The 144179-nt window shown below is 35.7% G+C and overlaps 4 protein-coding genes across 5 annotated transcripts; 2 read left to right on the top strand and 2 right to left on the bottom strand.

Moving 5' to 3' along the window:
• The first annotated feature begins 2101 nt into the window (after positions 1–2101).
• Positions 2102–4925, top strand: LOC131161913 (plant cysteine oxidase 1-like). Its single transcript, XM_058117934.1, has 5 exons — positions 2102–2302; positions 2463–2611; positions 2955–3099; positions 3768–3971; positions 4637–4925. The coding sequence occupies exons 1-5, from the start codon at positions 2185–2187 to the stop codon at positions 4777–4779; spliced, it is 759 nt and encodes a 252-aa protein (XP_057973917.1). The 5' UTR covers positions 2102–2184; the 3' UTR covers positions 4780–4925.
• A 27379-nt stretch (positions 4926–32304) lies between these two features.
• On the top strand, positions 32305–39999 carry LOC131161363 (small ribosomal subunit protein eS6). Its single transcript, XM_058117082.1, has 7 exons — positions 32305–32525; positions 35037–35102; positions 35201–35265; positions 38161–38218; positions 38320–38428; positions 38589–38861; positions 39564–39999. The coding sequence occupies exons 2-7, from the start codon at positions 35097–35099 to the stop codon at positions 39800–39802; spliced, it is 750 nt and encodes a 249-aa protein (XP_057973065.1). The 5' UTR covers positions 32305–32525; positions 35037–35096; the 3' UTR covers positions 39803–39999.
• Positions 40000–61856: 21857 nt separating this feature from the next.
• On the bottom strand, positions 61857–121240 carry LOC131162452 (lysine-specific demethylase JMJ21). Of its 2 annotated transcripts, XM_058118935.1 has the most exons (17): positions 120880–121229; positions 110811–110921; positions 110546–110601; positions 110207–110349; positions 109482–109679; positions 109203–109402; positions 92432–92531; positions 92256–92322; positions 91747–92114; positions 91332–91454; positions 77303–77383; positions 76878–77206; positions 76544–76795; positions 74723–74807; positions 74350–74575; positions 69782–69950; positions 61857–62341 (listed from the first exon to the last, which is right to left on the bottom strand). In XM_058118935.1, exons 1-17 carry the CDS (start codon positions 121035–121037, stop codon positions 62203–62205), a joined length of 2805 nt encoding a protein of 934 aa, XP_057974918.1. In that variant the 5' UTR covers positions 121038–121229; the 3' UTR covers positions 61857–62202. The 2 variants fall into 2 exon arrangements, with proteins under 2 accessions (XP_057974918.1, XP_057974917.1); XM_058118934.1 differs by having other exon boundaries at positions 91747–92322; positions 120880–121240.
• Positions 121241–133606: 12366 nt separating this feature from the next.
• On the bottom strand, positions 133607–137762 carry LOC131163073 (phospho-2-dehydro-3-deoxyheptonate aldolase 1, chloroplastic-like). The gene is made up of 5 exons (XM_058119777.1): positions 136987–137762; positions 136568–136845; positions 135868–136144; positions 135221–135466; positions 133607–134068 (listed from the first exon to the last, which is right to left on the bottom strand). Exons 1-5 carry the CDS (start codon positions 137563–137565, stop codon positions 133802–133804), a joined length of 1647 nt encoding a protein of 548 aa, XP_057975760.1. The 5' UTR covers positions 137566–137762; the 3' UTR covers positions 133607–133801.
• Positions 137763–144179: the final 6417 nt, after the last annotated feature.

Below are 144179 nucleotides of genomic sequence, written 5' to 3'. Positions count from 1 at the left end.
GGTTAAGTCTTCTATATGGACCTTATGATGAAAGTCTTTTTGTGTAGGAAACATTTTTGTAAAATATAAGAGAAGGAGTTTTGTCTACTATAGTTAGTCGACCGGTCCCTGCTATCTCCTATTTTTTCATGAATTTTTTACATTTATTTATAGAAAATATATATATATATATATATATATATTTTAGGGAAGACACACACACATACAAAAGGTAAGATGGTAACCATTTGCAGGGAAGATGCTTTAGGGCTTGTTTGGTATCGTTGTTGTTTTTTGTTTTATATTTTCATTTCTGTATAGTGAAAAAATTGATTATAAAAACATGTTTGTTTATGTTGCTAGTTTTTCTATTTCTGTCGTCAATTTTTAGTTGTTTGCGAAAAAACTGAAAACCATATTTCATGATTTTTAGTTGTGTTCCCAAAAAATTTATTATCCAAAAATAGTTCTTTTTGGTCAAATTATTCATTTTAAGTACTTTTAAATAAAAATAAAAATAAAATGATTATATGAATTTACATATAATTAAAATAAAAACATATATACATTTTAAAAAATAATAATGAAGTTACATATAAAATATTTTTACTATTTTTCAATTGTCATTTCCAATAAAAATTTTATTATAAAGTAAATTTTGGAAGTAAAATAATTGGGTAAAATAATTATGATAAATTTTATTTTTATTATTATATTTTTAATGTATATTTTTTACAATTTTATTATTTTAATCATATTTTTTATTTAAAGATGAAAATGAGCATTTTTTAAATTAACTTTTTAATTTGTTTTAAATGTTGGTGAATAATTGCTGATTTCTGATTTTTACTCTATGTTTCTAGCTTTTGGTTTTGTTTTTGATTTCTGTTTCTATAATTTTTAGCAGTGTTGCCAAATGATCCCTTATAATTCCATTCAAAAGGATCTAAGAAATTACTTTCCCATATCACAATTGTATTTTTAAATCTAAAAGTCTTTAAAAAAAAAATTCTATTTATTTTGTCTTTTGAAAACTAAAATAAGATGACGAGTTCATTTTTAAAAATAAAAGAGTAAGTTGGATGAACTCATGAAAAAGAAAAACATACTTATTCTTTGAAATGGTCACAAAATTTGTTGACGACCAAATGGACCACTTGAGACATAACTTAGTTTGATTATTTTTACTTTATTGTCCATCTTGATTGCAGCTCTAATGAGACTTTAATATAAAAAAATACAGGACTGGAACTTCTTTATGTTCTTGATTCAAATGTTTCCTTTATATAAACTTAATTAAAAATACATTCAATATTTATTGAAAGCGATTTAATTTAATATTTTTGCATCTCATTAAACGATTTTTCTGAACATATTGCACTTTATTGTTCGTTGTTCGTTTTTTTTTTTGAAAAAAAAAGAGAAAGAAAAAGGAAAATTACATTCTATCATCATTTGAAGTAGCAAAATATTTTGTTTGACCAAATAACATTATTCCAGTGGGTACCAAATAAAGAGCATGAGGTTTGGAGTTGCAGCCACTTTTGGCTTATTTGAAGCTTGTCATTTCAGATCTTCTTTTCAGGTTGTCCTTTTCACACGTCTGCAAAGAAAAAATGAAGTCTAGCACTCTAATGACATCACATTTTATATACGTCCATCATACAAAAATTAATTAGGGGATTTTAGTTGAATGGTTTTAATTATTTAAACCATCCACAATTTTTAAAAAACCAACAAAACAATCTTATGATTTTATCAGATTTTTAAAATATAAAGTAATTAGATCAGTCAACTTAAAACGCCAATTCTCATATTAAAATAATTAATGGCTACCTTATTAGACGTCACAAAAAAATCGACTTAGTGGGAAATTGGAAATCTCATTCACATCCCAAATTAATGTCCCCATACGTAGCCCCGGTTTGCCCATAAAAACACGGCAGGTGCAGTGGCCAGTGAGCGTTTTACGTCCCAAGTATCAAGAAAAGCAAAATTCCTCTTGAGAAACCAAGAAGATAAATGAAGAGCTAGCCCATGGAAACCAAAAGTCAAAACTAAAACAGGCACCAGGTTTGTGTCCATATATATATATATATATATATAGGGTGCCGGTCTTCGCCGCTTATCTCGATCCCTCTTCATTATCCCTTCACTTGGAAAATTCATGTGCACAAAATTATAAGAATATAACCAGGCGAAGCCATGGAATGTCCAGCCGAGAAAAGCAAGGTACAAGTGCTTTACGATGCCTGCGATGCTGTGTTTTCCCAGAAGGAACTTCCAACTTTCCGACAAATTCAATGGTTAAAAGCTCTCCTAGGTATGAATGAATGGCTATATTTAATTACATTAATTCTTCCTTCGTTAATTGATTGATCTTCCTTTTCTACATTGATTGTGTACGTAGTACTACTTGGGTTTTTCTTTGTTTTTTTTTTTTTTTTTAAATCCAGTTTTTAATTATCATCAATATGATGCAGACACAATAGAAGCTATTGACGTTGGAATCGATGAATTTGGCTTTCATGGCTCCCCTCCTTCATGGCCAAACGGCATTAAGGGACTAATTTGCGGGCAAGGAGTCCCTGAAATCACATATATTCATTTACATGAATGTGATAATTTCTCAGTAAGTACTAAAAACATACTTCTGTCTTTGCTAGAGACACACGCAAAGCATAGGGAAATAATTAATATCCCAGAAAATTCATATTCTGACGAGAACATTAGAGTGAACCTCACACTGACTAATGCCTCTCGTATCTAGTTGGGTATGACCTGAGATGAGTTTCTCAAATATGGCTATGTATATGCATGTATGTATATATGAACGTTCCTGCATGTTTGATCCAAATTGTTAATTAAATTAATAAAGTCATCATAAGACGGTGCATACATGGTTTCAATATAAATATATATATATATATATATATAAATATATATATATTTATACATATGCTACATAAATGCAGATAGGTGTGTTTTGCTTCCCGGCGGGAGGAAGCTTTCCGCTGCATGATCACCCAGGAATGACAGTTTTAAGCAAGCTGCTCTATGGTTCCATGTACATCAAAGCTTACGATTGGGTGAAAGTGAACAATTCCAGCTACCGGAAAAGTAAGAAATTCTCTTTATCTGAAACAGAAGTGTATAAATAACATGAGGAAAAATCATAGCTGTCTCCTTTTGCCGATATAAATTAGATGCATTACTTGCGACTAATTTCTTTTGGAAAAATATTATTAAAAACCTTCTAATTAAGTTTAAAAATATAAGCGAAAGGTGCACGCATAGTAACTTTAAACTTCATACCTTGATGTTTAAAGCCTTTCAAGGTTTAATGTATTGACTTTGGGATTACGGTGAGGTTCTTTTTCATTATATTTATTTTTTTAACAGTTTTTAGGCTTTAAATTTCATTTTTTTTACTTGGGTATTTGTTGATTCAAATATATGTTAGGGGTATATTAAAAGTACTTCAACAAAATAAATAACTAGTTAACAATTTGATCATTAATCTTAATCAAAAGTGGTCCGATGGATATATATTATTTGATGATAAAATAAGAAGCCATGCTCACTTGTAAAAGAAATAGCTTTATTTTTATTCTCACCTTTATACAATTACAAAAGTGCTTTCAAAAAATTCTTTAGAACACTGTTTTAACAAGCCCAAATTAAGTTTCTAAGTTTCTTACGTATGTCTGTGTACAGCTCATTTAATTTCCCCTCCATTAGTTACTGTGTGCTATTGCATTAAAAGTGTGAAAATGATGGATGCGCAGTTGGATTAGGGAGCAGAGTGGTAGACGGGATTTTCAACTCTCCATGTGAGCCTTCCATCTTATTTCCAAAAAGTGGTGGGAACATTCACTCTTTCACTGCAGTAACACCCTGTGCCATCTTGGACGTGCTTTCTCCACCCTACTCCGAAGAGCTCGGCAGGCCGTCCACCTACTTCTCTGACTTACGCATTCCTTCCCTTCCTGGTAATTGTAATTTCTCTCTTTTGTATTACCTCATTTCTATATTATTTGCTCATTAATATTATCCTGCCCGAGTACATGCATAGATTATTCTGTCATTTATTTGTTTAAAATGCAATAGCAATCATTAATGTTAGAATTAGTCTTTTTTAAATTTCAAGTAGCTTACATTTTAACTTGACTTCCACATCCATGCTCTCTTTATACTGTGCTTATCTTACTTCTCATCATTTTAAAGTAAATTCTGAGGTACCAGCATGGTAAAGATATTAAAGTGTCTTTAAAATAAGAATGGGATGATAACTATCATTATATATTTATAAAAAAATAATAATTTAATATAAAATTTTTATGATGGTTCTCGAAAAGACAGAAAAAGAAGAAAAATAATATTTAATATAAGAAATCATATCAGAAAAATAACCTCCTTCCCTTTTTCCAAAAAATAAATAAATAAATAAAATATTCATCTATATTTTCTTTGTAAAAAAAAAAAAAAAAAGAAGATGTTTTTACCTCCGATCATTTTAAAATTTTATTGCATCATATTATTAAAAGGAATAGTATATGCACCATAATATTAAATAATTCTTTTTAAATCCTCCTCTTGGGGAAAAGAAAATAGATTTTGTTTTTCAATAGGTTTATCATAAGTGTTCTTGTTCCAGGTTATGCCATACTTGAGGAAAAAGATCTGCCAGAAGACCTAATTGTTTATGGAGCGCCATACCTTGGCCCCCCAATCGTCACCCGGGACGAGCTGTTAGGATCTGCAGCATGCGTGCCTACTAAGTATTCAAGCAAAGTTTGATTTGCAAATCCGGTAGACATAAAACTGGAAACAAGAAACATGTAAATATTTCGTTTTATTTTATTTCTATGTTCCCAACGTATGTACTGGGATAAAAGTGGTAATGAGCTTTTCAATGTGAAGTAGCCATATGAAATGTTGCCAAATAGATGATGTGGAGGTATTACAAGGTTGCAGTAGTGTCTGGGTTCAAAAGCCAACACCCGACAGAAGGAAATGACATTTTTATTTTACAAAATGATTAGACTTATTACCAATATTTTACTTTTCCTAAATATGATTTAGTCACATAATTTAATTGCCAATTTTAGCTGAGGATCAAAACCAAACCTAGTTGTTGCTAAAAAGAGTTGAACGATCTTTGGAGACGTTGCTTGATCACGACCAACTGAAAGAGAGAAAGTATGAATAGCTTGGAGGACTCAGGGTGTACTCCAAGAAATTACTCTGATACTTAAGTGAGGGATTTAGTCAAAGGATTTTACGCAACAGTAAAGAATAGGTTGGAATAAGATGTCCTTACCTCTTCTTGGAGTCACTTTTTATAGTGGTGGAGTTTGACCCTGTGGTGATATGACATTTATGAGCGCATTATTGTGCAGGTGTAAATCGCTCTAACTTTTAAGAGTGTTGACCCGGGTGACTTGGTACCTGCCCCCATCAATGAGTGGTTTGGCCTTCTCGCATGTTTACGGAAATAGTTATAATGAGTGGGTTAACTTAAGATCTCCCTATTAATAAGGATATTTTTGAGGTATATCAATTCTCCCCTCTCTCCCCCCCCCCCCCAACAAAAAAGTTTTGGACCTTTGAAATTGGTTTTCAAGGTTCAAAGTCTTCAAGTGGTGTTTAAAAAATATCCGCACTTTGCTTTGGCATTGTCTAAGCCGTTTTGGAATCATCCGTGGCTTCACACGCATATCTGAGCTGCCTACCATGCTGACGAGTCGTTGTCCATTCGTCCAAGTCGTTTTGGACTTGTTTGCAGCTCTACAGGCTTATCTAAGCCACCTATGATGTTGACAAGCTGTTTTTTATTCATCCGAGTTGATTTGGACATCTCTGTGGCTTCACAAGTTTATCTGAGCCACCTACAATGTTGACGAGCCATTGTCCATTCGTCTTAACCATGTTGTCCGCAACTCTACAAGCTTATCTGAGCCGCCTACGATGCTAACGAGCCATTTTCTATTCATCTACGCCGATTTGGACGTGCCCGTGGCTCCATAGGTTTATTCGAACCGCCTACAATACTAACGAGTCGTTGTCCATTCGTCCGAGTCGTTTTGGACTTGTCTGCAACTCTACAGGATTATTCGAGCTACCTACGATGCTGACGATCCATTTTCCATTCGTCCTAGCTTATTTGGATGTGTCCATAGCTGTTAGAATTGGTGTATTCCCAAGAGGGGGGGTGAATTGGAATTTTAAACTTTTCTCCTAAGTTGAACTAGATGTTAGCTGAGTATAACAACTTAGGGTCTTTCTATCCAGTTTCAAATACGCTGATAAATATAATATGCGGAAATTTAAATCAAGCGCATCATTCACATAATAACATACACATGCGGTAAATATAAAGTGCGACAATATACACAAACACACGATATGTTATCGGGGTTCGGCCAACTATGCCTACGTCCCCGCCTTTAGCTCACAAGTCAGAGGATTCCACTAATAACTCAATTAAGGGTGGAGCGACACCAATTACATCCAGGTCAAATTAACACAGGGCTGACCTCAACCTTAACTAGGTCAATTAGCCGAGCTGACCTCAACCTACACGCCTTAACAGGACGACGCACCTAGTTTTCCTAATCGGGTCTAAGCCAATCCGGGACTATTCTAGGGCTAGTCTCCCTCTTTAGGCCCGTGCCTGGAAATACAACAAATGTGTATTACAATCAAATGGTACAGTGATTGTGCTTTCGTGTAAAGCAGATATGTACCCAAATGTGCACAATAACATACACCACAATATGATTCAATATGTAAGCTCAATGTGGTCTAGATGGTTCAACTCTCAAAAGTATTTTCTATCAGTGTAATGCATACGTGAGAATGTCAAACAAGCAATCTTTGTATCACAAGATATTTAGCCAATAAGTTCACACAAAGATATCGAGTCTCAAGTATTTCAATCAGCAGGGTATCTCAAGCATGTAAGTATCAATTAAAGTATATGCTTGGATTGCAAAAAGAGTTCAACCTTTGTATTCAACTAGAGATATGAATCAATGAATATCGCAACAAAGATTTTTCTCACACAAACAAATATCTCTTTAAAATATTTATCAAGATAAAGCACACTAGATATTTGAAGATATTTTGAAAATATTTTGCAACCAAAAACAAATACAATCTTCTCACGATCTTGCAATGAAGGTGCAAGCTTAGAAGATCTATCAAAGTCTTCTTAGGATAGACTTATCAACCAAAGTCCCCTAAGAATCTTTAGGTTTTGCTCTCAAATAAAATCGTGTCAATCAAATAGAACAATGAAGAGCAAACCTTTCTAAACAAACACTCAATCCACGTACTAATGATGTAGACACAGATAGAAGGTAAGCATGAGTGAATGAGGCTAAAAAATGAGTAGTAGAGGCTTTTGGTTTTTTAGAGAATTCTCCTCTAATCAAGGTAGTTAATGCCTCTAATTTTCACAAAATGATCTCATATATATAGGCATGGGAGAAAATATGACCGTTGGGGACCTATTGGACATTATTAAGAAAGTTTAATAACATTTCAAATATTTTAACCCTGTTTAAAAAATGTTTAATTGCGGTAAAAATCAGGGCAACCCGAGAGGTCCGGTCGACCAGAACAATTTTGGTCGACCAGGACTCAAATGGTTTGGTCGACCAGGAGTATTTTGAACTAAATGGTCGGTCAACCGAAAATCCTCTTCCAAAGGTGATTTTCCTATTTTACCGAGGTTCGGTCGACCGGGCCATTTTGAACTAGCTGGTTAGCTCGACCAGACCGTTGGGATTTCTCCCGAAGACCCTTGATCGACCAGGTAATTGGAGTACAAAACTGGCTCGGTCGACTAGATGGTCAAAATGTTGACCTAGGGAGGTTTTGGTCGACCGGGGCTTTTTGAACTACCTAGTTCAGTCGACTAGGACCTTGGTCAACTTTTGACCCAGGCTTGGTTCGGTCGACCAAGGCAGAATGAACTGCCTAGTTCGGTCGACCGAAAGTGCACCAAGTGTGCATCTCGGTCCCGTTTTGAAACATACAAACCCTATTCAAGTGTCTAACAAACATATGTGCAAATGTGTGTGTCCTAGGGTCATTTATGTCCAAAATTAAGACACCAAAAAGGCCCGGTGTCGGTCGACCGAAGGACGACCGAAGGGTAAACCCTAAGGTCTTTCTACAGTCACTTTTTAGTTCGTATTTGGTTTGAGCTTACAAAATAAATCATACATGTGATGTGTGTGAACTTATTACAAACCAGAGCCCTACTTACTATTATAGACCAATTTTCACAAATGAGTTATATTACAATTAATATCGATAATCGATCTTCAAGCTTTGAGCGTTCTTTGTGCACATCTTTATCTTAACAATCTTAGTTCCTGCACAAAACCTCAAACACCCATTAGATATATAATGAATATTTGTCATAATCAAAACCGGGCATGACCAATAAGTTCAACAGTAGCTCCACAGGTTTATTCGAGTAGCTCAATCCGAGCAACTCTTTGAGACATTTTTCGATCCAAGTAGCTCTTGGGGGCATTCTTGGTGCTGAGTAGTTCCAATTGAGTAGCTCCCGTTCAAGTAGCTCTTGGAGGCATTCTTGGTTCCGAGTAGCTCCAATCCGAGCAGCTTTTTGAGGGGTTCCTCATGCCGAGCAGCTGTAATCCGAGCAGCTCTTTGAGGTACTCTTTGTGTCAAGCAGCTCCAATTCAAGTAGCTCTTTGTTTATGTGAGGGAACAAATGTCAAGTTGAGGATCTTGGATTAGACTTTCTCTCTTGACAAATGGTAATCTATTTCTATATGTTTTGCTCTTTCATGAAAAATTGCGTTAGAGGTAGTATGCATGGCTGACTTGTTATCACTAACAATTTAATTAGCCTTGGGACTTGTGTAAACAAATCCTTAAAAGGATGAACTAGCTAGAATATCTCCTTTGTTATCTTAGTCATAGCCCTATATTCTACTTTTGCAAATGATAAGGCCATTGTGGCTTGTTTCTTGGATTGCCAAGTTAAAGGGACGGTTCCAAGAAATGTCACAAATCCTATCACAGAATTCCTTATGATGCAGCAAGAAACCCCAATCAACATCACAATAAGCCTTTAAAACAAGGTCATTGTCTTTAGGATAAAAGATGTTGATATTTATGTTGAATGTTTCAATTTTTTTTTTTAAAAAATATATTTTTTTAATAAATATTATATAACAATTGTCGGTTTTATTCTAATTGAGTATATGTTAAATTTAATATATTAGCTTTAATGTTTTAAAATATTGACTACTACTTTAACCTGCTAAAAATTATTCTTAATTTTACATATATAAAATATGATTTAGTTTCATTTCAAGATATAGTTTTTCTTCTTTGAAATAACTGTCTTCTACTCTTTGTTTGAGATTTATATTTTGTTGGGTAACTAAATGATACTACATCTCTGATCGCTTTGGTGTCTGTGAGTGTGCACGAAACCGAACCAACTGAGTAATCTTAGAGATTGTGCACACAGTAACTATATGCACTGAAATATGTTCTCCATAGGCGCGAAATTAATCAGCTTTAAGAATAGTGGTCCTTCCACAACTCAACTTTTGATCAGTATTTATGTTTTATTTGATTTTAATTTTATTATTAAATATTTTTCCCTTCTATTATATTTCCAACAATCTTAAAGCTAAGCGCTATTATCTATTTTAGAAGGAAAAAAATTGCATATACTTGATTTTTTTTTTTTTTAAAAAAAAAAAACCTGCTATTCCTTTTACTATGGCTACTTGGTAGAATGTTATAGAGAGCTCTTATTTTTTTATGGGGAAATTGGGATGAAATCTTCAAGTTAATCAGAGAATGGTATGTGTTAAGGTTGATAGCTTGAAAGTCCAAGAAACCATGTTCATGGTGTTTCTTGTAGATAAAACTTAATATATATAGAACTTAAAATTATGTTAAGTTCTCAATACTTTTATAAGTGTGAATGTAAGTTTGACCAACACAAGGTAGGGCTATTGCATTGTGTTGTATAGAGTGTGAGATGAGGCACTACAAAAAAGAAGACTTTTAGTGATGGTTTTAAACTGTCACTGATAATAGAAATCCATCACTAATACTTATTTGTGATAGTTTAGTGACACCTACAAAGTGGTGACTATAATGGCGGTCTCAACTAACTATTAGTGACGGTTTCTAAAATCGTCACTAATAATGGAATATTAATGACAGTTTTGTTCCGTCACTAAAAGACTAAGACCGTCACTATAATGGACACAATTTCTCGGTTGAAAATTGTCACCAAAGACATACTATTAGCGACAAATTTCAAAACTGTCACTAAAGACATGGGAGCGGATGCCCTTCATTGCTCTCATTAGACTTTCCTAACCATGTCTTCGTGTTGATGTTAGCGCTGGACCGTACCTACTTGTTGTTAGGTTTTACAGTTAAATATATGACAATTTAATTTTGATTGTAATTTTAAATTACAATTATGCAAGGTTTTTCCTTATTATGTTTATTGTTGGAATCATACAACGTTGGACCATACAAACACTTCTCGGTTTCTTCACCGATCCCATTTGATATTTTTGGTCAGATGTTGGAGGCTGATGCCTTCTTGCAGCAGCACATCCCATATATATTCTTACAGTTGTATGTACTTTAATTCCACTTTAATAAAAAGTAAACAACTCTTTTATTTCTTTTTTCTTTTTAACTTCATTACGTATACTTGTAAGCATTCAACAAACCTACATTTATACTTAAGAATACAGACATACAATAACAAAACATTGTAGACTAATGGACTACCAAAATGTTTGTCATCATGTACTCTTGGAATTATGATCTTTTGAAGAGCCGATTGAACATTAGTAAGAAATTATTAATGTTTCCAATGCACTCTAAGACTTGCCAGATCAATACCCCAACACTTCATACCCTCCACATGTATATGTTTATGCAAAGTAATATTATAAGACTTAGTAGACAATTGTTGTGTTATTTTTTAAGTTGGATTAAATTAGTCTGACTTTTATGAATGGTCGTTTCATTAAACTTAAAAATTGTAGAGAAGTAATATTTATTTTAGTGAGTATTTTTTTTTTTATCAAAAACTAAAAATTATCACCCCCTTTGTTGGATTAAAAATTGTCGATTTGGCGCACTTTTCCTAACTTATAGATACAATATTCATCCTTTTTTGTAGTTAAACTAGTGAGAAAGAAAATGAAGAATGATGTAAAAATCTTCAAATGTTTAATAAAAACCGTATTTTGGATAGTTGGTTTCAATTTATGTGAATTGATGTATTGCATGCATCGGAATAAAATCGAATTTTGAAAAGTCGGTTAAAGGGTTTTGCATGTACTAGCAGCAGTTGCCCTAGAAGGTTACAATCTTATAACACTTCTACTGAGTAATGGGCTGCCGAAATGTTTGTCATTAGAACTTTGGAAAATTGAAATAAGGGGATTTATTGGGAGCCAATATGAATTCTAGCTAGTAGAGTGTTCTTTAAATATTTCAGATGTACTAGAAAGACTAAAAATCGTGTACTCTACTCTTTGACTTAAGATCTTTTGAAAAGCCCATAAAAAATTAGCAAGAAATTATTAATACTCCCAATGCACTCCAAAACTTGCCAGATCTACATCAACATTTCATACCCTTCACACACACACACACACACACACAGAGATATATATATATATATATATATATATATTACTTTGTATAAATATATATATATATATATATTTATACAAAGTAATATTACAAAACTCAATAGACAATTGTTGCGTTATTTTTTGGTTGGATTAAATTGGTTTGTCTTTTAAGAAAACACATTTCATTAAACTTGAAAGTTGTAGAGAAGCAATATTTATTTTTAGCAACAACTAAAAATTATCACTCCTTTGTTAGATTAAAAATTGTCAATTTGACACATTTTTCTTAACTTAGAAATATAATATCCATCTTTTTTGTCTAACGTACAAATTGTTGATTTGGTGCACAATAGAGCTTTTAAAAATTTAAGAGTGAAAATTCCCACCTCCCTCCCTCCCTCTCTCTCTCTCTCTCTCTCTCTCTCTCTCTCTCTCTCTCTCTCTCTCTCTCTCTCTCTCTCTCTCTCTCTCTCTCTCTCTCTCTCTATTATAAACTTTCCTTTCCAAAATAGATGTCTTCTCAAATACTCATTGTTAAGTTAATCATACAAAGTATTTTTTTCTCATAAAATCTTATTCATCTCAATGAAATGTAGGAACTCATAAAATCTTATTCATCTCAATGAAATGTAGGAAAATAGAGTATTCAAGATAGGCGGAGAGTAATGAAGAAAATATGGATCAATTTAAAACTTTAAATCATTTGATAAAATAATTTGAGTATATAATTACTTGTAGGTTTTACATAAAAGCCTTCTACGTATACCAATTTTAATTATAATTAACATATTTAATGTGCCTATTGGCCCAGATACATTAATTCATTTAGATACATCATTCAGTCCAAAAAACACTTTCCAACTATTTGTATCGAATGCAATAAATAAACAAGTTTAATTTAATTTCCAAGACCCTCGTTGAACTTGGTTTTTTTCCTCATCCCAAGAAGACTCATGATGGAATTTGAATTTAGATTTGTGTGGATTTCGAAAAAAAAAACTATATAAGTCATGCAAATTAAAGTCCAAAATCTAAATTCCACACTCCCATACGTAAAGTAGGAATTAAAAATCTACAAAATTAACGAAAGCGTATTTTTCAACTTTTATATATAAATTTAAAAAATTAAAAGTAAGGTGTCATTTTTTGTAATTTTTTAAAAAAATTAAAATTATTTGCACAAATAAATAGTATCAGAATTGTGTTTTAATTTTTTTTTTCTATTTTCTATACTTATTGTAAAAATAAAAAATTAGCTAATCTTTTGTAATTTTCTTTCAACCCTTTTTATAATATTTTTTTATTTTCCCATTTCTTAATAAATAAATAAAATGAAGGTATAGGAAAAAATCAAAACAAAAATTTCAAGGAAAAAGAACAACACAAAAATTTAAGGGAAAATATTTTTCACAACTAAATTAGAGTATGTAACATGAACTTCACATCAATTACTTTATGCGAAAAATGAATAAATCATAAACTGTAAACTTGACATATCGGAATCGGCCATATCGAACCAATCGAGAAGAACACCCGGAGAATCCAAAGAAATCGTTTCTCTTACTTCTCCTCTTTCTCTTTCCTTCCTTTACCAGATCTATGGGATCTCCTAATGATTAGAGAAGTAGAGGCAGAGAGAGGACAATTTCTTTCTTCCTATCTTTTCTTTACAGCTAACACCACCATGTAGCTAACCCCTTAGAGCTTAACTTGATGTATAGCATGCCTTTATAGCTACACCCATAATAGTAGCTAATATATATTTTATATATATATATATATATATATATATATATATATTATATACATATATATCTATAATATTTATGAATAAGAATCTCCTCAAACTTCCACCATTAATTTCTCATATTAAATAAGTTAACCTTTTAGTTAACCCATACAACCATTAATTCATATCCTTATCATATGGGACACATTCCCTGTATGTGGGATCCACATCATTCATGTGGGACATATCCTTTGGGATATAAATCCTACATTCTCCCACTTGGCCCATATGAATGATATTAATATGGATTAACAAATATCCATAATGTGCACAAAACATTAGCTTATTTATACTTTTCAATGAGATTAGCATAATATCATAATCAAGCAACCCATTAGTACGAGTCATGGCGGTAAATATCATTAGAGCGACATCGTCCCTTCCATATACCACAAAACTAAAAAACCACTTAACTATGATCTATAATAGGAAGTTACCATACTGTCCCTATAATGTCTTTGTCAAAGACCATTGTTTAACAGTGAACCATCTCCATAATCACGTAATTTATGGTAAACAGAAATAATGTTCAGAAACACTTTTATTGATATCATTATACATATTATAGAACAAAACATAAAGATCCATTATTATACATCAAGGATTACAACAAAAACCCATGTGATCAACATGTTCTTTAAATGCTTTTGGTGTCAATCCTTTCATTAAAGGATCTTCTATCATGAGCTCAGTCCTTATATGTTCTATAAATACTGTCTGTTTCCGAACTTCTTACTTAATGGCCAAATACTTGAGCTCCATATGCTTAGCGCCATTAGAGTATTTGTCGTTTTTGGAGAAAAAGACTGTTGCGAAATTATCACAATAAATTCTCAATGGCCTGGCTATACTGTCGACAATCCCAAGTCCTGAGATAAAGTTCCGCAACCACAAAGCCTAAATCGTAGCCTCAAAGAACGCCACAAATTCAGCTTCCATAGTAGATGCTGCTATGATAGTCTGTTTGGCGCTCTTCCATGATATTTCTCCTCCAGCTAATAGGAACAAATAGTCATACGTTGACTTACGACTATCAACGCATCCAGCAAAATCTGAGTCAGAGTAGCCAACCACCTCCAACTGATTTGTTCTCCTATATATGAGCATACATTGTCTGGTTCCTTTTAAGTACCTCAAGACTTTCTTTGCAGCTTTCCAATGCTCCATTCTGGGATTACTTTGGTACCTCCCGAGCATCCCAACTGCAAAACTAATATCTGGTCTCATACAAGTCTACACATACATCAAACTCCCAACAACAGATGCAGAAGGAATATTTTCCATACTTTTCTTTTCAAATTCATTTTGTGGACAATCTTTTAGACTAAACTTGTCCCCTTTACAAATAGGAGAAGGAGTTGGTTTACAATCAGTCATATGAAATCTTTCTAGAACTTTATTAATATATCCTTTCTGAGACAACCCTAACAGTCCAAGTGATCTGTCCCGGAATATTTCAATTCCAATCACATAAGTTGCCTCACCCATATCTTTCATTTCAAAGTTCATAGAAAGAAATCTCTCGGTATCATTCAATAAGCCATGATCATTATTGGCAAGTAAAATATCATCAACATGTAGAATCAGAAAGATAAACTTGCTTCCACTGACCTTTAGATATATACACCGATCAACAGTGTTTTCTTTAAAACCAAAGATCGTGATGGTATCATGAAATTTAAAATACCATTGCCTGGAAGCTTGTTTAAGTCCATAAATTGATTTCTTTAATTTGCAAACCATGTGCTATTTTCCTTTAATCATTAAACCTTCAAGAAGATCCATATATACCTTTTCATCTAAATTCCCATTTAAAAAAGCAGTTTTCACATCCATTTGGTGTAACTCTAAATCAAAATGAGCCACCAAAGCCATAATGATTCTAAGAGAGTCCCTTTTAGACACAAGAGAAAACGTCTCTTTATAATCAACACCTTCCCTTTGAGTGAAACCCTTTGCTACAAGTCTAACTTTATATCGTTCAATGTTGTCATTATAGTCGTGTTTAGTCTTAAAAACCCATTTACACCCAACTATTTTAAATCCTTCAGGCGAATCAACGATGTCCTAGACTTTATTTTGTTCCATAGATTTCAACTCATCATTTATGGCATTGATCCACTTTTCAGAGTCATCAATTTCAATGGCTTGTGAAAACGTAACCGGATCCTTACTAGTTCCTAAATCATAATCAGCCTCTTGCAGATATAATGAATAATCATTAGAAATAGCTGGTTTCCTTATTCTTTGAGATCTCCTTAATGCTATTTCTTGTGATTGATCTGCAATTGGCTCGATGGTGACATTTTCATTACCAAGTGATACATCATTAGACTGTTGTTTAGTGTTATCATGCCTTTCAACAACTAAAGGAACAATAATGTCTATTAAAGGTCTAGATATCGGTATAAGAATCTGAATTTCTTTAATGACCACATTTCGTGATATATCACACCCACTAATTTCACCATTTTCAAGGAACTTTGCATTGCCGGATTCAACTATTATTATACTATGATTAGGATAGTAAAACCTATACCCTTTAGACTTTTCTGGGTATCCAATAAAATACCCACTCACAGTCCTTGAATCCAATTTCCTTTCATTTGAATTATAAACTCTAATCTCTGCTGGACAACCCCAAACATGAAAGTGCACTAAACTCGGTTTCCTTCCCGTCCACAGTTCAAAAGGAGTTTTCTGAGCTGCCTTACTAGGAACCTGATTAAGCACATACACTGTTTTTTTAAGGGCTTCCATCCATAATGAAATGGGTACTGAGAAATTACTCAATATACTCCTAACCATTTCTATAAGAGTACGATTCCACCTTTCGGCCACACCATTTTGCTGAGGCGTACCAGGCATTGTGTATTGAGCACAAATACCATGTTGTTCTAGGAATTTAGTAAATGGTCCTAGACATTGTTTTATGCCATCATACCTGCCATAATACTCATCACCTCTGTCAAATCTAATGATTTTCACTTTCCTATTTAATTGTCGCTCCAATTCAGTAACATATGCCTTTAAAGCATCTATTGCATGAGACTTTTCATGTAACAAATATATATAGTCATATCGTGAAAAATCATCAATAAAGGTGATAAAATACTTTTCTCCACCTAAAGATGGTGAGTCAAAAGGCCCACATATATCAGTATGAACAATATCCAGTAGATTCTTACTTCTTGTGGCTCCTTTCTTTGTATGTTTAGCTTGCTTTCCTTTAATGCAATTAATACATACATCGAAATCAATAAAATCAAGGTTCCTGAGAACCCCATCCTTTACCAATTTCTCCATTCTTTCCCTGGATATATGACCCAGTCTTTTATACCACAAGAAAGAGGAATTCTCGTTTATTCTACTACGCTTAGTTCCAATATTATGATGCAGAATGATGAGTGTTTCAGCAAACTTTTCATTAAGATTAAATTTATACAAGCCCTCATACAAAATACCAGAGCCAACACATAAGTCACCTTTCATAATACGAAAACCTTTATGTTCAAAATACAAACCATAACCGTCATTATCTAATCTAGACATGGAAATTAAGTTCCTAGAAATATTTGGAACATACAAAGTATCAAACAGGTCTCAACAATGACCTGATTCAAGATACAACTGAACAGTTCCAACACCTATAACTAGCACTTGATTTCCATTCCCCAAGACTATCATGTGTTCATTTTCCTTTACGCTCTAAATCGTAAGGTATCCCTGCATCAAATTGGAAACATGAACAGTAGAACCAGAGTCAATCCACCAAGTGTTAGAAGGAACTTGTGTCATGTTTGATTCGAAACATACATAAGCTAAAGGCTTATCTTTCTTTTCGAACCATGCTTTACGTTTCGGGCAATTTTTTTTTAAATGTCCATAGCCACGACAAAAGTAACACTTGGGACCATAATGTTCCTATTACGCCCTAAACCCAGAAATGGGACCCGGGGGTGAATTTAGTAACCTAACCTATCTCTGTATCAATTAAAACATACATGATACAACATAAAAAGAGGGTCCGACCCCATGGGGTGAACGGATGCCCTATATACAGACATACAAATGTCTATACTCATCAAAATACACAGCGAAATACGGTCTTTCTATACATAAACGGTACCGTACCAGAGTCTATACTATACAAGGATATACATCTCTATGAATACCATACATACTACGGGCATCTACAAAATCCATCGCGACAGCCCGATTACAAAAAAACTCGTACCTATCAGGCACTAGTAGTAGCTAAACGACACCCCTCGCTTCCGGATGCTAGGATGCTAGTTTCGGCTACCCGAAGCACCTGAAAAACATTTATATATTTTTGGGGTGAGACACCTCTTAGTAAAGGAGAAAGCAGGTTATATCGGTGTGTGACATACCAGTGTTATTTTACATACTTCATAACACTATAAGATATAATACAGTTCAAAACATTTACATACAATTTCATACATATACATACAGTTCCATACAGTTCCAGTATTTTCACAAAAACCATCCCAGTACATACGATACCCAAAACATACGGTCAGTGTCGTCACACTAGTTCGCAACTACACAAGGTCACCTCGTCTTACAGCGATTACATTACTACATATGCAACTACGCTGCGATGACCGAGACCCAATAGTGATTACATTGCTTCATACGCAACTACACAAGGTCACCTAGTCTCATATCGATTACATTGCTACAAACGCAACTACAATGCGACAACTCAGGCCCAATAGTGATTACATTGCTACATACGCAACTACACAAGGTCACCTAGTCTCACAGCGATTACATTGCTACACACGCAACTACGAAGCGACGACTCAGGCCCACAGTGATTACATTGTCACATACGCAACTACACAAGGTCACCTAGTCTCACCATGATTACATTGCCACATGCACAACTACGTTGCGACGACCTAGGCCCACAATGATTACATTACTACATACGGTGTAGAACACACCCTTCGGTGACCAGCCGGAACATACTGGTGATATTTCACACCTCGGATATAGAGCCGGCCACTCTCGCCCATGGTAGTTAACCGATACATGACTGTTTTACAAATCCCTGGAATCATTTTGGAACTCACGTTCCTATACATTTCAGCGTACGGTAATTAGCCGCCACATAGTTGTTTCACAAATACCTGCAACAAATACATACACCCATATATACCACTTATTTGGTTTATGGCAAATCATATCGTTTACAAATTCAAGTATACAGTTTATGCAAATATTGATTACGATCACCTCAATAATACAATTTTAACAAGACCAATAGATTTCCAAACAAAGTAGAGATGATACCCGAAATCCCCAATTTTTCTGAAAACTGTACCCGAAAATCCCGCATTTTTACCTGATTAGATTTTCCCAAATAAGTTACCAAAACATACATACGATCGTAGCCTACAGGCTTACCAATCCCGATTTTGAAAATGAACTGATATAAACAGAATCCCCTTACCTTAACCCGAATTCCAATTACGAACTCTACGGTCCTCAAAACTATAAACCGAGACTCCAAAACCTACAAACCACAATACAATACATACTTATAATCCGTACTACTACACATATACTGAATCAGAAATGAAAATCGAGGTAAGGCTCGATTTTAACCCGAAACCCGAAATCCTCCGAAACAAGATTCCGATCCGCTAGAAACGTAGAGAATCTTTCACTAATCCTCGCAGTAACTTTGGATTTGTGATTCAGGCGACAAACGATGAAGCAATCGAGGAGAGAGAGAGAGAGAAAGAGAGAGGGAGAAAGAGAGCTTCAAATCCGAGAGAGAGAGAGAGAGAGAGAGAGAGAGAGAGAGAGAGAGAAAAACCATAACTTAGCCAAGAAGAAACTACAAATATCCTTATAAAGACCTTTGACCCGGGGGATTTTGTCGACGAATTGGTGTTTCTCGTCGACGAGGTCTTTAGGGATTTCGTCGACGAGACGGAAATTTCGTCGATGAATCCTGATATTTCCAACTTCCGCCTCTCAGTTTCTCCTCGTCGATGAATCTCTAAATTTCTTTGACGAGAAGCCTTCTACCTTCGTCGACGAATTATGGCCTCGTCGACGAAGTCTGTAGAATTCCATTTTTACCTCTCTTTTACATACTAAATCCCCATCTCACAGTTTGGGTTCTTACAATCTCCCCTCCTTACAAAAGTTTCGTCCTCGAAATTTGCAATCTCTTATTACCAACACATTCATACTACTACATACATACCACTCTGAAGCGAAACCAAACTGTCACGATACATACATACATACTCTAGAGAATACGGCGGCCATTTATACGCAACCCCGTTACGATACATACATACATACTCTAGAGAATACGACGACCATTTATACGCAGCCCCGTCATGATACATACATACATCCCCTCACTTATGGCGAAGGAATACCGTGGTTACATACATACACAACCTTGGGAGCTTACAATACAACAGGACTGTCCCAGAGACTAACCACTCAATACAATACGATAACAAAGGTTTGCATACATACATACTCATACCGCCCTACTATCCAAATACTACTCAGAACAACCGCAAATACTTCCGGCGCATTTCCGTTTCCAATTCCCAAGAAGCTTCCTCAACCTCGTGGTTTCTCCACAATACCTTCACTAACGGTATTTCCTTGGTACAAAGCTTCTGAACTTTACAGTCCAAAACCTGAACAGGTATTTCCTCATATGCTAAAGTATCCTCGATTTCCAACTCCTCATAACTGATAACATGAGATGGATCCAACACATACCTTCTCAGCATGAATATGTGAAACACATCATGGACCTTCAAGAGTGCTGGGGGTAGTGCAACTCTGTAGGCTACCGGACCCACTCACTCAAGTACCTCGAATGGTTCGATATACCTTGGGCTCAACTTGCCCTTCCTTCCGAATCTCATCACTCCCTTCATTGGAGCAATTCTAAGGAATACTTTACCTCCTACCTCGAACTCCAACTTGAGGCGGCGAACATCCACGTAACTCTTCTATCGACTCTAAGCTGATCTAATCCTCTCCTGAATCAAACCTACCTTCTCAGATGCCTGCTGTACAAGTTCAGGTCCTAAAACTTGACGTTCACTGACCTCATCCCAATACAAAGGAGATTGACACCTCCAACCATACAAAGCCTCAAACGGTGCCATCCCTATACTAGCTTGGAAGCTGTTGTTATAGGCAAACTCCACTAATGATAGAAACTGAATCCAACTACCACCGAAGTCCAATACACAAGCCCGTAACATATCTTCCAAGATTTGTATCGTCCTCTCCGACTGTCCATCAGTCTAGGGGTGGAACGTTGTACTGAAAGTAAGCTTCGTCCCCAATGCTTCCTGCAAGCTCTTCCAAAATCGAGAAATAAACCTAGGATCCCAATCTGAAACAATGGACACCGGTAACCTGTGCATTCTCACAATCTCATGCACGTATATATCAACTAGCCCACTCAAAGGGTAGCTAACCTTCGTCGGTACAAAGTGAGTAGATTTTGTCAATTTATCCACGATCACCCAAATAGCATTCTGCCCGTGAAGCATTGACGGTAATCCGGTAACAAAGTCCATGGAAATATGTTCCCATTTCCATACCGGAATAGGCAAAGGCTACAATGGCCCTGTTGGCGTCTGATGTTTAGCTTTCACCTGCTAGCACGTTAGACACTGCTCCACAAATCAGGCAATATCCCTCTTCATACCACTCCACCAGAAGGACTCGCACAAATCCCGATACATCTTCATACTACCCGGATGTATCGTATACAAAGAACGATGCGCTTCCTCCAAAATCGTCCTTCTGATCTCATCGTCATTTGGAACACACAACCTGGTCCCAAATCTCAACACACCTCTATCAGAAATGTTAAAATCCGAAGCCGAACCCTGTTGCACTTTCTCCACAATCTCAGCTAACTCTGCATCATTTGCCTACGCGGCTTTAATACGCTCAACCAAGGTCAGCTGGATCACCAAGCTAGCAACATAAGCCTGATGATCACCAGACACCAACTCCATGCCTAGGCTTTTCAAATCTCGTCTAATATGATGCTAAGCTACAACTACAGTTACTGCTGCATGTTCCGACTTCCGACTCAACGCATCTACTACCACATTAGCCTTTCTTGGGTGATAACTGATCGTGCAATCGTAGTCCTTAATCAACTCTAGCCACCGCCTTTGCCTCATATTCAGCTCCTTCTGCGTGAAAAAGTACCTGAGGCTTTTGTGGTTAGTGAAAATCTCACACTGAACACCATACAGGTAGTGTCTCCAGATCTTCAAGGCATGAACAATAGAAGCTAACTTTAGGTCATGAGTAGGGTAATTCTTCTCATACTCCTTAAGTTATTGAGAAGCATAAGCTACCACTTTACGCTGTTGCATAAGCACACATCTCAAACCCTTCAAGGACGCGTCACTATAGATCACAAAACCCCTATTCCCCGAAGGAATGGACAATACTAGAGTGGTAACTAGCCAGTGCTTCAACTCCTGAAAGCACTGCTCGCAATCACTGGTCCACTCAAACTGCACTCCTTTCCTGGTCAATCGTGTCAGAGGTCCAGACAATTTAGAGAAACCCTCTACGAACCGACGATGGTAACCCGCCAGTCTCAAAAAACTCTGAACCTCCTATACACTCGTCGGTCTAGCCCAGTCGACCACAGCTTCGATCTTACTAGGATCAATAGAGATACCACCCCTAGACACCACATGGCCTAAGAACGTGACCTGATTCAACCAGAACTCACACTTCTTCAGTTTAGCATACAACTTCTTCTCTTGCAGAGTCTGTAGTACCAACCTCAAATGTTCCACATGCTCTTCCGTACTCCTAGAGTATACCAAAATGTCGTCAATGAATACCATTACGAATCGATCTAAGTACTCATGGAAAACCCTGTTCATCAAATCTATGAACACTGCCAGAGCATTTGTCAACCCAAAAGGCATGACCAAGAACTCGTAGTGGCCGTATCTGGTTCGAAAAATGGTCTTTGCAACATCTTCAGATCTAACCCTCACCTGATGATACCCTAACCATAGGTCGATCTTCGAAAAGACTTGCGTTCCCTGCAGCTGGTCAAAGAGATCATCTATACGAGGTAAAGGATAGCGATTTTTCACCATCACCTTGTTAATCTCACGGTAGTCAATACACATACGCATCGACCCGTCCTTCTTCTTTATAAATAAAACTGGAGCTCCCCAGGGTGAAACACTAGGTCGAATGAAACCCTGGTCCAGTAATTCCTACAACTGCTCCTTAAACTCTCGAAGTTTTGCTAGAGTCATCCAGTATGGAGCTTTAGAAATCGGTGCCTTTCCAGGCAGTAACTCTATCGCAAACTCCACCTCCCGATTCAGAGGTAAACGGGGTAATTCTTCAGGAAACACATCTGGAAACTCATTGACCACCCAAAAATTCTCGAGTCTCAACTCATCTCGCGGCGGTTCCTTCACACAAGCTAGGTACCCCTAACAACCATCCAAGAGTAACCTCCTCGCCTGTAATGCCGATAGGATCTGTGGCGTCGAGTGCACACACAATCCTACAAACTCATACTCCTGCTTCCCAGAAGGTTTGAACACTACTACCTTTTTATGACAATCAATCACCGCATAGCTGGAGAACAACCAATCCATCCCCAATATGACGTCAAAACCCAACATGTCGTATACTACGAGATTCGCTGGTAGCAGTCTCTCCTGAATCACAATTGGGCAGTTTCCTAACATCTTACTACAAACCGTTACACTCCTAGTCAGCGTAGTTACCGACAGCATCTCATTCATCACACCAGTTTCAACCCCACATAACTTCACAAAACTAGTAGATATGAACGAATGAGTTGCCCCTGAATCAAATAAAACAACAGCTCTATTCAAAAGAAATAACATGGTACCTATCACCACGTTTCCAACGTGTTCCGCATCTGCTGGAGTAAGTGAATATACTTTTGCCTGAGCCATGGTTGCCTAGTGTTTCCCCCGAGGCATCTAATTACTCCCACAGTTCTGACTCTATGCAAGCATAATCCTTCTCTATTCCTGACAACTCTTCGCCATATGGCCTGACTTGCCATAGTTGTAGCAGACACCCCCAAAATAGTAGACATTCGCCATCGTGCCATTTACGGCACTTGGCACACGGTGCGGAGGATGGATCCCCCTGAGGACTTGGCCGCTCAGTGTTCTGCCGATACCCGGAGCTGTAATCCTTCTTCTTCTTCCATTGACTCTGCTGAAAACCACTCTGAGGACCAGAAGATACTAGCCTCTTCACCTGAATCTGCACCACCTCATCTCCTCGAAGGTCGGTCTCAACTATGGTGGCTTTATCCACCAGAACAGAGAACTCACGGATCTGCAGCATCACCACAAGACGGCGGATGTCTTTCCTCAGACCCCTCTCGAACCTCTAAGACTTCTTGTGTTCATTCAAAACCAAGTACGGTGCAAATCGAGATAACTCGATATATCTGGAAGCATACCTTTACACTGTCAAAGTTCCCTACGTCAGGCCCGAAAACTCATCAGCCTTCACATCCCAAGTGGAGATCGGAAAGTATCTCTCAAAAAATACCTCCTTAAAGCAGCCCCACGTCATACCAGATGGACCAGCTCTCTGCCTCTCAAGCAGACTCACTACCGTCCACCATCTCCCTGCCTCCCCAGTCAGCTGGAAGGTAGCATATAAGACCTTCTGCTTCTCAGTGTAGTGGAGGACTTCCAAAATCCTCTTGGTCTTCTCGACCCAGTCCTCCACCACTATCGAATCAAGTCCTTCCGTGAATGTCGGAGGGTGCATGCGTGTGAACCTCTCGATGGTACACCCCGCATCAATAGGAGAGCTTCCGCGTCTCTTAACACTCCGCCCAATCTCTTGGATCACCTGTCTTTCCAAACTACGAGACACAGAAGGAGACTCATCACTCGCTGTCTCCTTGGAGCCACTTTCCAAGTTATTTTCCTTGGGCTCCATTCTAAAAACAGAATAGGAATCGGTTAGAATTCCTATATCGTACACAGTTAACACAATCATAGACCTAATCACGTCAACTATTACCCTCACAAATCTAAGCCTGTCCCGTGACACCGACACGAATCCATCAATGGTCTGCCCTGCCTTTACTGGAATTGTCGTTCTAGGAAAAATACGGAATACCGTCGGCACATCCCGATCTAGTAACAGAACAACCCTCGGCCAACACTACCCATTTCCTACATCCTATACTCTAGTATGTACACATCAATACTCCTAACCAAGTCTACAAGACCTATCAACCTAGTTAGCTCTCATACCAAGTTGTCACGCCCCAAACCCGGAAATGGGGCTCGGGGTGAATTTAGTAACCTAACCTGCCTCTATATCAATTAAAACATACATGATACAATATAAAATGAGGGTCCAACCCCATGGGGTGAACAGATGCCCTATATACATACATAAAAACGTCCATACTCATCAAAATACGCAGTGGAATATGGTCCTTCTATACATAAATGGTACCATACCAGAGTCTATACCATATAAGGATATACATCCCTATGAATACAATACATACTACGAGCGTCTACAAAATCCATCGCGACAGCCCGGTTACAAAAAAACTCGTACCTATTAGGCAATAGTAATAGCTAAACGACACCCCTCGCTTCCGGACGCTAGGATGCTAGTTTCGGCTATCCAAAGGAACTGGAAAACATTTGTATATATTCGGGGTGAGACACCTCTCAGTAAGGGAGAAAGCAGGTTATATCAGTGTGTGGCATACCAGTGTTATTTTACATACTTCATAATACTATAAGATACGATACAGTTCGAAACATTTACATACAGTTTCATACATATACATACAGTTCCAGTATTTTCACAAAAGCCATTCCAGTACATACGATACCCAAAACATACGCTCAGTGTCGTCACGCTAGTTCGCAACTACACAAGCTCACCTCGTCTCACAGCGATTACATTGCTACATACGCAACTACGCTGGGACGACCGAGGCCCAATGGTGATTACATTGCTCCATACGCAACTACATAAGGTCACCTAGTCTCACATCGATTACAATGCTACATATGCAACTACAATGCGACGACTCAGGCCCAATAGTGATTACATTGCCACATACGCAACTACACAAGGTCACCTAGTCTCACAGCGATTACATTGCTACACACGCAACTACGAAGCAACAAATTAGGCCCACAGTGATTACATTGCCACATACGCAACTACACAAGGTCACCTAGTCTCACCACGATTACATTGCCACATGCACAACTACACTGTGACGACCTAGGCCCATAGTGATTACATTGCTACATACGGTGTAGAACACATCCTTCGGTGACTAGCTAGAACATACTGGTGATATTTCACACCCCGGATATAGAGCCAGCCTTTCTCGCTTACGGTAGTTAACTGATACATGGCTGTTTTAAAAATCCATGGAATCATTTTGGAACTCACGTTCCTATACATTTCAGCGTACGGTAATTAGTCGCCACATAACTGTTTCACAAATACCTGGAACAAATACATACACTCGTACATACCACACTTATATGGTTTACGACAAATCATGTCCTTTACAAATTCAAGTTTACAATTTATGCAAATATGGATTACGGTCACCTCAATAATATAATTTTAACAAGACCAACAGATTTCCAAACAAAGTAGATATGATACCCGAAATCCCCAATTTTCTCGAAAACTGTAACCCGAAAATTCCATATTTTTACCTGATAGATTTCCCCAAATAAGTTACCAAAACATACATACGATCGTAGCCTACAGGCTTACTGATCCCGATTTCGAAAATGAACTGATATAAATAGAATCCCCTTACCTTAACCTGAATTCCAACTATGAACTCTACAGTCCTCAAAACTACGAATCGAGACTCTGAAACCTACAAACCACAGTACAATACATACTTACAATCCATACTACTACACATATATTGAATCAGAAATGAAAAAAGAGCCTTACCTCAATTTTTACCCGAAACCCGAAATCTTCCGAAATGAGATTCCGATCCGCTAGAAAAGTAGAGAATCTTTCATTGATCCTCGCAGTAACTTTGGATTTGCCATTCAGGCGACAACCGACGAAGCAATCGAGGAGAGAAAGAGAGCTTCAAATCCTAGAGTGAGAGAGAGAGAAGAACCATAACTTAGCCAAGAAGAAACTACAAATATCTTTATAAAGACCTTTGACCCGAGGGATTTTGTCGACGAATTGGTGTTTCTCGTCGACGAGGTCTTCAAGGATTTCGTCGATGAGACGAAAATTTCGTCAACGAATCTTGATATTTCCAACTTCCGCCTCTCAGTTTCTCCTCGTCGACAAACCTCTGAATTTCGTCGATGAGAAGCCTTCTACCTTCGTCAACGAATTATGGCCTCATCAACAAAGTTTGCAAAATTCCATTTTTACCCCTCTTTTACATACTAAACCCCCATCTCACAGTTTGGGTTCTTACAGTTCCTTCCTGCGAGCCTTACCACCATACGAAGTACTCGCCACCTTCAATGGATCTTTCTTTAAACCTTTCTTTATTTTCTTTCCTTTACTTCTAGCTGCATGACTCATGACATTTACTAAATGTTGTCCTTGTTGTTTGAGTCTTACCTCTTCTTGAACTAACATGCTTGCCAATTCATTCACATTCCATTTTTCTTTAATTGTGTTATAGTGAATCTGAAAAGGCCCATACTGAGGAGGCAAAAAGTTCAAAATAAACTGAACAAGGAAGTTTTCATTAACATTCATTCCCAAAGTATTAAGTTTAGCAACCAGATTAGACATTTCTAGGACATGTTCATTCATTCTTTTGCTGCCATCAAATTTCATTGTGGTTAGTTCAGCCATCAACCTTCCTGCAAGGGACTTATTAGCTGAACGAAATCTATCTTCCATTGCCTTAAGATATTCCTTTGTCTGGTTGAGGGAGTGTTGATTTAATATTATTTCCTATACACATTCGCATAAACATCATATTTAATTTCTTCAACTTTTCCCATGACTTACACAAAGCTTGCAGTTCCGAACTACTGGTTTCAGTAATAGCAGCCGGTTTATCCATTCGCAGAGCTAAGTCTAGAACACCAAGGTGAAACTGAATCTGTTCATTCTAGTCAGAGAAATTTGTCCCATTAAAGATTGGAACAGAAGAAGTCAGTGAATGCAATGAAACAGGAATAGACACTGCAATAACACAAAATGCTCACTACATTAATGCTTTGAGTTTAGAACATTTCATTAATAAATTGCGTTCAATCTTTGGATCAACTTATGCAATATACTAATCCTAATTAAATCAATGACTATTTGAAAGCTGGTGCACCTTTGGACCAGCCATAATATTCAAATACTCATTCTGTAATAATTTTTGCAAGATTATATCTCAATACAATGTTTATAATTTTTCTTAACGAAATCACTTTAGTGATTACAAACTAATCATAATATAAACATTGATTGACTCCATACTCAGCAAAATTAATCCAAGTTTAAAGCAGAAAATTAATTTCTCACAATGACAATTTTACTTGGATTAATATTTTATTTTATTTTATGTAAAATCTAGCAGCCCATGAATTAAAAACACTGCAGCCCGTATATTAAAAAAAACTGACAGCCACCCCATGTATTAAAAACAGACAGCCAATGTATTAAAAAACTGCAACCCATGTATTAAAAACAGCAGCTCATGTATTAAAAACTGCAACCCGTATATTAAAAAAAAACTGACAATCACTGGCAGCCCATGTATTAAAAACAGGCAGCCCGTGTATTAAAAAACTGCAGCTCATGTATTAAAAAAAGGCCGCCCATGTATTAAAAAAAAAAACTACAGCCCGTACATTTAAAAACTGACAGCCCATATATTCAAAAACTGGCAGCCCATACATTTAAAACTGGCAGCCCATATATTCAAAAACTTCACGGTACAGTCAAAATTGTAATTAGTTTTTTTTATCTATGCCGTGTTTCATATTCATCTCAAAGTTCATTTCAAAATACCAATCCATAATATACAACAGATAATCAATTCTCCAATATAAGAATTTTACTTACTTTCATGTAAAATTCTCTAACTTATGCATGTATAACATGTGAGTGTTACATTATTAATAAAATTATTCGCATGTATATCATTCAGCAGCCCTACTTTAATATCACTATATAGGGGAAAACCGTCAACGATCCACATGTAAGAAAATTTTCAAACCAACAAAAAACCCCATAAATCCATCAAATATCACATATATTTTCAAGAATCATTTATCATATAAATTCTTCAATTCGATTCCAGAAAATATCATGAACATAAATTTTCACACGAACCTATAACAAGATTGTAAGGGGTTAAAAGAAACGATCTTTATCATGAAAGGAAGATCATGATAATTTCAAACTTGGCTCTGATACCACGTGTAAGAAAATTTTCATAAATATATTGCAGTCAAGGATCTTCAATTATTATGAACTTCATATCAATTACTTTATGCGAAAAATAAATAAATCATAAACTGTAAACTTTATATACTAGAATCGGTCATATCGAACCTATCGAGAAGAACACCCGGAGAATCCGAAGAAATCTTTTCTCCCACTTCTCCTCTATCTCTTTCCTTCCTTCACCAGATCTATGAGATCTCTTGATGATTAGAGAAGTAGAGGCAGAGAGAGGACAATTCCTTTCTTCCTATCTTTTCTTTACAGCTAACACCACCATGTAGCTAACCCCTTAGAGCTTAACTTGATGTATAACATGCCCTTATAGTTACACCCATAATAGTAGCTAATATATATATTATATATATATATATATATATGATATATACATATATATATCTATAATATTTATGTATAGGAACCTTTTCAAACTTCCACCATTAATTTCTAATATTAAATAAGCTAACCTTTTAGTTAACCCATACAACCATTAATTCATATCCTTATCATATGAGACACATTTCCTATATGTGGGATCCACATCATTCATGTGGGATATGATTTGTTGTGCAAATTGACATTTCAAAAGTTAGTTATGCCTGTCGCAATAAGACCGGCACTGACTTCTTTGCAGTGAATAAACTCAAACTTAAACTGATTTTCCAAAGTTTTGTTGCAAGTCTGTTGGACACATTTCCATATTAAAAAAACTCCGCTTGTAGTTTACATTGAGTTGTTGGTTGAAGGGATTTCGGTTTTGGTTCTATTTGCTTATTGGATATATTCTAGGCATGCTCCGATTTGTTTCGATCATATCTGCTTCGAATGAAGGATACAGAGACTGCCAAGAATTGAATGCATCGAGGCTGCTGCTGCTGTTGCTGCTTCACCGAATGTCGAACGATAGATCTAAGGGAGATTTTGCTTCTCTGACTTGGTTTAATGGAGGCTAAACACCAGTTAAATTTTTGTTCTCCAATCAACTTTTTCGATAGATCTAAGGGAGATTTTGCTTCTCTGATTTGGTTTAATGGAGGCTGAACACCAGTTAGATTTTTGTTCTCCAATCAACTTCGACGATAGATCTAAGGGAGATTTTGCTTCTTTGATTGGTTTAATGGAGGCTGAACACCAGTTAGATTTTTGTTCTCCAATCAATTTCGACGATTGATCTAAGGGAGATTTTGCTTTTCTGATTTGGTTTAATGGAGGCTGAACACCAGTTAGATTTTTGTTCCCCAATCAGCTTCGACGAACACCAATGGATGAGTGAAGGAAGAGGCAGTACAATAGCATTTTCAAAAGTTTATAAACATAGATAGTGTGGATATATTTATATATAGTGGCTGCGGTATTATTGTCTAAAATTATGAAAATAAAAATAAAAATAAAAAATAGAAACTAAAAATCGAAAATCAATAACTTCCGATTAGTATTTTTAGAACTAAAATAAATTAGAATTTTAATTAAAGAAAATGCTAGTTTTTATTCTTGGATCAAATAATAATGGTACATCTAGCGAATCCCCTATCATTTTTTTTCAAAAAAATATGACACTCTAACCCTTAAATTTTCAAAAATTCCATAAAATCCCTTAAGATTTAATTTTATTGATAAAATAAACCTTCCGTTAGTTGACAATTAATCAACTGTTAAGTTTAGTGAAAAAATTAAATTTTATCAATAATAAAATGACATTTTACCTTTTCACTCAATTTTGATAAAATAAATTACGAAATGGTATTAATTTAATAAATTAAGTTAGAAAAATTGGTCAACTAATTACAGTATGTTTTGAAAATTAAACTCATAAATGAATCGAGCACCCAACGACTAAGTTAGGTCAATCAGTTGACATAAGCATGATAACATAATTAAATTATTATAAATTAAAAATTATAAAAGGAAATAAATAATACTAATATTTTAGAAAAAAAATACTTAATTAATTATATTATCACAAAATACTTGCTATGCACATTTCATGAAAATTAAATTACTAAATATATCTTTAACAAATAAAATATAGTTTGAAAAAATCGGCTGAGATTAGATGGTTGGTCAAATTGCGGATTGCTTTTTCAGTCCAGTTGAATAACATATTTAATAACACAGTTGAATGAAATTAGGAAAAGTTGATGAATTCTCAAACAATGGTCAACCAATTAATATATTTTGAGTTTTTTTTATCCACTTAGTATTTTTATTTTACACAAAATAACTAACATCTAATTTTATAATTTTAATTTATAATGAATGAATTTTGAAATTTTGGTTTTTTTTTAACACTATGTTTGATAAGTTACTTGAACTTAAAAATATTGAATTATATTTTATCTATTTATGATGTGTTTAGACATTATATTTTTATGAAAGTTAAATTTCACGAACATTTTATAGTATAATAATTACTAGGTATTTTTAAAAATTAATTTTTATTTTTCATATTTTTTTTAAAATTTGAAATTATGCTAGAATTTTTTTGGTTATATGTCAATTAGTTGATCTAAAGGATAAATTAATTAATTTAAAAATCAGTTAGGTATTCGAGTTGTTTAGTTTTTAAGACATTATGTTGACCAATTTTTTAATTAATTAACATGTGTTATTTTAAAATATCATTTTACTGTGGTTAAAGTTAATTTTTATTTATTTTTCATATAAATATAATGGTTAACTAATGATCAATTAATTAAAAGTTCTTTTTTTAATATAATTAAACCTCAAGAATTTTTTTTTGGTTTTTCAAAAACATAAAAGGTGAAGTGTTATTTTCAGAAAACTTAAGGGATTTTGTTGGATTTTATCCAATAACAATAGTAAAATATGATTAGAATAATAAAACTACAAAGTAGTATAAGAAAATAAAAAAAATATATAATAAAAATATGATAATTATTTTACTTAATTTGTATATTTCAAAATTTACTTTGTAAAATCAATTGCTTGCATATGAGAATTGAGATATAGTAAAACTATTTTGCAAATATTTTTTATTATTATTTTATTATTTTTTTAAAAAAATTATAGGCATTTTTAAATCTCAATTATGTTTTAAACTCATAAAATTATTTAATTTTAATTTTAATTTAAAAATATAAATAAAATGAATGATTTAACTATAAAAAACTTAATTTTAAATACTACAATATTTTTATAATAAGTTGTCAAAATAACTTTAAAATCATAAAATATAATTTTAAATTTTTTTTTACAAACTATCAAAAGAAATAGAAAATCAGTAATAAAGAAATATATTTTCATAATCTATTTCATTGTACATAAATGAAAATAGAAAAATAAAAATACAAACAATATTAAACTATCTTTGGGTATTGTTTAATAATCTTATGCTCAAACCCAAAAGAATAAGAACAAAGAATCAGGGGCAAAAGTGGAAATTGAGTCCTGGTGCTCAACCCACAAAACCCTAATAAAATTGCATTCGGATGTTGTGTGGTTAGGGTTAGGCATTGACCCATTGTTACTTTAGAAGTTGGGAGTGGGGAGCAGGGAGCAGCCCGTTGGAGCACATCCCACAAGCCGCACCGCCGCAGCTGTGCGACTCGCAGGTCTCTCTCTCTCTCTCTCTCATGGATGACGGAGTCACTTTGTTGTTGTTGTTGTTGTTGTATGGTGTTCTTGTATCTCACTTTCATCATGTTAGGATGTCACCGCACACCTTGTGATTTCTTTTTGGTGCCTTCTTTTGTTCATGGGTTGGCATTTCCTTGATTCCGAGTAACCGTGCATTTATAGGTCTATGCAAAAATTCAAGCCCAACCCACTGTAGGCAGAGCTCTGCTAATCCATGAATTGATTAACTATTTGAAAGATTTCTAGAAGATGAAGTCTCATATGTATCATTGTCGCTTATTAATTTACTTGATTGAGACTTTTTTTTCTTAAAAAAAAAAAAAAAATTCTATTGAGCTTCTGTGGGCAGATTTGGGGTGGATTCAGGGTGGATTTGGGGTATTGGATCACCACTCGGGCGGGGGGGGTGGGGGGGGTGGGGGGAGAGATTGGTATTCGCAGCTAGTGCTGCACATCGTCCGGGGATGGGATGATGATTCTGCACTGAAACAGATTTGGGGCAGTAGGTGGGTGCCTGTTATGTTAGTCACCATCCCACTCCCCATCCAGCCTGTTTCCATACCTAAGGCCAAACAAATGCCCCTTTGGCCAGCATGTAATTTAGATGTGAATTAGACAGTTTTGACTTTATAAAGAACAAATCACAAAACATTTCCTATATTTCACGATGGCTCTGGCATGCAATGTCTTTTTTTTGGCATTATTATTCATGATTAAATTGAGTATGTGATATGCCTTGGAGATTTAGGAAAAGATAGCAATGCCAGCATGGGAGAGTATAATTTTCTTGTTCTTGGTTTCTATAGTTTGGTTTAATAAGTAATAGCGGACCAAAATATGTTATTGTTGATGGTTTATGTGCCTCAAACATTAATCTTGTTGTGTGTTGAAATGCGTAGATTTTATTTACAATTTATATTCATTGTTGTTCAGGCATGCAATGAATTTATGAGATATTGCATTCCAAATAATCAAATCAAATGGCATTTTTTCACTAGAATAATCTACAGCAAGCATTTGTGCGATAAGCTAGCAATTGCTTCAATTCTTTTGTCCATCTTTTGGAAGTGTATAATCCTTTTTGTTGTGAAATTGTAATGGATCTTGTTCATTGCACTTCATACAATACTTTCAACCTAAATAGAGAAGATGGATGAAATGGTGACTTGTGATGCTTCCAAGAAAGGACAGGCAAAGTTGGGCCATGGGCCCATGGGTACAAGTAGCTGCAGAGCAAATATTTTTTTGGTAGCTAGGGAGTAGAGAACAATAGTTTACTACCATGTAATTAGATTGATAATCTGGTATCTATCATGGTATTTTAATTAATGTATTATCAATAGTTAGAGGAGGAAAGAGGTAGGCGAGGAGCAGGAACAGGTGTTAAATTTAGCCCAAGTTGAGATTTGTTTAATAATCGATCATCAGTGTATGCTCTATGTTAAGAAAATCCATCTTCCATCAACGTATAAAGAATCCATCAAAATAACTTGATCCCCTTCTAGTATGTGAGTTTAACATTTGCATAAAAATAATGTAAATTGGATATTGATTTAATATTAACATTCAACTTCTTGACCTCATTTTAATTAATAGAGTAAATTGATATTATCTTTATGATGCTTGCCTATATGCTCGTTTGGGAATTTATAACCTTTTCATAAAGTGTGGTATTGCTGAGGAGATTTTTGCTGTAGGCATGCGACATTGATAGGGGAGAGGTTCAATCGTGCATGCGTAAATTAGAAATGCCATAGAGCAATTTTATGATGTTTAAAGGTTTAGGTACTTAGGTTTTCAATCTTGAAGCAAACTACTATTTTTGAAATCAATGTTCAATTGGATATATTGATCATTTGTTTTGCAATTCATATGTTTAAGGAAGGAGTCAGTTGTTAGATGAATTTATCCTCAATTTAATCAAACCTATAATGCTAACTGGAGGTGAAAATGAAGGAAATGGAGCCCACTAGAATGCAATACCAACAATTTATTACTTGTTTATGTGTAGTATAAAATATGGGGATGATGGTAATGAATGAGTTGGTACTCGTGACATAATTTTTAATATCAACAACATGTATGATATTTTATGATTAAAAAATATTTTCATGTTTTAATGCTGTATTAAAAGAAAATATTCAGCTTTTATTTTATTTTATTTTTTTATATTTCAGAGGCATTGCTTTTTGCTCATAAAACTATTTTGATTTGAAAATGCTTAAATCAATAAACCAATTTGCTCTTGATAGGTCAGAGTGGAAACATGAAAAACACATATATTCAGAAAAAACTAAAATAATTCATTCAAATTTAGAGAATAGTTATATTTAGAAGCAGTTCAGAACTACATTTAGAATTCATCACTTATGCATAATATGCCCCCTTAGTCGCCTCCAATAAAAGAAACTATAAATAATACCAAAGAGTATCAGTTGAGAAATTGCTTGCATACATGTCTAATAGTTTGGTAAAAAACTAAACAGAAGCAGAGGCTCATCCCATTTGCAGCTGTCATTGTCTCAGCTCCACCACCTCTGCCCAACATGAAGGTTCGATATGCAAACCCTAACCCACATTTCCTTGTTGAATCTGTGTGTATTCAAACCCTACTTGGCCTTACTATTCCCTTTTTGTCTTTGGGTTGCAGTTCAACATCGCTAATCCTACCACAGGATGCCAGAAAAAGCTGGAGATAGATGATGATCAGAAACTGTAAGTCCTGATTTGATTGCTACTCTTTTATCACTGTCTCTTGTGTGTTAGAATTTGCACTATCATGGTTGTAAGAACAGAAGTGGTCATCCTTTTTTGTCTATATTTGTGCTCCCCCCACCCAATGCTTTTCACTTCATCTTTGTATATTTCTTGAAATTTAGAAATATGATAATTAGTATTTTAGCTAATGCTGCGAGCATGTAATGTTTTGAGGTTGTTACATTAGTGGGATGCTCTGAGGGAGCTTACTTTTTTTAATCTTGTATTTTTTATTTTGATTTTTTTTATCAACAAAGTTTTATAATTTTTCTTTCAATGATCATTTGGCTGGGTTGTTTAAAATTTGTCGTGTTAAAATGAATGCAATTGTGGAATGGAATTTCTTTAATTGTTTTATGTGCATTAAAGCAAGTTTTTATTTTTTAAAAGCATTTTAACATGGTAGCTCCTATCTTCTTTATTACAGTGTGGCATAAAATCATGACTTTGCAAGAGGAACATTAGATTTATTTGCGGTAGGAAAACATTCTGTTTATTGAATTATTAAACATTGACCTTGAATGGGGTGCTGATTGGTTTGGCCTTCCTGGGGGATGAGCTTTTTTGTTTTTGTGACCTCTACAATGATGCATGGTAAAGAAGGGTCAATAATATGATGAGGGGGAAAATTGAAAATGTTGGACCCTAAGTTATTATATGGGGAGGCAGGCTATTGCAAAGTGCCACACATTATGGTTTGTTGGTTGTTGCCTTGTGCAGATGTGTAAGAACACAATTCTGATTGTGGAAACTTGCAAATAGACATCCTTCCTAGCTTTTATCAAATACTGAGGCATATGTTTGTCGTGTGGGACTGGATATACTTTGTTTTCACTGAATTCGAGGTCCTAATGACATTAAGGGGTTGTTTGGTTTGCAACATAAAAAATATTCTCATGGAATGACAGTCATGGGAATCCCATTCCCAAGTAATGGGATGCTCATCTCATGGGAATATTTTTGTTTGGTTTGCATTGTAAGATCCCAAGAATGTGCACGGGATTTCCATGTCAATATTTGGTTCAACATGGGAATCCTAGTCGGTATTTTAAGAAGATGACTATTATATCTTTGACATATGTGTAATATATATATGAAGAACAATTGTATTTTTCAACATAAAAACCTACTAAGAATGTGTGCTTAATTAAATCTATATCCTAAATTTTTCAACAACTACATATTTAAAACATTTAGCAATTAATAATCAATTAACCAAAATGATTGAGGGCAATAGTATCTAAATATTTACTATTATATTAAATTTTTCTAAACCAATAATAATATTACTTTTATTTAATAAATTACAAATGTCAATCAAAATGTTAATTAACATAAATGTTAACACTCTTAATTGACATTTTAAATGTTGTCTATATAAAAAAACTCAATTAAAAATTCCTGATTAATATTTGTAATTAAAATTTTTAATATTTCTAATTAAAAAATTTTCTAAACTTTATGTTAATATTTTTATTTGTGATTTTAATATTTTCTAATTAGAATTTTAATTATTTCCTAATTATTAACTATTTAAATTTTATTGAATTTTCATAATTATTATCTTCAATTAACATTTTGTTTATTTTTTCTGATTAAAAAAATTTATATTAGTCATTTTAAATCTAATAATAGAGCATCATTATATTATATTATGGGGACATTATTGTCCAAAAGCCAAAATAATGAGGCAATTTAGTGCAAAAAATAGGATTCCCATGTACTTACCCATGGGTAGGGGTAAGTATTCGGTCGGTTTGGTGAATTAGGTTAACGAACTAAATTAACAGAAAAATTTGGTTAAAAAATGTCATTAACCGAACCGACCAAAATTCCATATTTAACCAAATTCAAAACTGATCAAACCGAATTTTGGTTAAATTGGTTAACCGATTTTAACCGATTTAATATTTTATATATAAAAAATATATATTTTTAATATATATAAAATATTAATGATATATATAAAGTTTTAATATATGAAATAGATAAAAAATAAATAAAATTTAGCATATATATAATATATAAATATTTTAACATATAATATATATAATTATTTATCATTAATTTATACTATTCGGTTAACTGAATTAACCGAATCGAAAACTGAAAACAGAAAACAGAAATTCAACGAAAATGAAAGCTGAATCGAACCGGATAAATTTTTAATTGTACCAAATTGACTGAATTTACTTGGTTTCAGTTAATTCGGTTTTAACCGAATTATGCTCACCCCTACCCTTGGGGGGAGGTGAGCAAAGGATTCTCATGTTTAATGGGAGTCCTTACATTCCCAAGAATATGCTTATGCCTGTCACATCAGATTTTGATGCTCAAACAAATGTGGGAATGAGATGCCATGGGAATAACATTTGCGAGAATTTTGAAAGATGCCAGGAAGCAAATGCCCCCTAAAAGAGGTTGAAAATTACAACTAAATCAATTAATCTTGGATGATTGCGTTTTGAATTTAGTTCCTCATCCAATGTTACTTATTATATGGGACAACTGTAGCTTTACGGTTCTTTGTTGTTGCTATTATAGTTTTAAATTTATATGTATTTGATATACTTGAAATTTTAGCTTGCACTTGCACACTCTTTGTTTCCATAATTATTTTCCTTGCTCATAATTCAGTTGCATGCTCCAAAACATTCCATTTTTTAACACTCCATTTCCATGCATATAGTTCAGTTGTATGCTTCGACCGCGAAATAGTAAATAGCAGTTATGATGTTCATGTGTGCCTTAAGCAATTATCATCTATCACTATCAGTCAACTGTTATAATTCAAAATCCTTCGTTTATTATTCTTGTGAGAGATTGATGTTTCTCACTTGTTTAATGGTACAGCCGAGCTTTTTTTGACAAGAGGATCTCACAGGAAGTCAGTGGAGATGCCCTTGGAGAGGTAGGCATTTCCTCCATTCTGCACTTTGCAATTCTTTCTTAAGAGTATGATAATGTTTTGGGTTTCTTTAGGTCTGATGAGGCTTTGGTTTTCTTTGGCAGGAATTTAAGGGGTATGTTTTCAAAATCATGGGAGGCTGTGACAAGCAAGGATTCCCAATGAAGCAGGGAGTGTTAACACCTGGACGTGTTCGTCTCTTGCTCCACAGAGGTGGGTCATTTGTTAGCTTTTCTATTTCCTTGTATGGGACTGTTCTGATCACAATAATCTGTTCTAGTATGATATGGCCATTAGATTCATGTTTTGCAAGACTTATGTTGATGCCTTGTCAGGAGAAATTAACAAAAATTGTTGATTTTTGTTTGGACAGGAACCCCTTGTTTCCGGGGACATGGTAGGCGCAATGGAGAAAGGAGGAGAAAGTCTGTACGAGGGTGCATTGTCAGTCCAGATCTCTCTGTTCTGAACTTGGTTATTGTGAAGAAGGGTGAGAATGATCTCCCTGGGTTGACAGACACAGAGAAACCTAGAATGAGAGGTCCAAAGAGGGCATCTAAGATTCGTAAACTCTTTAACCTGTCCAAGGAGGATGATGTCCGAAAGTATGTCAACACATACCGCCGGTCATTCACAACCAAATCTGGTAGGTTTTTAAATTTATTTTCTTCTATATTCCAGTACTGGAAGATTTAAAAAGCTAGAATTTAATTGATGGGAGTTTTTTTTGAATATCTCCCATAATTTCTAGGGTTAATAAATCATGTTTGTAACTGGAGTTTATTAAATGTCTCCTGTACTTTCTAGAGCAACAAATCATGTTTCTAAATTCTCAAGCAAATATCTCAGATAAAATCTAGATGTCGATTGTCCTTTCATGGGGAAGCCCCTCCAGTGGGCAGTCACATTTTCCGCCGCCTTGTTGAGCAACCTTGCTGCCTTAACCAGTTTGGGCATGGAGGGCTGCCTCTCTCATGCAGCCCAAGGCCCAGATTTCCTGCCCTGATTGATGTGAAAAAGGGAGGGGCAAGAAGTTCAGTTGCATACCTTTCAGAAATCATTGGAAGTAGTTTTGATTTTGGCTTTATACATGCAAACATAATATGCTGGTTATGGTGCACAAATTGGTCCTTAACAACATGCCATGTGTCCTGGAGACATTTTCCCTGTCTATGGAGATGTGCTATTTTGTTTTGTTGATTTGTGGCCAAAACCCTTTTGTCCCTCCCATCTTTGCAGCTTTTCGCTAAATTGAAATCCTGTGGATAAATTGCTGTTTTCTGACTTAGAGAAATTTGTAGAAGAAAGAAATTTGGTTAGTGAACTTGATGCTTGTGGGCCTTTGCAGGGAAGAAGTGCAGTAAAGCTCCCAAAATACAGAGGTTGGTTACTCCATTGACTTTGCAAAGGAAGCGGGCAAGGATTGCAGAGAAGAAGAAGAGAATCGCAAAGGCAAAGTCTGAAGCAGCGGATTATCAGAAACTCCTTGCTAGCAGATTGAAGGAGCAGAGGGAACGCCGCAGCGAAAGCTTGGCTAAGAGAAGATCCAAGCTCTCTGCAGCCTCTAAGCCATCTGTTGCGGCCTAAGCTTATGCTGACTAGAAATTGAAATCTCATGAAAGACAATATCACTGAGTATTTTATTTTTGGTGTATGGTTTTCTTTTGTTTTGTCATTTTCATGATCCTCTTTAGGAATGCACCTTTTATTCTACCGCTTGGTGGGGATTTTATCATTTTGCGTGTTGACAATTGGCTTACCAATGTTCGGAGAGTTTTTCATTATTTTCTGGGTCTTGTTTTGTCCTCTTCAATTTGTGTTTTGTTTGCTGCCTTTCTGCGCCTTAGCATTCCTCCATGATCAGCTCAGTCGTCTCGACAACATAGCTTCTGCCATTTGATGTTGAAGAGGTTTGGTAACAATATTGGCTAGACCCCATCTATCTCACCTTCCAGCCATTCATCCACAAAGAAATATTGCATAATTTTCTTTAGGTTACGTGTTTTTTAATAAATGGTTGAATGAGCTAGCACTTCGCAGAGCCACTGCATCTTTAATAACCCAGGGTGTAGAGCAGGCTCGGGCTCGGCAGGACGCAAGCCTATTGTCACAATAGCTTGATAGCTGTTGTGGCGTGAAGTTGAGATCCATTTGTCAATGGAATTAGTCAATCAGCCAACAAATTCTTTAAAGTAAGACTGTTGGGTCTTGCGGATCTGCACATATGGTTCTTAGTTTAATGATTCAAGGTACTTACAAATAAGGCTATATCTTTTTTTGTTAGAAGCGATCCATACTTTTTAAATAAATTATACCTTCCGGTCTTAGAACTATGAGCTCAGTTACACTGGCGTTGGAACTTTAATTTTTTGTGGGTGATAAAACGATAAAGATTTACATGGTAATTACCCAAGCAAATTGTATCCGAAGGATTTTTCATTTTGTAAGGATTGTTTAGTCAATTTTGGAGGGGTAATTGGTTTCGTTCATGCATGTACAAACACTTTTAAGGGTACTATTAACAAAGTACTTTTTTAAGCATAACCATAAGCTAAGTTTTGGGTTAGAGGTCAAATTAGTTGCATGGTGACATGCGACAAGGATCACCTCCAGAAGAAAGAGCAGGTTATGTCAACTTCTTTGCTAATCATTTGACTAAGAAACTTGATAGGCAGGTTAGTTTTGCCGTGTGCCAACCTTTGTGATCACGAATGTCTCTCGTGGAAGCAAGTCAAACAATCACATCGAAGGTAGTATCACTTTCAAATATATAGGTAAGCATTATCTAACCAAACTTGTCCACGTGGCTCAACTTATGAGCAAAGCTCATCTGACAAGTGATGTGCCTATTGCTCATTTGTCAAGTTATATGAGCAATGCTCATATAACAAATAAAATGAGCATTGCTCATCTGTCCAATACTATGGACCTTGCCCATTTGTCAAGTGACATGAGCATTGCTCATTTGTCAAATAATATAGGCTTTATGTGACGAACCCCCAAAATAGGACTCCAGTAAGGGCCGTGTGGCACTCGTTGAGAGCTCTCCCTTGACAAGTCAGCCAAATCTCACACGTTCAAGCCTGCAATCACGAGCACCTGGTGAGTCTCAATACTCAAGAAAACCAATGAACAATAGGATATCACACGAGCAATATATTCTTATACACCAAATAAGACTATAACAATCAGAGACATCACAATCCAAGGCAACAAAACACCACAATGAAAAGGACTACTTGTATTATTTAACTGCAAGAAAATAATCATACAAACGATAACATAGATAATCATATATTCATTCCAAATCCTTAGAGAATACAATTATAGCAGTATCTCACTCCCCATTTTCCCCATTACATTGTCACTCCCTAACATCCTCCCCCACTCATTTTATCGACATCCTCGTTGATGTGTTGTAGAAGGGCTTCTCACTCTGCTGATGTCGAAGTGATGTGCCTATTCCTCATTTGTCATGTCAAGTTATATGAGCAATGCTCATATAACAAATAAAATGAGCATTGCTCATCTGTCCAGTACTATGGACCTTGCCCATCTGTCGAGTGACATGAGCATTGCTCATTGTCAAATAATATAGGCTTTGCCTATCTATCATGACATAAGCATTGCTTTTCTGTCTTTAGCTATTCCAATAAGTGTGCCTATTTGGCTTGTTGAACTCATCTCGCAATCTTTGTAGGCTATTTTATTTTTTGAAATATATTTTCCTGCATTTATATTTTATTGACAAGAGAATTTCTTGTCGTATCATAATCAAGATACACTTATCAACCATGTTATCATGGTAAAATATTAATTCTATATCAATACTAAAAATAAATCATCTAATATTAAGGTCATGAATTAGAGTTGAGATGCTCACAATTTGGGGTTAATCAAGTTGTCCCCATTCTTTGAAAAGCAAGAACTACTCCAATAGAACCATTTGTTCTTGCATCAAAATAGTGGGTTGTGAAAAATTGAATTGACAAGGATGAATGGTTTTCATTAGGATGATCAAAGCCAAAATTGTGTGAGGTTGTCATGATCATGTGCCAACGTTACTATTTGACTCCTTTAGTTCCACAGAAAGGTGCTAAACTGTTACTGCTAATAACTTGACGACATTTTGTTGGCTTGATCACGATCTTAATTTATTGAAAAAGAAAATAGAAAGGCCTTAGAGGACCTGAAGTATACTCCGAGAAATTACCTTGATGCTTAAGTTAGGAACTAGAAAAATAAATATGGAATGATAATAGTATATTAATTAGGTACTTGTTGGATGTCATACTCTGCTTAGAGTCCTCCTTTTATAGCTATTTGGCTCTTGCTTCCATTAGTGTTCTTTTTTTGCAATTATGGAGGAGTTATTATGGGCTTTTAACCGGCTTTTTTAGAAGATTGCAAATATCTTATTATCCCACTTTTAAGTGTTTTAAATTTCATGTCCTCATTAGTACCCCATCGACATTGTGCAATGGTTTCATTATTGTATCCTGATTTAGGCTGACATTTGTGCCTCATTAGCCTTTATTAGATAAAAATGAAAAAGTAAAATAAAAGATTAAACAAATAAACACCTTCACATAACTGTGGTTCACAGGAGAACCATCACAATGCTTTAATTAAATAATTAGATATTCTGTGTTCATATTAGTTCTGAATTGATAGTTAGACACACGGTGAAAGCCTCTTAAGCAATTGCCCCCAAGCCATCCCTCAAACTTCACCTAGAGCCCACTCTCACTGTAGGAGTAGCTGTAGCAGTCCATTGAAAATCGATGTTTAATAGGATTATGACCCTTATACCCAACCCTTAGAGCCAATCTTTTTCACAAGGTTATTGATCTGTATTGCCAAATTCCCTTTGCCTACATTACTCTTATCAACTAGAGGTTGTTTACCTTGAAGACCTAATGCAAAAGGCCCTAAATCCTTTAGACACCATGTGATATGCAATGCTATTCTAGTTGTTGGACTCTACTTCTAGTTGGTTAAATTGTTAAATAGTCAACATAAGGGCATGTGTAATTGAAAAAATAGTTTCTTTCTAGATTTTCAAATGCTTATAAAAAAACAAACTTGTTTTCTAATTTTCTAAAAAATCTAGAAAACAATAAAAAAGTAGTAACTTAACTATATAATTTTTTTTTAAAAAAACTATAAATACAACAATAACAACAAACCAAACCTTAAGTCCTACTAGGTGGGGTCGGTTATATGAATCATTTTTCATCAATTTATGCGATCATGGATCATTTATTTTGATAGATTTAGGGATATCAAATCCTTACTCACTATCTCCTCCCAAGTTATTTTAGATCTACCTTTATCCCTTCTACTACCCCACATTGTAACTAACTCACTCTTCCTCACTAGTGCACTATGTGACCTACGATGTAGTGTCCATATCATCTGAGTCGTCTCTCTCTTATCTTAACTTCTATAAGAACTACACTTAACTTACCGCAAATATGTTCATTCCTTAATTTTTCTTTCAATGTTATACCACTCATCGATCTAAGCATTCTCTTTTCGGCAACTTTATTTTTTGGAAATTAAGAAATAGAGTGACATTATTTTTCACTGTTGAACAAGACCCAACTCTTCTTGAAGCCCATGCCAACATTAAAATATTTTTTAAACTTCTAGTGAACACTCATAGTTGCAATTTGCCTTAATTTATTCTGGAACGTAATATATATTTTTTAATTAAATGGAAAGGCAAAAAATGTTATTTTATCAATTATGTAAGCTATTTTTAATGTGACAAAAATAATTTTCGTCCATAAAATTATGATTTCCACAAAATTTTTTGGTAGTTAATAGAAATTCAATGGGTCCCATGTCATATTGCAATGCCATCTTAAAAACTTTAATCCTATATTTGGAGAAGTCTTAAATTTGGAGTTGTATTGGATTTAAATAAGATGTCATAAAATTATATTGAAATTTGTCCAAATCCATCAAAATCCAAATCTAAGGTTTGAAATTGATGCTCCCAAATACTATATGAAGTGTATATAGATTTTGAAAAGGGATAAGAGTAGATATAAAATAAATTGAAATTGTTATAAAATATGTAGAAAACTAAATAGAAAAATAAATAGAGATGAAACAAAAATTTTACGTGGTTTGGATAAACCTACTTCACGAGCGAATACGATTAAAAAATTTCACTATCCTAGGCGGAATTACAAGATGATTTGGGACCAAACTTTTACGAAATATCACTTCTCTCTTCATCCCTTGTACAAAATGTCTCTCTTCACTTCATCTCTCATCTTCTCTTATCCTCACTATATATCTACTTACATGGAAGCATCAAATATGTGTGTCCCAAATGAGAAGGGGAGGGTGTCCTTTTGTAGGGCAATATGGATAGCTAAGCATTTATTGGGGGTGGAAAAACCGAAGTGGTGGAAGATGGGGGTGGTGGAAGATGGGGTGACATACACATTTTTCATAACTCTCCCCCTTGGATGTCACCCATATATTATAACTCCTACTAAGATCTTTAAGATGCCTCATTTTGATGAGATGAACCAATTTCTTGAATGTTATAATAGACAAATTTTTGGTGAACAAATCTACTAGATTATCACTTGATCGGATTTACTGAACATTTATATCACCACTCTTCTAGAGTTCATGAGTATAGAAGAATTTTGGAGAGATATGCTTTATTTTGTCACCCTTTACGTATCCTCCTCTTTGTTGAGTTATACACGCAACATTGTCTTCATATAAACTATTGGAATATTCTTGATTGATTGAAAATATCAATTTACTTATACATGAAAAATCATTGATCTAAGCCACACACATTCTTTACTAGCTTCATGGATAACTAGTATTTCAAAATGATTGAAGGATGTTGCTGTAATTGTCTGCTTTACTGATTTTCAAGATATAATAATTTTTTCGTAAAGAAATACATATCCAATTTGAGATTTAGCATTATGATTGTCAAATAGATATCTAGCATCTGCATATCCTACTAGTTGAGATTTGGAATCAAATGAATAGAATAGACTCAAATGAGGTGTACCTCTCAAATAGCGTAGAATGTGCTTAATTCCATTCCAGTGTCGCCGAGTAGGTGTAGGGCTATATTTTGCTAGTAGATTTACAGCAAATGCAATTTTGGGTCTTATACGATTGGCCAGATACATTAGATAGCCGATAGCGCTTAAATATGGTACTTCATGACCAAATAATTCCTTCCCCTCATCATGAGGTCAAAATGGATCCTTATGAACATCAAGTGATTGCACCATCATTGGAGATCCCAAAGGATGAACTTTGTCCATATAGAATTGCCTTAATACCTTTTTGATATATTTAGATTGATGAATAAAAATTCCGCCATTTACATATTCAATCTGTAGGCTAAGACAATATTTTATCTTTCATAAATCTTTCATTTCAAATTCCGCTATTAAATAATTAGCAGTTTTAGTGAGCTCTTTAGGATTCCCTACTAAATTCAAATCATCAACAAAAACAACAATTATAACAAATCCGGATTCCGATCTTTTAATAAAAACATATGGACAAATTAGATCATTTATGAATCCTTCTTTCACAAGGTACTCATTTAATCGATTGTACCACATGCGTCTAGGTTGCTTTAATCCATATAAAGAACGTTGGAGTTTAATTGAATATAAATTTCTAGGTTTTGCTTGAAGAAACTTTAATCCTTTAGGGATTTTCATATAAATTTCACTATCCAACGATCCATATAAGTATGTTGTTACCATGTCCATAAGACGCATGCTTAGTCATTCAGTGATTGCTAGCCCAATTAAGAATTTGAAAGTGATTTCATCAATTATGGGAGAATATTTCTCCTCATAATCAATTATGGGTTTCTGTGAGAAACCTTGTGCCACAAGCCTTACTTTATATCGAGTAATTTCATTATTTTCATTTCGTTTGCGTACATATACCCATTTGTATACAACGTGTTGATTATCTTCTGGTGTCGGGACTACAGGTCCAAAAACTTCTCTTTTTGATAGAGAGTTTAATTATGATGTGATAGCCTCTTTCCATTTTGGTCAATCACTTCTATATCGACATTTATTAACAGATTTAGATTCAAGATCCTCAATACTTCTGGTAATGTGAGTAGTTACTGCATATGCAAATGTGTTGTTGACAAAAACTTTATTTCTATCCCACATTTCTCCTATGTTAGAGTTGAGATCTCATTATTATTTTCAGGCACCTGTCCCTTTTCAAGGGATGTCTCTTCAAGAGTTTTCTCTTCAAGAGATTCCTCTTTAGGAGGTTTCTATTCAAGAGAAACGATTTTGTAAATGTCTAATGGATTATCCACCTCTATAACCTCTTCTGGAGTGTTTACATATTTCATTTTTCTCCTCTTAGGAGTTTTATCTTTTGCACCAACAGTCCTTCCACACATAACTTGTGGTTTACGTTCATTAGCCCACTGTTGTCCTTCAAGGATATCAATATGTGCTGGAATATTTGCAGTAGGTATATGAGATTTTAATATGACCTTGGTATCTGCAAAAAAAATTGGTAATTGATTTGCCACCCCTTACAAATGTATATCTTCTAAACTTCAAGTTCACTTTGATTTGTATGAGAATCTAAATGAGATAAACTCATGGCATTCCATGTGATTTCATGTTGTGCTTCAAGCATTGATTTAGCTCCCCCTAATGTAGGGATTACTGCTTCATCAAAATGACAATCTTGAAACCGTGCTTTAAAAAAATCACCTGTTAAATGTTCAAGATATCTAATAAAAGAAGGGGAATCAAAACCAACATAGATACCAAGCTTATATTTAGGACCCAGTTTAGTTCTTTAAGGAGCGGCAATAGGAACATAAACGACACAACCAAAAGTTCTTAAATAAGAAATATCAAGTTGTTGCCCAGAACCTAATTGCATGGGTGAAAGATTATTGTAAGTAGTTGGCCTTATACAAACTAAATATGCAGCATGAAAAATAGTGTAACGACCCAAAGAATAATGGTATTTAAATAATAGAGGGAGGGAAATGGAAACAGATACAAAAGGAGGCAGCAAGCTTTGTCGACGAACGCTTTGCGTTCGTCAAAGACATTGCACTTTGAATATAATAATTCGAAAAATTTTTACACAGGGCTTCGTTGATGAACACAGGGAGTTCGTCAACGAGCGCATAAGTAGGTCTCGTCGATGAAGCCACATCTCGTCGAGGAGAAAATATCGAGAGAGGTTTTTGGGGGCAGTCTGAAATTCGTCGACGAGGGAGGAAGTTCGTTGACGAAATTCCTTAAAGACTCGTCAATGAGATAACGTGTCTCGTCAATGAATCTAGAGCTATAAATTGTCAAAACCTGAATTTTTCAGCAGCATTTTGGTGCAAAAAGCCCTTTCTCTCTCTAAAAACGCCTCTTCCTCCTTCTCTCTTTTATCCTGGCCCTGTTTCACGCTGGATCGACAATTTGAAGCAACCACGACACTCCTAGCGAAGTTCTCTACAAGTCTGCCGAAGCAGATCGTTGGTGGAAGAGGTTTGAAATTCGTCCCAAATCCAAGGTAAGGTATTTTATTCAAATTATGCCTTCCTTGTAATCATAAGAAATGTTGTAGGTAAGAAAATACTGATGTTTTGTTCTAAGGGATGTTGTTTTCAGGGTGTTAAGAGGAGAACCCTACGGGTATAGGGCTAGAGTACAGTAAGGACTTTTCAGAGATAAGGTAAGGGAAATATACTATGTTAGGAGATTTATTTATGTTATCAGAAATTTTATACATTTATATATATATATAGATGCATGTGTACCAGTTATATTATAGAATGTGAATTTTTAAAGTATGTGTGGCCGGTGTAGATATTACCTGATATGAAGTTTTGTACAGCTTTCAGTATAGCAAGTTATACGAATATAGTTAGATATTTTATAGATTTCTATATAGACAGAATATGTATACATATACAGTTTTACTCAGATGATTACATAGATAAATATTTAACAGTATACAGATAGAACAGTATATAGAAAGTTATGTTTTCCTAAATGCCATAACACCTAGAGAGTACAAATAGATTATACAGATAGAAAGTACAGACAGAGTATATAGTTATAGCATCAAGATGCTACAGATATTACAGAATTTATAGTACAAAGTTATGGGGTTATGGTTATTTTGGAAACATAATGAAAACAGTATAAAGAGTATAGTATATATATATATGATATCAGATCCCTGTGAAAAGATTAGAGACAGATACAATATAGATATAGAATACAGAGCACGGTACCATTGCTATATACAGATAGAGTGCAACCACATATCTCAAATAGTGTGTGGGTACCGTCAACCATGCTCGAAGAGTATGTAGCTCCCTAGTTCGCTGGGTTGAAGGGGCCGGTTTGACGAGGTAGCAGCCAATCCCGTGCCTAGGAGAGTATGCAGTTTGGCCGAGCTGAGGTAGTGTAGAGTATAGTGACTTACCTGGAGGGCTGACTAGGTTAAGTCCTGCTTACGAGCCGCACAACCCTGTCATGAAGGGTCAAATCATGACATACAGAGTTCCAAGGATAAAACACAGTTATATATATGTATACAGTTTTACAACTTTTGTTGTATATAGTGTGATATTAGCAGTATGAATGATAGAAAGTTCAGATGTTACATATGTTTTAAGCTACTATACATATGATATATGTGTTTTTACAGATTTACCAGATCATGCAGTTTTACAACTCGGTCACCGCACACTGGTAATAGCATATTTTCACTTACTGAGCGCCGTCTCACCCCATTACTTTATCATTTTTCAAGTGAGCCAGCTAGGCGAGCAAATCGGGCTCGCGGATAGGGAGTTTATTTGATTACTCTGGTTGCAGGGTGAGTTTTGACAGAGTTTTGTATTTTTAGGGTAGATGATACTGGAGGGAATTATTTTGTATAACTATGGTCTGGTATTATATAGTATATATGGTTATATGATTTATGTTTCTAGTGCTTAGGTATGGATATATATATTAAAAAAATATGATGATGATGTAAATTTTGAGGTCGTTACAATTTGATATCAGAACCTAGGTTGCTAGGTTCTGTAGACTTTAGAGTGCAGTGGGAAACAATACCAGAATTTAGGGAAAAGAATTTGAGATTTTATTCTGTGATCTGGAGATTTTCATGGTGATTTTTGTGTTTTTCCTGGGGTGACGACTTCAAGAAAGTCATAGTGAACTATCAACAAGTTATGTATTTAGGTTATGGGATGTGATTTGGGGTTAAGATCAGGAAGGGTGGTTAATAGAGAATTTGGAATTTTAGTTGAATAAGTTGGGTTTGTAGGGAAATAGGATTCTGAAATGGTGTTTCATATGGTGGCGAGATAAATATAGGAGGCAGTAGCGCTAATGCTAGTGGTGATGATGGAGCGGGTTCTTCTGGAGCAGGAGGTGGAGATTCAGATGCTGTGCTACGTAGTGTGGCTCAGCAGGTTATGGCTGAGATAGAGAGGAGCTATAGAGAGTAGGGAGGTCCATCTTTAGTTCATGGGTGTACCATAGAGAAATTCATGAAGATGAATCCGCCAGCTTTTTCTGGGGTGACTGACCCTGTAGTTGCTGAGAACTGGGTGCAGGAGGTAGAGAAGATTCTGTTAGTACTTCACTGCACCAACGAGCATAGAGTCTTATATGCTACGTATAGGCTAGTAGGGGAGGCCGAGAGATGGTGGGCAGCCACCAGATTGTTGGAGGAACAGAGGACGATTCCAATACCGATGACTTGGGCTCAATTCAGGGATGTGTTCTTTGATAGATACTATCCTGCCTTAGTTATAGAGGCTCGAGTATGGGAGTTTCTGAGTCCGTCCCAGGGGTCATTGACTGTCCAGCAGTATGCGACGAGATTTATTGAGCTCTCGCATTTCTGCCCATATATCATTCCCGATGAAGTAAAAAAGGCGAAAATGTTCGAGAGGAACCTAAGGCGTGATATTTATAGGCAAGTGGCAGTACTGAGGATTCAGGATTTCTCATAGTTGGTTGACAGAGCTAGTATAGCAGAGGAGAGTCTATCTAGAGAAATGAAGATACAGGGTCAGAGGAAGAGGACTGCGCCCTCGAGTTTTCAGGCGGGTCCCAGCCGAGGCCCTTGGAGAGGAGGTAGATTTTGCGGAGGCTAGAGACAGATGGTAGAGTACGGTGGATTTCAAGGTGGACAGCTTCTTGCCATTTGTCTTAGATGCGGACGGAGACATCCTGGTGAGTGTCGACTGGGGGAGAATGTTTGTTATCGCTGCGAGAGGCCTGGTCATATGGCTCGATCGTGTCAGATGTCGTCAAATTATGCATAGACTCCTACACCGTTTCGAGGTGGATATCAGGCACCTCGCAGAGGTTAGCAGAGAAACACTGCACCGGCGAGAGTCTATGCGTTGATGCCGGGAGACGCTGAGACGGCTGGAGACGTGGTCACAAGTACCCTTACTGCTTTACCATATAAAATTGTTGTTTTGTTTGATAGAGGTGTCACCCACTCTTTCATATCGGCAGGGTATGTCAGAATAACTGGGGTAGAGACTCAGCTACTAGATGTAGAATTATCTGTGGGTACGCCGATGAGATCAGTGGTAAAATGCAGGAAGGTGCTGCTGAATTTTTCAGTAAATATTCTGGGGAGGATGTTGTTAGCTGATCTTGTGATCCTTGATATGCAGGGGTTTGATGTGATATTGGGCATGGACTGCGTAGTTACTCATTACGCTAGCATAGAGTGCCATCAGAAAGAAGTGATTTTCAGACCCTCGGGCGAACAGGAATACAGATTCGTGGGTTCACGTGTACGTGCCACGTCACGGCTGGTGTCGGCCATTCAGGTGAGGAGACTGTTGCAGGATGGTTGTTAAGGGTATTCTAAAATTGACCTGCGGTTGGGTTACCATCAGGTGAAAGTTAGAGTAGAGGATATTTCGAAAACTGCGTTTCGAACCAGATATGGGCATTACGAGTTTCTGGTGATGCCGTTTGGACTGACTAATGCACCAGCAGTATTCATGGATTTGATGAATAAGGTGTTCCATCAATATTTAGATTAGTTTGTGGTTGTGTTCATCGATGATATACTGGTCTATTCGAGAAGTTTTGAGGAGCACGAGCATCATTTGAGAATGGTGTTGTAGGTATTAAGGGAAAGGAAATTATATACAAAATTCAAGAAATTTGAGTTCTGGTTAAGGCAGGTTACTTTTCTCGGCCATGTGTTCTCAAAAGCAGGAGTATCAGTTGATCCGAGTAAGATAGAGGCTGTGGTGAGTTGGGAAAGGCCAAGAAGTATTCAAGAAGTCAGGAGTTTTCTAGGATTAGCAGGTTACTACTAGTGCTTCGTAGATGGATTCTCCAGTTTATCAGGTCCATTGACACGACTCACGAGAAAAAATGTAAAATTTGAATGGACTGATGACTATGAGCAGAGTTTTCAAAGTTAAAGCGGCGGTTAGTTTCAGCTCCCGTATTAGCTATTCCATCAGGGGAGGACGGGTTTGTAATATACAGTGATGCCTCTTTGAAGGGTCTTGGATGCGTGTTGATGCAGCATGGCAGGGTCATTGCTTATGCGTTTAAATAGCTTAAAGAATATGAGAATAATTATCCTGTGCATGATTTGGAGTTAGCTACAGTGGTATATGCTCTCAAGATCTGGAGGCATTATTTATATGGTGGGAAGTGCGAGATTTTCATGGATCACAAGAGTCTGAAATATTTCTTCACCCAGAAAGAGCTAATATGAGACAAAGAAGGTGGTTAGAACTCAATAAAGATTATGACTGCACCATTAGTTACCACCCGGGGAAAGTGAATGTGGTAGCTGATGCTCTAAGAAGAAAATCAGTGGGTCCAGTGTTAGCAGCCATGGAGATTCAGCACTTGATTCTAATGGATTTAGAGAGACTTAGAATAGAGTTGGTAGAGGATAGTCCTCAAGCTTTTGTTGCCAGCCTAGTTATACTGCCTACTCTATATGAGAAAATTAAAGCAGCTTTATATGATGATGCAGAGTTGCCAGAGGTTATGGCTAGAGTGAGGGATGGTTAGGGAGAGGAGTTCAGCATATCAGATGATGGAGCCCTGTGGTTCCGTACTAGGCTATGTGTTCCTGCTGATACCGAGATCAGAAGAACTATACTGGAGGAGGCTCACATATCCCTATACACCGTACATCTAGGTAGCACTAAAATGTATAGGGATCTACTAGAGTACTTTTGGTGGAGTGGAATGAAAAGAGAGATAGCTGAATTTGTACAGCAGTGCTTAACGTGCTAGCAGATTAAAGCTGAGCACTAGAGACCAGCAAGGTAGTTGCAACCATTGTTTATTCTTGAGTGGAAATGGGATCACATTTCGATGGATTTTTTACGGGATTTCCACCAGCGCGGTAGAGGTTGAATGCGATTTGGGTGGTTGTTGATCGTTTGACGAAGACCACTTATTTCATTTCGATTAAAGTTGACTATTCCATGGACTAATTGGTAGAGATATATGTTTAGGAGATAGTTCGCGTCCATGGTGTACCAGTGTCCATAGTCTCAGACCGGGATCCTTGGTTTACTTCACAATTATAGAAAAGTATTCAAGAGGCTATGGGTACACAATTAGCATTTAGTACAACTTTTCATCCCTAGTCAGAAGGTCAGACTGAGAGGACAATTCAAACCTTAGAAGATATGCTTTGTGCTTGTGTGCTTGATTTTGGAGGCAGTTGGATTCAGTTTATGCCATTAGTTGAGTTTGCTTACAATAACAGCTACCAGACTAGCATCGGCATGGCACCTTACGAGGCATTATATGGTAGGAGATGTCGTTCTCCTCTCTTCTGGGATGAAGTAGGTGAAAGGCGAGTGTTAGGTGTGATAAGGTCCGACTAATTAAAGAAAGAATTAGTATCGCGCAGAGTCGACGGAAAAGCTACGCAGACACTCGCTTTCAAGAGTTAGACTTTGATGTGGGAGTCGAGTATTTTTGAAGATAGCTCCTCTGAAAGGAGTTATAAGGTTTGGAAAGAAGGGCAAGTTAAGCCCTAGGTATATTAGCCCTTTTGAGATACTAGAGAGAATATGGTCAGTTGCCTATAGGCTAGCTTTGCTGCTAGCTTTGGCTCGAATTCATGACATGTTTCATATTACTATGTTAAGGAAATACGTCCAAGACCAGTACCACATAATCAACTATACAGAGATAGAGCTTAAAGGAAATAGCTTATGAAGAGGTGCCAATTCAGATTTTAGACAACAAGACTCAAACACTGCACAATAAAGAGATTAAGTTAGTAAAAGTTTTGTGGAAAAATCATAATATAGAGGAAGCTTCTTGGGAGCATATCAGACAGAAATACCCGCAATTGTTCCAAGAGGTTGGTGATAGCAGGTAAAGTATAAATAATTAGGTAAAATTTCTTTTGCAGGTACATGTATTGAGTTAGTTAGTAGGTGGTCTTTTAATTTTATATGTGTAATTTCCTAGAACATGACTATAATCATGGTATTCCTCCTCCATAAGTCAGGGTAATTAATAAAATAAGTAGACCGTGTTGCCTTTAAAAAATGATGAGTTATATGAATAGTAAATTTCGAGGACGAAATTTTATAAGGAGGGGAGAATGTAATGACTCGAAGAATAATAGTACTTAAATAATAAAGAGGGAGGAAAATAGAAATAGACACAGAAGGAGGCAATAGGCTTCGTCGATGAGATTGCACTTTGAATATAATAACTCAGAAAATTTTTACACAGGGCCTCGTCGATGAGAAAATATTGAGAGAGGTTTTTGGGGGCAGTCTGAAATTCGTCGACGAGGGAGGAAGTTCGTTGACGAAATTTCTTAAAGACTCGTTTACGAATCTGGGGCTATAAATTGCCAAAACCCGGATTTTTTAGTAGAATTTTGGCGCAAAAGGCCCTTTCTCTCTCTAAAAACGCCTCTCCCTCCTTCTCTCTTCGATCTCGGCCCTGTTTCACGCTAGATCGATGATCTGAAGCCACCACGATGCTCCTAACGAAGTTCTGTACAAGTTTGCCGGAGCAGATCATCGGTGGAAGAGGTTTGAAATTCTTCCCAAATCCAAGGTAAGGTATTTTATTCAGATTATATCTTCCTTGTAGTTATAAGAAATGTTGTAGGTAAGAAAATACTAATGTTTTGTTCTAGGAGATGTTGTTTTCAGGGTGTTAAGCAGAGAACCCTGCGGGTATAGGACTCGAGTACAGTAGGGACTTTTCAGAGATAAGGTAAGAGAAATATACTATGCTAGGAGATTTATTTATTTTATCAGAAATTTTATACATTTATATATATGCATGTGTACCAGTTATATTACAGAATGTGAATTTTTAAAGTATGTGTGGCCGGTGTAGATATTACCTAATATTAAGTTTTGTACAGTTTTCAGTATAGCAAGCTATATGGATATAGTTAGATATTTTACAGATTTCTATATAGACAGAATATGAATACATATACAATTTTACTCAGATGATTACACAGACAGATATTTAACAGTATACAGATAGAGCAGTATATATGGCGTATATAAAAAGTTATATTTTCCTAAATGTCATAACACCCAGAGAGTACAAATAGATTATACAGATAGAAAGCACAGAAAATTATACATATAGAAAGTACAGACAGAATATACAGTTATATCATCAAGATGCTACAGATATTACAAAATTTACAGTACAGAGTTATGGGGTTATGGTTATTTTGGAAACATAATGAAAACAGTATAAAGAGTATAGTATATATATGATATTAGATCTCTGTGAAAAGATTAGAGACAGATACAGTATAGATATAGAATACAGAGCACGATACCGTTGCTATATACAGATAGAGTGCAACCATATATCTCAGATAATGTGTGGGTACCGTCAACCGTGCTCGGAGAGTATGCAGCTCCCCAGTTCGTTGGGTTGAGGGGGCCGATTTGATGAGGTAGCAACCAATCCCGTGCTTAGGAGAGTATGCAGTGTGGCCGGGCTGAGGTAGTGTAGAGTATAGTGACTTACATAAAGTGCCGACTAGGTTAAGTCCCACCTATGGGCCGCACAACCCTGCCATGAGGGGTCAAATCATGACATACAGAGTTCCAGGGATGAAGCACAGTTATGTATATGTATACAGTTTTACAGCTTTTGTTGTATATAGTATGATATTAGCAGTATGAATGATAGAAAATTCAGATGTTACATATGTTTTAAGCTACTATACATATGATATATATGTTTTTATAAATTTACCAGATCATGCAGTTTTACAACTCGGTCGCCAGACACTGGTAATAGCATATTTCCACTTACTAAGCGTCGTCTCACCCCATTACTTTATCATTTTTTAGGTGAGCTAGCTAGGCGAGCAGATCAAGCTCGTGGATAGGGACTTTATTTGATTACCCCGATTGTAGGGTGAGTTTTGACAGAGTTTTGTATTTTTGGGGTAGATGATACTGGAGGGAATTATTTTGTATGGCTATGGTCTGTATGTACTGGATTCTGGTATTGTATAGTATATATGGTTATATGATTTATGTTTCCGGTGCTTAGACATGGATATATATATTTTAAAAAAAAATGATGATGATGTAAATTTTGAGGTCGTTACAAATAGCATGTCCCCAAACAGATATAGGCAATTTGGTTCTCATAATCATAGGTCTAGAAATGAGTTGAAGACTCTTAATAAAAGATTCATCTAAACCATTTTGTGTATAGGTATGAGGAACCGGATGTTCAACATCTATTCCAAGTGACATGCAATAGTTGTCAAAAGTTTGGGATGTAAAATCACCACCATTATCCAAACGAATTGATTTAGTTGGATAATCGGGAAAATGAGTTTGTAATCTAATCAGTTGAGAAAGAAGTTTAGCAAATGCAATATTATAAGTAGAAAGTAGAGAAACATGTGATCATATAGTAAATGCATCAATAAAAACCTTAAAATATCTAAATGGTACAAATGGTGGATGTATTGGTCCGCATATATCACCATGAATTCTTTATAAGAAACTGAGAGATTCAAGACTGACTTTTGAGAGAGACGGTTTGACAATTAATTTCCCTTGAGAGAAAGCAGTACACATGAAATCATTTGATAAAAGAATCTTCTGGTTCTTTAGTGGATGACTATGTGAATTATCAATGATTCTTCGCATCATTACATCTCGACGATGTCCAAGATGATCATGTCAAAGTGTAAATAACTCCGGGTCATTGCACTTATAGTTCAAGACATGCATCATATGATTCAACTACTTTAATCTTTGTATAATACAATCCAAAAGATAAAGTTGACAGTTTTTCTAAAATTTTCCTAGAAATAATAGAAGTAATATAAAGGAATTCTTTACTCATTCATTTGTAGTTTCAATGTGATATTCATTGAGCCTTAAATCTTAATAGATTTCTTCTAGATCTTCTAGAATATAAAGACTCATCAATTTGCTATAAAGTACCATTGAGTAACTTTATATTAGCTTTTCTGGAACTTTCAATTAAATTTGTAGAACCAGATATTGTATTAACATTTGTTAAAGATATATTCAAGTAATGAAAATATTTCCCATCTCTAAGAATTGTGTGTGTTGTAGGATTGTCAACTAAACAAACTTCTTCCAAAGGCATCTTAGGATCGATCAAAGCTTTAAGATAATTCACACTACAACACATATCTTAAAAACCTATTATTATAATTGATCATAGAAACAACAAATACGATAATTTATTTATTAAAATGAAAATATAACATTACTTACTATATATCTTAAAATGTTACATCATTGTTTTCATCTTGATTTACAAGGAAATCAGCAACATCAAGATAAACATAATTGGATGGTCCAGAATTAAGATCTACTGGAACGACATTATTAGCAAAATTTGTTTCAACCTTTTTACTATTGTCCTTTTCTTTTATAGATGATTGGTATAGATCTACCAAGTGTTTGGGCATACTACAAGCATGCAACTAATGACCTTTTCCTCCACACCTGTAACATTCAGTTTCATACTGTTTGAGCCACTGATTTTGATCATTTACTTGCTTCTGGGGACCATCCCTCTTCTAGGGGTTATCCCTCTCCTAGGGGATTGCAGCCTCACGTTAATGACAATGATTGTGACTCCCCAATTTTTCATAGCATTTTTTTTCCATATAAATAACACATATAATCACATAGCGGACACATCAACCTCTGATACCATAATACATAACCCGACCCGAAAGTGGGTACCGGGTACACAATCATATTCATATACACAAACCTAATAGCGGAAATAATTTCATATATATATACATACCACATCGAATACACATACCAGAGTTCTACCATTATATAAACAAGTCTACCACAAAACCTCTAGGGGAATCAAATCTCTCTAACTCAAAATACTCACCCTGTCTACCCAGGGTATCTTCTTCCCTCTATCTCAGAGCTCTATCACAGGGTCTATCTCAGTTTCCTGAAATATTTAAATGATTAGGTGAGACACATCTCAGTAAGATGGAATAAATTATTTACAATGTGTGGCGGTATGAATTTCATCATAACATATACTCATATTAGTGATAGTATCTATGAGAAAATATACCATTTCCACATTTACAATCATATAGATATACAACACAAGCTTTTATAAGTTTTTACTTTTATTTCCAAATCTGTTTATACACAACCCATGTTTACCAGCAAAGTTCTTGAGAATAGGGAAGCTTACCCACCCATACAAGCAGCTTCCTTTTGCCCTAATATCATTTTTATTCTAGCCCGATTAACTCGAGTTCAACTACAACTGATACTTATCAGAACACTCACTTTACTCAGTAAGCACTCAGGCGGTGTGTTTTACTTCGCTTTAATTATTTATATTATTAACTCACGCTATTTCATTTCTCATTTTATTTCTCATTTCCTTTCCATTTTCATTTCCATTATCATATCTAACTTATGAGTGTCCTCATAATCGATACATCTATGTCTGTAACTCATGGTCGCCCTAGGGATATCTCTCTACGTCATACTTCCACTTATGAATAGGGTTGTGCAACCTAAAGGCTGGATCTAACCGCGGTTGGCCAACCCGGTTAGATCAAAATATTATATCATATATCCCGTGTTTATAGTATGACTGGTCGGCCTATAGCTCTGATTCGGATTCAAGGGGCACAACAACTCTACTATACAACTTAGTCTATTGTCATGTCACACGCTCCATGAGTCCGTGTGGTTGCACTGTCTCCACTAGCAACGATATCGTGCTCAATATCATAACCCATCATTAGGGTTTCCATATTCATCCATCAGGGTTATCACTACCACATACCCGCAATCATTATGCGGTATTGACATTTCATTCACATTTCTATATTCATATTTCAGAATTTCACATTTCAATTTTAATTCTCACAATTCAATATTCATATTGCAGAATTTTACATTGCAATATTTCCCATTCTCATATTCTCATATTCATATTTACATACTAGTATTCACATATCATTATTCTCATTGCAGCATTATCATTGCAATGTTCACATTTTTCAGTATACTCATATCACATTCATATTGCAGTATTTATGTTCCAATATTTTCATTTCTATTTTTCACATTTCAAGTCTGCATTGCAGTATTAACATTGAAATATTCACATAATTAGTATTCTCAACTCAATTTTCGCAATTCAGTATTCACAACTCATTTCATCTCATATTACCATATACATATCTCATTTCACATTATTCAATATTTCTTAGAAACACATTTCCATATTCCACATTTCATCATTTCTCAAAAGATATATTTTCAGTACAAATTACTTTCATCATTTTCCACATTTCAACGCCGTATTTCAATACGCATTTCATAATCTCATAATTCTCAGGGTAAATCGTTTAACCCAGTTTTAAACATATCTCAATATAAATTACATGTCACACAAATTTCATTTGATATTTATATCATAATAAATTTTAGGTAAAATATCATAATACCATTTTCACATAATAACTTAATTAGTATTTCTCAAATTGACTGTAATAATTTATTTCCCTTACTTGGCTTACTGAGATTTCACTAAAACACTCAATTTTTACTCCCCTCGACATTCGCTGCCCAAAAACCTGAAATTCACATTTACCCCAAATTATTCAACACAACTCTTAGAATAATTTCCATTTAACATTTTCTAAGTTTCGTATACTCAAAATTAACTTAAAAACTCTAAAATACACAATTTACCTTGATTTTGGGATAGGACCTCAAAACCCCAAATTGAAAATCTGCTCCGCGTAGGTTGCAGAGAATCTTCGCAGGAACCCCGAGATGGTTCCTGATCGTCAATCCAACCTAAAATGAAGTCGGAATCAAGAAGGGAAGGAGAGGGGTTTGTGGGTTTGCATGAGAGGAAAAGAAAGTTTTTGTTTTGATTTTTAGAAAATGCCTCGCGGGATCTCCTTAATACGCCTATTGTAGAGAAAACTATCGCCGATTTTCTTTGACCCTTAGAAAACCATCGCCGGTTTTCTCCTTTTCCAGCCAAAAACCTTCTTTTCTCAATTTCTTTTATTATTTTATTTTCTCGAGTTTCTACAATGATTATTTCGGCCACGATCATGCCCACAACCATGCCTACGGTCTCGTCCTCGACCACAGGATGTATTCTTATTCACTTTAGGGAATGAGATTGAACTAGTTGGACGAGTTTGGTGTTTTTTCATCAAAAACTTGTTTTTTTGTTCAACGACAAGAAGACATGATTTGAGTTCTGAAAATTTAGTAAATTTCCTCTCTCTATATTGCTGTTGTAGGAGTACTTTAGTGGGATGGAAAGTAGTAAAAGTTTTTCTAGCATGTCTTCATCACTAATATTTTCATCACATAATTTTAACTTCGAGCAAATCTGATGTAAAGTTGAGTTATATTTACTGATTGTTTTAAGATCTTGCAATCTCGGGTGCAACCATTCATATTGAACTTTTGGTAAAATCACAGTCTTTTGATCGATAGTCAAATCTATCCTTTAAAATTTTTTTATATGATAAGTGAGTCTTTAACAGTGAGATATTCAATTTTAATTCGTCCTCTAAATGGTGACGGAGGAAGATCATGACTTTTGCGTGATCCTACAGGGATGTGATATTTCTATCTAAAATACTATTTTTCAAGTTCATTACATTTAGATGTATTTCAATATCAAGAATCCATGATAAATAATTGTTACCTTCGATGTTAAGGGAAACAAATTTAATTTTGCTTAAGTTCGACATTTGAATAAATTAACAATAAAAAAGCAATTTAGAAAACAAAATGTAAAAACTAAGATGATAATATAATATTATTTCCGTCCTTCTGAAGTACTTAAATATGCTCCTTCGGAAACATTATTTTATTTTTCTCAATTTGTACTCTTCAGGAGTATGATTCCTATTTACAATATTAAATTGGGTAATAATTTACCACATTTTCCGAAGGTTAAACATACTACCTCATATGGAGGATAAGCGTTTCACCTCTTCAAAAGGTCGATTTGAACATCTCTTTAAGAGGTAAAAAATACACCCTCTTCAAGAGGTAAATATTTACCATCTATTCGAAGATTATATATATAACCTCTTTAAGAGATCTATCTTTTCACGAGCTTAAATATGTAGATGAGAGATTTAAATATATTGTCTCTTCATGAGGACTATCACTTCAGGAGATTGACTCTTTAAACTATTATATTCTTGTGGAGTAAAATTTATCAAAAATAAATAAATTAAATATGATTTTAAAAAAATATCTAAGTTGGTTAGAGTCTCGTATTGATAACTTGATATAAATATGCAAAAAACTAAATAGAAAAATAAATAAACCCGAGATAGAAATTTTACGTGATTCGAATATACCTACTCCACAGGAGTATGTGATAAAAAAACTTAACTATCTCGGGCAAAAGTACAAGATGATTTGGAATCGAACTTGTATAAAATATCACTTCTCTCTTTATCCCTTGTACAATTGTACGAAATATCTCTCTTCTTCTCTTATCCTCACTATATATCTACTTTCATGGAAGCATCAAGTGTGTCACAAATGAGAAGGGGAAGGTGCAATTGAAGTGGGGGAAGATGGAGTGGTGAAAAATAAGGTGACGTACATTTTTCATAACAAAAATAAGGTAGTGAAGATCTAATAGAGAAAAATAAGATTAATGTAACAGATACAAATATTTTGAATTTTACCGAAAAGGGTAAAAACTGGCATGCTACTCTTTAAGATGACAAGCTAATGCCACCCACTGGGAAGATGCAAATAAATAAGCTCTAAGAGTGGTCGTAGTGCCCATTAGGAAATAAAGTCTAGCCAGCTAAAACATACGCAGAAAAACAAAATGTTAGGGGGCTGTGTTTCCATTCTTCCCGAAATCCAAAATCCAGAGAATAAGTTGAGTTCACCCAAAGCTAGAGCTTGCTTTTCAGTTTTCAACGAGCTATGAAGCAAAGCACCGTGTTAGCGAAGGCAATCTTATTTAGCAATTTGTCTGTGAGAGTAAAAACGTACAAAACTAAATAATCTTGTCAACAAAATCACCTTGCTGCGGACGCCTCCCCCTTACATCAATAATGGTGCTCTATTATAAAAAAAAAATATCAATATATTTATACAAACATAAAGAGACGTACAAATGTGCAATGGCATCTGAATGCTGTCCCCAACACCGCCACCCTAATTTCGCCATCCGTTAATATAGCATAATGATAATAATAACAATAGTTGGACAATTTTGCAGGAGATAAATAGAACTAACACCATATTTAAGATTTGCAACTTTAATTTGTCCCAAAGAATGATACTGTGATTTTGGTAAGGGTATATAAGACGTGATCCATGCAACGCAACCGGCTTTTGGGTAATTGCGCAGTATGAGGTTCTAAATAAAAGAGTGCGCAAGGGCAGATCAACAATAGCCACTGTAATTATTCAACTCTCCCCACACTGTTTCCTCTACTTGTTCCCATGATTCTGCCATCCTCAATTCTTTCCACAGACTAAAAATTGCCCCCAGAATATTTTCTTCATGAATGATACAGTAGCACCTACAAAATACAAAACAATATCAAAATAAACATCAGCAGCGTATTAAGTACAACAATGATCACATTGAATTGGGAAATGGAAACAAGAAACAGTAATTTGATAACCATGATGGTAACAATAGTGTAAAAAATATTTGTTCATGTGGACTTTCATTACAATGAGATTTGGGACTGAAACCATTAAGAAGATGATGTATTTTGTGAAGGGCTATTTCTCTAGGAAATTCATACTATTCTAATGAGGATGCTCCTATATTTTTGGTAGAAAAAAGGGGTTTTAAGTTGTAAAGGAGAGTGTCACAGACATGCAAATTTATAAGGCCAAAAGTAACCACCCTTACCTAGATCTGTCTGAAGTGCCAAGGAATAATACTGGTGAGATCACAAGACTACACCAAGCCCTGCCCAGTCGCACTCATTCTCATGCATAGAAACACTCAACACAATGGTCAAGTCCGAGGCTCAAAAAACCTTGGCCCAGCTAAGGTTGTCACTGGGTAACTAAGACTCAAACTTAAGGGAGTTTAACTCACACTCTACCAACATTGAGGATAACTCTCAATATCCATAATACAATCCTCGCATTAGCATATCTATTACTTGCCACCCATTAGCCGGGGCTAAGGAAAGTGATACCATACACAACTCGAGCAAGACAAAGGATTTAAACCCCTCGATAATCCAACCGAGATCTTAGATGACACTGTCCAACCATAAAGCTGATGGCCAAGAAAAGCGAACATTGCAACCTCCAGGACAAGAGTACCATGTGACCTCGTTCTCAAATGGATCATCCATGGGGCTCCGAATTCCACACGGTAGCCCAAGACAGTCCTCAAGGATGTCAAGAGCCTGCCCTAGAGCACTCTTCATAGTGCTCACTTAGTACCCAATAAGATATTGGGGGTAGGTCTCACTTGGTGCTCCCAAAAAAGTAATGTCTTCAAAGAATTCTCTTTCACATACGAGTAACCACTACGGATCTAATGATCATACATCTTAAGCTCGAGAACACTACCATAAGTATTATCTAGATCCATCACAACATCATAGTGACATATTGAAACCATCCCCATGACATCTCCATAGTCAAATCCACATTAACCAAAGTTCTCCAAGTCTGAGTAATGCACCAAAACCATGTGCCATGGTCACAAGACTCTTAAGATCGTGACAAAGAGAAAAATGACGTCAAAGCTATGTAGCAATTGACATTTTTCCATGGTTGATCATCATAGTACAAGAGTTCCTGTACCAAACATCTTTTACAGGTGGTTCAATAACAAACATGTCATTGTCCCTCTTACATAGTGATGGAGGACCACTATCATCATTTAAGCCACCTATTCGGCTTATGTATTTTAGGCATAAATTTCCATCTGTTACCCATCAATTCCCTGGTACCCAGCAGCAGTTTGGCATGAGCAACTAATATTCACTTCCATTGCTGCCAACATTGTTTCAAACTAGAGAAGTCCTACAACTTATACAAAGCATTCATGGAGAATCATAAAACCAGATTAATGCAGATCACCTGCAAGTTGCCAGTAATTAGTCACTACCTTCCTTTTCAAGCATCACATTGCCGAAATATTTTTGCAATATTCCACTACCATTAAAAATAGAATATCTATAAGTTTTCATCACCATACGACCATGCATGTTGCCCACGTGACAGCCAAAGAATTCCTGGCCTCCATTTAGAATTCACCATTTTCCAGTGTTTTCTTGACACAACGTCCCTACCAGCAGCCTTGCTGTCCCCTGATCTACCTTCAGTTAGACGATCATCATTGAATGACCATCCCTGGCAGCTCAGATGCTCCACGGCTGTTAATGGCATTATTGCCCTTTGATGCACATGAGATGTTATAAATAGAATGAGATCTAACTATCCAATTATTAACTAGAAATTTTCCAACAAGGTACCAAAGCAAAGACCCGAGAACTAAAACCTATAGAGCTGTGGCTACTGCCAAGCCAAATTCTTAGCCCTATGCATCAACATCACCGTAGGAGCGCTGTTAATACTTGGGCTTGTGGGAAACATTGACAGCCTCGGTGGAAAACCTCCTGGCCTCATTTTCAGTTTGGTTTTGACAAAATCCTTTCTTTCTTTTCTTTACTTTTCTTTCGAAGACTAAATATACCACACATACATATATCCATATACACACACATATATATTATACTTAGATCACACACACACACACATAAATAAGTACACAAATTGAAAAACCGACACCACTCTCACTCTTAGATGTCACTGATTTGCCCACTCCTGAAAGGTCATCTCTAGCAACTGCTTTGCATCCTCACACACCGGTCACAGATGAGCAGCAACAACCCCATGTGCCGGCGCATGAGGCTTCATTGGGTCTTGGTTCTTCCCCAACCTTGTTTGTTATGGTTCAATTCCTTCCATAATCCATGCTATGCCCAATCACATCGAACTGTGAATGTAATTGGAGCATATTTAGCCTCATCCACATGAAAACAAGGAATAGACTGAAGTAGGTAAGGTTACAAAAACTTGCTTTCAAGCATTATAACATAAGGCTCCAAGTGAACGGCGTCACCGCCATAAAAAAATTAAAACCTTAAGCTAGAGGACATAGTTATCCAAAAAAAAAGACCACTTGTTATACACACAAACAATGAGGAAAAGCCAAGATATAGAAGATAGTTTTAACCCCATCAACTTTGACCCCTTCTTTGAAGAAGATGATCCTCTGAGTTCATCATTGAAGGAGAGAGAAAACACTATTACTCAACAGTCAAGACAATTCAAATTGATTAGATGAAGTCGAGGGTACTACATAAGCGTGACCAACCACCAATAAATGAGCAAGATTCAAGTCTAGAACATACACATCGTGATGATAATCAAGATTTGAGAGCATAGAGTGATAAGGATGATGCTCATGGTGGTGGTAATAGTGCTAGGGTTGATGGCAGTGATGGGGGTGAAGGTGCAATGTATGATTACAGGCAAGGGCATACCAGACGCTATGGGAATGACATAGGGACATAATTTGTAGGCAACATGAATAACATTGGCCATTATGGATTATAAGATGTGCTTGAAAAGTATGATTTGGGTATTCCTCCAAAGTACCCATCTTCACAACCCAAGAGGAGTGCCACTATTGGCGGCCTTGGAAGTCATGGAGCACAACTTACAAAAAGTCACTAGCCACAGAGATTATGACTCAATTCAAATAGTGTGGTTCATAGTTTGGGAGACTTCGGATTTACATGATTCATCATAGTTATATGGATATCCACCTCCAACACATAACAAGTATCAAGATCCACATAATGCATATCCTCATGGACTTTATCCTAGTGGATCTAGACTCTGGTGAGTTTTCTAAGTAGGACTTAGCATTCGATTAGTACAGTTGATTCAGTTAATTAGCTGAATTAATTGAAAAAATTCAGTTAATGGAAATGGTATACTAAATGGAACTTTGGTTAATATGGTTTAATTAACCGATTGAATTTTCAATCAACTAATTAACGGCCGAATTTTAATTTGTTTAAATTGGTTAACTGAAATAAATCACTACCAAAACTTATGTTACAATATTCTATAACTCAATACCTAGAGCCAAGTGGTTTTCGTCATCAAGTTCTCACTAACATAGAAAACACTCATATTACACACACAAACACACACACACACACAGACCTCGAAAATACTATTATATATATAGTTTAGTTAATCCAATTAACCATATACCCACTTGAGTTATACTCGAAAAACTAAATTACATTCCGAACCAACTATATTGAAAAGCTTAATCGAACTGAGCTAACCCCAACCCTAACCTATGGGTATGGATATGATCCTAGCGTTGGGAAAACATGCCCTAGATATATCCACACACAATAAATCAAAATAGAAACAAAAGAAAACAAGAACACGACGACTTACGTGGTTCAACAGTATACCTACATAAACGAAGGCTAAGTACAATTTCTACTATCACATCAATGTAAACTATCTTAGGGTTTCAACACTAGGCTAAAAGCATGTATATATAGCCCCCAAGTGAAAACCCCAAAATTCCCTCAAATAAAAATATAATGACACTATACCTTGGCTAAAAAATATGGTACTATACCACGAGTTACATGCTCCAACTAGATAAACCGTTCTGAATATAAGCCATAACTTAACACCAAGTCAATGAGGAGATTATGCAGCTCCTTTATCCATTGATGGAATTTCACGAGCAATGGAGAAACGATGTGAACATGAGTTTATTTAGTTATCCATTTACATGAGGGGAGGGACATATTCTCAGTCTCAAATTGAAGGTGACACTAGAGATAGGGACTATGAAGAGGCTCCACATCATTCTATAAGGTGGTGACTTGCATTGTAATATTGGAAGGAATTTCATGTAAACGAATATTGACTCATTTTTTTTGTCCTTAATCAATTGGTTGTCAATTTCAATTAAATTTCTAAATTTTCTATTCATTAAAGTGCTGAAAATATTTTTTAAAAAATGAGCTTTTCTATAAAAAATGCACTAAAATTAACAAAAAAATCATGTTTCCTATTAAATAGTGTTTGTAGGTTGAATAAAAGCATCCAAAATTCATTAAATCAAGTAGTAGAAGATTCCACGCTCAATTCTCAAATTTGGGCATGGTTGTCATGGGTGAAAAAAAATCACAGTGACCACTTCCGACTATGTATGTCTGCTTCTCCCATGTCTGCAACATCCATGATTGTTACGTGATGTTACTTGGGATCACAATTCAAAACCATGCAATGTACCCTTTTATCTTTTGTTTCTGATTAAAACAAATTCATTACCATGGTTTTAAAAACCGGATATGTGACCAACCCGATGAAGTCACCAGGTCGGTTAGACCGATCGGATAGGTGGGTCAAATCGACTTCAGCATGGCATTATAATATATTTTATTTATTTATATGTATTTATAGATCTATAATAGAAAATAATATCATATCAATCCCATATAATATATATAATTAATTATAGTCACCTTTTCGCTAATTAAATCAAAATAATTTGTAAAAGCTATTTAAATAAAATTTGTCTAGCTTTTCTTTTCTTTTCTTTTTTAAATATAATATTAAAACTTATTTTTATATTAATATAATTAAATATGATCTATTAATATAATGTATTTATTATTTATATGTATGTCTGATTACCTAGTTAGGTTATTTAATCCATTACAAGACAATAAGCTCCAGCCAGCATGGTGGCATGGTTGCCAGCATTGGGTGGAAGTCTTAGGTTCAAGCCAGCAATCCCTCTTCCCTTATGTGTATTTTTTTTTTTGGCTTTTAAGTAAAGAGCTGGGTTGACCTTCCTTTGACCCCGGTTCGGATTGGTCATGCCGGTTCAAACCAGGTTGGTTGGTTCAATACCAGTTCACTCCATTTCCAGTTTTGAGTTGTTGACTGGATCGGCTTGGTGACTAGTTCCAGTTGAACCAAGTCGAACCAGCCGGTCCGAATATCATAACCATGATGAACAAATAAACCTATCTAATTAGAGACCAAAGTAGACCATAAACAGTGACCGAAACAAAAGGATGACATGGGTAAACATGTATATTCAATCAATTTATATTGGATCGAATAACTTTAAGACCCTAAGCCAAACTTGACCTATTTCTTTAGGTTAGCAAAATCTGTTAATTTATTGTCTAACTCAAGTAGCAATTGTGATTCATGTCAAGGATTGAACCTCTATTCGATTTTTAACCCATCAAATTAAGCATTGTAGTTACTCACTTCAAAATACAACTCAGATTGGCAACGACATGCATAGCATACATGCATACTCGAACTGAAGAGCTTAATAGCTTTTTAGTTAAGCAAACACATACAGGCCATTATTACATTTCTCAAGTTGAAATTGGTGGTAGTGCAGTCTCAACAAACCCAATTCAAGAGTAATGTACTCGAGACATATGCGTATTCCATATTAATATGTTATTGTTAGAATACCACTTTATCTAAAAGCTTAAGCTATCAGGTTGTGGGCCAACAATTTATATCAAACCTTAAATGTCCCCTGCATGTACAAGTGGAAAGATAAACAAACGATAAACAACACCTGTTATAGGGAATAAGATAATTCTTAACAAACAAATAATAAACATGGGTAATAAGACTATAATTTAGGACCTCCTGGCAACCTGGCTCTAATACCATGTTAGAATACCACTTTACCAAAAAGTTTAAACTATTTGGTTGTGGGGCCAACAATGTATATGAAGCATGGTTTTAAATAAAGGCCGCAACCATTACGTAACGCCATTACGTAAAGGTTTTTTGGGTTACCAATACCGTTACACACCGCGAAATCGGTGGGAAGAAAAATCACGGCCGTAGCGGCCGTTACGAACCGCGACCGTTACGTAAAGGCCGCTACGGCCGTTACATAACCGCTACAGGACTGTTACACCAAAAAAATATTTTATTTTTTACTTTTTCTCTCTTTCATATATCATTCTCAATATACCAAGTGGCAAGAGGGGGAAAAGATTATAATGAGGATGACAATGATACAAAATTTACTTTTTCTTTAAATACTCACAATAGATGCATTAATTAACAATTTCAAAATACTAACTTGTTAGGAATTTTTTTTTAATAATATTAGTAATGTGATATTCATGTTCTTTATTTTTCAACTTCAACCTTCTTTCTTTTCTAGCTATTTTATATTTATATTATTCGTATGTCTTATGTGTCTAATAGACTAATGGAGTGTATAATGTATTTTATTTTATTAATTCATTTAGCACACATAAGAATTTATCATAGATAAGAACAATGAGAAGTATAAATACGCACACACACGTAATTTTCTATCAATGATGGTTTAAAACAAATGTAAACTTGTTGCCCTTACCAAATAACTTAGTTACTCAAACTAAAGGGTCCAAAATACACTAAAACCCTTTCTAAGAATGGCCAAAAGCTTAAAACATGCAAGTACGCTAATATGCACAAGGTTGTGTGTGCTTCAAAAAAATTCACGGCCGTTACACCCGCTTCCCGTTACACCTGTTACCGTTACGTTATGCTACCCGCTACCGCGATTTAAAACCATGATATGAAGTCTTAATAGTTTGGTGTGTCCATCTGAAATCCAGATGATCTTCAAAATCTTATTTGAAAAATAATAAATGAGAACTTTCTGAAGAAATTGAAAATCATTCTAGTTTCTTCCCCAAGATATCAAAGCAAAACCATAAAATGTTTGGCGCTGTTGATTGTCCATGAGAAAAAAAGGAAACATTATAAACTACAGAAGATTTGTAAAATAGAAATAACATGATATTTCAATAATCTAAAATGAGAAATTCTTTATAACAATGTTGTGCATGAACAGACAGGTATAAGCCTAAGTCAAGACCAAATATTCATCAACTTACATTGCATGATATGAGAGTCGCCCAGACTTATTGTCACCCTCCATGGATGTATGCTGTGATATTGTTCTCACAAGAGGAAGTTTATAACTTTCTAGAAGCTGCCTAAGGAGATGGATATCTCCTCTAAAGACATCTAGATGTATTGGAATCAAGTCAAAGAGAGGGTCCCCTGCAGAAATAACAGTCAAATTCAGTACCAGAGTCACTTATATGACTTATGTTTGTGCACTATGTCTGCATTTCTTTTCTTTTCCTTTCATCATTCTTCAATTGAATTACATCAAGTCCTGGCTGGATCCACAGTGGATAAAATTTGCCCTTAAAAAACAAGTAACTTTAAAAAGACTTCTCAAACAGACTAATTATATTGTTCTTCTGAAAATTGAGACGAATCAACCAGTTTCCTCAATTAGAATATTGGCACAAGGCATTCTCCAAAGCAGAGAGATGAAAAATATGTGATGGTTTTAGAGACATGGACTGTAAAACATATTCTAGGTTACAGTGCAAATATATAACCCAGCATATAAATAATGCCAGAAGTCAACACAATGTAAAAATTTGTACCTTGGCCATGTCATAAGCATACAATATGAATCTCTTCTGCATAATAGCATGACCTTAAAATTCATTCGTATAATCATATGATTGCATGTTGGCTAGAAGAGTACAGAAGTGGCCCTAAACATGCAAGTGTATGCCATCAGCATCTAATTTAACAAGAGCATTCTTCTATATAAGTCAATCAGCATGATCATTAATTAATCATATTAATTGTATCTACCTGAATGCAGTGGATTATTGAACCAGAATTTCATACGGTTATAATATGTACGATACTGCTGCAGCATCTAGCCAAAAAAAAAAAAATCTGGGAATAAACTGGCTGCTACTTGGTAAACCAAGAACTCTGCAGCATCTTGGATAAAAAACATTCTGGGATAAAATATGCGCTACTTGGGAAACCAAAAACAGAGCCAGCAGAGTTAGGTTCTTGCTGAACCTAATATTCATAATCCATATATTCCCTTAATTATTATAGATTTACTTAACTGTTGTGCTACGTTTATGTTAGGACCGGAGGAGCCCATGGGTGGGCTTGATACACACGGGTGAACACCAACTTGACCCAAAAGCTTAAGCCTATTGGGTCTTGGGCCCAACCATGTATATAAGTACCCATTATCCATTCAAATTTTCCAATGTGGGGCAAACTCACAAGTGGAATTCTAAACGATCTCCCCCTCACTTGTGAGTTCCAACTGCTCCCCCTTGAAAGGAAACCGTCTCCCTCATGGGAGTAAGCCCAATTCCCCAACAGTTGCTCAAGTGGGCCTTACCACTGATACTTTACATACCTCTGATTGCATTCCACGTGCCTCCGAACCAATCTTACCTCCCATGTTTTGACCCTATTCGGATCCATCCCAGGCCTAGATGATCCTTATTGGTCTCGGTCACATACTTGGTCCTCTAATTGTTAGCACGTTAGAAGAATTAACCTCACGTCTCGACTTTTTACGATGTCACTCACCCAAAGTTACGAACCGTCAGCTCTGATACCACTTGTTAGAACCGAAGGAGTCCATGGGTGGGCTTGATACACATGAGTGAACACCAACTTGACCCAAAAGCTTAAGCCTATTAGGCCTTAGGTCCAACCATGTATATAAATATCCATCATCCACTCAAATTTTCCAATGTGGGACAAACTCACAAGTGAAATTCTCAACAGTTTAAACACTTATTATCAGTGACAAAATTATGTATTGATGCCATTTTGGCTTAGTCAGTTATATGGCTGACTCTAGACCATAGCAACCATTCTGTTAAGGTCAAATAATTGTAACACTATGCTTTTGTTTAATACATGGCTAAGTCTCACGTGCCGACAAAATTGGTAGTCTTGGAAAATTGAATTGCATGGGCATTCATTACTTCTTGTTACTACATATATAGAATTATTTATCAGCCTATTGATCTTCATTTCAAGACTTGAAATTCCTGTTTACACATATATATGATTATTGGGCGTCAAGATTGCCCCTTTCCAGATTGTAGAATTATAAATCAAATCTTTGACCTCTTTTAACTCTTCCAATGTCACTTTGATTTCATTGGTTAACAATTATGAAGATTCAAAATTGTGTGCTTCTACCAGCATGAGTATTTGAAGAAAATTTTGATTGTACACAAGATTTTTTAAACAATTGAAGATTATGTTAAAAATGATTTCTTGTAAATTCAAATTAATTAAAATTGTGATCTCTAGAAAATTCAAATTAATTGAGATATTTTCTAAAAGACAAGATCGCGTCTTGATTATGCTTATAAATGAAATATCATACTTAACTTGTTTACTTAACTAAAGATTTGCTAATATTGCAAGAAACCATATTATTAGGAGATCAACTTAGACAAAGAAAAAGAAGCCCTTGGGAATTTATTGCTCTCTCTTAATGATCAGACAAAGAGAAGCTTTATAAAAGGAGACCCAAGGGGTAGCCGTGAGACACCCCAAGCTATTGAAGTAGAAATGAGCTTTGCCCATTCTCCTCCCTGTTCAAGTCTACATTCTAGACTCTAGAGATCTTTCTATTGTATTGGACTATGAATCCTTGTGTTTGTATTGTATTTGAAAATACTTTTGGACAAGTGAGTTTGTTCTCAAGTGAGAATGTGTGAGGTGGAATAGTCCTTGCATTAAGCAAGGTGAGGAATCTTGTGTGAGGTTGATACCTTGGTGGTTCACCTAGAACCAAGCTGTTGAATTGGCTTAATCTTTGTTGTGAAGAGGATTGGTATAGGCATGGTCCTCAATTTCCATAAAATTGTCGAAATTTCTAATTTCCCTCACCCTTGAAATCGAAATGGCAGTCAATTTCCATCTTGCATAATTTTTGTTGAAATTTCAATGAATCATTCGAAATTTATCAGAATCTCAAAATTTTAGCAAAACTTGTTGAAATTTTAACTATACAATGAAATTTCCTTGGAATTCAAATGAGAGACAGAGTAAATTGAAATTTCTCTCTTGATTTATTTTATTTATTTTCATCGAAACAAAAGATTATTACAAGTGCTTTTGATATTATAATTAAAAAATAACTTACAACAACATTTTATTTAACCATTCATGTCTAAATTATCATTATTTGTATAATAAATAATATTTAAATGAATTTATGAATTTAATTTGTATTAGCTAAATATGTTTAATGTACATTATCTTACAATTATGTTTGATACACATACTAAAAATTCCATGCTTTACTACTGATTTTTTGTTATTTTTTCAAATCGAAATCGAAATTGACATGGAAATCGAAATTTCTGTACTTTTGGAGCTTCGAAATTTGAGTTGAAATCGAAATTTAAGACCTTGGCTATAGGAAAACCATTGGGGAATGGACATACCACTATAAAAGCATTTTTCCCTTTCTCCCTTAATATTTATCTTTAATTTGCTTTATATTTGGTTTATTGAAATTGTTTAAGTATTTTATATTGTAACCTGAAATTTGTGTATCAACCCAATTCACCACTGACCCCACCCCCTCCTCAAATTGCTCTCCAGGACACAGTTCTGATTGGATAAATGATTTTCATGTCTGCAAACAGAAGAACCCCATTATTATTATATTTCAACAGCAAATGTGCTGAAAAAGCAGTACGTACATTAAGCATGGATTTTTACAGGCTCGTGTCCCCCAAAACACCTTGAAATAATGATCAAAATATATAACTAGGGTGCTAATATTTAACAGTCAACAGGTCACTTTCTGTAGAAATTGATGGTAAGATAGATATAAAGTAACCAAGACACCTTAGAAGGGCTTGTAAAGTTCTGTCAGGAAGAAAAACTAGGTTATTGTGGAGAGAAATCTAACAGAACAAAAGCTGATTCAGGCAGAAGTAATCTCCTTCTCACTAGAAATTTGAAAAATGTTTTCTAATACATCTGTCCCTACTATTAGCAAATTTGCCTACTTAATGGAGTCTATGGATTCAAATTGTTGTTTTAGAGCGCAAAATCATTTAAGTACAGATAAGTTTAAAGTCAGAAACAGCATTAGATAAAAAAATAAAGATCATGAAAAAAGAATGTACAGCCTCTCTGCAAGATCATATGAGTAAATAATTGCAGTTAAATCGAAGTCAAAACACTGAGCAGGAAATAGAACCAAACCTTAAAAAAAGGAAAAAAGAAAAAGGGTAACCGACATGCAACACATTCTCTATCCCTCATTCTCTATCTCTCTCTCTAGGCAGGGTATAGAACCAAGCCAAAAAAAAAAATGGTAATCACAAAAGCACTCCTACACATATCTCTCTATTTCTCTCTCTCTTCAATGGAACCATACATGCAAAATACACTCCTAAGATGCAACATATGCTCACTCCCCCCCCCCCGGGCGCCCCATTTGAACCATACATGCAGAGTTATAATAGGGGGATGCATTTGGAAGGTTCTTATGAATGGACATAATTGGATAAAGAGGCCAATTCCCATCTTAAAGCAGTGCATGACTATACCATGAAAGATAGAATCCATGAAAAACATTCACCTATGGACATATCACTGAAATCAAGAATGTGGCTAGGACGCCATGTATTTCCCTCTTTTCTGCTGCTGTGGCCATTGAAAAAACCACTGTTCATCGGTTCAGCTTCTGGGGCAGTCCCAATTGAGCCAGGACTTAGCCAACATGGCTCCAAGTTAATATTGTCATCCATAATATCTGAGTGTATCCAGGAACAAGGTCTGGTTACTTCATGTAGGCCATTTCCATCCTTCAATTATACAAAAGTCAGATTTCACAAATTATGGATGAGCACATATACTTAGAACTAAAAATGTGAATATGGAAAAATGTGACCTTTACACGAAGTGGGGAAAAAAAAACTAATGTGAAAAATAAAAAGGGTTACTGAAAAGACCTCAGATATATTGAGCAAGTTCACAAAATCATCCGGAAGGTATTCATGAACCTTCTCTATCAGAGTGCTTGGAATTGGATCTCCCCTACAAATTGCAAATGAAGACTTTCAGAGGTGTCATATTGATTTCATTGATTCCATGCTTTACTACAGGATATGAATGACTAAAGAACAGACTCTTTACACAACCACAACGTAGACCAGTGGGCACAAAACTTAAGAAAATGCTAATAGTAGATCTGTGCACAGTACCAATGACAGGCATGCCATTGCATAGGATGCAAACACAACAAACAAGATCAAAAAAGGTTTTTGTTGGAGATTTATCTAGCTGCACCGGAAGCCATAAAACTCTGCTCAAAAGATTGATTTACATCATGAGAAGAATAAGGTCCATGTTCATGCTCAGCTTTCTCACCAAATTTAAAAGATAATAAAGGAAAAGAAAAAGAAAAAAAGTTTCAACACAATCGCTCACAAAATAGGCACTTTCAAGCGGTCAAACTCTCTCATCTCATCCTTTGCAGCTTCAATATGGTGAAGACCAGTTGTTTGGATGCTGTAAGAAGCACAGTGCTAGGACCCACTGTCATAAGAATCTCAGAGCAATAGCAACCCTACAACAACAACAACGAGCCTTAAGTCCCACTAGGTAGGGTCTCGTGAATTCTTTTCCTCCAATTCATCCAAGAGTATTTTCCTCTACTAGATCAAGGGCAATTAAATCCTTCCTCACTGCCTCATTCCCAGTTATTTTAGGCCTAACCCTACCCCTTTTCATGCCAGAAACAATAACTAACTCAAACCTATAGTCTAAAAAGGTTGAACAGCAAACCTTTTCCACCGCTGTTTAACCCTACCCCTTTTCATGCCAGAAACAATAACTCAAACCTACAGTCTAAAAAGGTTGAACAGCAAACCTTTTCCACTGCCGTTTAAAAGAGTCAGTCGGACCTTGTGGAAGACCTGAAGACCATATAAATATGGTAATCACACATTAATCATTTAGAAGTATAGTTCACTTATCTCACCACCAGTCACAATTATAGTTCTGCTGATCAAACCTAGATACACCTTTGATACACAGATTTTGGATTCACGATGAAGTATCCATGTTTGACACTAGGATATGGACATGGGAACTCCATCTGGACACTTTAAAATAATGAAAATAATTCAAAAAAAAGAAAGAAAGAAAGGAGTACAGAACTTGGACATGCACCAACGCCTGAAACTTGGGAAACAAATCGCAATGGACATCGAACGAACACATCAAAAGACAACAATCCAGGCCTGATCCTTACCTTAGATATTACAATAATGGCTCAAACTATAAGTTATAAGCATCCAGCTTGAGCATTATTTTGTTCATTAGATTCTTAAAAGCTGCAACCATATGATAAGACATACTGTTCAATGAATGCATATAAGTGATTAAAACATCAAACTGAGATAACTATAACATTTTCACTAAACAGGGGCCATTACAAGTCAATTCCTAATTCTTCTTGGATAGTAATGGAACAAACTGTACAAGTTGTTATTTGCATGTCAGCCCTTCTGTTTTTTGTATAAGGTAAATTGGCAATCATATTATAAATTTTGGGTTGAACTCATTATTCTGTTAATTAAAATTAACTTGAGACTTCCTTATTTTAACACAAACATTTTTCTATAGTTTAAGCATCAGTGCCACAAGCCTAACACATCAACATACATATTGGCATAAGCATTCCAAACTTATCCTTCTTTGTCAAACATACCTCTGCAGGTAAGTGTTGGAAGATTACAAAAAAATTATTCTGATAGACATGGACATACCATTTAGCCAGACGGCTGGTGACAAACTTCTTCTTTCTGTTCAGAGTTCTGATGAAAATTTTCCACTCTGCTGGAATACCAACTTTATCAGTAATACCCTCCATACAATTGTTGGCAAATGGAAAATCCAATTTCTGATCAAAAGATATTAGATCAGTCAAAGTTGGACATGGCAAGAGATGAAGGTTCCGCAGCTGCTCTCCCAAAAAAGAAGCCAAAGATAGGACATCTTCACATGAAATTGTATCCCTTCTACAAGAGGGGCAAAAAAAATAAGTCAAGGTCCATTATAGAACTTAGCAATATAGAAAAATATAATTCTAAGACAACTTACAACTGAGCAAATATCTTCCCATTGCATCGCTTTGTTATAATATACGGCCATATCCTTTTGCATCCGGCTGAACTTTCAGATTCACATATTGATACAGCTCTTCTATATTCATACTGTTTCTTGCTCCACACACCAAAAGGGAAACCATCTTCTCTACATTTCTCGAGAATAAAATTGCATTCAGCAATCACATCAGGCACTCCTTTGCCTTCCCAAGGTACAATCTTGTAAGATCCATTTTCAAGAAAGACAAACCCATGTGCCAAAATATTGGGAATGTGATTTTTCAAGGGCGAGTTGACTTTGCTTAGTAGGCTATAAAACTCAAGCTGTAAATGCAATACTTAACTCTTTAAGTATATATAGAAAAAAGGAGAGTTCTATCAGCTGAGTGAGGCGATATTTGGAAGGAAATACAATCATACCTCAGTTCCTAAACCATACAGTGAAGCTTCCAACCCTCCTTCAACATAAATTTTAATTACATGGTCAGCTGTGAGAAAAACCTGTAGAGAAAAATTAGGACAAATCACTATAAGCCAACTATATAACCTCATACATCCAGCTATGAATACTTGAAACACTAGCTTCTACTTCTACTAAATCATGTGAAACACGGTAGAAAGGCTTGGACCCAAAAACCAAGAGATTAGAGTTGAATTTTGAATATCAAGCACCTGTAATCATCGTTCATAACAAATATCAAAACAAGTCTGAACCTTGAGAAAACAGAAAGATTAACAAGTCCACTTTGATTAAATGATGTCAATATTTGTATTGGCAAGAACAATACTGTGAAAAAGTAATATAGTTCCATGTTAAAAGTTTCAGGTTTGAATCTTGAGAGGGGTAGGAAAAGGTATGGGTTGGGTGATAAGTTACCTCCCATTGTGTAGCCCAGCCCCAATGTCGCTCCAATGGACCCATTTTTTTTTATATTTTATTTTATGAATTAAGTAATTTCATTTTTGATGAACAAACGCACATAGAATGATAAACAAGCACAATCAGGAGATTGATCTTTTAAGCTCACACACTTTGTGAATTTCAAAACTGGATATAAATATCTTCCTTAATATACTCAGGAAAGCAGTCTTTGAAACCATTGGGAACATTAGATCAGCATAGTGTGCAACTATAGCAAGCAAAATCCTAATCAACTTAAACATGGATATTCGAGAAAAGATATTCTCATAGCTGATTCCTTGTCCTTGAGTATGACAACTAGCTCCCAGCTGAACCTTATAGGGCCTCTACCTTTAAATCCAAGCCCATCTTTCTCTTGAAGACCCATTTCCAACTAATAGGTATTGTAACCTCACGAGGATCCACTAAAGTCAAGATTTGATTGGAATAAATTATGTCCATTTCAAATTGCAGAAGAGAATATGTTATTTTAGTAATCAGGTTGTGTGAGTTGGGGTAATTTGGCATTTTTTTATTGATATATAAAAGGGCAGACATGGAGCTGTAGGTATGCTCCAGGAAAACTGCCACCTCTTTATTTTTTTGTTCTTTTCTCTTCTTCTCACCCCCATCTCTAACTTTACAACATCACATCAGAGCTTTAATCTACTTTGAGAGATTTATTTGAGTTGTTTTCAGACACTTTTTTTTTTTTGTTTTTTGTTTTTTCCTCTTATTTCCCCTAATGAGTTCTCAAATCTAATTTTAGGTTGGTTTGAGAGTTAGGGATACTTTTCAGGTTGGTTAGACTATGTAGCATCCTTGGTAGGATGCTGAGTGTTCGTGGTATACTGCTGCTGTTTTGCTGTATGCTGGACCTTTGTAGCTTGAAGAATCCGTTTTGATGCTCTGTGTGTTCGTGATTGATTGCTGACAATCTTGTATTAGTTGATGGTCAGCTTTGATTGGTGTTGGATAACTCTTCTTGCCTACACTAACTTCCAGCTGCTTCCAGCAATAATGCCCACAGTTGCTGCCAGCCAAAATGCCTGTAGTTGCTACCAGGACGTTTATTAATTGCATGCAGCGCTTTGTCGCAGCCCGCCCCATTCTTCATAGTCATGTAATTCCTCCTTGGGTATTCTAACTGTTAAAACTTGATATACATTGTTGACCCACAACATAACAGTTTAAGCTTTTAGGTAAAGTCGTAATATAACAGTAATCTCAGTTAAGTGGTCGTAGCTCCCTCTAAAGTTCTAGATCTTTGAAGTTCTAAAGTGCTATTTTGAGCTACTATGAGCTGCCTAACTTCTTCAGTTCTTCTCAGGCTTCCTTCCATGATAATGCAGCCATGGTTACTGCCTTTAACAGTGGCAGGGGAGGTTTTGAAAAACGAGGTGGGGTTTGGATTGCAGTGGTAGCAGTGGTAGTTTATTAGGATGAGAAGTTCATCATGGCAATTGTTACAGTTGCACACATTGTAGCAAGGACAATCATATTATTGATCACTGTTGGGATCTCCTTGGAAACTGACTTGGCCCAGTAAGTCTCTTGCCAGTGATTCGAATGATTCAAATGCACCTAGCCACTCTACTGGGCACTTGAGTGCATCATCTACTGTATCCCAATAGTATAACAATCTTGTCTTGCATGGTTCAACAACTCCAAATTCATCATTGTACGTCTACTACTACTGTGGCCCATTCAAGTAAAACTGGGCTTTTGGCCTCTTCCTTCTCACCTTGGGTTGTTGGTTTTAGTGGGTATTCCTAATTTGTTTTGGTCTTTGAACCTCACTACTTTACACTCTAAGGTTACTCTGATGATTAAGTTACATCAGCCTATGATTGTGGCAATAGTCTTTCGATTCTTTCTATTCCTCTCCTCTGTTATGTGCTAAATTTCTCTTGGATTTGATATCTGTTAGTCAATTAACTAAATCTCATAACTATACTATGACATTCTTTCCTTCTCACCATGTTATTTAGGATCTCTATATAAAGAAGAGGATTAATGGAAGGCTTGAAAAGGATGGCCTATACTATTTTAATGATGTTTGTGGTGGATCCAATGTCATACAACTTCCTCAATTTCTACTCATGGTGTTTCTCTGGAACAGTGGCATGCTTCATCTAGAGTCAAGTCTCATAATAAATAATTGTTTTCTCTTATTCATTTAGATATTTGGGGTCCATGTGTCAAGAATTTCATAGGTCATCAATATTTTATGACTTTTGTGGAAGATTTTTTGCATATGACCTAGATCTATTTGTTAAAAGACAGGTTTGAATTTTAAATTTATTTACTCAATTCTACCATCAAGTAAAAACTCATTTTTGCATTGAAATTCAAATTGTTTGATCTAATAATGCACTTGTATTTGTTCAAAAGAAGTTACAATATTTATGCTTGGCCAAAGGGATTATTTATCAAACATCTCATTCATTGGAAGCATGGTCTCTACTCCTTTGTATGTATGTTCCTAGAAACTTTTGGACTAATGCTCTTCTTACAACATGTTTTTTACTTAGGATGTCTCTAGTATTATAGGAGAGGGGAGGGGAGGGGAGGGGGCACAGATTCCCTTCTCCATCATCGGTCGAAACAATCCATGTTCTTCATTGTGCATCGTACTTTTGGGTGCATGTTTTGTTCGTGTTCCGCATTCCAGCAAGGACAAGTTCTCTCCTCATCTTTGTTGGGTACTCAAGAACTTAAAAAAAGGATATAGATGTTATGATCCCAACAGTTGAAGGAAAGATGTTAGTGACAATGTCACCTTTTTCAAAGGAACGCCTTATTTGTCTAGTGTTGGGTCCTCTGATGAATCTATTCTGAGTCCATCAATGATATATGGTCTCCCCCCCCCCCCTCCCCAGCCAAACTCTTGGGTTGATCCTCCTGTTTCTACACATCCCTCTCAAGAAATCTTCTGCTTCACAAAACTGCTGCTCTTTTTTCTTTTCTTCTCTTCTTCTTGCCCCCTGTATTTAACTTTACAAAACAAATTTCGCAGCTGCTTCTAATTACTCAAATAGATGTTTGGCATTGCCTTTTTGAACAGTGCATGGTTCTTTAATATTAATTTCTTTTAATAATTATTATCACCTAGGAGGAACAATTCTTCCACCAAATGGAGGAATTCATCTCTCCCTAGAGGTCTAGATATCATTAGTAAAGAGGTTGTCTCTTGCTTTTGCATTTTTTTTTTTAAGGTTCCAGAGATTCTAAACTTATATGACTAGAGGCTCGTTAGATGCTTCTTCAAGCTCAGTTTTCTTTCCTTCACCACTTTCCTGAATAAACTCTTTTTTCAAGAGAGATTATTTGTACACTAAGAAAGGCCTCTTGTTCAACAGAAAGAAATAGAATCCTATTGACTCTTTGGAATACTCTAAGGAGTAAGAATCTACATTTACTGGAACTTTCTTCCAAGGCGTCAAGTTTTGTAATATAAGCTAGACAACCCTAAATCTCAACATGTTTAAGATTGTTTCTTCCATACCACATCTCAATGGAGTTTGAGGGACAAATTTGGAAGATATCCTATTCAAAATGTATGGTATGTTTTTCTAGGTCATTAATAAATAAATATATATATATATATAAAATATTATATATGAAAGTACGAATAGTGAAAAAATATTTTTAAAGAAAGACTAAGAGCTCCTAAAAGATATAATTGTAAATTAATTTGTTGACAAAAGTATCCTTATTTTTAAAAATAACTTCTATAAAACCAACATTCCTAAAAAGTATAAATTTTTTATGCTATATGTAGAAGTATATGGATAGTGTAAATCATCTCATTGACAAAATATTCTCAACTTTTAAAAATTAAAACCAAATATTCTTAAAAGAAGTAAATTCCTATAATAACATTTAGAATGTCTAAAAGTTAATGTTTGAACTTAAAGAAAAAAAATTTCATTTCATTAAAAAATAAGCTAAACTAACGTCATATATATATATATACTACAACAATAATTAATAAAAGTACCAATAAAGTAAAATATTTTTTGGTAAAAATATCCCTATATTTTAAAAACAATACAAAAAAAATCCTAAAAGGAAATAAATTCAACCAAAATTAGATTAAATTACATTTATAAAATTTATTTTAGATATGTTAAAATTTTGATATGAAAAAAGAATCTCTATTTAACCAAAAAAATTGCAATATATATATATATAATTATTTTTTAGAAGTAAGTCAGTATTTTTTTAAAAAATAATAATAAATTCAATAACATTAGATAATCCTACGTTTAAAATTTTTTATTTTAAATAAAATAAAATAAATAAATTTCTATACTATATATAAAAGTATGAATAGTGGAAATCACGTTGTGGACAAAAATATCGTCAACTTTTTAAAGAAATACTTGAAGCCCCTAAAAGATACAATTGTTAATCAATTTGTTGACAATTTAAAAGTAAAATTCTATAAAAAATTTTATGCAACCTTGACCTACTTGACTCAACGGTCAGAGTATTTATAAAAATATATAGATAATGTAAATAATCTTATTGACAAAATATTCCTATTTTTAAAAATTAAGACCAAATATTTTTAAAAGAAGTAAATTTCTATAATGTGTGTATATATATATGTATATATATATATATATATATATATATATATATAAAAAATAAATTCAATAAAAATTAAATTAAATTACATCTAGAATGTTTAAAAGTTAATATTTGAACTTAAAGAAACAACTTTCATTTCATTTGAAAATAAGCTAAATTAACATCATATATGTCTATACTATAATAATAAATTAATAAAAGTACAAATAAAGTAAAATATTTTGTGGTAAAAATATCCCTATATTTTAAAAGTAATACGAAAAAATCCAAAAAGAAAATAAATTCAAAGAAAATTAGATCAAGTTACATTTATAAAATTTATTTCAAGTATGTTAAAATTTGATCTGAAAAAGGAAACTATATTTATTTAACAAAATAGCTACATGTATATCATATATAAAAGTACAAATATATAATTTTGTAGAAAAAATATTATTATCTTTTTAGAAGTAAGACGAAATTTAAAAAAAAAAATTAAATTTTTTTTTATTTTAAATAGGTAAAAAAAAACCCTTTCATTCAAAAAAGAAAATAAATACAATGGTATTGTAAATATTAAATAAGATGTACATTGCAAAATAAAATAGGTAAGTTTCTTTTATGTCTTTTAAAATTATCATTTGGGTAAATAATAAAATAATTTCAAAAAATAAAATTTAGAAAGGAAAATATAGACCTAGAAGTACCCTCCTAATAATAAAATTTTAATTTATTTAAATTTTTTTTTTTAAAATCATTAAATGATTGTTAAGAAAACAAAAAATAACAATAATTAAGAGTTTAGGTAGCTTTCATAATTTAGAAATTGTAATAAAGTTATCAATATTTTCAAGGGAAGAAGTCACATAATGGGATTTTTATAAAATAAAAATAATACAAAATCTACTTATTAATTTTTTTAATCTATAAATGTTCCGTGAGTATTAAAATTCAATATTTTTTATAATTTAATTTAAATTTTCATGTCATACCATAAATTATATATTTCAAAATTTTTCATATCCCCATATTTGTAAACTATGTCATAATAACATCATGTTGATATTTGAATTTTATAATTTTAAATAAAGTATTAATTTTATAAATAACTTTGAATATTCACACTTTAATATTTGTGAGCTAAATTATAACAAAGTATTATTAGTTTATTTCAAAATATCTAAATTTATTAAAAAAATATAAAAAGAATTTACACCATTATACAATCACTTGCAACGTACGTGGCATATTTACTAGTATATATTTATATAAGCAAAATTATATGCATTCTTTGCCTCCAATGCCCCAATCCTAAATTATAGCAATTTTGAATTAAAAAAAATAGAAAACTCAATGTTGATCAATCAAATATCACACATCATTTATTTATTTATTTCACATTCTTTTAATTGAAGGGTCCACATCTTTCCACCAATCATTCATTATTGTTTCAATTTGGTAAGGACTTTCAAGGAATAAACATGCATTTATTATAATTTTTTTTTAAAAAAATAAGCCCCACAAATTTCCACCAATTATTTGTTTTCATTCTAAATTTGACAATATTTATTTTTAGACACAAATATGTTGTCTTTATTATAATAATACATAAAGAGGTGATATTATTTATATTGTTATTCAATCATAGCACAAGCCAGTGCTAGTAACTTTTAAAGAAAGTACGTGAGTCATACTTGCTCATCATAGAACACACCAAGTCCAACAAGGTGCTGTTTCTCTCTATGAAGCGTTAGCACAAACATAGAACACAGATACAACACAACATGCACAGGGAGACAACAAATATGCAAAGAGACATCATTAAAAAACATTGCAACTGTTCTCTTATAATTATGACATTTCATTGATTAAGTTATGCATAAAGCATATTACAATGTGTTTTTATGTGTAAAACAAATTTTTTTTTTAAATATATATTAAAAGAGCACCCGTGAGTGTGCGAGAAATGTCATGAAAGTGTCGGAAATTAAAATTATATTTTAAAATTATGGGCATATTTATAAAATATGGAAATGTCAGTGCTACATAGGTCTCTCCATTCAGACGCATCATTTAGTTGTAATTTCCCAGGAGGTGACCAGTAGAAAAGTATCCAGTTATCATTGACGTGAAGATTCAGGAATTTAGTCCTTAGGTATTCTCTTCCATCTGATTGAACTTCCTTAGTACTTTTCTCAGTTTATTTCTCTACTTCTGATTTTTTTTTTAATATTTCAAAGGCTCCAAACTTGTATTGCATAAGGTCAAATCCTACCCATGAATGACCATCTGTAAAGGTATTGAAAAGGAATCACCCATACCCATGACATTTCAATGGTCCACACGTATCAGTGGGCATTAATTATTAAATGTTTGCAAATTTCACTTTGTCCTATAAAATGTGACTTTTTTAAGACATGATTGAAAGTTGGTTAAGTGTCTACAATTGACTTTCCCAAATCACCATCTTTGGCCAACTTGCTGGTCCTATCTTCATGAATACGACATAATGTAAGGTGCCATGCATATGTATGATCACACTCATCCCCAAGTCTCTACAGTCTAATGCTCATTTTCAAATAAATTTATATAACCATTTAAATTCAAGAAATATTCCATCAAATGCAAGAACCTAATTGAACATTTTTATTTGAATGGAAAAGACATTTATTTTTCTAAAAAACAAACTGAAACCATGTCTAGCTAAACATGGTGTGAAAATAATATTTCTAAGTTTGGAACATAAGAGCAATCCTTAGATCTAAACATAACTAGATGATAGAGATAAATGTTTGGTCCCAAAGCTAATGCAGCAACTCTTGCTTCATTTGCAAATCTAAGGGTGACCTCATATGTTCATTCAATTTTCTACTTCCTTTTAGATCCTGCAAAGAGTTATGTTAGCCCCAAGGTTTCATTAACCATTTTTTGATGATAACAAACTATTATGGACTAAGGACTTTGTGCTCAATGTGTTTCCTATAGGAATTAAGCCATTGAAGTCGGAGAAAATATGAAGAATTAAGAGAAAATTTTGAAGCCTTTAATTCAATTATTTGTAGTATTTTAATTTGTACAATCATAAGAAAACATAAGGAAAAGCACTAATAGACCTAAGCTGGCAAAATGAGAACCTAAGTAGACCAAACCCTAGCCTTTGTACCAGAAGGGCGGTCGACTGGCCCTGAAGGTGGTCGACCGGTTTGACACATCTTGCCTCCAACGATTTGTTTTCCTTCTCTAATGACTAATTAGCGATTGACCAACCTTGTAAGTGGTTGATTGGCTTGGCTAGCAAAAAGGCTCTAATGGGAAAAAAAAAAAACAGTTAGTTTTCATCTAAATTCTATATATAGCCCTCCTAGGCCTTGAGAACAGAAGAGAAACTATCCATACTGCATATCCAAGTGCTTGTGTTTTCATTCTCTCTTAATCTCTCTTTGTGCTTTACGTTGCTCATCTTTGAGAGAACACCAAAACTCTTGAGCTTGATTCAAATTCTTTAAGAGTTATTTTGTGAGCTCAAATTGCAAATCATTCCTTGTGAGGAATTTTCATTTGTAATCTTGTGTAAAATTTATTTTCCTTGTCTTTGTAGAAAACAAGGAGGTTGTAAGAGGTATCCTTGCCGTCTTTAAAGCAAGGGGTATAATGGAACCTCAAGGCGGTTGACCTTGAGAGAGTGAACGTAGGCCGATTGCTGAATTTCTATAAAAAAGAGTTTGCTTTCTCTCTTCCCTTCTCTCTTGGATTTAATTGGTTTTAGATTTGTGTATTGCTTCTTTGCTTAATTTGCTTTAAATCTTTTCATCAAACACTTCAAATTTTATAAACCCAATTCACCCCCCTCTTGGGTCACCTTTGAGCCTTCAAGTTATACATATTTATAATGTTCAGAGCCAGGGCTCCTCCAAGACCCCCAAGTGGTCCTTGAGCAAGAAGGGATCTTTCACAGTCAAGTCCTGTTTCAACCATCTTAGCTGTGCAACGGAGTGCGCCAGGTCTTCTCCTTGGAAGACCATTGGAAAAACTGCAGCCCCTTCCAAGGTTGCTTTTTTCACTTGAGAGGCCGCTCTAGGCAAGATCCTCAAGCTTGACAACCTTCAATAAAAGGGCATCTATACCATGAATAGGTGTTTTCTGTGCCTCAAAGAAGCAGAATCTGTAAATCACATCCTTCTCCACTGCTTCTGGACTAGGAATATCTGGAGTTTGGCCATTTCCTTGATCAAACAGAATTGGGTCACTGCAGCATCAGTTGAGAGCAAGATCTGGGCTTGGAAAGGGATCGTGCCAACAAGTTCAAGAGGAGAGCCCTTACTCTTATTCCCCTTGCTATTTTTGGGCAGTCTGGAAAGAAAGAAACGGAAGGGCCTTCAATGGGACAGCTTCTTGACTGCAGGCTGTTAAAGATAACTGGTTTTCCATGATCACTAGTTGGCATTGTGGTGCCCGAGAGGGACCTTTCTGTTCTTCTTGCTTTCCTGAATGCTTCTTGATGACCCTGTTTGTCTTTAATAAAATTTCTTTGCTGATTAAACAAAAAAAAAAAAAGAACTTGGTCCAGAATTTAAAGTAGAAGCAATTGTAAGGTTAGTTTCTATGAAAAGCTTTTTATCAAAAGTAGTTTCCTTTCTCTTCCAATTCCCATCCTTCCCACAATGGAAGCACTTTCTTTGTCATTAACTTCCCTAGACTTGCCCCTTGACTCTAGAGATTCCTCCAAGGACTTCAAATGCTTCTTCCCTTTAGTCTTGCCTTCACCTTTGGAGTGAAAAGGCCCTGGAGTGCAAGGGACAGAGTCCTTCCCCATCTTAATGGTGCCCTTAGCTATGATTAACATTTTGACCAACTTTGGAAGAGTACAGACCTACTTATTCATATGATAGTTCATAACAAAATGAGAGGAGTCAACAAACGGCTGCAAAATGAGATCAATTTGCAACTTGGCATCCATACCAACTCCATCCTCTCCAATTACTCAATATAACTAATCATCCTTGGTCCTTGTTCTTAGATCTCTCAACCATTCTTGCCCTATAAAGGTTTTTGGCTACACTAAACCCCATTGCCCTGCTTCATTTACCAACCTATAAATGTGAGCATTCACATCATACGTGTTCTCCTCATTGTCATGTTCTCTCTAGAGCTCATGGGATATGGTTGAACAATGGTATCCAAAATTTTAGGAGGAATAATTTTTTCCATTTTAGGCAATCAATATAAAATAGTGAGGAAGTGATATTTTAACTTTTCAGTACCAATTGATTTGGGTAAAGGGTGCTGCCCACTATTCTTTTCAAATCTGAGACTCCTTAAGTGGTATTCAGAAATTTTTCTCGTGGGAATTGGGGTCTCACTAATTATTAATCTGCCTTACATAATAGTTTCTTGAAATGACAAGAATCAATAAGTGGGCACCTCTTATCCTATGTTCTCAAGCATGTTTTCCAATAATCCTTCGACCCTTAGGATATGTTACATATGTAACCTGAATTTTTAGTTTCTTGCGTACATATGCTTAGTTAAAGTTTCAATACTCAAACCATTAAATATTCACATAATTATTTTTTCAATCCAAAAGATTCCTTCCTCATGATATCTATTGAAGTATTTGGTGAAGAAGACCTAATCACAACGACAAGTCTCTCCCTCTATTTATAATAAATGTCAAGAAGCATATACCAATAACCATAATACCCTTGCTAACTCATACTTACAACCATAACACTAGCATATGCTAATAATGCTAAATGACCTAAATAACCATTAACACTCCCTCTCAAGCTGGAGCATCTACATCGTATGCTTCTAGCTAGTAACAAATGAATTTAACACGAGCAACCCCCCTACAGCTTTGGTGAATAAATCAGCAAGCTGCAAATCAACTTCAGATGGGTGGTTATAATGAGATTTTGCACAAGTTTCTCAAAGTAGCAATCAACTTCAATATGTTTTATTCGCTCATGGAAAACTAGGTTGGAGGCAATATGAATAGCAGCTCAATTATCACACATCAACTCCATAGACCAAGAATGTGGAAAACCCAATTATTCCAACATGTTCTTCAACCAAACAAGTTCACATGCAGTGCAAGTCATGCCCTATACTAACTCAACGCTTGACCTCACCACCACAGTTTCTTTCTTACTCTTCCAAGAAACCAAATTACCAACAAGAAGGATACCGTACCCACATGTGGATCTTCTATCAATAGGGGACTTGCACCAACCTGCATCAGTATATCCTGGAATATGATTGTGACCTCAATCTTAATGTAAGAGACCTCTCCCAAGTGCACCTTTGAGACATCTCAAGATGCGAACTACTATATCCCAGCGACTTGTTCTTAGAGAATCAAGAAACTGACTCATAACACTTGTTGCAATAATATATAAAAGATATATTCAGTCAAGTGATTGTGAGATAATTCAACTTTCCATCAAGTCTCCCCTACCATCCTAGGTCAGGCAACACACCCATATTTGGCATTAACTTACTATTGCGATCCATGGGTGTATCAATAGGTTTGCATCCCAATAGCACAGTCTCATCTAAAAGACCTTGTACGAGATCTTGATATTTCTAAAGCCAAGTAGTGCTTCCAATGGTCCCAAATCCTTGGTCGGAAACTTAGTTTGTGGGAAAATCTTTAGGCCTTGGATGCTTTGATCATCATCATCAGTAATCACAATATCATCCATATACATAATAAGAAAAATATTGTTAGATGAAGTATGATGATAAAATATAGAATGGTCTGCTGCACACCGTCGGAGGCCAAACTCAAGTACTACAATACTAAATCGACCAAACCACACTTTGGGAGACTATTTTCAACCATATAATCATTTCTTGAGCCAACACTTGAGCCTAACTCTCCTTGAGTGAAAAACCAAGGTGGTTGCTCCATATAGACCTCCTTCTAAAGATCACCTTGTAGGAAAGCATTCTTCACAACTAGCTAATGTAGAGGCTAGTGTCAGGTGGTGGATAAAGAGATGAACAAACGTGCCGAGGGAGACTTGGCAACTAGGGAGAATCAATCTTAATAATCCAAACCATACACTTGACTATATTCTTAAGCATCGAAGCTCCAAAAATACGAAAATTTTGACGGAAATTTTGATTTTGATGTCAATTTCGATTTCAATTTTGATTTGAAAAAATAACGGAAATCAGCAGTAAAGTATTGAATTCTTTGTGAAACTTTAAAAATGGTTAATAAACAAAATAATGTAAGTTTTAGGATTAATATATCACAAGTTCACTACATCTATGTTGTGCATAAGGTGGAAAAGTTGTAATATAATGTGTATCAAACATATTTGTAAGATAATGTAATTAAATAGATTCAATTTATACAAATGAAAATCATAAATCATTTAAAAATTGTTTATTATATAAATAATGATAATTTAGACATGAATGGTTAAATAAAATATTGTTGTAAGTTTATTTTGTCATTCAATTTCAAAAGCACTTGTAATAATTAGTTTCGATCAAAATAAATAAAATAAATTAAGAGAGAAATTTCACTTCACTCCGAAATTGCTCATTTGAATTTTGAGGAAATTTCATTAAGTTTCGCTAAAATTTCGAGATTTCAAAAAACATTGGATGATTTGTTGAGGTTTCGATGGAAATTATGCAAGACGGAAATTGAATGCCATTTTGATTTCGAGGGTGACAAAAACCGGAAATTTTGATGGAAATTTCGACAACTTCGTGGAAGTGGAAATTTAGGACCATGGTTAGAAGCTAGTTAAGAGTGAATATTTGTTGAAACACAAGATACATACATATATTTCATAAAGCAACCGAAAAAAAAAAACTTTCAGTGACGAGCTCTTTACATTGGGTTGCACGGTTCTAACTTGCTATCAAATGATGGTTTTGCATATCAAATTCTTGCCTAGGCCTAGTGCCTCCATTGGATGTTAGATGGAGTCACGATTGGTCATGCACCAAAAATAGGGAAGTGACAAGTTGCTTCCATGCATTTTATATAAAACTGAAACCAACAAACATTCATCTAGATATATTTTATATAAAACTGAAACCTACAAACTTCATCTAGATGTCTATCGGGTTTTACTATCTAAATTTTGGAATTTCATTTTATGCCATTCCAATTGGAACTTATTAAATGGCAATCCTGAAATCACTAATTCATTTTTGTGCTCCAAGAACCAACCCAAAATATGGAAAAAAAATAAAAATAAAAGTAGGGAGGGGGGGGGGTATGCCTTAGACCCACTTATATGGCTTACTAGCTGCAACCATAGCAATGGCAAATTCTTCATGTGAGAATTTTCACAGGAACTTTCCAAGATCCAACCATAACCCTTTTCCCCCACACCCAACCCTGTACAAATCTTACAATTATTTTTCTCCTCTATGGGTGGTGGAGGAAGGTATGTTACTCACAAATGTTCAAGTCATAACAACTAATGAACCGTCAGTCCATAGCAACAGAAAGCAGAAGTTCAATTCCCCTACTAAAGGAGTCCAACACCATAAACATTTCACAAATCATTAGTCATGCTTTGATGCCATGTTGCATGGTATTTGAAAGCTAAAAGCATTTCCTGTTAAGAAATAATTATTGGCTCATATTTTGTATGGTACTGTCAATTATTTTCATCAAACATAACTAGCTTTTCAGCACTCCAGAGGAAAAATAAATGAAATTTGTAAGTACTTCATATATTGGCATGCATAGACGTCCCAGTTTAACTAGTTGGGAAAAAAATGGACAGGAAAACAAAAAAGAAATGAAAGGAAGCAACACTACAATAAAAGGTTAAGCAATTAAACATCCTAAAAATTTTAACATAATGTAAAGCTGGCAGATTCAGCATATGAATGGAACTATTTTTTAATTTTTTTTTTTTTTGAGGTCTGCTGGAAACACCTTTAAGTAATCAATCTTTACAAAGCCAGCCATTAAAAGAAAGAAACACTTACAGGATTGCTACCAGTGCCAACAGGAAGCCTCTCATCATCCGCAGGCGAAGGCAAATTATGAAACACACAAATTTCTGCTGCAGATTCTAGCCATTTGTTTGCATTTAGTGCAAGACATGCTCCCTTGGGCATTTGAAAAATTGCAGATGAGATGTCAAAGGATATTGTGGTTGGAACTATCCAGAGTAAACATGAACAAGCAGAAACAAAAGAAAAGACAGTAGTGTGCAGTCTAGCCATATCCACACCTAGTGCACAAAGCACTCATTGAAGGAATGTTGCTAGTATATCACTGAGGCCTAAGAGCTTGGCACCCCAGCCATATAATCATTAAATGTTGCTAATTTGTTCAATATAATCAACCATGGACTAACTAAGCATATATGAGAAGAGGATAACATGAAAAAAGGAATACCTTCCATATTAGTTCTCTCATATGTGGCTTTCCAGCCCAAAGCTTGCATAACCACCCTCTCATTTCCCTTTGTCCTATGCAATTGCTAGAGCTCCAAGTAGAATTATAGTGGTCTCTCTCTTTATCCAGGAACATGGATAAAAAATTTATGTCATAAGAAAATTCTTGATTCCATAGTTTATGACATTTCAAGGTACCACCAGTACCATTTTCACGATTTGAATCCTCCTCACATTTGGAAATTCTGAGTCTTTTTTCTTTCCTAGTCAGTTCAGGGTAGCTCAGATCATTTTCATGATTGTGAGTATTCTTCCTGGCCTTCTCAATGCTATCTTTGTCGAGTGCAAGCAATCCAGCACGGCAAACTCCTTTATGACAATAACCAGGAGCCATATCCAGACATACAAATTCAAAATTCTTAGAATTCACATAATTCTGGGTAACAGCTATAGTTGTTTCCAGATTTAGCACACAATGCCACCACCCACTAGGAACATATATTGTCTCACCCGGTAATTGGGTGCACTCAATTGGCTTGTCTTCGTCGGAAAGAAGGGGATAAAAATCTAGCCACCACTGTGAACACATGATAAAGGGAACAAGTACAAGGAAACTTCAACAAATGCCATTAAAAATAAGAGACATGTTAAAAACAAAGGATAACTATATGCAGTTACACTTCTACCTGCAGTGATGATGGAGTCTCAATATTGACATCACCATCATCTTCATTTACATGAACTGTAACACCTAGAGGTACTCTTCCAGGGGGATATAATGCCCACCTATACAGACAAGATAAAATGTAGCCTCTTAACATCAGCTACTTTAATTACAATGAAGCAAGAAATGAAAATAGTAACAGAAAATAACATAAAAGTAAGAACAAGAAGTCTACCATTAGAGAGGGCAAAAACTAAATCAACCAATTAATGTGGTAAACACAATTACGTTTAATAATTAGACAAACACCACCATAATTCATAAATAAATAAACCAGAAACTGACTACATTCCTGATAAAAATTTCAAAATTGACATCTACAAAATTGTGAAAAGGGAAGAAAATTTTTTTTGTCATGGATGAATGGTTATATCAAACAACAGGCCATAACAATAGGGATATTTACATGTTCATTGATATGTTATTTACCTCTGTCATTTATCAAGAAGCATATAAAAAAAAAAACAAAAAAACAAAAATCTTTCAAAGGTCCTCAATTATTCACCCTCTTTCTTTATTGCATATTACTAAATTATTATTCTAATTGATGTTAGGTTTCAAACATTAAGTTATAGAATGGGGTCCTAGGTACAAGTATCAAGTCTATTTTCATCAATTTGGTGCCTAAGAAGAGTCAGTCACTCAGTCTATTAAGGTTGCCGATTTTCAACCCATGAGTTTACTGACTAGAGTTACAAGATTATTGCTAAGGTTTTTTTGGCAAATATGTTCGGTTCTGTGTTAGGAGATACTATTTCTCATACTCAAAGTGTGCTTTGGTGGTTTATTTTTATTTATTTATTTTTTGCTAGAGGGGGGGGGGGGGAGTGGGTAGGCAGATTGTGGATGCTCTTTTGGTAGCTAATGAGGCAATGGAGGATGGTCATAGAAAAGGCTTATGATAGGGTTAGTTGGAACTTTTTTGGATAAGATCTTTGCTAGGAAGGGGTTTGGCAAGAGGTGGCAGTCTTGGTCAAGTGGTTGCATGTCTAATAAATTCTATTCTGTAATTGTTTGAGAAGAAACTAGCTGAGGTTTAGTGCTTTGTCGGACGTTAGACAAGGGGAATCTATCCCCATTCTTGTTTGTTCTTGTTTTTTTATGTTTTGAGTAGCTTTATTGATAGGGCAGTTGATAGGGGGTTCATGAGAGGGATTGGTGTGGGTAGAGAGGGGGTATTTGTGTTCTCACCTTAACGATACTATTATTTTCTTAGGTGATCACAGAGTGTCTTTCTGGGTGGCAAAATTAATTTGGGGAATAGTGACCACTGCTGTTATAGTTATGGTAGATAATGATAGAAATTGGGAGTTTCCTTCTTCAGCTGTGTGGTATGCTAGAGTGGCTCTTGACTTATATAGGGGGGTTCCTTTAGGTGGTGATCCTAAGTGTGTAGGCTTTTGTGCATCCAGTGTTGGAGAGGGTGTTCAAGCATTTGGATGATTTGTAGGGTGCCATTTTTTCTTTAGATGGTCCCACTACCCTCATTCAAGCTTGTCTTTCTACTATCCCTCTTTAATATTATTATATTTTTTTAAAGGAAAAAAGTAGGGAGTACAATCAAGAAAAGAGAAAAAAGAAAAAACCAGGCCAAAAAGTTATCCTTCCATTACAAAAGGAACGCAGTGAAGCAAAGAGAAAGTGAATACACGACAAATCTAATAAAGTAACGCCAACCAATCCCGCTACATGTATTCCAAAGAAACGTGAAAGAAGAATCCATTTGCGGAGCACTGAAACACAAGGAAGATCCAAAGCATGCTACTGGAAGTGGCAACTTCTTTAAAGACTAGCATTTCTTCCAACCTTTCGCACCAAATAATAGCCAGATCAGTATACCACAAAACTTTCCAAAACCTCCAAACTTGATAGCACAAAAAGGCTCCAGAGAAGCCAGATACACCTAATTTTCACCCAAAAAAATCCCAAACAAATTATTCCAAAGACCAAAGAGAAGGGACATTGTAAAAGCAAATAGGATCTGTTCTCTCCATTCCTAACAAAGAGAGTACACAAGCATCAGGAGACGGAGCCTTATTAGGTCTTTGCTTCTGAACAAAGTCATTAGAGGATAAAGTGCAGAAGGGGCAATATTAGGGCCATGGATCAAATGAGAAGGGAAAGATTTGCACAGGACATACCCAGAAGAATCGAGATTCTACAAGGCAAGCATGAATAGTTAAAAAAACAAGCTCTTAGATGTGGGAGTAGCTAGAATTCCTGTAGGGATACCTCTTTATTATTTGTCTATCTATAGAACTTCTGTGGAGGTAGCTAATAAAATTAAGAAAGTTATGAGAGATTTCCTTTGGTCTAGGTTAGGGGAGAAGAAGGATCATTTGGTTAGGTGGGATATAGAGTTAGGTTTAAGATAGAAGGAGGTCTGGGTCTTGGTAAGTTGGTGACTAAAAACACTACTTTACTAATGATTGTGGCAGTTTCCCTTGGAGACCACCTCCTTTGGCATAAATTTACTATAAAAGTACATTTGGCATGTAGATGAATGGGCAGGAAGCAAATCTTAAAATACGATGTTCTTTTGAGAGCTCTTGGCGTATTTAAAAAATTTACCATCTCTTCATCCCTTACACTAAATTTATTTTGGGTAATTGTTCTCGAATCTGCTTTCTGAGAAGATATTTGGGTGGCTAATCCTGCAGTGTTCATCTCTTTTCCTCGTCTTTATCATTTGTCCTCAAAGCATCATGATATTTTTTAACAAACAAAGAAATTTGACTAGAGAGGGCAGAATGTACAAGAAGGGAAAAAAAACAAAAAAGAAAAAAAGAAAACAGGGAGAATAAAATCCTCCCTTTACATAAAACGCAAATAATTATAAATCTCAGACTAAGCCCAAAACAAAACTCAATGCAATAGAGCCAACCAGTCCCACTGCATGTTTTCCAAAGATATGTAGCGAAAGAATCCATTTGCTGACACCCACTGAAAGATAAATCATTCTACTCCAAGGCAAGTTATTAGACATAGCCACTCCTTTGAATATTCTAGCACTCCTTTCCAGTCAAACACACCAAATAATAGCCATAATGAGCATTGCCATAAAGATTTCCCGTCCTTCCTTTATCAAAACCTCTAAACGTGATGGTACAAAATGCCTTCAATTTGGCCAGCAAACCCAGTTCTCACCAAATATACTGAATAATTTATTCCAAATAGCCATTGTGCAAGGACAATGGAGAACTGTTCACAAATCTCTCCACTCCTCAAACAAAAATACAAATATCTGGTGACAGGACTTTATTGGGTCTTCTCTTCTAAAGCAAGTAATTGGTATTAATTATTTCAAGTACTGCAGTCCAAATGAAAACTTTTATTCTTGAGGGAGCTTTGACTTTCCAAATCAATGGATAAAAGCAAAATTAACAACAATAGGGTCACAAGTCAAATAAGAGAAAAAGGATTTACAAAAGAATTCCCCATAAGTGTCTAAGCTCCAAACTCTTTTGTCACTCTCCAAATGAGTATGAAAATAATCAAGCAGCCTAGTCAAAATGGGCAACCTATTAGACTTTCTCTCATTAAGATTTCTACCAAATGTAAATTCCAGGAATGCCTTCCTCCTTGCAGAAGAAGAAAAACAGAAATAGGGGTATCATGGAGATTAGATAATCAAAAAAGACAAGGGAATTTTAATAGACGAAGGAATTTCCTCCACCCAATGATCTTCCCAAAAACAAATTTGCTCCCCATTACCCACTGAATACTGAACTTTAGAAAGGAAATAATCAGTAATCTGATATACAAACTTCCAAGGAATCGAATAAGTAATATTATTTCCCTCTCTAACATCCAACCCACTTTTGTAGTATTCCAAATTTACTTCGAATTACCTTATACCAAATAGAATGAGGTTTTAAAGGAAAGCACCATAGTCATATCCCCACCAAAGAGATGTTTTCAGACATCAAATTACCAAAACCCAAGCCTCCCTCCCTTTTAGGCCTACACAGTTTCCCACCCTACAAGATGATCACTCCTACCCTCTCCCCCACTCAACCATGAGAAATCCCTCAATAGCTTCTCCAGCCTCCATGCCATTCTCATAGGGATTCTAAAAGGAGAAAGGTAATACAAAGGTACAGAAAATAATCAAGCTTGAAAGAGGGTAATACAGCCTCGTAGAGTGAAGAATGCTCCTTTTCAGCCTTCCGATCTCCTAGCTACTCTCTCAAAAACAGGGTCCCAAAAGGAGTCCGCATTGGGATTACCACCTAAGGGGACACCTAGACACATGATAGGCCAAGTCAAAATGGCACACACCAGCTAACCTAACAAAAGAATCCACATTCATACCAAGACCCACCAGACCACTCTTAGAAAAATTAATTTTCAGCCCAGACGCTTTCTTAAAGATCTGTAATATAGTCAACAAGTTAGAGAAGCAACCCTTGTTGTCTAATAGGAAGAGAATAGTATCATTTGCAAGCTGAAGATGCGAAATGGAACGAATACTCATATCTGCCTTTATCCTTTTCACCAACCCTTTATCTACACCTCTCTCAATCGTTCTACCCAAACCATCCACCGCAATAGCAAAAAGAAGGGAGAGAGGGGATCCCCCTGTCTAAGACCCCTAGACACACTTAGCCTCACTGTTAACTAAAATAGAAAAAGCCATAGAAGATAAACACCCTCGAATCCATTTCCTCCACCTCAGACCAAAACCTTTTCTAGCCATAACCTTATCCAATAAACTCTAGCTCACCCAATAATAAGCTTTTTCAAAGTCCAATTTCAATACAAGCACTCTTTTCTTCCTTCAAACATCATCCTCAACCATCTCTTAGCAATCAAGGCAGCATCTAGGATTTGTCTATTACCAATAAAAGCACTCTGACTAATAAAGAGTGTGTCCTCTAGAACAATAGAAAATCTTCTAGAAAGCACCTTAGCCAAGATCTTAGGAACGCTAGTAACCAAACTAATTGGTCTGAAGTCCTTAACCTTAACAGCACCTTCTTTTTGGGCACCAAGGTGATAAAGTAGAGTTCATACTCCTCCCTACAACTCCACTATTAAAAAATTCAAGAAAAACTTTAAGAATCCCTTCAATATCTCCAAACTATCCTAAAAGAAAGCCATTGTAAAGCCATCAGGTCCAGAAGCTTTTTCTCTACCCATCTCAAAACTTGATCTTTTGATCTCCTCCTCCTCAAAAGTTCTGTTTAGCCAAGAAGCTTATCAACTGATGTAGGGCACCAACCCAACCTCTCAACCATGATTCTTCCTTCGTCCTCCTTATGAAAAAGGTTACGAAGGAAATCTGTAATCAAACTCTCAATACGGTGAGTATCCTTCACAATCTCTCCCCTATCATCCTCAAGTTCTTTAAATAGGTTGTTCCTTCTTTTCCTACCAGTTGTCGCCCTATGAAAGAGTCTAGAATTACCGTCCCCATATTTGACCCAATTCATTATAGATCTCAGCCTCCAACTCATCTCTTCCCTAAAGACAACTTGTTCAAATTCATTGGACAACTAGGCTCGTCTACTAATAATGTCCTCAAAAAGAGGTCCCTCCTTGGCCAATCTATGAGTCGCAGCCATGTCCTCAAGAATATCTTTCTTTATAGAACGAACATGACCAAAAGTCTCCAAATTCCAACTTTTAAATTTTTCTTACGAACACCTCAATCTTTTCATAAAATAGAAACCTTCCCAACCTTCTGCAATTCACTCGCCCCACCAAATCCTAACTTGATTTAAAAATCAAGATGAATCAACAACATATTCTCAATTATAAACAGAGTAGGACCCCATTCAACAAGATTAGATTCAAGAACCAAGGAACAATGGTCATAAATCACGCTAGGAAGTACTTCTTGAATAAGAGTGGGAAATGTATCTTGCCAATAAATGGTAAACAAAAACCTATTAGTTCTAGTAGCCATTGATCTAGTGCCCTTAGCAAACCAAGTAAATTGGGCATTCAAGAGTGGGATATCCAAATATCTCTCAGATCAGACCCCCTAATAGAAGTATCGAACCCCTGATACTAGAGGTAATTCTTGAGCCTCCAAATTTCTCATTAGTGGATATCGTGACATTAAAATCAACCCCCCCCCCCCCCCCCAAACCCAAAAAAACCCAATAGGGAAGCACAACCCATAGATCACAACTAATTCATCCCACAAAATAACCATCAAATGGGTGATATTCGGTCCATAAAACAAGGTAAACCACCATTGGCCCTTCCCTTTAACATCCAAAAAAACAAACATAGAAAAGGAACCAATAAGAACATATATATTTCTAGCAAACATAGTATTCCAAATTATCAAAATACTCCCAAAGGAGCCCGTGGAAGCTAACCAAACCCAATCTTTGAACCTAGACTCCCAAATATTCCTAACAAGAAAAATATCCACTAGCTCTAATTTGGATTCTTGAATCATAAAAACATTTGAAGCAACCATAACAATGCTACCTTTTACATGATGATGTTTACCATGGCAGCCCAGACCCCAAACATCGTAGCTCAAGATCTTCATTCTATCACCTTGTTGCCCCTACCCTCTTACTATTTCCCCCAACGTAGTTTATATTAGAAGCTAATTTTTGAAATTATTTCTCCACCCTCTTCCTTTTCCCTTCATAGGTTCTAAGGGGAAAAAAAACCTTAAACCTTAACAGCCTAGCATAAAGGATAAACAACAGAATACCCCATCCTATCTAGAAGCTCCTCAAGGTTCCAACTATCCCTCTAATTTCCTAGTGGATCAAGATTCAAGAGTTAAAGACCCTCCAATAAGATCTTTTTTCTCTTTGGAAAAAAAGGTACTTCTTTTCAATAGAACCAACCACAGGAGTAGGTAAGATACCTTTGCCAGAATTAATTAACTAATTGCAAATAATAGAAGTATCAATCCCAAAATTAATACCAATCTCAAAATGAAATAAAGATTGGCTACTAGAGGAACTATCCATATGATTTTCTTTAGCCAAAGCTTCCTCATCAACAAGCTTTAGTAAACCTATAGAGAAACTTGAAAAGATCTTATCTGGTTGTTCAGAATAAGAAGATCCACTAAGAGTTTCTGCCTCCTTCAAAGGTGCCACCTGCTTTGAGATTTCACTTTGATTACCATCCATACAATTATTGATATCCTTAGGACCTTCTAAGATTTCCAAATCTTTAAGCTGAGAAGAAGTCAAACAAAAATCCTCAAATTCCCAAATCTGTTCTAGGACCAGGTTATTATCTTCTTCATCCAAATTATCCAATTCAGTATCAGATCCTGGCAACTTGCAGCTCTGTTTTCCCTTAGAAGATTGTGCTGTATTTTCAACAATTTTCTATAAGCTCCCAATCTTTCTTTCAAGTTCTTTCTTATCTGCATTTTCTGGAATTTCTTCTGCACCTCCAGCTGCATCGTTACTACTACAAAAATTTGAAACTTTGTAATGTAAGTACCTTTCTTGACTTTCAGTGCTGGCTAAAATTCTCCCTTGCTGCTTGACAGATCACAAAAATCCATCTTGTCACGTTCGTCCTTACCCTCTGAACTTTCTAACGTCTCATCCCCCTTTGAAATTCCTGAAGTCTTTGGAGCATTGACAGAATATATTCCTTTCTTTTCTTTCAGCCCAAATCAGTTGAAAGGTTACATCTATCCATCTTCAGAGATTCTTCCTCCCCCTTCAAATTCTCTAGCATCTCCACTACCCTATTCTCCTTAACTGATGTCTTTAGGACACTCTTTATCTCCATCTCCCTTGGATGTATTACTCCCAAGGCCTCAACAATTGAGCTATATCCCTCATTCAGTTCTGCATTCTTGTTTGAATTGGACTAATCTTTTTCCACCCAAGCTAAACCCACTGGTCCAACCCATTTAAAATGTCTTGGGCCTACTAGAAAAGCAGGCTTCAAAACAAGGCTTTCAGGCCCAAACAGATCAACATGCAACTTATTGTCCACTTCTACTACATTCAGCCCAAATTTCAGTCCAATAATTGTAGGAAATAATTTTCAAGATCTGAACGAGATTTGGACCTAGTTTTTGCTCGAAATTACCTTTCCAAATTCAAGGGTTTTCCTTTCTGACATTTCTGACTAGAATCACTGGAATTTTTCCATCTCCGATCAAGCACAACTCCGTTCTTCATTATTTCTGTTAACTAGGCTCATTCCTATACCACCAACCCAGATCTTTCTGATTATTCCTTTGTATTTTGCCTTCATTTCCTTTCAATGAATTACAGAAGATCCACCAACCTGATGCATCCTTGCCCTCTGGGACTCTCAAAGAAAATCTGGCCCCAGAATATAGCAATTTGTCGACAACAATCATCCGTCCAAAAACATTAGACACAAATCAAATGATCAGAGACCCTCCTGAAAGTTTGTTCTTCTTTATCCAAGGAAATTTGGTATTTTGCGTCCAAAATCCTAACAACTGTTCCTGAGTCCATTAGATCTCACTGTCTAGAAATACACAGTGAGAGAGCTTATTTCCAGCATGCTCCAAAATCCTAAGAGCTCGCATCTAAAGAATCCATTCAAAAGAGAAGACTTTCCTGTCTATCTTGACTGAAGAAGGCATGGTGAGGTTCTGGTTAACAGAGAGAAGGGAATAATGGTATAGGTATCAATGAGTGTTTACAGGGTCGATGTTGTGTGTTTCTGCATTTGGTGATTGTTTCTGGTGGAAAACGAAGGTTTTCAGACGAGCAAAAAGTTTAAGTGGAAGACAAGCAGCTCTGGATGTGCCAGATTATGGAAATAGAGGTGCTGGTGTTCATTTAGGTTTCAATGAAAGGATGGTTCTGGGGTCTACAAGACTGGTACTGATGTTCACAAGGAGTTTCTGTTGTTTGAACAGATGATTTTGATGGAGGACAAGTGGACAGGTTTCCCCACTCTAAAACAATGCCCCTATTTGTTCTTTCCATTTGAAGCAAGTCATTGATCACAGTCCATGTAAAAGCCTTTATTTTTAAAGGAACCTTAGCTTCCCAGATAAAAGAATGTAAAAAGAAAGGATTAGTGATGCTAATAGGCGTAGGAAAATAAGAAAAATTCAAAAATAAAGACTGAGATTTCATAATAATGTTTTAGCAACCTTCTTCAACTCAACTAACTACTAAATCCGCAAATAACGAAGAGATGACTGCTATGAGTTTCAGTTCAGCAAATAAGACAATTTCTAGGCACAACAGCAACCTAATCCTCAAACCAGTACCTGTTTTGGCACTGTTTTAAAGCATTAACAGCAGCTTTTGGCTACCACCTCTTGCCTTTAGCAGCAATGGAGGGATTGATAGGCAGCAGAGTCAAATCCTCAAGAAACTAGCATCCAAATCTTCACAACCCTAGCTGGCTTAGAGCTGAGCTCTGGAGAAAAATTTTCTCAAGTTAATGCCAAAAACCTCTAGAAAAGTGGCTAAAGACTCCTATTTACACTAGGTCTAACGCTTCCAAAAGAAGCACACTCTTATTTTGCACATAACCCCACTTTAAAAACCACCTATCATCTAAAGCACCACCAAAAATAACTGAGACCCTAAAATACGCCTGAATATTACAAAATGACCCCCTAAAGCTAATTTGATCAAAATAAACCTCAATTTTAAAAATTACAAACATACTCCTAGCACCCATAAATAGAAACACTTGATTTAAGCAGAAATAAAATAAATACTGCTGAATTGCATCATTCCCCCCTTCTTAAAAAGGACTCGTCGCCATGCGAGTTGTCATCTTGGCACCCCAGCACATGTCAGGGTCAATCTTCATGAATTCCTCCTTGCTGATCCATGAATTCTCATAATCAGGTCTGCCAGTCCATTTTAACAAGAATCTGAAATGAATTCCGGCCCTAGTCATCACCCCCCCCCCCCCCCGGGGCGGGGGGGCACATGTATGACGGCCTCAATTTTTTCTACCTTGATAGAAGTGACTTTGGCAGAGTTCTTGCACTCAAAACTTTGTATATCACCATGGAATGGGTACAAGTCGGCCATATTAAAAAATTGGTGATATATCCAAGACACGAGGGAGTTCAACTTCATAGGCATTTCCACCAAATTTGCACAGAACTTTGCATTGTTTAATCTTTCGACTTTTCAACTTGGGGTAAGTGCCTGCTGGAAAGATCTCTTTCCAAAGGAAAACCATCATACAATCACCAACCTGATACTCCTTGAACCACCTATGTTGATTAGAAGCTTGCTTATAGAGTTGGTTCACACTCTCAAGCCTCCTTAGGACTCTTGGACCTCTTTTAAATTTTCAGCATAAGCAATAGCATCATCACTAGGCCTCAGCTGGTTAGAGACATCCACAAGGTCAACAACCTGACTCAGATTTCTACTATACACAACCTAAAAAGGACTTTGACCCATAGATCTATTAATGGTGCTGTAATAAGCAAATTCAGCTTGTGATAAGATCAAAACCCATTACCAAATGTTGTCCTTTGCAATGCACCACTACATATTCCCCAGAGTTTTTTTCACCACTTCAGCTTGCCCATCTTGAGGGTGATAGGCACTGCTGTACAGCAATTTTGTAGCAACTTCCATAAGGTCTTCCAGAAATAGCTAAGAAACATTGTATCACGATCAGATGTGTCTTTGGTACCTCAACTAATTTGACTACTTTCTGAAAGAAAACAATGCATAGCTAACCAAGAAAATAAGGAGAATGCATAGCTTAACACACTTGAACACATACCCCCCTCTTTTACCACAAATTTTTGCACACACACCACAAACCCTAGCTGCAAATTTCTCAAGAATTTCAAGAAAATAAGGATCTTGCTCATATTGTTCCTTGATCAGCTCCAACCCAAGAAAAGACATCTGCCACCTTATTTTGCAAACCAGACTTATGTCTCAATGTGAAAGTGTACTCCTGCAAGCATGCCTCGGACTTAGCTTCTTTTGGGAATTGAGATATCTCAAGGCCTGTGATCAAAATTCAAAATAAATTCCCTTTGAATGTGGTAAAGCAGCCAGAATTTCAATGCTTGAACCAAACCATAAAATTCTAGGTCAAAAGGTAGCATAGTTTTGTCAAGCCTCTTTGAGTTTTTTCCTAGAAAATAAGCCACAGGTCTTCCTTCTTGACTCAAGACAGCCCCAATTCCAATCTTTGATGCACAATCAACTTCTAAGAGCTTATTGAAGTCTAGCAAGGCCAAAATCGGAGCTTGGGTCATCGTCTTCTTTATCTCCTCAAAGCTCTCTTCAGCCTCCAAAGTCCAACTGAACTTCCCTCATTTGAGACACTTAGTGATAGGAGCACAATCATGCTGAAATTCCTTATAAATATATTGTAAAATGTAGCCAAATCATGAAAACTTCTTAATTTTGTAAATTTTTCTAGGAGAAGGCCAGCTGGTTGTAACTTCAGTCTTTGATGGATCAACTTCTATTCCCTTTACTGAGACAATGAAACCCAGGAAGTCCAACCAGTCCACCATAAATCTGCAGTTCATCATGTTGGCATAAAGCTGATTTTGCCTAAAGAGCAGTGGGATAGCCCTCAAATGGTTAACATGACTTTGCTTGTTTGTGTTGTAAACCAAAACATCATTAAAAAAAAAACAACAATGAACATCCCGTTGTAAGATCTTACCACCACATTCATAAACCTCATGAAGGTACTGTGTGTTGGAAAACCTGAAGGGCATGACAAGCCACTCAATACTCATAGAGCCTTTCCTTGGTCTTAAAGGTTGTTTTCCACTCATCTCCAAGCCTAACTCTGATTTGGCAATTGGAATAAACCTGAGATTCAGCTAGCATGTCAAGCAGATAATCCAATCTCGGAATAGGAAACCTGTAATTAATGTTGATTTTGTTGTAACCCTGCTGGCCACACACATTTTCCAAGTTCTATCCTTCTTAGGAGTGAGTAAAGCTGGTACAGCAAAAGGGCCTAGGCTATCTTGAATAAAACACTTTCTAAGAAATTCCACAACCTGCTTTTGAAGCTCTTCATGATCTTTTAGGCTTATCCGATAGTGGGCAAACTAGGTAATGTAGCACCTAGTAAAAGATCAATTTGATGTTGTATACCCCTCATGGGAGGAAGCCCATCAAGTAACTCATCTGGCATCACATCTTTGAACTCATCAAGAATCTCCTTGACATCATTTGGGAACTCCAACTGCAACTTCCCTTCCTTTCCAAAGAGGATGTAAATCAGCCCACTTCCTTTTACTTTCTTGAGCAAAATACTTTTATTTAAGAGAGTTAGCGAACAACCATTTTCTTGCCTCTTAACATCATCATCCTTCGTTGGTTTCAAACCTCCTTCTTTCTCTCACCATCATTCACAAAAAAATGAATGTATTCTTGATAACATCATATAGATTATACCTCCGATGTATTGTCAAGGTTGCCCAAGAAAAATGACATGCATCCATGGGAGCCACGGAATTGAGAAACTAACGAGGTATCTTGAAGAGAAGATTAACTCATTTCCTTTGTTGAACCACAGAATTGTGTATGGCTGTGGACGTCTTTAATTTCTCAATCCCAACTTGTCTACTATTGCTTGAGAAACTAGATTCTCACTATTCCCTTTGTCAATTATCAAGTTGCAAAGCTGGCCACTGGTTGTACATCAAGTTTGGGGATATTCTCACATGCCAATTGTTGCTACTGGCTGAAGGGAAAAAGTAGTGACCTTCGAATGACTAAAACCTTAACAAGGGCATCACCCTCAATCCCTTCTTCCTCCACATCCTTCTCAGCTTCCAGTTGCTGCTCTTGGTCCTTAAGAAATGCAAAATTCTCTTCACCATCAGCCTTTGGATCCACAGCAAGATTAAGCCCCCATTTAGAACATCTTAAAAAACAAGTACTTTTTCATAAAAGTACTTTTTGTAAGTACTTATGCAAATCAGTAGTGTTTGGTTTGCATTTAAATAAGTACTTATTCCAAAAAGTACTTTTCCAAACTACCTTTTTTTTTAAGGAAAATAAGTATTTTATAAAAAGGTAATTTTTTCGAAAGAAGTACTTATTTGAAAAAGTAGTAATCTCAAACTACTTTTAGATAAGTGCTTCTTCAGATAAGCACTTTTTTTCCAAAACGTACTTTTCTACAAGTGGTTTCAAACAACCCCTCAAATTCTGCCCTCAGCTCTTTTTAGACACTCGTTTTGGAGTTGTGCCCAATTGTAACGGTCTTGGGCACAACTCCAGTGAGGTATTGTCCACTTTAGTCCACTAGCCTCATGGGTTTGTCCTATAAAAGGCGCTTCACAGAGTTGGAGCCTAAACCATTCTTAGAAGCCTGAGATTTTCCTAGTACACATCCAATGTGGGACTCTGACATTCTCCCCATCCAATATCTAATGCCCTCATCAGAGTATGTACCTTGTGCATAGTGCATAGTCCCACATGATAATACCCCCAAGGTGTCTTTGATACTAAATGTAACGGTCTTAGGCCCAACTCTAGCGAGGTATTGTCCGCTTTGGCCCATTGGGCTCACAGGTTTGTCTTATAAAAGGCTCCTTACATAGTTGGAGTCCATACCATCCTTATAAGCCCAAAATTTCCCTAGTACACTTCCGATGTGAGACTGTGACACCTATTCTTAAGAATCTATATAATTTCACCATTGTTTTTCCCCTGGTTTGCTTGCGCTACCTTCCCACTATTGCTGCTGGTTGGTTGGTTAGCACAAGTAGGGGCTGCCATCCGATCACCTCGAGTGCTGCCACCCACCTTACTAATAGATGCACTGCTACTGCCTTCTGCCCCAAGTTTCTTTGGCATGTTTCAAGTTAGCTATGACTCAACTTTTAGTGCAAGCTAGTAGGCATCACTTACCTTAAAAGGACGCTGCAAGCTTAATTGGTCATGTATGGTCATTGTGAGACCATTCACATAGCGACTAACCCTTTGAGCATCGGTTTCAGCAATTTTTCATCTCAATGAAAGCCTATGAACAGTTGGGTGCACTCCTTGACAGATTACCACACTGCCTCAAGTTTTGAACCCCTTAGTACAAGTTTTACTCATAATCCTGGGGTAGGAACTGAACCTTCAGCTTCTCTTTCATCTTTTCCCTTATTTTGATTTTCCTTTTCCCCCTGTTTTCATGATCATTTTGATAATGTTTCCACCAAGTAGAAGCAGGTCCCCTAACCTTTGCTCCCACAAGCTTCACTTTCCACTCTTCAGGCACATCTATTCATCCAAAATAACTCTCAATGCTATCAATCCAGTCCAAGAATTCTTCTACTTCCATATCACCATCAAATTCTGAAATATTTATTTGTACACCATACTCTTTGGAATTTTGTAGAGCATGTACAATGTGATCTTCCCATCTTAGAGGCCTTTCATTTTGCCGTGCAGGCCTTTCATTTTCAGAACTCATTCTGTCACTAGAACTGTCAATTTCAGCTTCAGATTGCTCAGTTATTTAATTTCTTGCTCCTCTAACAAAATCATATTCATTATCTCCATCATTTCGACAACCTCGATTACCCATAGCTTGTGTACCAAGCTGAGTAAGTTGTCTAACTTGTTCCTACAGCTCTCCAAACATCACAACAGTCATGTATCTAACTCTATGTCCCCTATTTCCTCTTGCACCCCTTACAGCCATGAGCCCACGAGATCGAACTTGCTCTAGTACCACTTTGATGCAAATAGGTGTGGGAATATGGGAGAAATTTATAAAAAAAGACTGAGATTTCAGAATAACGTTTTAACAACCTCCTTTGACTCAACTAACTAGTAAATCCATAAATAATGAGACAACATCTGTGAATTTCAGTTCAGAAAATAGGACAATTTCTAGGCACAACAGCATCTTAATCCTCAAATAATTACCTATTTTTGGCACTATTTTAGAACAGAAACAATGGCTGTCTGCTAGCCTCAAGATGGAGGGAATGGTAGGCACCACAGGGTTGAATCCTTAAAACACTAGCCTCGAAATCTTCACAATCCTAGCTGGTCTGGAGCTGCACTCTGGAGAAAAATCTTCTCAAAGATAGATGCCAAAAACCTCTGGAAAAGTGGCTGAAGACTCCTATCTATACTATGTCTAAAGCTTCCAGGAGAAACTAACTCCTATAATGCACATAACCCCCTCTAAAATCCACCTATCTTCTAAAGCCCCATAAAAAAAAACTAACATCACAAAAATACCCCTAACACCCATAAATAGCGATATATAAGCAGAAAATAAAAAGAAAAATAAAAAAACTGCTTAGCATCAAAAGCATGAATCAAGAGAGGAAAGAAGACTTCCAAGAAAAATCCCTGAATCAAGAAACCAAATTCTTCCATCTTTTTCCAAGTAAGCACAAAAAGAATCATGCACAAGGACAAGATCATTCATCTTTCTCTCATTTAAGTTTCTCACAAAATGAAAACTTTCAGGTTACCACCCTCTAGACACACAAAAAAAAAAAAGGAACCAGAGATCGGAGTATCATTATGGGACATGGCCCCAAAGAGAACCAGATCTGTCGCTGTTGGTGAAGCCCCAAGCCAAATTCACAATAGCTAAACTTTTAGGCTGGCCACCTAGTGTAAAATATTTAAGTCAAGTTGCTTCTAAGCTTGCTTAAGCTTAGCTATACAAGTCTTCCCTCCACAGGTGGGAGTGAGAATAGGGTTATTATCCCTCTCATTCAAATACCCAATGTCATCACCATGTCACATCACAAGCTCAGTCCAACTCCCCATGAAATGACATGCTCTCAGTCCAAGTGTCCAACTCCTCATGTGGTATCAATGAGCAAAGTTTTCTTGTAATGCCACGCTCTAAACCCACTAACTCAAGATTTTTTTTGGTCTACCTAGCTAACCCAAACGCTTAAGCCAAGAAAAGATTGACCAAGCTTATAAGCCACACAAATCTTCCCATGACAACAGACACTGCCCAGTGCAGAGCTCACTCACCACAAGAGTATGTATGCACACAAAAAATGGAGGCCAAGCTCTAATCAGTCAAGTAGCCCAACTCCCTAGCTTGCCCAACTTCAACTCCTAAGTAAGAGGTCAGGTTAAAACTTTATGGGAGGCAATGCATACATGCAATATATGAATGTTGTGTGTGCACCATACAGTAGTTCACAATGTTGAGTCGAAGAACTGCAGAGAGTTCATGAGTAGACATGATTACTAGAGGCCTATGAAATGAACAAGTAGATCAATGTAAGTTCCAAGTTTCGTCCTAGAAAGGAATTTAATCCCACATTAAAAGTCTCTGATAATGTGAGAATATCTTTTAAAAAATCGGTTTTGGAAATTAACTTTAAGTTTTGGAGTGATAAATACTTTAAATTAGTAGAAAACCCATGCCAACTCAACTGTGAGGTTGACGTGTGTTCAGTGGCTGCAGTCAAGTTGAAGTATGCAGAAGATCATCTCCCAACCATTCATTCTTTAATTTCATACTTTTAACTTTTAACTTCACATTATAATTTACATGCTGCAAGGTATATCAGTAATACAAACACAAAATCCATAAATAAAAATATTGAAAAGCAAGAATTGGGCTTACAATAATGAAACATTGACATACTTAAAATTTACAAATTTTCCATTAAAATTTCCTAGAAAATTAAAAATGAAACTCGCATGTATATATCAAAATATGCCCCACAATGTACACCATTACCGAGTAGCAACAGGCCAAAGCTGTTTACAGCTTCCAGTTTGAACAACAATCTATCTGACAAGTTAGAATCAGTGCACAGAGAAATTATTTTCAGGCATCAGGTTTACCTTTTACGCCCGCACAGAAGAGTATTCCAGGCACTGGTAAGAGCAGGATCAACATGCCAAGAGGCACCAGATCTCTCAGGGCCAATAATAAGCCATCTAAAAGGTGGTCGCTCATCCCTGTCTAAGACATCAAAAAGATCTTCTTGGAATAGATAAGGAACAGTGTAATCATTCAACAAGCCTGGTTCTGCTTCCCCAAACTGTATGAACACCGAGATTAGATTCAAATTTCAACTAGTTTTCGGCAACTAGATGAACACTACAAAATTGTAGAAGCACCTTCTCATCAAAAATATAGAGGGGATCCTCATCATGCTGAAGCTCCATGTACGAGACATAATCCTTGAATTTCATGGTTATTTTCTGAGCACTCTTTTGTGAAATCTTAAATGCAGTTTTTCCATATTTCAGCAACAACTGGTCGGTTGTCCATGTACTTCTTGCTGGCCAAGTATGAGCCAATCCACTAAGCAAAACCTGGTGTGGAGTTCAGTAGGAGTCAATGTAAACCAAATAAAACATATACTAGTAATAATTACCAACAGCTTGCATCCTGAATATTCAAAAGAAATGGCACTTAGAAACAGTCATTATTCATTTTGAAGGAGAAAAAACACAGATTCCTTTTGCATTGACATGAACCAAATTATGATGAAAATGCAGAGACATGGAGATATCAAATTAGAAAAAAAAAATTAATTTTTTTTTTTAATTATTTGATGCAAACCTTTGAAAGATAAACCTAAAAGATCAATTTGGGAAAACATAATTCATGTTGTAGAGGTTGAGTCTGAAGTTGCACTACCTCAATTTAATTAAATAATAGAATTTCAAAAAAAAGCCATCAATACTTCATTAGTTTCTTTACAATGAGGCTAGTTATTTAATTCAAAACCAAGGAATAACATAGTTAAAAGAGCAATCTGGGAACACTAAGTCATGTTATGGAGGTTTATAAATTTGCATTAGTTCAATTTAATTAAATATTAGAATTTAAAATTTACCGGTTTTTTCCTGTCATACTCGTGATTAAACTCTTCAAAAGAGAGGTTGTTCTTTCTTTCAACATTTCCATTATCGAAAGTGAATCCATCCAAGGAGACATGACATCGGTACAATCTTCTGTAAAGAAATAAAGAGTTGAAACCTGTAGAAATTAAAAAAGCAACAGCTTCAACAATTAATAAATACTGTCGCATTTATTTCTAAAAAGTTTGTGAAGAAAAACTTCTCTAATATTAATTTAAGAAAGAAAAGAAAAGAAAAGAAAAGAAAAAAAAACACCTCTTAGAATGAATATTAATTGAACAACTGTAAAAAACTAGTAGCACGCAATTAGTTACCATCAAATTGCAATGGTTTTCTTCCAGAATCTTCATATTCATTTAGCAAATGATCTCTGCAAGTTTTTTTGTAAAAAATTAAAAACAAAGAAACAGCCAAAAAAAATCTCTTCAGTCATATATAATAACAAGTAAAAGAAAGAGAAGTATTTCATTTTTTTGGGTAAAGAAAAAGGAAGAGAGCAGAGAAGTTAAGCAACTTATATACTCCCAACCAAAATAAATGGATAAATAAATTATTAACCGAAGCATATATTATACATACTGCTGAAGCACCGTTTTCTTCCAGGAGCCTTTGTACTGAAGCTGACCTTTTACATTGTTAACGCATAGACTCATCCAAAGTGGTTCTTCATTGCAAAGTATGTACATTACACTGCACAGTTTTTTTTTGGATGAGAGACAATTTTATTAATGCAATAAACAAAGTACATACCAGAGGACAAGGAATCTGATGCAAATAGGTATAAGAATATAAGAAAAAATCAGAACTAAAGACTCAGATTTCAGATACTGTTTTAACAGCCTTCTTTGACTCAAGTAACTACTAAATCCATAAAAGGATACAGAGATGACTGCTGTGAATTTCGGTTCAGCGAATAAACACAAATTCTAGGCGCAACAGCAACTTAATCCACAAATCACTACCTGTTTTGGCAATGTTTCAGAACAGTCACAACGGCTTTCTGCTAGCCTCTCACGCCTTTAGCTGCAATGGAGGGACTGGTAGGCACCACGGGGTCGAATCCTCATAGCCCTAGCCTCCAAATCCTCATAACCCTCGCTGAGAGAAATCTTCTCAAAGATAAATGCCTAAAACCTCCAGGAAAAGTGGCTGAAGACTTCTATTTATACTAGGCCTGAAGCTTCCAAAAGAAGCCAACACCTAGTTTGCAAATAACCCCCTCTAAAAGCCATTTATCTTCTAATGCCCAACCAAAAATAATCCCATAGAAAAAATTACCCCCTGAATATTACCCAAAAAATAAACCTAAATCCAACTTAAAGAAAATGAACCCTAAAATTCAGAAATTATAGGTACCCCCACCACCCATAAATAGCAACACTTCATATAAGCAAAAAATTAAATAAAGACTGCTGAATTGCGTCATTGTCTCCTTCTTAGAAAGGTTCTTAGAAAGGACTTGCCTCCATGCAGGTTGTCATCTTGGCTGCCCGACACATGTCAGGATCAATCTTCACGAATTCCTCCCAATGATTCATGAATTCTCATAATCAGATCTGCCATCCCATTTTACCAGGAACCTGAAATAAATTCCAGCCCTAGTCTTTACCTCTTCACACGTCTAACAGCCTCAATTTTTTTTGCCTTGCTAGAAGTGACTTTGGTGGAGTTCTTGCACTCAACACTTTGTATGTCACCATGGGTACAAATCAGCGACATTAAAGATTGGTAATATATCCACGCCATGAGGGAGTTCAACATCATAGGCATTTTCACCAAATTTGCACAACACTTTGCATGGCCCAAACTTTCAGATTTTCAACTTATGGTAAGCTCCTACCGAAAAGTTCCCTTTCCAAAGGAAAGTTATCACCAAGTCACCAACCTGATACTCCTTGAACTACCTATGCTGATTAGCAGCTTCTTTGTAGAGTTGGTTCACATTTTCAATCCTCCTTGAGACTCTTTCTTGGACCTCTTCTAAATTTTTCAATGTAAGCAATAGCATCATCACTCATCACTAGGCCTTGGCTGGTTAGAAACATCCAAAAGGTCAACAACCTGATTCAGATTTCTACCATACACCACTTGAAAAGGACTTTGAACCTTAGATCTATTAATGGTGCTGTTATAAACAAACTCATCTTGTGGAAAGATCAAATCCCATTGCAGAATGTGTCCTTTGCAAGGCACTGCAATAAATTCCCCAAATTTCTGTTCACCACTTCAATTTTCTCATCTGTTTGAGTTTGAGTATGATAAGCACTGCTGTACAGCAATTTTGTAGCCAATAACTTCCATAAGGTCTTCCAACAATGGCTAAGGAACTTTGTGTGTCGATCAGATATCGTCTTTGGTACCCCATGTAATCTGACCACTTACTGAAAAAAAAGAGTTGCCACATGGGTTGTATCCAATGTCTTCTTGCATGTGATAAAGCGAGCTATCTTTGAAAACTGATCTAAAACTACAAAGATGGAGTCAACACCCCTGGCTGTTCATGGCAATCCAAGCACAAAATCCATGCTAACATCAACCCACCGGAACTGTAGGCATTAGTAAAGGAGTGTAAAGACTTGCATTCTGCTGCTGCCCCTTTCATACTTCATGAGTACGACACTGATTAACATACTTATACACATCCTGGTGCATGGAGGGCAAAAAGGACCTTTCAGCCACTAAATTTAATGTCTTATCCCTGCTAAAATGACCTCCTAAACCTCCCCTATGCAATTCAGTTATCAATTATTTCCTCAATGAACCTTGGGGAATGCATAGTTTAACACCCTTGAACGCATACCCATCTTTCAACACAAATTCTCCACACACATCACGTTCCCTAGCTGCAAATTTCTCAAGAATTTCAAGAAAATAAGGGTCTTGTGCCTTGATAAGCTCCAACCCAACAACACTAACAGGCACAGTTTTTAGTAAAATATCTCCTTATATTCAATGCATCTGCCACCTTATTTTGCAAGCCAGCCTTATGTCTCAATATAAAAGTGTACTCATACAAGAACAGCGCCCATTTAGCATGCCTCCAACATAGCTTCTTTTGGGAATTGAGATATCTCAAGGCCGCGTGGTCAGAATTCAAATAAATTCCCTTTGAATAAGGTAATGCCACCAGAATTTCAATGCTTGAACAATAGCTTAAAATTCTAGGTCATAGGTAGGGTAGTTTTGCTGAGCCTTGATGAGTTTCCCACTGAAATAAGCCACTGGCCTTCCTTCATGACTCAAGACAGCCCCAATTTCAATCTTTGATGCCTCACAATCAACTTCGAAGAGCTTATCAAAGTCTGGTAAGGCCGAAATCGGAACCTGGATCATCTTCTTCTTTATCTTTTGAAAGCTCTCTTCGGCCTTTGAAATCCAATTGAACTTCCCTCCTTTGAGACACTCAGGGATGGGCAACTTTAGTGTTGAAATTCCTAATAAATCTGGAGTAAAATGTGACCAAACCATGAAAACTTCTTATCCCTGTAATTGTTATTGGATTTGGCCAGCTGGTTATTGCTTGAATCTTCGAAACTTCTATTCCCTTTGCCAAGACAATGAAACCCAGGAAGTCCAACCTGTCCACCATAAATCTGCGCTTCCTCATGTTAACATAAAGCTAATTTTACCTCAGGATCTGTTAGCCTTCAAATGGTTGAATGACTTTGCTTGTCTGTACTGTGCACCAAAATATCATCAAATTAAACAACAAACTTCCCAATGAAAGGTCTTCACACCTGATTCATAAACCTCATGAAGGTACTAAGTGCATTGGACAACCCGAGGGCATGACCAGCCACTCATAGAACCCTTCCTTGGTCTTAAAGGTTGTTTTCCACTCATCTCCAAGCCTGATTCTGATTTGGTGATAACCACTCTTCAAGTAAATCTTGGAATAAACCTGAGATCCTGTTAGCATGTCAAGCATATCATCCAATCTTAGAATAGGAAACCCGTACTTAATGGAAATTTTTGTTGATAGCCCTCCTGTCAACACACATTCTCCAAGTTCCATCCTTCTTCAGAGTGAGTAAAGTTGATAAGGGACATGGACTTGTTTTCTTGAATAAATCCCCCTCTAAGAAGTTCCCTAACCTGCTTTTGAAGCTCTCATGCTACTTTGGAGGTCATTCAATAGTGGGGCAAATTACGTAATGTAGCACTTGGTAAAAGATCAATTTGATGTTGTATATCCCTCATGGGAGGAAGCCCATCAGGTAACTTATCTGGCATCACATCTTTTAACTCATCAATAATTTCCTTGACATCATTTCACGAACTTCAACAGCAGCTTCCCTTCCTTTTGAAAGAGGATGTAAATCTGCCCACTTTGCTGGCTTTCTTCAGCAAAATCCCTTTTATTTACGAGAACAAGTGAACAACCATTTTCTTGCCTCTTAACATCATCATCCTTCATAGGCTTCAGCACAAGATTCTTCTCTCTCTCATCATCATTCACAAAAAAAGAATAAGTATTCTTGATATCATCATGAATTGTGCTCCTGTCATATGCCCAAAGCTGCTCAAGAAAACATGACATGCATCCATAGGAGACCCATCACAATAAACAGATTCCTCAGAGGAAACAGTTGGCAAAAATTAACAAGGCGTCTCAAAGAGACAATTACCTCATTTCCTTTGTTGGACCACAAAGTCCGATATGGTTGTGGATATCTTTCTATTTTCGATCCCAGCTTGTCTACAATCTCTTGAGAAACCAGATTCTCACTACTCTCACTATCAATTATCAAGTTGCAAAGCTTTCCACCCAGTGTACATCTTGCTCAAAAGATATTTTTACATAGCCAATTGTCGCTGCAGGCTTGGGGGGGAAGGAGGGGCGGAGTAATGACCTTTGAATGACTAAAGACCCACCAAGGATGTGGCCCTCTATCCCTTCTTCTGCACATCATTTTCAGCTTCTACTAGTTGCTGCTCTTGGTCCTCATGAATTGCAAAATTCTCATCATAGTCAGCCTCTTGATCCTCAGCAAGATTAACTCTGCCCTGAGCCCTCTTTGGACACTCGTTAGAATTGTGGCCAAGCTCAAAGCATCTGTCACATTTCACCACTGCTTTCCCCCGGTTTATTTGGGCTGCTTTACCACTATTATTGCTGGCTGGTCGGTTAGCAAGCATAGGGGCCTCTGTCCGACCAACTCTAGTGTTGCCACCCAACTTACTAGTTGATGCACCACTGCTGTGCTCTATCCCAAGTTTCTTATGCATGCTGAAGGTAAGTTGTTACACAACTTCTAGTGCAAGCTGATAGGCACCACCCACCCTATAAGGGCATTGCAAGCGTACTTGGTCTTGTATGGTCATCTTGAGACCACTCACATAGCGAATAACCCTTTCAGCAAGATTGCACCTCAATGAAAGACTATGAAACTCCCAAGTGTACTCTTTGACTAAATTCCCATGCTGCTTCACGTTTTTAACCCTTTGGTACGAGGTTTGCTCATAGTCCTGGGGTAGGAATTGAGCCTTCAGCTTCTCTTTCATCTTATCCCATTTTCTGATTTTCCTTTTTCCCCCATTCTCATGATCGGTTCTCAACCTAGTAGAAGAAGGTCCTCTGAGCTTTGCTCCAACAAGCTTCACTTTCCTCTCCTCTAGCACATTTTCCATTCAAAATAACTCTCAATGCTATCAACCCAGTCCAACAATTCTTGGGCTTCCAAATCACCATCAAATTCTGAAATGTTTACTTATACACCATACTCTTTGGAATTTCGCAGAGCATGTACAATGCGATATTCCCATCTTGGAGGCATTTCATTTTGAGGTGCTAGCCTTCCCTGTTCAGAACTCCTATCATCACTAGAGCTGTCAATTTCAACCTCAAATTGTTCATTTATTTCATTTCTTGCTCCTCTAACAAAATCATATACATTATCACCGTCATTTTGGGGGCCTTGATTACCCATAGCTTGTGTAACACGTTGGGTAACTTGTCTAACTTGTTCCTGCAGCTCTCCAAACATCTCAACAGTCAATGTATCTATCCTCTATGGTCCCTATTTCCTCTTCCACGCCTTGCAGCCATGAACCCACAAGATCAAACTTTCTATGATACCAATTTGATTCAAATAGGTACAGGAATATAAGAAAAATTCAGAAATAAAGACTGAGATTTCAGAATAGTGCTTTAGCAACTTCTTTGACTCAAGTAACTACTAAACCTGTAAAATGATAAAGAGATGACTGCTGCGAATTTGGGTTCAGCAAATAACATAATTTCTAGGCACAACAGCCACTTAATCCTCAAATCATACCTGTTTTTGCACTGTTTTAAAACAGTAACAGCAGCTTTTGGGTAGCCTCTCACACCATTAGCAGCAATGGAGGGACTGGTAGGCATCACGAGTCAAATCCTCAAAACCAAAGCATCCAAATCTTCACAACCCTAGCTGGTCTGGAGTTGAGCTCTGGAAAGTATTCTTCTCAAAATAAATGCCAAAAACCTCATGGAAACATGGTTGAAGACTCCTATTTATACTAGGCATGAAGCTTCCAAGATAAGCCAACTCCTCTAAAAGCCACTTATCTTCTAAAGGCCCACTAAAAATAAATATGGTCACACAATTGCCCCATGAATATAAAATAATTTTTTTTAGAAAAAAAAGACACAGCCAATTTGATCAAAATGAACCACAAATTTTGAAACTACAGAAATATGCCTAGCACCCATAAATAGCAACACTTGATATAAACAGAAAATTAAATAGACTTCTGAATTGCATCAGAGTCCTCCTTGGATAACAAAAGATACAAAAAAATATGAACTACAAAGGAATCAGGAAAAACGATACAAGATACATTACAAGAGCACTAACCTCCAATCTCTTGTGGTGTCGGACAGCAATAATCCCCCAAAAAAATCCAACAGAGCGCACCCAAAGGATGCAAGGAAAGTTGCTCTATCCCAAAGTAACCATGGACAGGTTGAGCAAGCTTTAAAAATCCTCACATTCCTCTCAATCCATAGGGTCCAAAGGATAGAAAAGCCGCAAACAACAGAGCTCTTCCATTTCTATTCTTCCCAAAACCCCAGAAATTGACCAATAACAAGTCTCCCACCTTTCTTGGAGCCATCCATTGTTCCCCTACAAGAGAAAAAAGGGAATACCACAAGCTCCAATGCCACCATGCAATGCAAACGCTTGCATAACACATGGAGCACATGTTAGGATTGAGAGCTTTATGGGGCCTTCTCTCTAAAGCAAATCTTGCATGTTAATCCTTTCTAGGATCACGGTCCAACCAAAATCCTGAATCTTCCATGGACCTTAGCTCTTCAAAGAATGTCATTCCAAGAAAAAAGGTTGGGGGATGGAGTTTTTAAGAAGGTGAGATACAAAGGATTTAGAATAGGTTTTAAAAGGTGAGATAGAAAGGATTTAGAAGTGTATGTACCTAAGGAATCATCCTCCCTTGCTCTTCCATCCTCATAAATGGTAGGAACATGGTCCAATAAAGAAAGAAGGGCAGTGAGCTATTTGACCTCTCTTTCATTGAGATTCCTAAAGAAATGGAATCTTAGAAGGACCCCCCTAGAAGAAATAGAGGAGCTAACAGGAGCATTATGAAGCAGTGAATGCTGGAATAAATGAGGAAACTTAAACTCCAACGAATTTCCAAGGACACACGTGAGAGGTAATGCCACTAAATCTTTTCTTCCACTCATTCCATTTGATCTCATACTTTCTCTTAATCACCTTATGCCATAGGGAGTCAACTTCCAGAGGGAACTTGCAGAGTCATTTACCTATAAGGGAGGTGTTTTTGGCTACCACATTCTTGATACCCAATTCCCCACCCCCGCCTCTAGACTTAGGTTTGCTGACCACATCCCACCTAACTAAATGATCTCTCCTACCCTCCCTAGAACCCAAGCAAAGGAAATCACACATGAGCCTCTCTAACGATTTGGTTACTTCCAAGAGAATTCTAAACAGGGTAAGATAATAAATACAAACATTAGAGAGTGAGGTATTAACTAAATCAGCTGGGTCACCAAGACAAAAATAAACCCTCTTCCAACCCCCCAATCTCCTAGCCACCTTATCTACCACAGGATCCCAAAAGACTTCAGATTTGAAAGTTCCCTCCCGAAGGGAGACTAAGATAGGATAGGGGCCACTCAAAGGATTCACAACCCACTGGCAATGAAATATTGAAGAACTCTTTACCCCATATTGATGCTAACAATCCCACTCTTGGACATGTCAATCTTAAGGCCTGAGATATGCTCAAAATTTCCAGCAACAAAATGACTTTTCGGAATTAAGCAGAATTTTCCTTGAGAAGGGGCAAGGTGTCATCATCAAATTAGAGGTCAGAGATCTCCACTACCTCCATCTGCACATGCAAACCACTAATAACTCCCCTATCCTCAGCGTGGAGAAGCATCCTACTATGTGTGTCAACAACAAGGGAGACCTTATTCACCCAACGCCTTATCAAAAAAACAACCCAGTTGACCCTATCATAGGCGTTCACAAAGTCCACTTTAAAGAGAATCCCCTTCCTACCCCTCCTACACACATCTTCAACCACCTCATTAGCCACTATTACTGCATCAAGGATTTGCCTACAATGGATGAATGTGAACAGGCCATGATGATAGTGTCCCCCAAGACAAGTCTTTGTTTATTGGCAAGAACTTTTTATAAGATTTTGTACAAACTAGTAACCAAGCTTATCGGTCTAAAGTCCTTGACTCTTCTAGCTCTCTTCTTTTTGGGAATGGGGGTGTCAAAAGTGGAATTTGCACTATTACTGGTCACACCCTTGAGATGGAATTCATCAAAAAAAATAAAATTAGGATATCAAAACTTCCAAAGCTTCCCAATTATCTTGAAAGAATTCCAACGAGAAGCCATCTAGGTTGGGGCCTTGTCTTTGCATATGTCAAAGACCATCAACCTATTCAAGATCTCTTTGAAAAATAGAGTTTTATAGAAGTACATAATCTCAACTCCAATATGAGATTGACCCCTCACCACTTGGCCAGAATCTAAGATCAGCTCTTTGATGTATCCTTTCCTCCTCCCATTCACCACCCTCTAGAAATATCCCCATTTTGCACTCGAATTTTGACAACAGCACATGTCCTCTCAATAAGAGGATTTCTAACTTGTTGCCAAGATTGGTCTCCTACTCGTTTCCTCCTCCTCGAGAAGGTTGTACTCTTCTCATCTATCTAGTCCAACTATTTTAGAGAGGATACTGTTTTCAGCAACTATGACATTTCAAGTCTCTTTATTCCAATCTTTCAACTTAGAGTTTAGGAATTTCAATTTCTTCATGAATTTAAAGTTGTCCCAACCCTCCACCTAATAGTTGTTCCACCAAACTCTAACCCTCTCCCGCCCCCCGCCCCCTCCCCCAAACATCATAGGGTTAGACTCTAAAAGGAAGGGGCAATGGGTGGAAGCATGTCTAGGGAGGATTTGCTAAACAAGATGAGGAAACTCATCCTCCCACTCATTTGAAAACAAAAATTTGTCAATGTGAGAGTAGGCCCCTCTATCCCCAAAAGCCCATCAAGTGAAGCCCTTATCAATAAGGTTATCTCTACACCCACAATCCCGAAGAAAGAAGTAAAATTTTCTCAATACTTGTGGAGATCCTAGGGTTCCCTAGGATCTCTCTAGAGGTGCAAGACAGCCTCCCCTCCCCCCCAAAAAAAACCCAATAAGGGCTACATAAACCAAAAAGGTCTGCAAGCTCCGCAAGGAATTGACTTCTTAAAAAGACATTAAATTTAAAGAAAATTACCAAGAAAAAAATATATAAGACTACAAAATCTAAGCAACTAAAAATATATTTGTGCTGCAGTTTGGGAGCATAGAATTCAAGAATTGTATTGGGTAAAACTAAAAAAAATTTAGTGTTGTGTTTTGTCTAAATTCACATATATCCAAATCTTATACTTGAATTCCACACTCCCAACTACAGAGTTAGTATCAGTAGAAGTGTAGTGTTGTATTATTGCATTATACAGAAAAAGCTTCTGTCAACAATTTAAATTTTTAAGTTCCTCAAGATGATAAAATGATGCACACGGCTAAACAATTCTGAACCCATTTCTGATCAGTTATTGCCAATGTCAGGCAGCCGCAAAACACAGCAAGGCTCATTTCTGAACTGATATTGCATATTATTGCGATATTATCACACACATAGATTACATTGGAGAATTTTATTTTACTATTGTTCGAGAAATAATCATATATTTTGACTTTTTGTTCTTTTTTTTTTTTTTTTTCAAACGCAAAGCAATGCAATCTCCGTTATATACTCTTCTAACCTTATCCAAACAAATTTACGCTCAGCATGCAAAGCCTCCCTTGGAATTGTGTCAAATTTCATCTATACTAACGAAGACAGGCTAAAAGGCTCGTAAATACTAAAACTGATTTAGCGTTCCACGTCGTGGAAATCGATTCTTTGCTTTTTATAAATTCGTATTTTATGGAATTCAAATTCAACTCAAGTATGCTTAATTCTAAAACAAAGGATTCAAATACAGGGATTAAAGATTTGAACAACATAGGGAGTTTTAGAAATGATAAACAGAGTGAATTGAAAAAATTCACAGAAAGATGAACAATGAAAAAAGGAAAGAAGACAAAAGAACCTGCTGACGCAAGAAAGACGAGCAACATCACGAGAAGAGAGATGACCCAAGATGAAACATATGAGCTCGTCGGGAAGATCTCGCAGGTCTCCGAGAGCCTCCGGTCTTCGATCTCTAAGCCCAATAGTCTGGGCTTGCGAAACCTCCATAGAAGTCATGGGCTACACCGGACAATGATTCTGATCTCTCTCTCTCTCTCAGCTGTTTTGTTTCGGAGACGATGGAACGCAGGGACTCGAAATGAGCGCGCCCGCCGATTCTGCGTACAACTTATGCAACAACAGCGGCGCGTGGTCTGTTTTTTCTACTTTCCTTTTTGCGCGGGTACGCGTATGAGAGCCGACTTGCGCTCTGAATTTTTTTCACCCCTGCATTTTTCGTCACTCTCATTTTTTATCTAAATTTTGTTTGAGCCCGATCCAAATTCTGATTATGCTTGAATAAACTTTTTAAGATAGTCCATTAACTATTATTTAACCTAATTGAGTTTTATTATGTTAAATTTTATTAATTAAGTTTTTAATCAAATTTGACTTGAAAGTGTGAATGAGAGAATGTAATTTGTCCAAGTTTACTCTCTAAATTATTGATTAGGTTCAATCTAATTTTTAGTTCGAACAATTAATTTTTTATTTGTTGTGTTGATGCTGTGCATCATTAACAATAACAGCTTTGAAGATGCTTGAACTCACCTCTCTTATGATTAGTTTTGTCCAATTAAAATTTAAGAAAATGAAAAAAACCGAAAGATGAAGATTAAAAAAAGGAGAGTAAGTGGCATGTTATCACTATTAACATTTCTCCGCCTTTAAATGATACAATCAGTGAGCTTCTAAAGGGGATAGTTCAAGCTTACAAACGAGTTTGAAAACTTAGTCATAGACTTAGATGACTCAATTTCAACCTTATTCAAACTCAATTTATTCATCAAATGAGTCTCAAAATTGGTCTTAGGAACCATTTATTTAATTAAATGAATAAGATCATACTAAGTCAAGTTATGAAGTTGTACCTAAACAACTTGTATTATTTGTTGCCATGGACAAGATTGGTTGAATTTGGACTTGTTAAACTGCTAAAATTATATTTAGTCAAATCCAATTAAAATTGCAGTTAATCTATTAAAAAAACACACTCATGAAGTTGTATGTGTATTTTATTGTTAAAGATAATTTACAAAGGTGTGTAATATTTAACATATTGTACATATAACATAAATTTGAATATAAAAAATGAGTGACAAGCCAATAGTTAAAGCACGAGTTGAATGAGTCGAAAAGCCAATTCACTTACTCATTTGATTATAAAGGCTAGCTTAATTTGCTCCCTAGTATCCTATAGGCCTTTCAAAAATACACTAAGTATATCACATGCCGAATTGCCTTGCCTTGTTTGTGTTTTGTCTATTCTTGTTGTGTTTTATCAAACAATAAAAGTAGTGGAACAATTAGCTAGTAAAAGGAGGTGCCATGTAATTTAAGATTCTAATAAATTTTACATTAGCAAAATTTTAAATTTTTAAATTTTAATTCTCATTCATATAGGGATTTTATGCATGTTTCCTTAGCAATAGTCCAATATTATTCCTAGGAATCTAACATTTCCATATTTAGTTAAATCAAATCATTATATGTAAAAACACCAAATCTTTACACTTCTACATTACCTTATATTTGGATGTTATGATACCACATATTTTCAGATAATCATATTCCAATCTAATACAAATAATGTTGGCCATTATTTTTATTTTTTTTATTACATAAGAACTCCAACCACCAACAAGCCTTTCGAACCCCCTAATGCGTCACCAAACCTATGGATCAGCGTCCTCCATGCCCAGGTCTCGCTAATTAGGGTAAAGTCTGGATGCAGACACGGCTTCCATGCATCAGTTGGTCGTTCGGCCAACCCAACCCCCGGGACATATCTCCATTATCATCCACGGTCCCCGCTGGCTCACAAAGAACTCTCACCATCCACGGTCCCCGCTGGCTCACAGAGCGAACTCTCACCATCCATAGTCCCCACTGGCTCCGTGAGTGTATTTAACTGGAATTGAACTCCTGATACTCTTTCTTACGTGTTGATGTCTTCCCACCGCGCCATGCCCGTGGGGGCAATGTTGGCCATTATTTGATATGCCTGGAAGTTGAAATTCTAAATTATAATGCAAACAAAATTTGAACATGTTTTTATTTTATTAAAATATGACGATTGTGAATAAAATCAAACATAGGGGGCTAAAGGTGCTAATGACGCCCTTGCCCCCAATCTATTTTAGAAACACGAAATGCTTTTTTCACTTTGAAAAATATTTGATCATATTCTTAATTTTTGTCATATTTCATGAAGTTTAGGTTTTTCTAAAATTCTAATACCAAGACAAAAACAACCTCTACTTCACAATTCTTGCAACAAATCTCTCTCTCTCTCTCTCTCTCTCTCTCACACACACACACACACACACATGCCTTCTTGAGTCATGATTTTATGGACTATGTTGGGGATGTGGCTCATATTCAAAGTGGATCACGATATCTACCGTAGAAAGCCATGTGATGCGAGGGACAAAGGGCCAGAAGCAAGGTGCAGTTAAGGAGGGCAAACCGTTGACAATTTGGGGCCTAATCGTCGACGGTTTCAAGCAATAGTTGCAAAGAGTATTCTTCTGCTCCAAACCATCAATGGTTTCGTCGGCGCAGATTACGTATTTTCAAATCAGGGGCTTGTAGGTTAGGCTTATCTGGAGGATTTTCCTTTGGGGGATTGCTACAGATGTAGTTTAGTTATACTAGAACACTTCTATACACATTAGGTTGTTATATTAACATCATTATGTAACCATAGATGGGATTAAGCTTCAAATATTGTAGCTTTGACTTTGATCATTGTTAATCGTCCCAGCCGGGAGTATATAGAGTCAGAAGGGGGGGTGAATGGACTTTTTCCGCGTAATCAAGATTTTCTCTACAAAACAAAAGTCTTGGCAAGATGCAAGCAATTATATCACAATATATGAAATTTAAATCATGCACAAGACAAATAGTAAAGAATACAGAGAGAGAAAATCAACCTCGATATTTTTACATGGTTCAGCACCAAGCCTATGTGCACGCCTTAGCACCAAGCTAAGATTAAAATCATTGTGTGTCAACATATATCAAATAATATGGGAATCACAATAGCAAACTCTCAAGAAGGTTTTTCTAATATGTATGTTTATGTGAAAGTATATGCAAAGAGATGATATATGAATATACCCAATAATGAATATCAAAACTCCCTTCAAGTTGCAATTGATTTGCAAATTAAGGAGAGTGAAGAGTTCAGTCTTCATACTTCGGTAGCCCGGTGATCAGTTCAGTCTGCCAAACTTCATACTTCGGTCGCTCAGTGTATATTTGAACTTAGAGTTCAGGTGCTCCGGAAGGTAAAAAGTGACAGCCCATATATTCGGTCGATCGTGGACGTTCAGTTCAAATTAGGTTTGGTCGCCCGGGCCGTGGTCAACTATTGACTATTTCCATATTCGGTTGCCCGAACCATTTTTAACCTTATAAGTTTGGTCACCTGAAGCCCTTTCAAAACACAAGTTAGGTCCCAATTGACCTCATAAGTTTTGTTCCTATAATTGTAAGTATGATATTTAATCTTTTAGGGATTTTTCATTATGTGCATAAGGAACCCTGGTCAGTCTATGGTCGAGGCTTTTAAATTTAACCTAAAAACTTGGCGTCAATCGACCGAACTCTTTTCTATGGTCATCGAGTTCCCTATGGTCAGACTATGACCGTTGAGCAAAAACCTATCATGCATGCAGAGGCATTATTATAGACCATAATAATTATTACAGAACTAAGAATAATAAATGCATTTACAAATAAAGATGAACACGTCTTCTTCTTTGCTCTTCATATCTCCATGGAATATGCCAAGAGTATGTGCTCGTTTAAGGTCTTTCTAGCTTCCACTTCACTTTCATGTGTGCGATCTGAATGATTAACCTATTCAAGTATTTAGGCACACACATTAGTAACTTGCAATTTGTTATTATCAAAACCAGGGATCGGACTTAAAAGGTCAACATGTCATGTTTTATGTGCTTTGCCATGTTCATGCATTTGCATTTATAAGTGCTCTATTCATACACCCTTACTAAACCACATAAGTTCTATACCCACACTCTCTACCTTGTAGGATGTAGGAGAAGGAATAAGTATTAAGGACCTTCATGGTGCTTTGTCTCCCTTATAGCCCTTATGAAAATTCTTTCACTCGGTTTGTTCTCTTTGAAGACAATCTAGGAGCTTTTAGAGTTATGATGTGTATAGCCTTACTAGACACTAGATAATTTTATCTTATACCATAAGATTGAGACTTTTACCCAATATTTGGAAATGAAAAAATTATAATACTTGGAGTCATAAACATTATCCTTAAGGGCATATCATCATTATGTTTTGTCTTCACTTTTATAGAATTTGGTTGCATAAAAGGTACAACGTGCTTATTGGATTGATTAAAGAGGTTCTTGAGCCAAACTTATATCAAGACCATTTGAAATTTTGCACTAGTTGTGCTATAAATTCTATCATCCTTGTTACTCACATATTGCCTAGTTAAATGTTTGCTTTCTATTTACAAATCTTAATTCTTACAATCTTCATAGAGTAATTGAAATTCTACCAAGAAGGAAATTTTATCTGGCTACTCATGACCTAATCATTACTAAAGCTTGGTCACAAAATATGGAGTTAGCAAAATCCAATCAAACTAAAGATATGTAGTAAGCATGGAATGTCCATTTGATAAGAGGATTAAGATTTTTAAAAAGTATATAGTGAATATTGTTCAAGTAAATGCACCACTATTGGATACTGAAATAATTAGCACTTTTGTGGGTACATTGAAAGGTTTGTACTCTAAAAAATTGATTCCACAAAGTCTATCCAGCTTTGCAACAGTTGTGTGTATCAACGAAAGAATTGAAAGTGGACTAAAATTGAGAAAGTTAACTAATTATACCACTTTGAAATTAGCCGAACAAGTTTTTGGAAAGAAAATCTCTATCAAGAAAGAGAAAAGTAAAGAAGAGGTGAATGCAATTCTAAAAACAAGGCACAGTATCCGAATTCGACTCAAGTTGTTTGTACCTATACCACACTCACCCTCTAACATGTCAAATGCCAACACAAATCAAGCTAATTCCAACCAAAGACCAAGGAGGGAATTCACTACTCTTCCAATTTCTTTGGTTGACTATGCCATCAGCTGCTAGCTCAAGGGAATATTGTGATAGTACCCATAAAATTGGGATAGGATATGAAAATTTATGATCCAAACTTGAATTGTGAATATCATATGAATGCACATGGCCACACAACCAACAATTGTTTGGCCATGAAACATCAAATTCAAGATCTCATTGATGTCAATAACTTGAAATTCCAACAAGTCAAGAATGCCACTAATCTCAATGTGAAAATAAATTCTTTACTAGATTATGGTAGCACACCCACCAATACTCTTGAAGTATGTGAAATTCATGGCATCACACAATCCATATCTTCCATTACCATTAGCTTCTACAAACAATCATCTAATACAAGTCGTCATCCTTACTTAACGTCAAACCTTTGATTCTCAAACCACCAACTCTGTTTCCATATTCCTCAAATTGAGTTATCCCTTGGAAGTATAAAATAGAATTTGTGAAAGCAAGTGAGTTAACATGTAATTGATTTATCTAATTTACGTTGGTGCTATGACAAGAAATGGTCATGACTATACTCCTTAAGAATTGGAGAGAAAGAGAAAAGGTAAAGACAAAGTGGGTGAAGAGAAAGAAAATGAAGCTAACGTGGAGAAGATTAAAGAAGTCGATGATGAAGAGGTTAAAAAGTTTCTACAACAACTCAAGATTAGTGACTACAACATTATGGAACAACTAAATAAAACTCCAACTCAAATCTTCGTACTTAATTTGCTTGCAACTTCAGAAGGTCATAGAAATTCCTTATTGAAGTATTGAAGGAAACTCATGTACCTCAAAATGTATCAGTTGAAAATTTTGTGAATAAAATCAATTCCATGTTGGTAGTAGACAATGTTACTTATATGGATGATGAAATTTCACTAGATGGAAGAGGTCATATGAATCCTTTATATGTAACTATAAAACATGGACAAAAGATCATATCACAAGTATTTGTTGGTAATAGTTCAACACTTAATGTATGTCTGTATTCAACATTGATGAAGTGGGGAATAAACAAGTCTTCAATAAGAGAGAGTAGCATAACGGCTAAGGCTTTCGATGGAACCATGAGGGAAGTTGTGGGAGAAGTTGATCTAAATATTGAGATCGATCCTTGTATCTTCACAATTTCATTCCAAGTTTTGGAAATTGTACATTCCTTTAATTTATTATTAGGTACGTCGTGGATCTATATAATTGAGGAAGTACCATCTTCATTGCATCAGAAGTTAAAATTCATTCATGGTGATGATCTTGTAACTATAAAGGGAGAAGAGAATATTGGAGTTATTTAGCCGAATGTGATACTTTACATTGAAACTTAGACAATGGATTGTCCCCTCAAAGTAGCAGAGACAATAGACAATATTTTCACATTTTGGCCATGAAAAGGTAGAAATTATAGAATCAAAACTTGCATAAGTCAATATGATAACTGTGGAACAAGTGTTAGAACAAGAAAAAAAAATGAAAGAAGGAACCTTGAATAAGTTTGGACTAGTGATTCCAAATATTAGCTACAACTTTCTTAAGTCGACGTGTGTTATAAAACATGGATTTAAAAGTGCACCAGAAGAAGATGTCAAGTTCAAGAAGTTCACTAAATCATTCGAAGGAAGTCATCAATTAATCAAATGGGGCATCAGTTGGATGTTCCTATGTATGAGTGATTTGCTAAACACTTACCTTATCTTGGTTTGACCTGCATCCAAAGAATAGGATCATCATTGTAAATAAGCTTATCTTTCTAGTTTCCCTTGTATTTGTACCCTTTTTTTTATAGTTCTCTTGTACCATTCCTTAAACCCTAAGACATTATTGGTTGCAATGAGAATACTCTCTCTAGTTTGAATATAAGAGATAAGAAATTAAAGACATTAGAGAAGCTTTTGAAAATGGTTGAAGCACAAAGATCAAATATATAGAATATACAAAAGAAGATTCAATGCAAAAGACGAACCTTTGGTATCTCATCGAATCAGGTTTGATAGAGTTCAAAGTTATGTTCCTTTAATCAAGTCAATAAAAGAGGTTGAAGACAATGGACAATAACATCAACAACGAAAGATCATTATTACCAAGGGCCCTATGTAATGAAGGCGGTTCTTTGGAGGAGCAACAATTTCAACCAAGAGGAATCTCAAAGATTTCTAAGGTAAACAAGAGAGTCTAAGTCTAAGAAATTTTTTTTTTTTTCAAAAATGATGTAATTACCTTTTAACAAGCAATAAGGTTCAAGTTTTTGCTCAATGTGTCTTTAATCTCAATTATGAGTTCATCATTATTAACGGGAGAGATCTAAAAGAATAAAAGAATGAGATTATTTCCAAAGGATTGATTTTAAAAAACATCATCTCAATAAACATCTAAACTATGGATTGAGTTGATCCCTGAAAATCGGATACATAGGCAACCTATCGAATGAAATAGTAGGTTCAATCCAAACAATCACAAGATTGAGGTATCCAATGAAAATTTGATGTTTGTCATTTGGGTTTGAAAATCAAAGCTTACAATTAAGTCAAAACTTAGGCTTTTGGATAGAAGGTTTGCTCAATTAAAACTGGGGTAGGTCAAGATGCTCTTTGAAGTTTGAAGGATTTTAATTAGGGTAGTTTTTAAGAGAGTGGGTTGTCGTTTTCAAGAAGTTGTTCTTTTGTGCTAAACTTCCAATAACCTCCCACTTTAATTTTCAAACTTTATCATTTGGAATTCCAAGCTCAAACCATTTACAAGGTGTTTAACAAACATCACTGATGACAAGGATGCAAATGCAAAAATATGTTTTAGTGAAGTAGATGAGAAAATTCATGCTCGAGTTTTGAAGATTCTAGAAACTCTATGAAATCATGTGACTAAAGCAATGATTGGATCATGGAGGAGCAATTTATATCCTTCTCATTAGAGTTTGGTTAAAAAAATAAATGACTACTCTTTCTTTTCCTAATATCTTAACTCAAACATGTTAGTAAAAGAGGGGTAACTATCGATAGTCATTTTTTGACCAAACAAAATTTAACCCAAATGAAAATGTCAAAGTTCAAAGAAAAAAGTGAAGTAAAAAAGCAATTTTTTCACTAGGCGGTTGACCGGCTAATTGGTAATCTTCCCCTCAATTTCACTATTTGGCACCGCCCATAGGTAGTCAATCGACATCTTCAAGTGGTCGATCGGTCATGCCAAAATTTGAATTTTTAAGTTGTTCTCCTCTGATTGGTTGGAGGTTTTGGGGCTGCTATGTGCCTCTTTGATGCCACCTATCAACTTTCGATAGTGGCAATTGGTAATTGGTAGTTTTGGTAATTATTTTAAAATTTGAATTTTCAAAATTCAAATTCAAAATGAGTTTTCCCTCCATTCCATAGGAGGTAGGACCTCTCGTGGAAGAGTTATGGACATGCCCAAGTAGGGGGCAAGGTGAGGTTTTCAATGTAACGACCCGAATAATAATGATATTTAAATAATAAAGAAAAGGGTAAATGGGAAACAGTAACAGAAGGAGGCAGCGGGTTTCGTTGACGAATTTCCTCTTGGCCTCGTGGACGAGGTGACGTGACTCATCGACAAATCCCATAGTATAAATAGTGTTAAACTCAAATTTTAAACAGAAATTTAGCGGAACTCTCTCTCTCTTCTCTCTCTTCTCTCTCTACAGTTCCTCTTCCTTCTCTCCTCGATCTCGGCCCCGCCGTTCTCCGGATTGACGATTTGAGACCACCACGACGTTCCTAGAAAAGTTCTCCCTAAGTCTGCCGAAGCGGATCATCGGTGGGACGAAGTTGAATTTCATCCCAGATTCAAGGTAAGATTTTTTTGTCAAAATTTGGCTTTCTAGCAGTTATAGGAAATGTAGTAGGCGAAGAGATAGTAATATTCAGTTCTAGCAAATATTGTTTTTAGGGTACTGAGTGGGGAGTACTGTGGGTGTAAGGCCCATTACAGTAGGAGATTTTAGCAGGAATCAGGTAAGAGAAATATGTTATGCTAGGCAACTCTAGTATGTTTTCAGTATAAATTATACGTTTTTACCAAATTATCATTCACAACAGAAATTTATATAGTTTATTAATTATGTTAAATATGTTTTAAATTACTGTGTGGCTTAAGAATATAGATATAGTCCAAAAACATATTTTACAGTAATTTTCAGAATTACGTTTACAGAATATACAGACAGGAAACATGTTTTACAACAATTTTAGAATACCATGATTATATAGTTTATAGTACCATGACATATAGAATTACAGTTAATTTTAGAAATACAGTTATTATAAAAACAGTTTATTTCAGCGTCATGGTTAATACAACTATTACAGAATCATGGTAAAACGGATAATTATATAGAGAATCGTACTATATGGTATCAGACCCTGATGGTCTATTACATATACAGTTTACAGAGTATGGTACCGTAGCTATATATAATTTAGAGTGCAACCATATATTTAGATAATATGTGGTAGATAAGTCGATCGTGCCTATATCGTGGACAGGCTCCCCATCAGATGTAGGTTGAGGAGGGCCGATCTGATTGACAAAGTATAGTGGTTTATCCTAGTAGGCCAGCCAGTGATAGATCCCGCCTACAGGCTGCACAACCCTGTCATGAGAGGTTAAATCATGACATACAGCTATCCATCCAGGGAAGTTTTTCAGTCATTATTATATATATATAGTTTTACAGAAACAGAGAATATACTTATGTACATTAGAAATATTATGAATAGAAACCTAAAATACGGATATGTTAAGCAACATGGATATAGGTGTATATTATTTGTACCGTATTTACAGATTCAGTTATACATGATTATATAGAATTAGACTGTTATAGAATTGTAACTCATTTGTCACACACTAGTAATAGCATATTTCGTCTTATTGAGCGTCGTCTCATCCCATTAAATTGACATTTTTCAAGTAATCTAATTAGGCGAGCTGATCAGGCTCGCAGGTAGAGAGCTTTAGTGTTGCCCTGCCAGTAGGGTGAGTATCTTTTGGGGTAGAAAATATTTTTGTATAGGCCTATTCAATTATATACGCGTAACTTGAGGATAATCTAGCTCTCTAGTATTGTAAGATTTTATGTATGGTTGTGGATATATGGCTACAGCTTCTCTCTGCTTAGGTGGATGATTAGACCTAAAATAAAAAGTATCAGAGCAGTGTAATTTCAGCTTATATGTGGAAAAAAATAATAAAAATTAAAATTATAGCAGGTCGTTACATTCAAAGCATTTCATGGGGTCAAAAGGAGATTTATTAACGGAAGAAAAGAAGAGAAATCATTCATCTCTTATTTTGAAATGAGTTTTTGGGGCGTGATTTGAAGTGAGGGTGTCTTCCACTTGATCTACAGATATTCATTCTTCAAAGAGGTCAGTGTCTAACTTTCTACTTCATTCATTTCCACTTATTTTATGAATTTTGGCATGTTCAAGCATACTTCTTTGAATGTTATGGTTAATGCTTTATGATTTCTCCATTAATTTGTTTAAAATGCATGTTATAAGTAGTAGAATATGTTTATATCTTGATTGCATTGGGAAATAACATGTTTGAATGTCAAAATTACATGATATTATGGGAATGCAAATTCTGGCAAATGACTTACCCCTACAAATGGTCACTGGTCAGGTTTCGAGAGTACTATATCTTGCACTCTCTTTTAATTTTCTCTAGAATTTCAACTGTTTTGGAGTCCCTACACTTGGTAGAGCACATTTGATTGAGTTTGATTAACTTAGAAATATTCATGATTTCTCCACACACACACACAACTACAACTTTTTCATCAAAATACAAGAATTTGTATGAATTTTCATAAAAGTTTTCATAATTCTGTGAAGTTTTCAAAATATTTTGGAGTCATACTTTGATGAAGCTACGTTTGCGAAGGTTCGTTTGTGGTTCTCCCTCAAAAAATTCACATTTTTTCAAATAGGTTTTATGATTTCCCCTCAAAAGAAATAAAAAAATGTATTTTTAGAAAATTTAATTTTTTAGTGGACCATTCATAATATGGTTGTTTAATGAATTAAAAAGTATTTTTTTAAAAGGAAACATGATATTTTAAGTTAGGTTTTATGGTTTGTTCCCAAGGGAACCAAATCATACAAATTCAAAAATTTAAATAAAATAATTCAAAAAAATATTTTTAACTTTGAAATTAAAATGTTTTTTTTGAGAACTATAGATGTCTTGATTTCTCCTTTGAGGATATGTAGACAATCTACTTTGCAAATTAAGACATACCAAATAAAAAATAAAAAAGTTCTTCCTTCTTCTCTTCATTTTTTTTATGTGCTTGCATGTTTGCATGTATGGTTTATTTAGACATTAAATAATAATATTTTCATAAGGTTCCTATGAAAGCCTGTCCAGAAGAGGTTAAAAATTGATAAATTTTTAAAATGAACAAATAAACAAAACAAAAATTTGCAGAGGATGATCAATCGATCTTTTGTAGGTGGTTCAAAATTCTATCATTTCTTTCAAAAGTTTGTTTTTAAAAAGGGAGAGACGCACAAAAAGTAAATAAGGTAACCACTTGTGCAATTAGTTTTACCATACTAATTCTTAAAATTTCAATAAAAAGAAATTTAAAATATTGCTTTTCTATTCACAAAATACTCTCAAATCTTATCTCTTTCCAAAACTTCATTGTCTTTTAAAAAATTAAATAAAGTAATAAGTCCCAAGTCAAGAACCAGTAGTTTAATTATTTATACTCATTTAATTTATAAATGGTCACCAAAATATTGACCATCCAAAACAAGTCCTCAAAATTTGATGTCGATAATATGCAATCAAATAAAACTTCACAAAATAATTTTCTAATTGACCTGATACAAAAATTAACACATGAAAGGGAAAACTATTTTTGGACGTGCCAAGCAATTCCTGAATCCCAAAGTGGTCGTCAGTGCATAACCCGATATTGCCTTGCAGCCTCTTCACTCAGAGGCATCGACTAATCAACAAAATGATATTTTCTTGAGGAAGAAATTACAGCCCTTGTTAGAGGGAGATAGTGATTACGATCAATTTGACTAGGTGTCAAACTTCGACCGCTATGAGAAAATAAACTGTCATAAATTACACGGGAAAAAAATATCCTACGCTTAAATTATTGAAATACATATACAGCAACGCACCCGGTGATTGCCTGAGAAATATAGCTGCAGCATAGATCTATGCACAGCTCTCCCAGCGATGCTAAGATTAAAAGGTAGTTCTCAGCTGCCTGTAAAACCAGCATTCCACATGAAGTAGCAGCAGAGAAGCAAGTAAGCTGTCATACCAAGCTTTCATTTTTTTCAGCTGAAAAATACTTCAAATAAATAAATAGCCTTTGAAAAGATATCAAACAATTATAATTACAACTTTGGACAGATGTAATTTAGTAGAACTTCCAGGACTAACAAAACAATTTAAATAACCACCAACCACACACAATCCATATGTTGAACGGATTGACTACTTCAGCCCTTTATTGCTTGGCCCCTTTTGGAGGGTCGAACCGTGTTCTTGTTCCAGTATAATAAGCATACATACCATACATAGCATTATCTAAATTACAAAACTAAATTTATATTGATAATGCCACCAATAATCAAGAAAAAGAAGTCGACATATTGGTAAGGGGTCGTGGCCATTCTACAGGGCGAAGGAGGAGAGGGAGCGCTGGGATCCAATCCTCCTCTTTCTAAGGCGCTCTGCAATGATGAAGGCAAGCTCCAGGGATTGGGAAGCATTGAGCCTGGGGTCGCAGTGGGTGTGGTAGCGCGAGCCTAGATCATCAAATGTCACAGTTCGCGATCCACCGATGCACTCGGTCACATTCTGCCCGGTCATCTCCAGATGAACTCCCCCCGGATGGCTTCCTTCTTGCTCGTGTACATCAAAAAATGCTCTCACTTCGGCCTGTCTCAGCAAAAATTCACAGTTTATTACCCACAGTAGCTCCACTAATGGCCAGGAGTGGTATAAGAAGAAAATTAAAGGAAAAAACATATCTTAAAACAGTTGTCCCAATCTTGAGGGTGGAAAAAAATGTCTTAAAACAGTTGTTTAAATCTTGAGGGTGCAAGTGTTCATTTATTTTCCCAATCAAATTCCAAATTCCAATGCAACAGAAGTAAACTCAAAAAAAGAAAGGTTATGTTTTATATTACAAAATGGGTACCAAGGTCCATTTCCACTACAGAACAAGGAAATGTAACCACCTACCAACCAAAGAAATATCTTGAATTATTACACATGAAAAACTCACAGGCTGTCCCTTTCCCACCAACTGCACCTTGTTTAAATTGTGCACAATTGAGCTGCTTGTGGATAATTCAAGTTGTATTACCTTCTACCAGACAATGCCCACCTTTCAGCACTCGATTTTTGTTGAGCAAGTTCATGAATGAGCCAAAGCACAACAATTAAAGCTTTTTACCTAATGACAACCGTCCAAGGACTATGCCATGTCCATACATTGCACACATGGGCAGAATATTTAATATTCTGTCAAAAACAAGCATTAACTAATGATGCAACATTAGGACACTGGCCCATAACTGAAGGATTTGGAATCCTAGTTAGGCATGTGAATTTTTTTTTTTGGAAAAAAAAAGAACTAATTAACAACCCAAGGCATGAACCAAAAAGTAAAGGGAATTTTCGGTGAGAAGTGCAAAAAATCAAATATATTTTGCATTAGTAATTTAGTGTCATTTTTTTGGCTTTCTTTCTCTAACTATTGAAAAACAAAAAAGTCTATTTAGTTGCGTTCATAGAATCATTTATAGAAAAATAATAATAATAATGTTTTGGTTTTCCTACATCTGCAATTGTAAAGCTTTATTTTCTTTCTTTTCTAGCTTCATTTTTTAAAGCACGTGTCTTGCAAAATAAGAGGAAAAACAAAAATGGGGCTGTTTCATATCCATGCACAGCCAGGATCTGGGGTGCATAAGCTTTGACTCATCAAGTATTAGCTGCTCGTCAGTTGTTGTCTAACTACATTTTTTCAACCCCAAATTGTTGTTAAGTAATTAATGCAAGTAGAAGTGATGAGAAGTATCATACCCTAATGGCATCAAATGGCCGAGTTTTGAGACCACAAGGAGCCTTGATGGTATTTCCATGCATAGGATCACTAACCCAAGTAACAATTTGGCCTGCCCTTCGAACTGCCCTAATTAGATGAGGAAGCTTCACCCTCATGTTCTCTGCTCCCATTCGTGCGATCACTGTTATCCTTCCAGGTTTGTTCTGAGGATTCAAAATCTCAATGAGCTTGACTAGCTCCTTTGGATCCATCTTATCGCTTACCTGCAGCATCAGAGCCATCTTTAAATCTTCCAGTCTTAATCCATAAATCCATAACCAAGCCACCTAAATGGGGCAAAAAATGTTGGATTTTCCAATTCACTACCCATAGATGACCAACAATGCAGTCAGTCAGCTACGAGGTGGGACTGGAAACAAAACAACTCTTCCACTTACATGTATTATAGAAAGTTCAACCTTCTAAAAACAGATTTGATTAGAATGGGGTCAAGAAAACCAGTTTAGGAAACACATAATACACCTAGAATTGGATACCATGAACCTTATAATTTTCATGAAATGGGGTTTCATTCATCAGTAAAGTTAATTTCCACATGTAAACTAAAGAACACCAAATTTATTGCACAGCTAAAACAAATATTTAGAAAATAAATATTTATAACCTTAATGCCCAAGGGATTAGCAACTCCTCTCAGGAATTCGACATGGGCACCATCCAATTGCCGGGTGCGTTCTCCTACCCAAAGCATATGGGCAGAACAGTCATAGTAGAAGCCAGAAGTTGAATCCTGCCTAGTAAGTGACTGCTCATACGGCAAAAGCAAGCACTCATGAGATGTCCAGAACTCAGTAGTTGTCATGATAGGATGGTCAACTGTTAGTCCAGCAGCAGACATGAATCCAAGGGCCTCATCAACTCGGTGAGCAAGTTCCCGGTACCTACAGCGTCATGTGGTAAAGACAACCTCGTCACACTCTAAAAAATTCAAAGGCACAAACCAAACCTGCCACTTCATGCTCAACCCTTAGCCCTCCATCAAACACATCATAGCCCAAGATTCTAGTAATCTAGTCATGCTTATTCTTGAGAATCAGTCATAATTGGCAGTGAAAATATAGCCTAAAGAAGGCAATTATGGATTATTTTGAGAAAGTATATGTCAGAAATATTGATGAAAATGGTATGAAGCAGTCTGAACTTCAATCGCCTCATTCGTCGGATCTGGCCTAGTCACAAACCTATTAATCGAGCCGTGCAAAACAAATACTACTCAGATACTCGTAGCAAAAACAAGATAATACAAAACATGTGAAAATGACCCCCAAAAGAAAGAACACTTATATAAAGTGAGACAAAGATACCTATCTCCCTGCTCGCTGTGCTCCGTGAAATCCAGATTCCACTGGGTAACTCTTTGCATAGCCGCATACCCTCCAGTGGCGAAAGCCCTCAGAAGATTCAGAGTCGCTGCAGCTTGGCAATAGGCTCTAATCATCCTCTGCGGGTCCGGAGTTCTTGACTTCACATCGAATGCATCACCATTCACATTATCCCCTCTGTAACTAGGCAACTTCACACCGTCCTTCTCCTCAAATGGATCCGATCTCGGTTTCGCAAACTGACCCGCCATTCTTCCCACCTAGACAACCATTACCCGCAAACCAGAAACATTTCAATCAACCACAAACGCGAATCATCGACGTAAACGCAAAAGAAAAAAAGGCATAAAAAACAAAAAAACAAAAAAACAAAAAAATTCACAATTACACCAAAAGCTAACCTTGACAACGGGCATTTGGCCTCCGAACATCAAGACGGCGCCCATTTGAAGGAGGATCCTGAATGTGTCCCTAATGTTGTTGGCATTAAACTCCTTGAAACTCTCCGCACAATCCCCGCCCTGAAGAAGAAAAGCATTGCCCATGGCCGCCTCGCCGAGGCGTTCCTCCAAGCTCCTGGCCTCGCCGGCGAACACTATCGGCGGGAAGTCGTCGAGCGTCAGGAGCACAGATTCTAGCTCTTCCTGATCCGGGTACTCCGGCAGCTGCAGGGCCTTCTTGCTCTTCCAGCTGTCCAGGCTCCATTTCTTGGGAATTGCATCAGCAATCACCGCCGGCGTGGTCGTGGCCGTAGATGCGGCCGATGTCGTCGAAGCTGCAGGCTTTGGGGGCTTGTCGGAGACAATGGGGTTCTTGGGGGAGTCGGAGGAATGGACGGCTGAGATGGGATGGGCGGATCTGTGCTTGAGGTTGGTGGGAATAAGAGAGAGAGAGGGTTGGTGGGGTTTGGAGGAAGGTAGAAGGGATTGGGTTTGAAACACAGATTTGGTGGGAAGGGACGAACTACTTGCAAGAGCCATAACTTTCCCGTGTCAATGCAGCAGACAGAGAGGGAGAGAGATGAACCTGAAGAGGGAAGAGAGAGATGGGAAGGGATTTTAAAGAGGGAGGAGACGGCAGGGGGGAGTCGCCGTGTCAGGTCGAGACGTGGTGGTGGTAGTTGGGGGAGGGTAGTTTCGGGATTTTATTGTTCGAGTCAATATTTTGGTATTTTAGATCATTTTCAAATCCCTTACCTACTAATTGACAATTTGAAACCCTAAAGCCAGTTGGGGTTAATTTCGACGCGGCGTGAAAGCCGAGCCTAGCCGAGGGTTACTAGATTGCCCGGCAATTCCCTTTCTGCTGAAAACTTATGTTGACAAGTACCAAGTATTGGCAAAAAATAAAGAGAAATACATTACTCCACAAATGCAATGTGTATTTTTTTATTAACAAAAAATAGGAGTAGCTATTAATATACCTAAATTTTATGCTGCCTAAAATATTTGTAGACATGGAAGATAAGTTTGAAAAATATGTTGAGTTTTCGTGTTCAAATCAAATTCCTGTAGACGTATTATTTTTGTCTCGTGATGAAACTAAATTTAGTTGATTGGATATTTGGCCCCTTTTGATATTAGGTTTTATATACTAGTTACAAATCATGTGTCATGCACTCTAATTTTTCAATTTGAAATTCATCAAGACATGTGCACCTTTTCTTATTTCATTGCAATTTTAGGGTTTATTTGACATAATTGTTGGATTAGTTTGGTATCAATATTGTTTTCTGTTTTCTATTTCTATTTTTCCACAGTAAAGAAATATGTTATAAAATTGCATTTGTTTATGTTGTTAGTTTTTTATTTCTGTTGTTAGTTTTCTACTTTTAGATAAAAAAACAAAAACCGGAATTTTATGGTTTCAATTGTTTTGGTAACATGTTGCTAAAAAATTTAATATCCAGAAATGGTTTGTTTGGATTAAATTATTCATTTTTCACACTTTTAAATTAAAATCAAAATTAAATGATCATACAAATTTAAATATAACTAAAAGAAAAATATACATAAATTTCAAAAGATAATAATAAAGTCAATTACAAACTACTTTTACTATTTTTCTATTGTGATTTTCAATAAAAAATTTATTATAAAGTAAATTTTGAAAGGAGAACAATTAAGTAAATTAATTATAATAATTTTTTTATTATAGTAATTTTTTTAATACCTATTATTTGTAATTTTATTATTTTAATCATATTTTTATAATATTAATTGTGTTAGTTTTGGTGTATTCCCAAGAGAGGGGTGAATTGGAGATTAAAAATTTCCTCCTAAGTTCAACTAATCCAGCAGGTAGTATTTCACAAACCTACGATTTTTCTATGTATTCATAATCACAATCAAATATTTAAACATAAACATAAACATACAGGTGCAGAAAGTAAATTGCGGGAAATAAAATGTACACCAAATATGTTATCGGGATTCAGCCAATTGTGCCTACGTTCCCGCCTTGGCTACACCAGCACAAGAATTCCACTATGGCTTATTTAAACAGGTGGAACGAGACCTAATATAACACGCCTTACCAGGGTGGCGCACTTAACTTTCCTAACTAGGTCTAAGCCAATTCGGGACTATACAACGGGGCTAATCTCCCTCTTCAGACCCATGCTTGAAATACAAATGATATGAAAATTTATATACAAATAGATGCTTCTTGCACAAGTATATATGTACCGATTTAGCACAAATTAATAAATGCACATCAATATGTATGAATTATAAGCTCTGTGCAATGTGTTCAACCACACTCTAACAAATGTTAATATGTAATAGCCGCAAAGAGTATACAATTAATCTATCTTTAAAACCAAGTGTCAATATTAATCAATCACAGCAAGGGTTTCAAAGATTTGTAGCAAGAGTATTCAAAATATCTCACAAATGATTTTCTCAAAAATATAGCTCAAGAGATATTTGAAAATTTTGCTTCAGAAAAATATATTTGCACAAGTAAAAACACAAGCCAAGTGAGTTTTGCATTGGTGATGCAAAGACCCATTAACTATAAGGTTTTCCCACACAAAGAATATTAGTTAAACCGGGGGAAAAATCTTAGCTAAAACTGTCCAATAAAATCAACAATCAATCTATATTCAATGAGAGTTTGGAGTAAGAGTAGCTAATCAAGATCACACCTTAACACTCTTCGGAACTAAGGTTTGTCAAGGGAATCACAAAGAAAGAGTATATTTGGCTTGGTATATGAAATATGAGCACTCAAATTTTCAGAAGATTTTAAAGATAATCTAGGTGCTAATCTTGTGTTAATTTTGCAAATGAGCTCGTATGTATAGGCATAGGCAAAATTATGACCGTTGGGGACTCAATGGGTATTATTAGATTTGTTTTAAAACCAATTAAAAAAATTAACCCATTTTACTTAATTTTAACCCTGGTAAAAATTAATTTAACCCGAGAGATTCGGGTGGCTAAACTTTAGTTCAGTCGCCCGAATAGACTCAGTTCAAAAATTGATTTTTAATGATTCGAGCATCCGAGTTCAAGCTCGGTTGGCTGAACAAAAGTCAGAATGTTTCTGTCCGCGGTTCGAGTGCCCAAAGCTAAGTTCGATTAACCGAATTGACAAGTTCAGTCGCCCGGGTTGGTGAAAAGTGCTTTGGCACTTGTTTGGTCACCCGAAGCCAAGTCAAACTATTGACTTTCCAGTAGTTTAGGCGCCTGAGGAGTTTTGAACTCCTGGGGTTTGGTCACCCAACCTCTCACAGTTTGCCTATTATGTCCAATTTTAACTTCAACTAATTTTGTTGATATTATAAATGATTATGGGGACTATTTTGTGCATTTGTGTAAGGACCTAAGGTCTATGAGGACACAAAAAAAATCCGGCGTTAGTCGACCTTCCAATTTACGGTCTTGAGTTTATAATCCTATATGTATGATATGCATTAATTTCACAAATATTTTCCTATATTTACTATTACAGACCCGAATAGAGCAAATATTAATTACAACAAAAGAAGTCTTCAAGGTCTTTAGGCTTTGAGTCTTTAAGTGCCATTAGTTGATCTTCTAATTATATACCTGCACACAAACTCGAAAGTCATCAAATACCAAGAGTATTTGTCGTTATCAAAACCGGGTATGACCTAGAAGGTCAACAAATTGATTTAAAGATTATAATGAGCATTTTTTTTAATTTAGTTTTTAATTTGTATTAGTTTTTATAAATGTTAACCAAGCAGGTTGTTGGTTTCTAACTTTTAATTTTTGCTTTTGGTTTTTGATTTGGGTTTTTATTTATGTAATGTTTGATAGTGAAATCAAACGACCTCTTAACTAAGGAATTCGTGCAATCTAGATATATATCATAAACAACTTATTCACGAGACCACTTCTTGCCTCCTGAAAATTTCATGTTCTCGTAATATGCTATTAGATTTTCACCTATTATTTCTTGTAGGATCTCAAATGAAATGTTTAAAGAATAAAATTGTTAAAATCTCTTAATCTCTATATGACCATTTAAACAATAAATTTTTCGTGATTAAGACATTACCATGCTTAAGATAGTTGTCTTCATATTTGTGAAGCATACTATAAGATAATGTTTGGTATACATGAATGGAATGGATAGAGAGTGGAATACAACACATAATTAACAACAACAATAAAAATGACAACAACAAAAAACAAAGCCTCGAGTCCACCTAGGTGGAATCAATTGCACGAATCCTTTTTCGCCAATATACATGACAATGAGCATTTCCCTCTACAAATTCAAGGTTATTAAATCCTTATTCATTATTTCATTCCAAGTTATTTTAGGTATATTCCTACCCCTTCTGTTGCCCCTCATAGTAACTAGCTCACTCATACTCACTAACACACTATTTGCCCTACATTGCAGATGGGCAAACCAATTGAATCGTTCTTCCTTTATACCATCTTCTACAAGTCCTATGCCTAATTTATTATGAATATTTTCATTCCTTAATTTACTTTTTAATTTTATCCCACTCATCCATTTTAGTATTTTGATCTCAACAACTTTTACTTTTTGGATATGTTGTTTTTTTTTAGTCTTCCAGTACTCTCATCCATATAGCATATCTGGTCTGATAACCATCCCATACAACTTCCCTTTTAATTTTAAGAGCATTCTACAGTTACAAAGTACACTTGAAGCACTTCTCCATTTTATCCAACCTACTTTAACTCTATGTATTAAATGTTCTTCAATTTCTCCTTCTACTTGCATAATAAATCAAACGTATCAACATTTGTTGATGTAATTGATTTCTTCACCATAATACTCCTCCTACTATGACTGAAATTACATTTTATATATTTTTTCTCCACTCTACTTATCTTAAAATCTTCAGATTCAAAATCATCTCTCCAATAATTCTAATTTAGATTTGACTCCACGCTTAGTTTCATCAATCATGACAATATCATCTACAAACAATATACACCATGGAACCTCCATTGTAATTTTTCATGACATTATGAATGTTATTGTGTAATTAGTTTGTGCCATATAAATTCTCTATCTTTGTGCATTTTAATGAATAGTACTTTAGAAGTGGTCTACATGCATTATTCTCAACCATGTTTTGTTTTAGCATCCCATATTAAAAAAAAAAAGTGCATATTTGATAAAATAAAATCATTGTTTCTTTCTCTTTAGTTCCATATTAGAAGTGTTGACTTTCATGCAAATTTGGAAGGAAAATAACACAATTGTATGTAGATAGTTGGTTGCCCTCGAGGCATGGTCTACTGCCCTTTGCCCTCTCTAAATGATCGACTAGCCTTTGATGCGCGGTCGATTGCCCAGCCTAAAGCTTGATTATTAGCCATATTCTTCGGATGTATTTTTAATTTCAATGATGTTGATGAGTCCAAATACTCACTAGAGTGTATAGTCGAACCTCATTGCTGATATTTTGGTATAATTTAATGGTTTCAAGGCCTTGGTTTTGCAAAGAGTTTTCTTAAAAAACAATGTTTTTTTTAATAACATATTGATTTTTCAACCAAAGACATCAAATGTTTTCAAGAATTAACAAAATGTTTTCTAATTCTAAATTTGGAAATGTTTTGATGAACTATAGATGACTTGATTCTTCTTTTAAAGATATATATAGGCAGTCTACTTTATATATTTAGTTATAAAAACCAAAAAAATCAAAATTCCTTTTTTTTTTTCTTTCTTTTCCTTTTAAGTGTTTTTGGGGAGGTATAAACGTTGTAAGCTTTCCATGAGGTTAAGTCCTCTACATGGACATTATGAAAGCCTTTTCATAAGGGGTTTGGGTATTGGAATATTTTTTTTGTAAAAAAATAATAATTGATTTTTGTTTTCTATAGGGGGCAAGGCAAGTCGACAGGATTTTGAAGGTGGTCAACCGATCCCTATAGTCTCCCATTTTTTCATATATTTTGACCTATTTATTACATAAAATTGGTTTTTCTTGAGTAAGACACATATACAAAAGGTAAGAGTGGTATCCATTCATGGAATAGGTGCTTTTATGGTGTTAATCTCTCTTTTTTTCTTTTCTTTTTTTTTTTTTAAAAAGAGGGCAGCACCTCCATTTATTTATTAATATACCCTCACTTATGGCAAAGGAATAACGTGATTACAAGATAAAACAAAAAGGAGAGTACAGAAAAACCCTCCCAAAAGAAACCAACACCAGCAACCAAACCAAACTAGGACAACAAAAACTAAACATAACTAACAAAGAAAATAAAACATAAACACGACCAAAATTAAATCAAAATACACCCAACGAAACTCTAGAGTTGAACTAACGACGAATGGAAATGAGACCCTACATATCCATCAGAAGAATACATTTCAGATAACATGGTAGAAGCTGTTGTTCTTCCTAGATTACATTATTTCCCATTTCTCCTTCTTTAGTAAGAAAATCAGCCGCACTATTGCCTTCCCTATATTGATGCATCACTATGACGTTCACTCCTATTCATTTCCTATTCACAATTGTACTCCCAAACCCAAAACTCTTATTTAAAAAGGATTTCCTTTATTTTTCCTTTTCAAAATTAAAACAAAATGGCGACTTTATTTTTCTAAAACAAAAAGGGTAAGTTAGATAACTAATGGTTTGATTATTTATATTTACTTATTTTTCAAAATGGTCTCCAACTTGTAGGCAACCAAATGGGCCTTGAGCTTGGTGTCGACAATGCTCCAATAAGCTATCTTCCTAATAATTTTGGTTTCTCAAAGAAGTATTTGAATGAATCCATTCGTGATATTAGATAATTAGTTATATGATCAAACATGTACGATCTCAGTTTGTGAGCTACCAAAGCTAGAGCATAATATGTTCTTCCATAGTTGAATATCTTGTTAAGATAGTAAATTGCTCTTTCTTTTCTTTTTGTCATATCATTTGGCATAATATGCATACTATAGACTCCTTGAATATTGTTAAGCGTAGAATCAACTACTTTCTAGGAATTGGAGGCATTAAAATTGGTGGATTCTTCAAATATTCTAGTCTTGTCAAATGGTTGTTGGCACCCATCATTGCAAATAAAAGGAATATCTTTCTTCAACAATCTAAAAATCAGCTCACATGTAG

This window comes from Malania oleifera, chromosome 8 (assembly GCF_029873635.1).
Source record: "Malania oleifera isolate guangnan ecotype guangnan chromosome 8, ASM2987363v1, whole genome shotgun sequence".
NCBI lineage: Eukaryota > Viridiplantae > Streptophyta > Magnoliopsida > Santalales > Ximeniaceae > Malania > Malania oleifera.
The sequence above is the reverse complement of the archived record's forward strand: the minus strand, read 5'-3'. Positions and strand labels throughout refer to the sequence as shown.

Bases quoted from the DNA above. Each gene is read 5' to 3' on its own strand.
- LOC131163073 (XM_058119777.1), bottom strand. From the start codon at position 137,565: ATGGCTCTTGCAAGTAGTTCGTCCCTTCCCACCAAATCTGTGTTTCAA. The intron at 136,145-136,567 runs GTATCTTTGTCT...ATGACGCTGTAG, and splicing joins CACAGCGAGCAGGGAGATAG to GTACCGGGAACTTGCTCACC. The intron at 134,069-135,220 runs GTATGATACTTC...TTGCTGAGACAG, and splicing joins GGCCATTTGATGCCATTAGG to GCCGAAGTGAGAGCATTTTT.
- LOC131161363 (XM_058117082.1), top strand. The intron at 35,266-38,160 runs GTAAGTCCTGAT...TTAATGGTACAG, and splicing joins ATAGATGATGATCAGAAACT to CCGAGCTTTTTTTGACAAGA. The intron at 38,429-38,588 runs GTGGGTCATTTG...TTGTTTGGACAG, and splicing joins TCGTCTCTTGCTCCACAGAG to GAACCCCTTGTTTCCGGGGA.
- LOC131162452 (XM_058118934.1), bottom strand. From the start codon at position 121,037: ATGACTTCTATGGAGGTTTCGCAAGCCCAGACTATTGGGCTTAGAGAT. The intron at 77,207-77,302 runs GTATGATTGTAT...TTGCATTTACAG, and splicing joins TGTATGGTTTAGGAACTGAG to CTTGAGTTTTATAGCCTACT. The intron at 74,576-74,722 runs GTCTTTTCAGTA...GTATAATTGAAG, and splicing joins ACTTGCTCAATATATCTGAG to GATGGAAATGGCCTACATGA.
- LOC131161913 (XM_058117934.1), top strand. From the start codon at position 2,185: ATGGAATGTCCAGCCGAGAAAAGCAAGGTACAAGTGCTTTACGATGCC. The intron at 2,303-2,462 runs GTATGAATGAAT...AATATGATGCAG, and splicing joins ATGGTTAAAAGCTCTCCTAG to ACACAATAGAAGCTATTGAC. The intron at 3,972-4,636 runs GTAATTGTAATT...TTCTTGTTCCAG, and splicing joins ACGCATTCCTTCCCTTCCTG to GTTATGCCATACTTGAGGAA.